The sequence below is a fragment of the Vitis vinifera genome, chromosome 10 (assembly GCF_030704535.1).
Source record: "Vitis vinifera cultivar Pinot Noir 40024 chromosome 10, ASM3070453v1".
Taxonomy (NCBI): Eukaryota; Viridiplantae; Streptophyta; class Magnoliopsida; order Vitales; family Vitaceae; genus Vitis; species Vitis vinifera.
In genome coordinates this window covers 8,422,510-8,566,688 of record NC_081814.1, presented here as the reverse complement: position 1 = coordinate 8,566,688, position 144,179 = coordinate 8,422,510, and the positions used below count along the sequence as shown (strand labels likewise).

The 144,179-nt window shown below is 35.3% G+C and overlaps 5 protein-coding genes across 12 annotated transcripts in view; 1 reads left to right on the top strand and 4 right to left on the bottom strand.

Annotated features, from left to right (window-relative positions):
- LOC104880494 (probable LRR receptor-like serine/threonine-protein kinase At1g07650) overlaps positions 1-8,628 on the bottom strand; it is a 16,597-nt gene extending 7,969 nt beyond the window's left edge. The window contains exons 1-6 of one of the 3 annotated variants that reach the window (XM_010657256.3): positions 8,167-8,628; positions 1,914-2,091; positions 498-569; positions 331-399; positions 177-248; positions 1-59 (exon numbers count right to left, since the gene is read on the bottom strand). The exon at positions 1-59 is cut by the window's left edge and continues 13 nt beyond it. In XM_010657256.3, coding sequence (XP_010655558.1) covers positions 1-59; positions 177-248; positions 331-399; positions 498-569; positions 1,914-2,091; positions 8,167-8,293 — 577 coding nt within the window. In that variant the 5' untranslated portion in view covers positions 8,294-8,628. Of the gene's footprint in view, positions 60-176; positions 249-330; positions 400-497; positions 570-1,913; positions 2,092-3,986; positions 4,139-8,166 lie in introns of those variants that run through there. The other 2 variants (XM_059740057.1, XM_019222531.2) reach the window with 2 other exon arrangements.
- Positions 8,629-20,256: 11,628 nt separating this feature from the next.
- LOC104880495 (probable LRR receptor-like serine/threonine-protein kinase At1g07650) lies at positions 20,257-44,471 on the bottom strand. Of its 3 annotated transcripts, none has more exons than XM_059740059.1 (24): positions 44,068-44,440; positions 42,276-42,453; positions 40,872-40,943; positions 40,700-40,768; positions 40,546-40,617; positions 40,357-40,428; positions 40,175-40,246; positions 39,987-40,058; positions 39,829-39,900; positions 39,634-39,705; positions 39,469-39,540; positions 38,415-38,483; positions 37,978-38,043; positions 37,135-37,200; positions 36,988-37,023; positions 36,840-36,880; positions 36,346-36,722; positions 36,081-36,276; positions 35,576-35,707; positions 28,142-28,260; positions 27,854-28,064; positions 27,519-27,756; positions 27,240-27,390; positions 20,257-20,857 (listed from the first exon to the last, which is right to left on the bottom strand). In XM_059740059.1, exons 1-24 carry the CDS (start codon positions 44,192-44,194, stop codon positions 20,597-20,599), a joined length of 2,913 nt encoding a protein of 970 aa, XP_059596042.1. In that variant the 5' UTR covers positions 44,195-44,440; the 3' UTR covers positions 20,257-20,596. The 3 variants fall into 3 exon arrangements, with proteins under 3 accessions (XP_059596042.1, XP_010655560.1, XP_010655561.1); XM_010657258.3 differs by lacking the exon at positions 20,257-20,857 and adding an exon at positions 26,381-27,118; XM_010657259.3 differs by lacking the exons at positions 20,257-20,857; positions 27,240-27,390 and having other exon boundaries at positions 27,552-27,770; positions 44,068-44,471.
- Positions 44,472-46,367: 1,896 nt separating this feature from the next.
- LOC104880545 (uncharacterized) lies at positions 46,368-46,868 on the top strand. Its single transcript, XM_010657492.1, has one exon. The coding sequence runs from the start codon at positions 46,368-46,370 to the stop codon at positions 46,866-46,868; it is 501 nt and encodes a 166-aa protein (XP_010655794.1).
- A 13,929-nt stretch (positions 46,869-60,797) lies between these two features.
- LOC100244640 (uncharacterized) lies at positions 60,798-89,934 on the bottom strand. The gene is made up of 48 exons (XM_059740431.1): positions 89,650-89,934; positions 87,274-87,451; positions 83,983-84,054; positions 83,788-83,856; positions 83,626-83,697; positions 83,224-83,295; positions 83,028-83,099; positions 82,811-82,882; positions 82,634-82,705; positions 82,429-82,500; positions 82,263-82,334; positions 80,561-80,632; positions 80,183-80,248; positions 79,853-79,915; positions 79,693-79,740; positions 79,500-79,543; positions 78,156-78,544; positions 77,890-78,085; positions 77,040-77,183; positions 75,968-76,086; positions 75,680-75,890; positions 75,345-75,582; positions 75,071-75,218; positions 74,520-74,898; positions 73,237-73,362; positions 72,768-72,945; positions 69,679-69,750; positions 69,517-69,585; positions 69,369-69,440; positions 69,188-69,259; positions 68,980-69,051; positions 68,798-68,869; positions 68,633-68,704; positions 68,430-68,501; positions 68,265-68,336; positions 67,453-67,521; positions 66,819-66,884; positions 66,349-66,414; positions 66,211-66,246; positions 66,042-66,082; positions 65,480-65,856; positions 65,208-65,403; positions 64,729-64,863; positions 63,476-63,594; positions 63,147-63,357; positions 62,779-63,016; positions 61,893-62,043; positions 60,798-61,430 (listed from the first exon to the last, which is right to left on the bottom strand). Exons 1-48 carry the CDS (start codon positions 89,735-89,737, stop codon positions 61,077-61,079), a joined length of 6,036 nt encoding a protein of 2,011 aa, XP_059596414.1. The 5' UTR covers positions 89,738-89,934; the 3' UTR covers positions 60,798-61,076.
- A 2,477-nt stretch (positions 89,935-92,411) lies between these two features.
- On the bottom strand, positions 92,412-143,126 carry LOC100266961 (probable LRR receptor-like serine/threonine-protein kinase RFK1). Of its 4 annotated transcripts, none has more exons than XM_010657269.3 (24): positions 142,828-143,126; positions 124,428-124,605; positions 123,091-123,162; positions 122,891-122,959; positions 122,732-122,803; positions 122,340-122,411; positions 122,149-122,220; positions 121,959-122,030; positions 121,782-121,853; positions 121,591-121,662; positions 121,428-121,499; positions 118,635-118,706; positions 116,917-116,982; positions 116,464-116,526; positions 116,304-116,351; positions 116,117-116,160; positions 115,114-115,499; positions 114,847-115,042; positions 102,719-102,862; positions 94,150-94,298; positions 93,863-94,073; positions 93,528-93,765; positions 93,248-93,398; positions 92,412-93,126 (listed from the first exon to the last, which is right to left on the bottom strand). In XM_010657269.3, exons 1-24 carry the CDS (start codon positions 142,916-142,918, stop codon positions 92,737-92,739), a joined length of 3,072 nt encoding a protein of 1,023 aa, XP_010655571.1. In that variant the 5' UTR covers positions 142,919-143,126; the 3' UTR covers positions 92,412-92,736. The 4 variants fall into 4 exon arrangements, with proteins under 4 accessions (XP_010655571.1, XP_010655572.1, XP_019078074.1 ...); XM_010657270.3 differs by having other exon boundaries at positions 94,150-94,268; XM_019222529.2 differs by lacking the exon at positions 116,464-116,526.
- Between the last annotated feature and the right edge of the window lie 1,053 nt (positions 143,127-144,179).

Below are 144,179 nucleotides of genomic sequence, written 5' to 3'. Positions count from 1 at the left end.
TGACCAGTTGCCCAAGCTGAGGAGGAACAGTTCCAGAGAACATGTTGCTCTCCATACTCCTGAAAATTCAATTCAGTTTCTTTAAGATGATAGTGAGAGCAAACCTAAACAAACTAAGAAGCACTTCCCAGAAAAGAAAATGGGGTCGGTAAGATAGAGTGAATGTCACTACATACATATATCTCAGAGTAGAAATGTTTCCCAAGAAGCTTGGTATTGGTCCTGATAACTTGTTCACAGTGAGTGACCTGTAGGGAATAGTTCACTCTGTCAATCCTATAAAGATCATCTATAGACCAACCTTAAAGATGAAGTGCAGAAATATCTCACATATATTCTAATTGCAAAGAAGCCCATTCACGCGGTATGTTACCACTAAGATAGTTCCTAGTGAAATCACTATAGACAAGAGAAAAAAAAAATTGTCAAAACAATGAAACTCTGAAATCGGAATTTATGTTTTGAGAAACATACATATTTATAGAAGCACTTCTTACATTATCTTAAGGTAAGGTAGTTTTTCCAGAGAGGACGGAAGCACACCAGCAAGATCTTGCCCTTTGAGAAATCTATTTGACAAAGAAACAAGGTAATACAGGTCCACAAGATTCGAGTTTTGGTTTGGTAAATTCTCAAATGTAATGTTCTGCTAGTAGATGCGAGTAAAGTGAAGAAAAACACTTGGTAAACAACTATTCATGTGTGAATTGCTTTATATAAAAACATGTAATAGAGTTATGCGAGTGTGAATACAAATTAAGAAATAATGAGAAATCCATAATTTAGTAGCTCATAAAATAGAGGAACATCAAAATCACAAGCCTTAGAAGCACTTAAACCATGAGAATGTAGTCCAAAGTTAGATTGAGAACTTCAGTATACTTTGTGGTCCATGGCACTATGAAAGCGCTATATATGTACATTATAGATTAAGTATATATGTATACCATATCACAAGTGCTTATGTAATGAGGAGGATTGTATTTTAGTAGTTGATGGCCTAAGATTCTTTATTTGTCTCCCACTGAATACATGCTTATATACATGTATATCTAAGCAATATGTATATGTATATGCATGCAAGAACCCCACATCTAACTCCAAAAGTCATTTTAATTTGCATTAAAAGAAAAACATAATGACCCTGTTTTTCTTCAAGAGAATTTTCTAATCGTCTCGGATCAACTAATAGAAGATCATGGATGTTGCTTAGGAAGTGAACATATCTCCATAGACCTTGTAAACCATTGAAGCACCCCCAAAATTCTAAATGGCACAGTAATGACTAAGAAAGATTGTCAAACTCCTTGTTAATTGAGGTGCAATGACTATGATAGATTTTGTAGATTGATCGAGTTTAAAGTAAGGAGAGGAGAATATATATCCTCAGAGGCATTCCAATGACAAAGCTCTCAAATAGGTAGTGGGTGAGACCAAACTCCCATATGTAAGCAATGACCAACTGAAAAGATACCAGCATTGGGGGGAAAAATCTAGTACTTGGATTTTTTTATGAATGGAAAATGATCTGCTTCTCCTCTTTCAAGTGGCAGGACCAAACTGACTACATAGACAAAAGTCACAAAAATAACTGTATATTTTGTATAAGCAAATGACTGGCTACAAAAGGGCTTGTCAATATCTCAGTTAAAAGAGTTGGGAGTTCAAACAACACACCGAGGCAAAATGGGGTTTAATCATGATTGATTTAATACTGTGTTTTTGGTATGTTCTCATAACCAACCATCCCCATCCCCATCCCCATCCCCACCCCTACCCCACAAAAATAAAATGACATACACACAGTTCGAAACATAGCACCATTGAATATAGTTGCAAGAAATCAGAATGGTAACTGTTAAAACTTCAACATGTGGATGGATATATGTATAAAATTAGGGAAGGAAGCATACATCTGAACGACGTGGCATTGACCGTTGGGATAGGAGCAATTGCAGGTGAGAGTATTGTTATACAATGGCATTTCCTTCCTGTTAGGTGTGGACCAGTTGGAGTTGCCATCACAAGGGTTTAGGCTGAAGTTCCAATCCTTTTTCCCCACTTGTTCTGCTATTTCTTCTAGAGCCTCCTCTGCACACATCAGTATACAGGAGTTGGTGTCGTTAATCCAAATACATACTTACATACATACATACATACATATACATATATATATATATATATATATATATATATATATATATATATATATATATATATATATATATATATATATATATATATATATATATAAAAGCACCTCTTAAAACCCAAACATCATTTGGATAAAAATATCTTCAATTATTTTATTGTAAAAATAATAATTTCTTTTAAAACCTACATGTAAATACTTAAAATAGAAAATGACATTTATGTAAAAAATTGATTACTTTTTTAAAAAAAAAAAATGAAAATAGTTAGATTTTAGATTTGATGATTATTTCATCTCTTTTAGTCAAATATTTATATATATTTTGCCCATATGCATATATGCTTGTATAAAGACCGAGAAATTTTATCAATTCTATTTTCAAATTTTTTTGTCTCATAAGTGATAAAAAAAAACACAAACCAAATCAATATTTTAAGATTTTAACCTATTATGATTTGTAATTATTCAATATTTTATTAGTTTTTCTATATTTATTATTATATTTATTTTATCCACACTATTAGAATAATTTATTATTATTAGACTATAACCAAATTACTTCTTGGATACAACTTCAAACTTAGATTTGTGTAATGTCTAAGTTTACTTGTCTCTAGCCAATCATCTAAATCAAATCAAATCAGGCTGAAAGAAATTTGAATTTCAATCACTAAAAGGATCAATTCAATTTTGATTCAAGCATCTATCAACTATATCAATTCAACTTCATAGCTCTTTACATCCCTCGTATACAGGTACCAAATGTGAAAACCTTTCCGAACACTGGCTTCCTCTAGGTCTTTGGGCCTAGTGGGCACTTAGCCTTGTTATCATCGGTGATTGTTGGTATTTTGAAGCCCCTAGGATAAGGATCTAATTTGGGCCAATCCTAAGGAGCATGGGCTTGGTCTTGATGTCTTGGGGCCTTGGGGCCAGTGGATATGGGGCTGTGATCTAAACCCTCCGAGCAACTATTAGGTTGGGCTTAGGCCTGAACTATTCAAGAAGAGCACCCTCAACCTCAACCTCAACCTCAACCTCAAGTATTCGTTCTTGTATTACACGTAGCTTCCAGTGCACAAAAATCGCACAACTCAGATTTAATATGTTGCATATAATTCATTTGAGTAAGGTTCATAGTTAGGCTATTGTGGGAAAGGAAATTAATGTGAGGTGGAAGGTGTAGGGACCCCTCCCCTTGGGAAACACGTGGCACGCGGCTCATGGTGACGCGTGGCACGTACTGTCAGCCGGACCATCATCATCCGGATTCCCCTACAGATACGTATGGTGCGACTATCCTATCCGGAACCCCCCAAGGAAAGACAAACAACGTTTCAGCTTCTCCTATCCAAGGAAGAGCAAACGACGCTGGCAGAACGTAGACATCCGGGTAGTCTCCACAAACACATCCGGATATTCAGCATGATCCATCCGGATATAAATCGTCTGGATGGTCAATTAAAGTAAAGCGAGTCTTACACGCAATCACAACAAGCAGCCATGGCCCACATCCCATCACCTGCAGAATGAGAAGACAAGAGGAAGTGACAGCAAGTCACTTCCCACGATCATTCTGCATAATCGCTTCCCATGATCTCTGACAGCCGCATCACCTACCATGGTCTCTGACAGCCATTCGTAGGATGATAGTGCTCCTACTAACACCTATTGTCATCATCACAACAGAAAATATCTCCCCACCATTAATGAGAGGAACAGTACCCCTGAAGCTGTATATATATGACTTCACACGAAGAAGAAAGGAGGATCTCCTGGTAACCTCTTGACACCTAGTAAAAGGCCAACTGCCTCATATATCTTATTCTCTTACCATGGCTAACAACATCATCGGAGGGTGCATCCGGACACCCTGTCCGGATGCCTTTTTGCAGGTACAACCACTGAATCAAGAACCCCTTGTGTGTTGAGAATCGCGTGTCCATCCATCTAGCAGCAACGTGGCCCACCTAATACGCGAGGCGCCAACATTGGCGCCGTCTGTGGGAAGCTTTTACTTTTTATTTTGATTCAGTCACTAGCAAAGATGGCCACACCTTCCCAAAGTCGATCATCTGGTAGAGAGGAAGAAGATAATCACGAATGGCGTCAAGCCATCGAAAAAAGACAGTTGGCGAGCGAAAAACAGCTAAGAGCTCTCCTCCAGGAGACGGAGAGGTTAAGGGAAGAAAACGCTGTGTTACGCATTCAAGCCTCAACATCAGGACCTCCTCGTCGTCAGCGCTCAAAAGGTCAAGTGGCAAACTCAAGGCCAGAGCCAGAATCAATATATCCTGGGTTAACAGGAGCTGTCCCAGGAACATACAACGCAAGGCCCCATGAGCCACGCACACCCATGCCTCGAGCTCCCCGTGAGGAAAGCTCAGATTCCACTCATTTCTCAGCAAAAAGACAACGTGATAGAAAATCACAGTTGTCAAGTTCTATGCGCGCAAGACTGGGCCCACAGGAGCCTGGGAGATTAAGGCCACCAGTAGCCACAACTCGGGCGCCACGCCCCGATCCTATGATTGCTCCCATGGTGCAGAACGTACCTCCGCATCGTGACCCCATGGTCACCCCAGCGATGCGGAACGTTCACTCACACCTAGCGGAACGACCAGCTGGGAGAAACATCCCAAACAGGCCACCCATTGGCTCCATCAGCAAGAGGCTGGATGACATGCTCTCCACGCCTTTCTGCTCTCATATCACCCATTACGAGCCCCCAAGGGGATTCCTCGTACCAAAGTTTTCCACATACGATGGGACCAACGATCCCTTCGATCACATCATGCACTATCGACAGCTTATGACGCTCGATATTGGCAACGATGCATTACTATGCAAAGTATTCCCCGCCAGCCTTCAAGGGCAGGCCCTCTCATGGTTTCATCGCCTACCTCCTAACTCTATTGACAATTTCAGGGACCTCTCTGAAGCTTTCGTAGGACAGTACTTATGCTCTGCCCGACACAGGCAGAATATCAGCACCCTCCAGAACATAAAAATGAGAGACAACGAATCCTTGAGGGAATTTGTGAAACGATTTGGCCAAGCCGTACTCCAAATAGAGGCTTGCAGCATGGATGCTGTCCTACAGATCTTCAAGAGAAGCATCTGTCCAGGCACTCCATTCTTCGAATCGCTGGCCAAAAAGCCTCCTACAACGATGGACGATTTATTCAGACGAGCTAACAAATATTCAATGCTCGAAGATGATGTGCGTGCGGCCACTCAGCAAGTTTTGGTTGCCGGACGGCCAGCTAGAAATATTACGGAGGGAAGTAATAAACCTCCGGATCGACCAAAGCCGTCTGACCGAAAGCAGGAAGGGCCAAGTCGCCCGGAAATGCCGCCTCTCACACCTCTATCCATATCGTATGAGAAACTTCTCCCAATGATCCAGGGATTGTCCGACTTCAAATGGCCTAGACCCATTGGAACGGACCCATCCATGAGAGACCGCAGCAAGAAATGCGCCTTCCACAGTGACCATGGTCATACAACAGAGACATGTCGGTCCCTCCAGTATCTAGTTGAAAGGCTCATCAGAGCAGGACATTTAAAACAGTACCTCCGCTCAGATGCTGGAGGAAGGGACGCGTCTCAACATCATAACTCTGGGGCCCCGAGGGCCCCAGTCGCCCCCAAGGCTGTCATAAACTATATCAATGGGGGCCCGTCCGACGAAGAATACGATTCCAGGCGGAAAAGGCAGAAATTGCTGCGAGCCGCGTCAATACGCGAGCGCATTAATTCCATCCGGCCGGGTCTTACCGGAGAGGGCCCTCGCTCCATAGATGGGACAATCATTTTCCCACCAGTAGATCCCATCCGGACGCTACAGCCACATCGCGACGCCCTCATCCTCTCCCTAGGAATAGGAGATTTCGATGTAAGACGCGTCTTGGTTGACCCAGGCAGTTCAGCCGATCTGGTGCAAGCATCAGTCATTGGCCATATGGGACATAGTCTCACGGGTCTCGAAAACCCCGGACGAATTTTATCCGGATTCAACGGATCTTCAACCACATCCTTAGGAGACATTATACTACCGGTCCAAGCTGGCCCAGTCACTCTCAACGTGCAATTCTCAGTGGTACAAGAGTTATCACCCTTCAATGTCATCTTGGGACGCACATGGCTTCACTACATGAAAGCCATCCCTTCCACATATCATCAAATGGTGAGTTTCCTCACCAACGAAGGACAAACTGACTTGTATGGCAGCCAGTTAGCCGCTCGCCAGTGCTATCAAATAGCACGTGAAGCAGTCGCTAACCAGGAGGATGCATCTCCCCCTGAACCTAGCGTTGCGCACGACCAATAGCAATTATTGGGTCCGGCGGACAAAGATCCCCCGGTAGCAGATCCCTTACAGACAATCCAAATTTCGGAGGAAAGTGATCACCTCACAAACATCAGTTCCCTCATGACACAAGAAGAAACTCAAAGCAGTCAGAAAAACCCCTCAAAAACCCCTCCAAACAAACAACAAAGTACCAACATTAAACAAACAATTGCAAGCGGCTTGTTCAAAACAAAGCCAGGAACCAAGTTTGAAAAACCGGCAAACGCAACCAAAGGAATGACAATAGCAAAAGAGGTACGTACCAAATAGAGCTCTGGAGAAGAAGAACGGTTACTCTCTCGGTATAAAATCACCGGCAACAAACAAACGAGGTCGTTCGAAGTTTTTCTCAGAAAAGCAAAGGACGCAGAAAAAATAAGAAGAAGGAAGGCTCTCAAGAGAATGCAGTAGAAAAAATACAAAAAGAGGTACAGTGCCCTATTTATAGCAGGACAACCCCTCGGAAAGCCAAACCAACAGCCGTGTTATCATTGAAACGACATATTGCCTGGGGATACACAGGGTCGGCGGCTCGCCATAAATGCCTTTTTTGGCTTCCGCACCCCCACTCGCCACGTGGCCAAGTTAGACGAGTGGACTTTTTCAAATTTCAAAAACCCAGTTATTTTTAACCCGCCCATTTTTTGGCAAAATAGGCAAGTTAAAAAGGGGGGTAATGTAGGGACCCCTCCCCTTGGGAAACACGTGGCACGCGGCTCATGGTGACGCGTGGCACGTACTGTCAGCCGGACCATCATCATCCGGATTCCCCTACAGATACGTATGGTGCGACTATCCTATCCGGAACCCCCCAAGGAAAGACAAACAACGTTTCAGCTTCTCCTATCCAAGGAAGAGCAAACGACGCTGGCAGAACGTAGACATCCGGGTAGTCTCCACAAACACATCCGGATATTCAGCATGATCCATCCGGATATAAATCGTCTAGATGGTCAATTAAAGTAAAGCGAGTCTTACACGCAATCACAACAAGCAGCCATGGCCCACATCCCATCACCTGCAGAATGAGAAGACAAGAGGAAGTGACAGCAAGTCACTTCCCACGATCATTCTGCATAATCGCTTCCCACGATCTCTGACAGCCGCATCACCTACCATGGTCTCTGACAGCCATTCGTAGGATGATAGTGCTCCTACTAACACCTATTGTCATCATCACAACAGAAAATATCTCCCCACCATTAATGAGAGGAACAGTACCCCTGAAGCTGTATATATATGACTTCACACGAAGAAGAAAGGAGGATCTCCTGGTAACCTCTTGACACCTAGTAAAAGGTCAACTGCCTCATATATCTTATTCTCTTACCATGGCTAACAACATCATCGGAGGGTGCATCCGGACACCCTGTCCGGATGCCTTTTTGCAGGTACAACCACTGAATCAAGAACCCCTTGTGTGTTGAGAATCGCGTGTCCATCCATCTAGCAGCAACGTGGCCCACCTAATACGCGAGGTGACAACAGAAGGCAGTCCATGCCTGCATGGCCGCTCAGTTAGCCTCCAGTCACCATACTTCAAATTTGTTTGGTGAGACGCCCTACACCCTATATATACATTCTATTTTATGATTTTATCCCTTCTGACTCAATTTTTATTTAAAAAGAGAAAAAAAAAGGATCAAGTTTGATCTCTTACCTTCATCACGAGGAAGCTGACCACCTTGGGCTTCAACGCTGCTGGAACCGAAGCACATCAGTATGAGCAGCGTGAGAATAAAAGCAAAGAAGAGAGTCTTCCCATGAATATCTGGAAAAGTAGCCATATATGATATATCTTCTTCTCCTCAAAGTCCTTGAGCTGATCAGTTCATTTGTAGAGGTGTGTAAGACCCCGTTTTATTTTTGGTGGGGAAATTTTCCGGTGTAGCCAACCTTGACTACGACTTTCTCTTCCTATTATTTTTGAACTTTTACTTGTAATTTGGGTACACTAATTTGTCCAGTAGTTGACGGATGGAAAAAAGAATGGCATACTGGAGAAAGCTGAATGGAGGAGTAGAGCTAACTGTTTCTTCTATAATTGATAATTAAATTGAGACCCATTTTGGTTGAAAATTAGACTTCATGAGATCACCAATCAGAAAAAATTTCAAAGTTGTGGTTGAAAATTGTTCTTGAAATTAATAAGTTATATTGGAAGACAATTCTCAAGACAGCTAGCGATATATATATATATATTTCGAGAACAAAAAAATAGATATGAAAGCATGTTTGGTTGTCTGAACAGGTTTTTGAAAATAAAATAATGGTTTTTTGGTATGAAAGGGAGTGGGCGAGGCCCACCAGGTTTCCATATCTGACTTGCAGGAGGTAGACAAGTCATGAGGTGCATGGATCAACCATTAAGAATGGTTTGCAAAGGTGGCTGTGCAAGTGGGTGGTCGGGGTGAAATGTGAATGGTCCTCACAAACCACTGATATTTCCTGTTCTGTGGGACCGACATTATTTGATTTTTTCCTTCAGGATAACTTTTCTGTTTGTTTGGATCTAGAAAGATCTAGAATGAGAACATCATGATGATGTATTTTCTAATTTTTTGTCTTTCTATAAATAATAATATACATAAACTTGTTTCTTATCAAATTTGAAGGAAAGGAAATAAATAAAATGATTTTTTTATTTAATGAAAAATATAAAAAAATCAAATATTATTAAAATCACTAAAAAACCTATGTTAAATAAGTTAAATAAAAATCAATAAAAATTATTCAATTTTTATATAAAAATTTAAAATAACTTTAATAAATTTAAAATATTATATAAAAAAAATATTGAATTTATTTTTTTATTTTTTTTATTTTTATTTTTTTCTCTTTTACATTTTTTTTCTATTTTCTTTTCCTCATGTTCCCTTAATTGTTTTCAAAACCAAATCCGTTGCTGACACCAAATTCTACCCACAATACACATGATTAAGAAGATTTTTAATATTCATTTTATCTAAAAAAGTATATTTGCATTTTTTGGACAAGCTTAGAGTCTGTTTGGTTGTTATTTTTAAAAATTGTTCTGGAAAATAGTTTTTAAGAACAATTTTTAAGAAATGTTTTTTGTGTTTTCAGAAAAAAAAAAAAAAAATTATGTTTGGAAACTGAATTCAGGAAAATAGTTTTTGTTCTAAAAAAAAAAAAATTTGGTTGAATTAATAAAAATGTTTTTTAGAATGAGTAAAACAAAAAATATGTTTGAAAGTTATTTTTTTTTAATTAATAAAATGTTTTATTCTATTAACTTGATATTATAAATATATAAATAATTTTCATATGCACAATTCATTTAAATTAAAAAAAATTATTTTATTTTGAAATTTTTATACTAGTTATAATTGTTTTAAACAAATGGTGACTTTGTTACCATATATAAGTATATTAATTTCAATAATTTAAAGAAGAAAAAAAGGTTTGTAGGTGAGGATGTGGTGGTTGGGTGAAGTTCACCTTTATGGAAACACAAAAAATAGTTAAGAAATTGCAAAAAGAAGAGAAAACACGAAAAACAATATATTATTTGAACAATGAAAAATAATGAAAACATCTTTTTATTGTTCTCAAAAAAATGATTTTTGATAATACAAAAAACATAAAAAAAAAAAAAAAACAAACAAACAAAAACACACCCCCTTCCCCAAACAAGTTTTTTGTGTTTTTTGTTTTCAAGAACAAAAAACAGTTTTTGAAAACATGAACCAAACAAGCCCTTAGTATTCCATCAATTTTTGGATAAGTTTGACATGCAAAATATATTTTCATTTTTTGTTAGGGGCATGGTTGAAATTCTACCATATGAAATTCTTAATAATCTTAAGAAATCTCTCCAATCTCAATCTCGATCATTTTCTATCTTTCCCTTGTATGTATTCTAGTCTAAATGATAGTGATATTATAAATATACAGGTTGTGGTTGACCCTTGAACCATGCCTAGTCAGAATATGTAATGGGGCTTGGGCCCAGTGGATATGGGGTTGTGATCCAAAGCCTCTGAGGAACCATGGGGGTGGGGGGCTTGGGCCTTAACTCTTCAGGTGTCCATTTCTAGTACTGCATGTTCCATTTCGCAAAAATCTCACAACTCAGAAGTAGTATCTTTCCTATGATTCATTTGTTTAAGGTTCATAGATAGGAGGAATACACTTTTTATTTTTTATTTTTAAAATAGAAATTCTTATTTTTTTTAAAAAAAAAATTGTAAAATTTGTGAAGGTAATTTAAGAATGTTTGGTTCTGAAAATTTGAAGTAAAGTAAATAGAAAGAAAAAATATAAGAAAAGAAAAGGATAAGAATTTTTTTTTCCTCTTATATTCCTTTGAATTTTTTTTCTTCACATTTTTTCAAGGTCTTAATATTTTTTTTTCCTTTCTAAGAAACAAACATATCTTTCCTAATATGTTGATTTCACTCTAACACAATTTCTTAAAATTAATAATGTTTCATCTTTTTTTATTAAGAAAAAATCAAGGAAAAAAAATTATCTTTTAAATTATTGCAAAATTTTTATATGTTTTAATTTTAAAATTAAGATCTATGATTTAAAAATAGTCTGAACAACGACTACATTTCAAAATAGTCTGAATTCATCCATTCCAAGAGTGTTCATCTACTTTTTAGTAATAGATGCAGAGACAAACGCATCTGCAACACACGGCCTAGGCTATTAACATTGAGCTCCAACATAAACTCAATGCCAAAATTCCAATCATTGAAAGAAAATCACTACATTTCCATGTCATATCTTCAGCTTCATATTTTCTGTACTGTTGGAAAATCACTACATTGAAAGAACAACCACCAAAGCAGATGTTCATCAGAATGGAGTTTGAAAATCCGATAAGTACTGTTGGAAATATGCAAGTAGTGAAATCGAATGCTGCATAACTAATGCACTGCTCTGTCAGCAACAAGTTCAAAGCACTTGGAATTGAAAGCAACAGCTTGATTACTTTTACTTCCAGAATGAAGCTAAAGTTTCCAAGAGATATAAAAGCTCTTATGAATGGTAATTACCAAGAAAGCTTTCACACCATGAAGAAATTAATACTAGTGGAGATTGATTTGATATAGACCCTGAGAAGATGTGAAGGAAGATTCATTCATTGTTGAATCCAATGACCTGTTGAGTGGCTCACTGGTACTATACCTCTCAAGTTGCATCTGATCATACTGACCCAAATAGTAATTTTAATATAATAAAAAGGTTTCTACACAATCAAAAGCCTTCTTTTCTTCCTTCCCCCTCCCCTCTTTTTCTTTTCATCACAGAGAACAAAGTTTATTTAGGGGAAAAATGCACAAGAGGGAAGGATTTATTTTTCAGAGCGAAAAAGGATAACAAACAATGTTGTCAACTAAAAATTAGAAAGCAAAACACATAGTTTTGGTCAACATCTCCACATAGCAAGTTCTGGCCCATGAATCCTTCCTAGTATAGCCAAAAAAAAAAAAAAAAAGTGGTTTACTTTTCCAATTGTTTTCCTACTAAGTTGAGCAGGAAAATAATTACCTTCTCTCCATGTGCAAGAAAAAATTTCCAAGACTCACAAATAGTAAAAGGTCAAGTCTAAAAGTTAGGTCTGGATATGATAAACATATAATTTCTCAGTCTAATTTCTGTTACCATGATAGAAAATATGAAAGAAGAAAAACTCTTACACAGTTGTTAGCTCAAACTACCTTAAACATGTCCACGTATATTAATATTCTTTTAAAAATCAAATAAATATAGCTTTTGACATCTTGCTCCCATGCATACACACACAAAAGTTCCTAGTAATACTAAGTTTGTAATATTAGCAATGCATTACTCCAACTAGTTAGGGCCAACGCTCACTAGCATTGTCAAAAATGAAAGGAAATGGGGGAAAAAGAGAGTTAGTTGTAGAGTTACAAATTTTGCAGTGTTGTCATCTCTGCTAAATATTTGGGGATTGATCCAGAGATATTACAGCCCCTCAACATTTTACAAGGTAAAACTGATCTATATAAGCACCATTACAGGAGTATGAGAATTATTATGCTCCCAAAGAATTTTTAAACCATAACTACTACTTACAATTTTTTCAGGCCTTTCATGTTTCTTAGAGGCGGAAAATTTGAGCCCTTCCCAAGTAAATCACTAATCCTTTTGCATGGAATCCCATTAGGAAAAATTAAAATCCTAGTCTTTTTCGGTAATATGATGTGAAAGGCCAGTTGCTACAAAAATTAAGCTACTCAACAAAATATTGACTAAAAAGGTTTAACTCACAATTCAGTTAAATCCTTCAAGACAGATATGCTAGAAGGTATGGGCCCTTGAAGACCACTTGTTTGAATCTCTCTGTTAACCACACAATCCTAATTCACTAAGATTGCACCTGGAAACTTTTAATATCAAGGAATTTCATAACAAGAGAAGGAACTTACAATTTCTGCAGTTGTTTCCAATTATGAATAAAATTTGGTATTTTTCCAGTGAAATTGCTGCCACTAATCCGATTGCATTTAATCCAACACAAAGACAAAAATTTAACCGTATAAAAGCTAATTTTTTTTATCACATATCTGAAATATTTACAATTACAATATTCTAAAGGGCTTTGAAATCTTACAATTCTATTAATTTGGTTAGATTAGCAAGTGATGGAGGCAACTCCCCAATGAGATTGTTAGCACTAAAAATGCTAGTCACCAAAGGAAAGATCAAACCAATGTAAATTGCTATAATTTTGAAGGATTACATATAATCAAAATATGAATAGCCAAATATGAATAGTGATAAAAGGAAAAGGACCAACAAAAGCTCCAAGTTAACGAGTTGACCAAGTTGGGGAGGAACAGTTTTAGAGAACAGGTTGCTTTCCATCCGCCTGAAAATTCAATTCAGTTTCTTCAAGATAAGAGCAAGAGCAAACTTAAACAAATTAAGAAGCACTTCCCAAAAAAGAAAATGGGATTGGTGAGGTAGAGTGAATGTCGCTATATACATATATCTCAGAGTGGTAATGTTTCCTAAGAAGCTTGGTATTGATCTTGATAACCTGTTCACAGTAAGTGCCCTGCAAGGAATAGTTCACTCTGTCAATCCTATAAAGATCATCTATAGACTAACCTTAAGGATGAAGTGCAGAAGTATCTCACAAAAATTCTAACTGCATAGAAGCCCATTCATGTGGTATGTTACCACTAAGATAGTTCCTACTGAAATCATTGTAGACAAGGAAAAAAAAATGTTACAACAATGAAAGTTTGAAATCTGAATTTAAGTTTTGAGAAACATGCATATTTACATAAATACTTCGTACATCGTCTTAAGGTAAGGTAATTTCGCTAAAGAGGTTGGAAGCACACTGGCAAGATCTTGCCCTTTGAGAGATCTGTTTGATAAATAAACAAGGTAATATAGGTCCATAGGATTCAAGTTTTGGTTTGGGAAATTCCCAAACGTAATATTCTATTAGTAGGCATGAGTATAGTGAAGAAAAACTCTTAATAAGCAACTATTTACGTATGAACTACTTTATATAAAAATGTGTAATAGGGTCATGTAAGTGCAAATAGAAATTAAGAAATAGTGAGAAATTCATAATTTAGTAGCTCATAAAACAGAGGAACATCAAAATCACAAGCCCTAGAAGTACGTAAACCACAAGAATGTAGTCCAAAGCTAGATTGATAACTTCAATATACTTTATGGTCCATGGCACTATGAAAGTACTATACATGTACATTATAGATGCATTTTGAAAAAACTCTAGGTGATTTTGGATCGATTTTCTTCTGTGCTTTTATTCTCATCGGTTGCCAATATATATACACAGAGAAGAGATACATCAAGACTCCTAAACAAGGAAAACTCCTAAACAAGGTAAAACTAAACAAGGAAGAGAATATGTACAAATTACAAACACAATATTTGCCTACCATGCCAATCAAGGCTTACCAAAAACTTTCCAATCAAGGCTTACCATAATTGCTAATACCCACCCTCAAGTTGGTGCATAAGGATTCCGAACACCCAACTTGATAAGAAGAAAGTCAAATTGTCGTTTTCCCAAAGCTTTCGTAAAAATGTCTGCGAGCTGCATGGAAGTATGAACATACTTAGTGTGAATAGCACCATTTTGTATCTCATCATGTACAAAGTGGCAATCAACTTCAATATGCTTTGTTCGTTCATGAAAAAATGGATTAGCTGCTATGTGTAAAGCCGCTTGACTATCACAGTACAAATGCATAGGGTCAAAATGCATCACACCAAGGGTAGACGACAATTCTTTCAACCATTTCAATTCACAAGTTGTGGTTGTCATGGACCTATATTCTGCTTCAGCCGAAGAGCGAGACACCGTATGCTGCTTCTTGGTCTTTCAAGAGATTGGCGAATTACCCAAAAGAATAAAATAACCAGTCAAAGATTGTCGTGTTAAAGGACAACTGGCCCAATCTGAGTCACAATAAGCATACAGTTTCAGGTCGCAATCAGAATGCAAAAGGATACCTTGTCCTAGATTGCCTTTCAAATATTGAACAACTCTCAAAGCTACTTCCCAATGTTCATCCTTCGGTTGTTGCATGAACTGAGCAAGCATATGTACATAATAAGACAGTTCTGGTCGAGTAATCGTCAGGTAGATGAGCCGACCCACCAGGCGTTTGTATTGTCCAGGATCACGTAAATCAAAATTCGCAGCAAGTGCTAATTTATGGTTTTGTTCAAGAGGAGTCCCAACCGACTTGGCTCCCAACAACCCAGCCTCAAAGATGATGTCCAGTGTATACTTGCGTTGACATAAGAAGATACCATCTGAGTTCCTCGCAACTTCAATTCCCAAAAAATATTTTAGTTTTCCTAGATCCTTCATATGAAAACACCAACTCAAATAATATTTGACTGTTGTACAGTCGTTCCATCATTTCCAGATATAATTAGGTCATCTACATAGACAAGAACATTGAGTTGAATGTGTTGAGCTTCATAAGTAAATAATGAGTAACCAGAATACGACTGCTTAAATCCATAACTTGTCAGCGCCGCTGCTAACTTGGCAAACCAGCACCTGGGTGCCTGTCACAGACCATATAATGACTTTCGAAGTCTACAGACTTTACTTGGTGTTGGAGACTTAAAACCAGGCGGCATCTGCATATATACCTCTTCATCTAACTCACCGTGCAGGAAGGCATTATGTACATCCATTTGATGCAGTTCCCAACCAGTTGCAACGACAAGAAACGTTCGCACTGTGACCAACTTTGCTATCGGGGTAAAAGTCTCATTGTAATCTATGTCTTTGACTTGTTTGTTTCCAAGAATCACTAAGCGCACCTTGCATCTCTCGATGCTTTCATCAGAATTATATTTAATCTTGTAGACCCATTTGTTCCCGATTGCTTTCTTCTTAGGAGGCAAGTTTTCTACTGTCCATGTTTCATTGTCTTCAAGAGCCTGTATCTCCTTTCTCATTGCCTCTCTCCAACATTCATCTTTTATTGCCTCAACATAAGTGCTTGGTTCACACCCTGTGGTAATAGCTGCTAGAAAGAACCGATGTTGTGTAGAAAATTTATCACAATTCACATAATGTGCTAAAGGATAGGGTATACCTGAGGATTTTGACTGGAACGATGAACTTGCTGAGGGGCTTACTTGAATGGTATGTGTTACGTAGTCTTTTAACCGAATAGAAGGTTGCTTAACCCTTTTTCCCTTGCCAAACTGTTCCTCAGACACCATAGGTCTTGACACGTCGGTGCCCCCTATCTCCTACTTCAGTATTCCCATCAGTAGCCATCTCCATATTATGACCCATCTCAACATCAATCTCGTGCTCTACATCCGAGACAAAAGTCTGTTGCTCATCCATGTCATTTTGCATATACGTGTCCTCATCATCTGCAGAGAAATCCACAACTCTATTCTCGGTCAAGGAAGAGTTAACAACATTGTTGAAGTACAGAAATTCTGCTTCAACAAAGATTACATCCCTTGAAACAAAATATTCGCCGCTTTCCAAGTCATATAACCGCCAACCTTTCTTTCCAAACGAATACCCAACAAAAATACGTTTTTGGCTCCAATTAGCAAATTTGTCTTTATTTATATTTTGGTTATGGGCATAGCACAAACACCCAAAAGTTCGAATATGCTTATAGGAGGGGGCTTGTCCGTATAAGATCTCATATAGTGTCTTACCATCCAATAAAACAGATGGTGTCCTATTAATCAAATATCCAGTTGTAAGAACACATTCACCCCAAAACTCAATAGGTAAATGTGCCTAAAATCACAGGGCTCTCGCTACATTGAGAATATGACGATTCTTTCTTTCTACACGCCCATTTTGTTGTGGTGGCCCGACACACGAAGTTTGATGTAAAATTCCATGTTCAGCAAAATATTTTTTCAAACACATAAACTCAGTACCATTATCACTCCTAACAATTTTCACATTTTTTTCAAATTGCTGTCTCACCATTACCATGAGATTTTTAAGAACACAAGCAACCTCATCTTTTCTATTCAACAAATATATCCACACTACACGTGAACAGTCATCAACGATTGTCAAGAAATAAATACCTCCACAAGAAGCAAGAACCCTATAAGCTCCCCATAAATCACAATGAATCAGGTCAAAACACTCTTTATCTTTATTATTACTAGAAAAGAACACTTCTCTAGTTTGTTGAGCTCTAAAACAAATATCACAAAACTTATTCTTCGCACCATCATTTCTACCAACACTATCAACTTCATAAATTAAATCTACTACCCTAGAAGAGGGATGACCCATTCTTCTATGCCAGAGCTCATAAAACGCAATACTAGTTGTCTTGTAAGCACGGATAGAAGCCGCTCCCTTGAGAAAATAAAGTCTCTCGCGTTGTTCACCCACTCCAATCAGTATCCTCGAATTGCGGTCCTGTATAGCACAAATTTTATTAGTGAATTAAACAACAAGATTGGAATCATCAAGAAGTTGCGACATAGAAATCAAATTGCATTTCAATTTAGGCACAAATAAAACATGTCGTAGTTTCAATTTTTCTCCAAGAGTCACAGTTCCTTCTTTCAAAGCTTTGGTCTCTACTCCATTTGGCAACCTAACCGGACAAGGCATAATATCATGCTAGTCATTCCAACATTCATATGTGCCGATCATGTGATGCGAAGCCCCTATGTCAATAATCCAAGGCAAAATATTTTGCTTACATGTCAACCTCTCATTAGCAGCACCATTGTGTGAGTTTAACATGGTAAGAAGTGTGACCCATTGTTCGTCACTCAACCCACTAATTCTTGTTCTATTAGAATCAGTCACAACATTTCTCCCACCATTAGTTCGTGACGTTTGAATTGCATTGGCTCTAGCAGTCCCTCCACGTCCTCGTCCTCCACTTGTACCCTACTGAACACCACGTCCACGCCCACCACTACGCCCACCTGTGGTTGTGCATGACCTGTCACCCCACCATTCTAGATAACCAATCTATTGAAAACAACTATTAGCTTCATGTCCCTTCCGCTTGTAATTTGAGCAAATCACGGTCTTGTCTTTTCCAACCTCCCCTGGGTTTCGACCACCAACCTGCTCTGCAAAACTCATGGGGCTGCCTCTTTCTTCCTTTGTCCGAGTCATAGTCCGTACTCGTTCTTGTTGTACGATCATAACATAAACTCGATTTAGATTCAACAAATATTTGGTGCTGAGGATATTGGAACGTTCTATCCCATATCCATTTTCATCTAATCCCATCAAGAATTGATGAACTCTTTCTTCTTCTCGCTTTTTCTCCAACTGAGTGGTAATGTTACATTTACACCTTGTACAAGTACATACTGGAATTGAGTCATAATTGTTCAGTTCATCCCAAAGAGACTTGAGTCGACCATAATAGACAACTATGCATTGCCCTTCCTGCTTGCAATTCACAAGATTTGATTTCAATTGTTGTACACATGGACCATTCCCAATAGAAAATCGCTGCTTGATTTCTTCCCAAAGTTTCTTTACGTTTTCCATGTAAGATATGGTTGATCGAAGTGTGGGTTCAATGGTGTTAAACACCCATGAGACAAGCATTGAATTGATGGTCCACCAATTTTCAAGTTCTGGTGAATCGTTGTCCGGTTGTTTGATTGATCCATCCACAAATCCATATTTCTTTTTGGCTCGTAAAGTAGTACGCACAACACGTGCCCATTCATCATAGTTCTCACCATTCAGTTGAACTTGGGTAATTATATTACCTGGATTATCGTTGGAAGTCAATGCATAGGGGGTCAACATTTTTTTGTCAGAGTTGGACCCTCCATCATCTCCTTTCTTCCCATCACCAACCATGATGATGTATGTTTAGCTCACAATGGCTATGATACCATGAAAAAACTCTAGGTGATTTTGGATCAATTTTCTTCTATGCTTTTATTCTCATCGGTTGCCAATATATATACACAAAGAAAAGATACATCAAGACTCCTAAACAAGGTAAAACTAAAAAAAGAAGAAAATATGTACAAATTACAAACACAATATTTGCCTACCATGCCAATCAAGGCTTACCAAAAACTTGCTAATCAAGGCTTACCATAATCGCTAATACATTTATGTATGTAAACCAAATCACAAGTGTTTATATAATGAGGAGGATTGTATTTTGGTAGTTGATGGCCTTAAAGTCTTTATTTCTCACCTAGTGTATACATGCTTCTATACATGTATATCTAAACTACATGCATATATATATGGTTGTCCTTGTCAAACTAAATATAAAAAACACTACTATATATTCGCAATTTTGATATATGAATAGCAAAAATTTTATGAACATGGATTAGTAATTATAGTCATAAAGTGGTAAGAAATTATAAGATCTCGGGTTATTATTTTTTAAAAAATTTAATATGAATACACTGAAACCCATTTAATAATGATTTTAGAAAGTGTTTCTAATTTTTTTTACACTTGAAAATTTTTATATTGAAATGTTATAAAAATTAGAAATATTTATTAAAATCGCTATAAAATGTATTCTTAATAATCAAGTTTAAATTCAATATAGTGATGTAGGATGCTTCAAAATAACTTCATGGGTAATGGATTCTCAATGTATTTTCAAGTCATATATTGTAATTTTACTGTAGAAAAGTTAATTTGCAATTACGAAGAAATTAAATAAGTAATTACTTGGTATAAAAAATGAAGTCATATATTATTTCCGCGGTTAATCATAATTAAAATAATATATCATTTGTATAGGCCATTGAATAGAATGTTATTTAAAGGGTGTTTGATAAACCTAGTTTAAGTCATTAAATAGCTTAAGTATATTTGGTAATTTAACTTAATATCATAACTTAAAAATAACTTTAAGTGGGGGGTATATCTTTTTTTCGTATTAAAGAAAAGAAAAGTATGTTTTCATGTATTCATATGAAAAAAAAATTGTAAAATAGGAACTCAAATTTATAAAAAAAGTAAAATTAAATAGATAACTAAAAATAATTAGCATTTCATACACTTTTTGATCGAAGGTACTACCTTTAACCATTCAGGTATTACCTTTTAATGATATAGGTACTATTATTTTTTCATCTAGAAATTACCTTTGATTGATAGATGTATAAAACTTGAATTATTTTTAAATGATTTTTATTTTATAATTATTTTTACATGAGGATTCCTAATTACTACATAAGTCAAGATGTCGATAGTTTTGATATGATATATATTACATGAGATATCAAATAATGGAAGAAAGCCCTTCAGTTATTTATCATCTATTTTACATGATAATTGAATCTAAAACAAAAAAGAAAAAAAGAAAAACAATTTTTTATATGGTGAAAGTATTATGCACATAGCTCCATCCATTACAGCAACCCTATCCAAGAACAAGATATATCCTTATATTAAAGAGTAAATTTATCCTTTAGATCTGTTTCTCATTGATCCCATGTGATAAGGCAATTTCTTTAGATTTTGATTCTAATTTGTATAGACTACATAATGTATCCTTATAAGGCTCTAGCTCTGTATGACCTGTTAAATTTAGGGATTGACGACCTTCACTCAGACTCTGGTTTCTCTAGTCTTGACGAAAGTCTCTCATTGCCTTAAACCTCAAATCTTCGGTGTAGGTACTTGGTCCTGGGATCATATCAGGAATAGGCATTCGGGCTTCAAGCATGCTTAACACTTCAGACATGGTAGGCCTAAGTGATTGGGATGCATTTGTGCACAAGAGAGCCACTTTAATCACCCTTTCTGCCTCTTCTTCATTGACGTTAGACCCCAACTTCTCATCAACCAGCTCCAGAAACTTTCTGCCTTGCTGCAACAGACAGGCCTGCAATTTAAACATATCACCAATCTTAACTTCCATCATGCAGATGCTCATTATATCCTTTCAACTGAAAAACACAACCTGATTGATTATTAACACCGATATATAGAAAGTTAGTGAGTACCCAATCTAAAAGACAAAGGCAGTCATTGCTGGGTATATAATTGTTGTTGTGTTTTCCACTAACAATTTCCAAAGCCACAATCCCAAAACTAGATGATGATGATTTGATTTCTTCCTTCAGGACTTTGACCGAAAATTCAGGATAACTAGATGAAGATTTGATTTCTTTCTTATGGATAACTTTTCTGTTTGTTTGGATCTAGAAAGATCTAGAAGGAGGACATCATGATGATGTATTTTCTAATTTTTTGTCTTTCTATAAATAATAATATACATTAACTTGTTTCTTATCAAATTTGAAGGAAAGGAAATAAATAAAATGATTTTTTAATGAAAAATATAAAAAAAAAATCAAATATTATTAAAATCACTAAGAAACCTATGTTAAATAAGTTAAATAAAAATTATTATAAGAATTATTCAATTTTTATATAAAAATTTAAAACAACTTAAATAAGTTTGAAGTATTATATAAAAAAATTATTGAATTTAATTTTTTTTTTCTGTTTTACATTTTCTTCCTATTTTCTTTTCCTCTTGTTCCTTAATTGTTCTCAAAACCAAATACGTTGCTGACACCAAATTCTACCCACAATGCACATGACTAAGAAGATTTTTAATATTCATTTTATCTATAAAAAAAAAATATATATTTGCATTTTTTGGACAAGCTTAGGGTATATTTAGATGTTGTTTTTGAAAACTGTTATAGAAAATCATTTTTGAGAACAATTTTAAAGAGCAGTTTTTTGTGTTTTTTTTTAAAAAATAAAAATTTATGTTTGGGAACTGAATTCTGGAAAACAGTTTTTGTTCTAAAAAAAAACATGTTTGGTTGGGTTAATAAAAAGGTTTTTTAGAATAAGTAAAACAAAAAATATGTTTGAAAGTTATTTTTTTAATTAATAAAGTGTTTTCTTCCATTAACTTGATATTATAAATATATAAATAATTTTCATATACACAATTCATTTAAATTATTCAATTTTCAAATTTTTACATTAGTTATAATTTTCTTAAAAAAATGATGACTTTGTCACCATGTGTAAGTATATTAATTTCAATAATTTAAAGAAGAAAAAAAGGTTTGCAAGTAAGGGTGTGGTGGTTGGATAAAACTCACCTTTGTGGAAACATAAAAAACAGATAAGAAAACACAAAAATAAAGAAGAAAAAATATGAAAAACAATCTATTATTTGAATAGCAAAAAAATAATGAAAACATTTTTTTATTGTTATAAAAAAAAGTGGTTTTTGAGAACACAGAAAACATAAAAAACAAAAACACACTCCTTTCCCAAAATAAGTTTTTTTGTATTTTTTGTTTACAAGAACAAAAAATAGTTTTTGAAAACAGGTCCTTAGTATTCCATCAATTTTTGGACTAGTTTGATATGCGAAATATATTTGCATTTTTTGTTAGGGGCATTGTTGAAATTCTACCATATGAAATTCTTAATAATCTTAAGAAATCTCTCCAATCTTAGGAAATCTCAATCTCGATCATTTTCTATCTTTCCTTGCATGTATTCTAGTCTAAATGATAGTGATCTTATAAATATACAGGTTGTGTTTGACCCTTGAACCATGCCTAGTCAGAATATGTAATGGGGCTTGGGCCCAGTGGATATGGGGTTGTGATCCAAAGCCTCTGAGGAACCCGCTTGGGCCTTAACTCTTCAAGATGCGCACCCTCAGATGTCCATTTCTAGTACTGCATGTAGCTTCCATTTCACAAAAATCTCACTACTCAGAAGTAATATCTTTCCTATGATTCATTTGTTTAAGGTTCATAGATAGGGATACACTTTTTATTTTTTATTTTTAAAATAGAAATTCTTTTTTTTAAAAAAAAAAAAATTCCTTTTAAAATTGTAAAATTTCGTGAAGGTAATTTAAGAATGTTCGGTTGGAAAATTTGAAGTAAAGTAAATAGAAAGGAAAAATATAAGAAAAGAAAATGATAAGAATTTTTTTTTCCTCTTATATTCCTTAAAATTTTTTTTTTCTTCACATTTTTTCATGGTCTTAATTTTTTTTTTTTTTCCTTTCTAAGAAACAAACATATCTTTCCTAATATGTTGATTTCACTAACACTATTTCTTAAAATTAATAATGGTTCATCTTTTTTTATTAAGAAAAAATCTTGATCCCATGTGATAAGGCAATTTCTTTAGATTTTGATTCTAATTTGTATAGGCTACATAATGTATCCTTATAAGGCCAGAATGGACTTCAATCTGAATCAAAATTGAACTCCAACCCTTGTGAGGTTAAATTCGTGACATTGAATATGTTTGCTGGAATTTCACTCCATAGAATGCTGTTAAATATGTGATTTTCTTCGCATGAGAAAAGTGGGTTACTTCACTAAACAGCTACCAGATCTTTTGCCAGTTTCTGCATTACATATTTACATTAATCTTTGGGAAAATTATGTTTTGGGCCCAACTGGGCCCAAAAATTAAGCTATGATCCATATATGTTCCATATTTAAGTCCAACCCAATGAAAGAATAGAAATTGAGAGTAAGGGTATTGTCTTTTAAAAATCCCTAAAATACCCTTAACCATTAAATGAAAAAACTAACAAATCACCTCACCTTTCTCATTCTCTCTTTGACTCTTTTGCCCTTCTCTTACCTATTTAATAGTGGAACCAACTTGAATCATTTTTCTTCATCAAATATAAAAGATGATTAAAAATTATTATTACCAAATGTATTTTTGAAGTGAATAACTTTTAAATGTCTCATCAAATATTATTCTTTTTTTCAAACTTACATAACATATAATAAATATTTTTTAAATATATTGAAAACTTACTTAATATATAATAAATATTATTTTTGTTTTCAAACTTATATTATTTCTCATATATATTAAATAATTTTTAAACACCTCATAAAATATTAACATTATTTGTTTGTTCTGTAAATTAGATATCATCAAATATTATATTTTTTTCAAATTTATAGAACATATAATAAATACTTTTTAAATACCTCATAAAATATTATTAATTTTCTTTTCTAACTTGCAAATTAAACATTGTTTATTATTTTTTCATAAATAATGTAAACACTTACATGCATATATATAATTAAGAAAACAATATTTCTAAGACTAATTCACCAACCTTCCAATAATTTTGAAAGTGTACATAAGGTAATTGGCCGAATTAAGGTCTTCAAAATATTCAAAATTTCTCAATTCCAAAATTACCTAATTGCTCTCCACACTAATCCTAAATATTTTTCAATAAAGATTTAAATATTTAAAACCATTAAAATAAATATTTTCTTATTAAGGCAAGTTTTTCAAGTAGTAAGATAAAAATCATGAAATCTTCAAAACTATAATTACAACAAATATTTTTAACTTTAAAACTAATTTCATAATTTAAATTAATGATTTTTAAAAATAAAAATGTTATAAAAATAATTTTTGTTTATTTTTAATGCCATTTAAATATGATTTTTTTAATCTCTATTGATAACAATGAAATTATATTTATAAAGGTAAAATAGTAAAAATATATATTTCATTTAGTTTACTTATAATGAACAATTCAAACATAATTGATTTTAATTTTATTTCCTATATGTTAATTTTTGTAGAGAATGTCATAATGACATAGTTTGGTAAAAAAAAGAAAAACAAAACTATCAATAATCGTCTTAATGTCAAATTCAAATTATTTAAAAATCATACAAAACCTATTATAAGTCTTGTACACCTTTGTACACTTAGCACATTTCCCTTGTACAATTAGTATAATATTCTTGTACAGTTAGTGTGATACCCTTGAACAATGACACAAATTTCATATATCTCCTAATTTATATGTCCATGTAGGTGTATTAATCATATTTTCAATGATTTGGTTGAGAAAATGATGGATGACTTAGGGTCAATTTTTTTCCCCAAATATCATTATTGGGAAAAATATTGGAATTTTCATGTAAGAGTTAAATAAAGTGCATGATATAGGTGTACAATCATTGGGTGACAAGGAAAATAAAAAAGTAGTTTATAATCAATTAAAATCATTTACAAAGGGTAATTTTATACACCTTTGTATAATTAATGCATTTCCCTTGTACAGTTAGTGTAATACTCTTGTATAATGACACAAATTTTATATCCCTCCTAAGTTAGGTGTTCACGTAGGAGTGTTTAATCATATTTCCAATAATTTAGTTGAGAAGATGGTAGATGATTTAAGGTCAAAAAAAATTTTCTCCAAATATTATTATTAGGAAAAATATTGGAATTTCTATGCAGGAATTAAATAAAGTGAATGACATATGTGTACAATTCATGAGTGATAAAAAAAAAAAAAAGGAATAACTTATAATCGATTATATATTTCACAAAGGGTAGCTTTGTACTCATTTGTACACTTAGTATATTTCCCTTGTACAGTTAGTGTAATACAATTGTACAATGATGCGATAAATGAATAAATAAAATTTATTATTTTTTTATTTTCATATAAAAAATAGTACTAAACAAGGTTTTCAATTTTCATTTTAAAAAATAGTTTTCATTTTTTAATTAAAAATATTTTAAAAAAAAAGACTATATAGAAAATAAAAATTATTTTTAAAAATAAAAAATAAAAACTAGAAAAATATTTTAAAACCAAACTCAAATATAATCTATATAATTTTTAACTATTTGTTTTCATCTAAAATAAATAAATATACCTTTCAATCCTTTTATATAAAAAAATTCAATCTCTAATATAATTTACTTCTAAAGTTAGGTCATATGAAAACATTTTAATTGAGTACTTAAAATAAAAACATTCCATCCATCCTCTTTTTTTTTTTTTTAATAAATTTTTAATTAATTCAAATCATTAAAAAAATTCATAATAAACAAATTTGTAACATTTTATATAACTTATTACTAAAAGTCATGTTCAAAAAGTTATTAAAATAAGGAAAAAAAAGATTAAAAAAAATTAAACCTTTTATTTTATAATAGTAAAAAAAACTTTAAAATACTTTTTAATATAAACAAAATTAAAACAGTGAATATATTTATTTTAAATAGTATTTTAATCATTAAATTATTTACTTCTAAAATATAAAAGATAAAAAATAAATATAAAATATAATTTTTATTTATTTAAATTAATATTTTTTTAGAAAGTATTTTCCAAAATAGTCTTTGAATCATTAATATAATTTTTTTTATTTATAATTTAAAAATAAAAAAAACAATGTTGATTTTTCAATTATTTATAAAAGAGTTTAAAAAAATAATGAAAAATCAAAAAATGGTTAAATAACAAAGAATAGTGACATGTGAAGGGTGGTAAAATAAAGACAAAAATAAGTCAAATGAACATTTTGGTCTATTCCCATCTCATATCCTTATAATCAATTATGGGTGTTTGAAAGACTCTTTATTAATTATCAAAGTCAAATGGGTCTAAAGCCCAATTCTCCCTTAATCTTTTGCCAGGAGCACATTTATTAAAATATGAAAATCTAATTCTACTACAAAATTTCTTGAAATTTTATACAACAAACTCTCACTTTTAAAGAGAACTACAGATCAAATAAAAATAAATAAAAAATTGATGTACAAGATGCGGGTGTAGCCCCATTGAATAGAAGTTTGATTAAATAGCCAAAACTTTAGGATGCTCATTGAGATGGAGATGCAGATCAGCAAATCCATTCAGAGCCTTCAGGAGTAGGATCAGCATTCTTTAAAAGAAAAACACTTCATTATTAACAGGATTCCGAATGTGGGTTGATTTCAAAGAAATCAGGGCCAGATGTAGAGGTAGAGCAAAGCTCTAGCGCTGTATGACCTGTTAAATTTAGGGATTGACGACCTTCACTCATAGACTCTGGTTTCTCTAGTCTTGACGAAAGTCTCTCATTGCCTTAAACCTCAAATCTTCAGTGTAGGTACTTGGTCCTGGGATCATATCAGGAATAGGCATTCGGGCTTCAAGCATGCTTACCACTTCAGACATGGTAGGCCTAAGTGATTGGGATGCATTTGTGCACAAGAGAGCCACTTTAATCATCCTTTCTGCCTCTTCTTCATCGACTTTAGACCCCAACTTCTCATCAACCAGCTCCAGAAACTTTCTGCTTTGCTGCAACAGACAGGCCTGCAATTTAAACATATCTCCAATCTTAACTTCCATCATGCAGATGCTCATTATATCCTTTCAACTGAAAAACACAACCTGATTGATTATTAACACCGATATATAGAAAGTTAGTGAGTACCCAATCTAAAAGACAAAGGCAGCCATTGCTGGGTATATAATTGTTGTTGTGTTTTCCACTAACAATTTCCAAAGCCACAATCCCAAAACTGTAAACATCTGCCTTGTATGTCAGATAACCCCACAGTGCATATTCTGGTGCCATATATCCTCTGCAAGTGAATAGTGTGATGTCTTGTCACTCAATAATCAACAGTAAAAAGTCTCAACAATTATGAGCATTTGACTATGTATGAAATGTGGAATAATCTGTCAATTTGATAAGGACACAGTAACTCACATGGTTCCAGCAACCCTGGTGCTAATATGGCTCTTCTCCCCTTCATCAAGCCTAGCCAGTCCAAAGTCAGATATTTTAGGGTTTAGGTCTCTATCAAGAAGCACATTAGTAGCTTTAATATCTCTGTGGACAATCTTAATCCTTGATTCTTCGTGGAGAAAAGCTAATCCCTTGGCAATACCAATACAGATTTTAAGCCTAGTTGGCCAGTCCAGGTTCGGCTGACCATTTTCTGGACCTGAGAAAAATTCCCTTACAAAACTTAATATTTGATATTATCTATATTTTACTTGTCTTAACAGAAAGTGTATTCAAATTAAGTAAATGATACTTACCAAACAGAGCGCCGGCTAGGCTATTGTTTTCCATGTACTCGTATACCAGTAGCAGTTGATCTCCTTCAACACAACTTCCATGAAGTTTCACCAGATTTGGGTGTTGCAAACAAGAAATCATGGCTATCTCATTCAAAAATTCACGATTTCCTTGCCTTGATATAGAGGAAAGCTGTTTCACTGCAACTATGGTACCATCGGATAACAGACCCTGCACCCAATTTTTCTTTAGAATTCTAGGTAGAATCTATAAAGGAAGATTACAATGTCATGGTTTAGCTAGAATACCTTATAAACTGGACCAAAACCTCCTTCTCCAATCTTGTTTGCAAAATCAAAATTTTTGGTGGCAGCTTTTATTTGTTTTAAGGTAAAAGAACCTGTTTGCATATCTAGTCCTTCGAGATCTATCCAGGAAGGAAACATAGAAACATAGGCTGTAAGATAACAACAAATTTATTTGGTAGTTCTCAACTCCTTCCCAAAAAGGAAAAAAAATGCATCCACCAAATTGATTTGAGTGTTGCAGATTAAGATAGAGAACCCATACCAGTTAATCCCATGCATAAAGAGCATGCATCGTGGTAAACCTAACCTATTCTAAATATATTTAAATGATAACCTCTATATCATGAGACCGCAATCTCATAAACTGATGTGTAACTAATTGAGATAAATTGGGTTACAATATTGCTTTCACTTGTAGAACCTTCCTTCAGTTATTAGAAAATAAAAAAACACCTTTTAATTGTTAATTGATTTGATATTGCCTTCTTAGGAAAAATACAGAATCACTTCTATAATAATTTTTCCACATGAAATAAAAATTTAAAAAAAATTATATTTCTTAATGGATGAAAAAATAACCTTTCAAGACAATTAAAGAAAGCCAAATTTTGTCGTATTCCAAATATGATTATTTGGTCCCACAATAATGCAATTATAAGATAGACTATGTTTGGTCCCTATAAAGTGCTAAGAAAAAAAAAATTGTTATGGAAAATGACTTCTTATATTCAGATACAAGATACCATGAAAAATGATAAGGAATAAAAGTTGAGGAGAAGATGAAAGAAAATGCTAAAAGATTTTTCTTCCCATTTTGCTTTAAAAAAGGTGGAAAAAGTGCATCCTCAAAATTTAAATTTCTTTGAAAATATAAAGCCCCCTCCAAAGTAAAGATGATTGCATGGTTTGTGGCTAGTAAGAGGGTTAATAACAATAGCATGCTCTAGAAATGAAGGCCTCACAAGGAGCTTAATCTAGAGTGGCGTATTATGTGCAAGTGTGGAAATCCGGTATGATTTGAATGGTGATTTGTAGGATATTGTGGGAAATATTGAGGCCCCAATTGTGACAAATATTGTGGTGATTTGTGTGATTTTTTTTTTTCCATATTTGTATTTTTTTTTCCATATTTTGTTCTCTGTGTATATGTTAAATAGGGACCCGATTATGTAAACACATACAATTGAATGAATATTTGAGTGATTCTCAGTTTCTTCATGATATCAGAGCACGGTTTGCTTTAAAACCCTAACCAATCCATGGATGACCAAAAAGGAGACAGCCATGAGTCCAATCAATCGGCAACCCATGAAAGAGAGTCGGAGATAAACTCCTCAATGGGCTCGGCCAATGCATTTGACAACTCCCCACTCCATCTTACCGTTGAAAAATTGAAAGGTAAGAATTACAGAGAGTGGGCGCAGGCAATCAAGCTTGTTATTGACGGAAAGGGAAAGTTAGGGTTTCTTACCGGCGAGACTTGGCGACCACCTCCGACCGATGTAGCAGCATCCCAGAAATGGCGGTCTGAAAACTCCTTCATCACCTCATGCTTGATTAACTCCATGAAGCCAGCCATTGACAAAACTTATATGTTCCTCTCGACGGCAAATGATGTGTGGGATGCGATATGGGAATCATATTCCGATGCCGAGAATGCTTCCCAAATCTTTGAACTCAAGACGCGGCTCTAGCAGATGAAGCAAGGAGATTGGGAAGTCACGGAATACTATACCGAGATGTTGGGTTTGTGGCAAGATCTCGATCTCAACTGCGAAGAAGAATGGGAGTGCACGGGTGATAGTGTGCGCTTCAAGAAGAAGATGGAGAATGAGAGGGTCTTCGAGTTTCTAGCGGGGTTGAACTGCGAGCTTGATGACGTCAAGAGCAAAGTTCTCAGTCGCCAGCCATTGCCCTCCATCCGAGAGGTTTTCTCTGAGGTGCGACGAGAGGAAAACAGAAGGAGAGTGATGCTGAGGGAACATCTCTCGTCTGGGCCCGAGGCTTCAACCCTTGTAAACCGTGGGCCTCATGATGGATTTGGTGGGCTTCACTCTGGATTAGGCCTAAGACAGTCCAAGAGGACTTATTGTGAGCATTGTAAGAAATTAGGCCACACTAAAGACACTTGTTGGACTTTACATGGCAAGCCCGCGGATCGGAAGCCTAGATAGCCCAATAAAGCCCATAGTCATCAGGCCTCCACCGAAACCCAAGCAGACAAAACACCCATAGAAATTCGTTAGTCAACTTCTAGTGTGGGGTTTAATTCCAACCATCTTACGAAATTATATGAGCTTTTTCTAATTTCCAAGCCTCTGGTCAGTCTTCTACTACTCTGTCATCTGGTTCTTTGGCCCACAAAGGTACCTTTCTAATAGCACTTAGCACCATGTCTCATATTACTCCCTGGATTATTGACTCTTGTGCATTTGATCATATGACTGATGCTCATCATTTATTTTCTACATACTTTCCCTGTACCGGTAATTTAAAAGTGAAAATTGTAGATGGTACTTTATCCCCAGTTGCTGGCAAAGGGAGTGTTCATATTTCTGAGTCTATTACTCTCAATCCTGTCCTACATGTACCTAATTTATCTTGCAATTTGTTGTCTATTAGCGAGTTAATCAAACAATCTAATTGTTCAGCTAAATTCCTACCCTCTCATATGTTCCACCCGTCTCCTTTCTCCGGCGGCCTGAATCCCACACGCTAGCACGTGAGGGCGCGTGGCCCACTTTCTAGTGCTGCGCTTATACCAGTAGGCTAGTCCGGCACCGTTTTGCACTTCTAAGCCTCCTTCAATCCTCTCAAAACCCTACTTTTCCATTTTTTTGGCATTTCAGCCTCCACGGGTCTTCTTTCAGCCTCCTCCGGCCTTCGACGACAACTCTCTTCCTTAGGCGAGACCTGTGTGTGCCTTGGGAAGGCCTCTTCTTCATCTCTAGTCACTTTTCTCCCTTGTTTGGGTCCCGACATACTAGGTTCTTCTTCCATAGTTGTGATTTGACCTCTCTTTGGGGCTCTCTTCGATCCAAACGTAATTCAAACTCAGGTGAAGTGGATATGGCGACTAAAAACCCTATTTTTACATCCGTCATCTCTGGATCTCCTACTATCACATTGGAAAAATTGATTGGTAGTGAGAATTATCTCTCCTGGTCAACGTCCGTGGAACTCTGGTTTATGGGACAAGGTTATGAAGATCGTCTTGTTACACCTGAGGATGTTATACCTAATGTTGACAAAGTGCAATGGAAGAAAATCGATGCACAATTATGCAGCGTATTATGGCAATTTGTTAATCCCAAAATTTTATATCATCTTCGTGCCTACAAAACCTGCTTTAAATTTTGGACTCAGGCTAAAGGATTATACACGAATGATATTCAATGATTTTATAAGGTGGTTTCTGATATTGTTCATGTGAGACAGCAGGACATGGATCTGTCTACTTATATTGGTCGGATTGCATCTCTTAAGGAAGAGTTCTTAACTTTGATGCCCTTCACTAATGGTGCTGAAGCTCAACAAATATAGACTGACAAGTTCTTTATGGTGTTAACCCTCATTGGCCTCTGTCCAGATCTTGAGTCTATATGAGATTAAATTCTTGCTAGTCCATCAGTACCATCATTGGATGATGTGTTCGCTCGTCTCTTACGTCTCTCCTCTACTCAGACCTTGTCGACTGATGGTCCTTCAGATTCATCTGTGTTAGCCTCTCAGACTAACTCTCGAGGAGGACGTAGTGGCAATCGGGGTCGAGGACAACGTCCTCAGTGCACCTATTGTAATAAGCTTGGTCACACTCGAGATCGTTGCTATTAGTTACATGGACAGCCTCCTCGCACTGCCCACATTGCTCAATCATCTAATCCTCTGCTATCTCGACCTGACTCCGTTGCGAGCTCCACATCTCAGAGTATCACCTTTTCTGGTAGTGATTATGATGCCTATCTCCGATATCAAGCAGCCACATCAGCTTCTGTTGCTTCTATTGCCTAGACCGGTAATGTTTCTGTCTGCTTTACTCAGTCTTCTTCTCTTGGCCCATGGATTCTAAATTTTGGAGCATCTGATCATATCTTTGGTAATAAACACATTTTCTCATCTATTACTACTACCTCTGCCTTACCTACTGTTACTTTAGCTAATGGTTCCCAAACTATGGCTAAAGGTATTGGTTTGGCTCATCCTCTCCCTTCCTTACATCTCCATTCTGTCCTTTAGGCCCCTGAGTGTCCTTTTAATCTTATTTCCATCAGCAAAATAACTCGCACTCTTAATTGTTCTATCACTTTTTCTGATAAATCAGTGATCTTGCAGGATCGGAGTACGGGGAAGACGATTGGCATAGGGTGTGAGTCTCAAGGCCTCTATCACCTCACATCACCTTCATCTCCTACAGCTTGCATTTCCACCGATGCTCCTCTTCTCATTCACAGTCGTCTGGGTCATCCTAGTTTCTCCAAGTTCCAGAATATGGTCCCTCGTTTTTCCACTTTGTCGTCGTTTGCGTGTGAGTCGTGTCAGCTTGGGAAACATATTCGTGTCAGCTTGGGAAACATATTCGTGTCTCGTTCCCAAAACATTTGAATAATCAGGCAAAGTCTCATTTTAAACTTGTCTACACTGATGTTTGGGGTCCGTGTCGGACCGCGTCTACTTTAGGATTTCAGTATTTTGTTACTTTCATTGATGAAAAATCGAGGTGAGTTATTCTCTATTTTCCATAAATTTTATGCTAAAATCCAAACACGATTCAATATTTCTATTCGAGTGTTATGCAGTGACAATGCTCGGGAATATTTTTCTACACCCTTTACTTCTTTTATGTCCCAACATGGGATCCTCCATCAGTCATCTTGTACTCATACTCCTCAACAAAATAGGGTTGTTGAACGTAAAAATTGACATCTTGTTGAGACAGTTCGTACCCTCCTTCTCCATAGTCATGATCCTTTTCATTTTTGGGGGGATGTTGTTCTTACATCCTGTTACTTGATTAATCGTATGCCCTCATCTATATTACATGACCAAATCCCTCATTCCCTCATTTTTCCCACCGAACCTCTTTATTTCCTTCCTCCTCGTGTCTTAGGATGTACTTGTTTTGTTCATACTCTCACACCTGGACAGGACAAGCTCTCCGCCAAGGCTACGAAATGCATCTTCTTGGGATACTCTCGACTTTAGAAGGGTTATCGTTGTTATTCCCCTTACACTCATTGTTATTTTCTCTCCGATGATGTCTACTTCTTTGAGGACTCTCCATTCTTCTCATTCTTTGAATATTTTCCCATTTCTGAAGTATTGTCACTTCCCTATATATCCCCCTTCAGATGCGCTCTCTCGTCCTCTTCAAGTTTATCATTGTCGACATCGTGCTGTTGCTCCTCTTTTCTCTTCAGCTTAGGTACCTGATGACTCACCTCCTGTCCCACCGATTTCTCCTACCCCGGCCCTGTCATCTACTGACCATTTGCCTATTGCTCTTCGGAAAGGTAATCGATCTACTCGTAATCCTCATCCTATTTTTAATTTTTTGAGCTACCATAGATTATCTTTATCCTATTCTGCCTTTGTCTCTACTTTATCCTCTGTTTCTCTTCCTAAGAGCACTAGTGAGGCACTTTCTCATCCTAGGTGGCAATAGGCAATAGTTGATGAAATGACTGCTCTGCACTCCAATGACACATGGGATCTTGTTTCTTTACCTCCTAGTAAATCTACAGTTGGATGTCGTTGGGTCTACACTGTTAAAGTTGGTCCTGATGGTCAGGTTGATCGCCTTAAGGCCCACTTGGTTGCTAAAGGTTATACTCAGATTTATGGTTGTGACTATGGTGACACCTTCTCTCTTGTTGCCAAGATTGCTTCTGTTCACTTATTTCTCTCCATGGCAGCTATGTGTCATTGACCTCTTTATCAGTTGAATATTAAAAATGTTTTCCTTCATGGTGAACTTCTCGAGGAAGTGTATATGGAGCAACCACATGGTTTTGTTGCTCGGGGGGAGTCTGGTTTAGTATGCAAGTTACGTCGCTCTCTATATGGCTTGAAACAATTTCCTCGGGCATGGTTTGGGCGTTTTAGTTCAGTTGTTCAAGAGTTTGGAATGCTTCGGAGTGAAGCAGATCATTCAGTTTTCTATCATCATAACTCTTCGAGCCAGTGCATCTATTTGGTAGTTTATGTGGATGACATTGTCATTACAGGCAGTGATTAGGAGGGTATCCAAAGACTAAAGCAACACCTTTTCAACCACTTTCAAACCAAAGACTTGGGTAAATTCAAGTACTTTTTGGGACTTGAAATAGCTCAATCCAGTTCAGGTGTGGTTATGTCACAAAGGAAGTGTGCCTTAGACATCTTGGAAGAAACAGGTATGTTAGAATGTAAACCTGTTGACACTCCTATGGATCCAAATGTCAAACTTGTACCAGGACAGGGGGAGCCTCTAAGAGGTCTTGGGAGATATCGACGACTTGTAGGCGAACTGAACTACCTCACCATTACTCGGCCAGACATCTCTTTTCCTATGAGTGTGGTTAGTCAATTTCTACAGTCACCATGTGACAACCATTGGGATGTTGTGATCCGCATTCTTCGATATATTAAAGGAACACTAGGGCCAAGGTATGTTGTATGAAGACAGGGGTCATACCCAAATTGTTGGTTACACAAATGCAGACTGGGCTGGTTCACAGTCAAATAGGTGTTCCACCTCAAGGTATTGTGTTTTTATTGGAGGTAACTTAATATCCTGGAAGAGTAAGAAACAAGATGTAGTGGCCAGATCAAGCGCTAAAGTTGAGTATCGAGCTATGACTTTGGCAACATGTGAACTCATATGGTTGAGGCAACTCCTTTAGGAATTGAGATTTGGAAAAGATGAACAGATAAAGCTAGTCTGTGATAATCAGATCGCATCACATATTGCATCAAATCCAGTCTTTCATGAAAGGACCAAGCATATTGAAGTTAACTGTCACTTCATTAGAGAGGAGATTGCATCAGGGTGTGTTGCTACAAGTTTTGTTAATTCAAATGATCAACTAGCAAACATCTTCACTAAATCTCTCAAAGGTCCTAGGATTAAATACATTTGTAACAAGCTTGGTGCATATGACATATATGCTCCAGCTTGAGGGGGAGTGTTGAATATAATGTATTTATAGTGTACAATCTTTCTTTCCTTTCTTAATATAGGTCACATATATAGTAGTTAGTTCAACCTAGCCTTGTATATATATTTCTCTATTGTAAGAAGTTAATCACATGAATGAGAATTAAGGTTTTCTCTCTCTCTCTTTCAACATCATCTATTACCATAATTGAAATAAAACTATTGAAAATTCTATATGATTGCTAGCATGCCTGTAAGAAATATACTTAAGTTTAGTTTGTGCAGTAGTTTAACACCACCTTGTTCCCGGGAGATTCTGCCACCAAAACAAACTTTCCACCAAAGAATACCTAAAATAAGGAATATCATGAAAGCCACAGCCCCAACTGCAATGAATATCTTCTTTTTTCCATCAGAAGACGGCTCAAAATCTACACAAAGAAGAACAAAAAATATAAAAGAACATGTCAGATTGCATAGTGCATACGATGAATTATGAATGTTTCATCCAATCCAAACATTAATATGGATATAAAAACATCAATTGGATAATACACTTCCCAGACAAGCAAATGAGCTGGCAAGAAAATAAGACAGCAAATTGATTCGGTCTCTTGTCAAATACCAATGTAATCTTGCCTTAGGTATTGATTTTTGCATCACATAATTTAAGGGAGTGTTTTCTAAATGTATCACTATGCATATATACTTATTTATTCACACAAAGTGCAGAACAAGTTGGACAAACTAAGAATCTCAAACTCAAATATGATAAGAGTGACAAGAAGAATACAAATACATCACCAGCTTTTACAGAAATGGCTGATATGAGAGGACCATAGGTTCCTCCCTCTGGGGCAGCTGTTGTACCTTTCCCAGCCCAATGAAATCGGATCTCCAAAGTCTTATTCCTTACGACTGCTTTAAATTCTCTTACAACTACCTTATCAACCCCTTGTGCTGCTTGTACAATATTAAAATCTTGCAACTCCAGCTTTTCCTGCAATAAAATAATTGAATTAAATTATTGTCTTTGACGATTCAGTTGCAGAATAATATGATTGACTACCTGGATGTAAACATCAAAAATACGTCTTCCAAGACTATGAAAGGATTTATTGTCTCTGATCACTATCTCTGCAAAATGAAGTTTCACAGTATAGGTCCCATCTGCTAAGCAGCGTCCATAGTAAGTGAAAGATAGAGGAGAAAGTCGTGCTCTTGTGTACAATTCAGAGTCATTCATCCCGAGCATGGATACATTCTGTGCTATATAATTTTTTGTGGTTCTGTCACGATCCCAAAAGTCTCCTGTGCTACTAAAACCCCAATTATCTCTAGTGGGGACAAACTTGGATGGACCTGCTAAGTCTTCATCCGCTTCATAGACTATGTCTCCAATGATGGTTCTTCCTCCACCACAATTTATATGCAGTGAATACTGATCTTCAGAAAACAACAACAATATAAGTGATGATCAAATAAGTTTAAAACATAGAAGAAGTAACATAACTAAAATTCATGCATGGAAATAAGTCCATAAAACATAATTGAGGCATTTACCTTTGAGACATGGAAAACTGTTCAGGCACTCATCAAATTCTCTATATTAAAGCATAGATTTGATAAGCATTAGTATTGTACAGGGAAACTAACAAACCTACATATCACTACTCTTCAAAGTTTAGTTAGAAAAAAATTACAAGCTTACAATTTTCCCCTTTCAGAAAAGCTTCGGAACAAGTTCCTGATGAAACAACAAAAAGTTATTTTCAACCAAATAGATAGTGAATGAAGAAAAATATCTGTGTAAAGCTCAATGAGTGAGGTTTAAATCAGGAAAAAAAAAAGTTCTTACAGGGTTTCTCGACAAGAAGATGGCATAGAGCTTTTAGAAAAGTTGTTATAAGAAATATCTGTTTGGCTGCACACAAACATTTTAAGAACTCTTACAAGAATTATCAATGCTATATTAACTAGAAGTTTGCAAAAGAAACCATGGAGGGAATTTGACCTAATTTTGAAATTAAGAGCTAAGGAGTTAGATTCTTTTAGGATGAGAAGCTTTTGGAGCACACATATGAGTAACTTCTCTATGATTTCTTCCCTTCAGTAGCTACAGTAAGAACTGATTTGGCTAATATGCAGCAATAATGACAAAAATTTTACGAATTGATAAAATAATGACAAAAAGTTTATGAATTGAGAACTTCTACCTCACCATCTAAATCAGCATTACAATATATCTACCATGTCCCTGTTCCACTTTTTAGATGTTGTACACTCAACTAATGATTGTTCAGGGGCTGGCCCAGCCAAAATCAGATTGTTGTGAAAATAATAAAAAAACATAGACAATGGAGAGAATAAAAAAATGCACATTTTTTCTTTTTCAATTTTTGCAATGCCTTGCTACACCTATGAATACGCAGGGATGATTTCAGATGTTGCACATGGTGAGATGAAAATGACTAAGACAAGTCTGCTACATACAAATCTCCAAAAGGGTTAGAGAAGAATCACTTTCTAGAGGACGAATTCATATATATATATATAAATATATATATATATATATATATATATATATATATATATATATATATATATATATATAGCTTAGGCATATAAAAATAGGAGATTGAGGCACAAAATAAGTAATTTCATGTATTAATTAATTGAAAATGTAGGCTTAAAAGCATACTAGCGATTATTTCTGCTCTCGATCCAGTCCGGAATAGACCCAGTTAAATAGTTGCTTGTCAAATACCTAAACAGAAAATAACAAAGTTTCATAATTGTTAAGAGATGTAAGTAGTTACTCTGTCTCAAAATGTTATGCAGAGTCATATTGAAGAAAATTGTAGTTTGAATTTTGGTGAGGGTAAAGCATAAACCATAGGCGAAATATGTAGGAAACCTTCCCTACATACAACTCAATTTCTTATATCATTCTATACTATAACCTTCTTGGTAAACCTACATCCTTCGAGTGTGAGTTTAGTCATAGTTTAGCAACTCTATGATCTAGGTAAACTACCAAGAATGGACCAATCATACATATATTTTAGTGTATCAATCTACAAGAAGGCTTCCTATGCAACAAAAATAGGCATGCTTTCTTGATTTTCAATTGCTTACATGAATTCTATTTGTGTTAAACCTTCCAGGTTTAGAACAATTCCTTCCAGCTTGTTGAAGCTAAGGTCTCTGTGAGAAAATAACAATATAGATGTCATAATTAAGCAAACAAAATAAAGGTTTAGTCAAATGATCCTTCTACTGAATTTAGTGCAATACAAATTTGGAAACAAAAAATGCCACCAATATAAAAACTAAGTAGAAAAAGAAGAGACATAATTCAATGATGAAATTACATACAAACAAGTCAACCATATGTTCATATCACTTATCAACCTTGCCTCTTTTTTGTCAAAAGTAAAAAAAAAGAAAAAAAGTGAATTAAGGGTCCCTATTACCAGTATCTTACTTAAATAGTCATTTTAATCTAATAAAAAGGTTTCAATACAATCAAAATCTTTCTTTTTCTATTTTTCCCTCTCTTGTTCTTTTCATCACAGAAGAAAAGTTTATTTAGGGAAAAAATGCACAAGAGGGAAGGATTTGTTTTTCAAAGCAAAAAAGGACAACAAACAATGTTCCCAACTAAAAAGTAGAAAACAAAACACAATTTTGATCCAAATTTCCCAACACCCTTAGTCAGCATCTCCACATGGCAAGTTCTGGCCCATGAATCCTTCCTAGTATAGCAAAAAAAAAAAAAAATGGTTTACTTTTTCAATTTTTTTCCTCCTTAGTTGAGCAGGAAAATAATTACCTTATCTCCCTATGAAAGAAGGCTCACAAATAGTAAAGGGTCAAGGCTAAAATTTAGGTCTGGATAAACATATAATTTCTCAGTTCAATTTGAGTTACCATGATAGAAAAGATGAAAGAAGAATAATCCTTACATAGTTGTTTGCTGAAACTACCTTAGACATGTCCACTCATATTTATATTCTTTTGAAAATCAAATAAATACAATATTTGACATCTTGTTTCCATGCATATACACACAAGTTCATAGTAATATTAAGTTTGTAATATTAGGAATGCATTACTCCAGCGCACTCACTAGCATTGCCAAAAATGAAAGGCAATGGGAAAAAAAAAAAAAAGTTAGTTGTGGAATTACAAAATTTGCAGTTCTGTCATCTCTGCTAAATATTTGGGGATTGATCCGAAGATATTACAGCCTCTCAACATCCTGCAAGGTAAACCTGATCCATATAAGTACTATCACAGGAGTATGAGAATGATTATGCACCTAAAGAATTTTTAAACCATAACTACAACTTACAGCTTTTGCAGGCCTTTCATGTTTCCTAGAGGTGGAAAATTTGAGCCTTCCCCAGGTAAATCACTAATCCTTCTGCATGGAATCCCACTAAGAAAAATTAAAATCCCAGTCTATTTTGATAATATGATGTGAAAAGCAAATTGCTGCAAAAATTAAGCAACTCAACAAAATATTGACTAAGAAGGTTTAACTCACAATTCAGTTAAATTCTTCAAGACAGAAATGCTAGAAGGTATGGGCCCTTCAAGACCACTTGCTTGGATCTCTCTGTTAACCACACATTTCTAATTCACTAAGATTGCACTTGAAAACTTCTAATATAAAAAAATTTCAGAACACGAGAAGGAACTTACAATTTCTGAAGTTGTTTCCAACTAGGAATAAAATTGGGTATTTTTCCAGTGAAATTGTTGCTACTAATCCGACTGCATTGGATCCAACACAAAGACAAAAATGCAACCGTATAAAAGCTAATCTTTTTATCCATCACATATATGAGATGTTTAGATTTACAATATTCTAAAGGACATTGAAATCTTACAATTCTGTTAATTTGGTTAGATTAGCAAGTGCTGGAGGCAACTCCCCAGTGAGATTGTTAGCGTTAAGAATGCTAGTCACCAAAAAGAAGATCAAACCAAAATAAATTGCTATAATTTTGAAGGATTATAGATAATTAAGAAATTAATAGCCAAGAATAGTGATAAGAGGAGAAGGACCAACAGATTTTCCAAGTTGACCAATTGCCCAAGCTGAGGAGGAACAGTTCCAGAGAACATGTTGTTCTCCATACTCCTGAAAATTCAATTCAGTTTCTTTAAGATGATAGTGAGAGCAAACCTAAACAAACTACGAAGCACTTCCCAGAAAAGAAAATGGGGCCAGTGAGATAGAGTGAATGTCACTACATACATATATCTCAGAGTAGTAATGTTTCCCAAGAAGCTTGGTATTGGTCCTGATAACCTGTTCACAGTAAGTGACCTGTAAGGAATAGTTTACTCTGTCAATCCTATAAAGATCATCTATAAACTAACCTTAAAAATGAAGTGCAGAAATATCTCACATATATTCTAATTGCACAGAAGCCCATTCATGCGGTATGTTACCACTAAGATAGTTCCTAGTGAAATCACTATAGACAAGGGAAAAAAAAAAAAAAGATGTCAAAACAATGAAAGTTTGAAATGGGAATTTATGTTTTGAAAAACATATGTATTTATAGAAGCACTTCTTACATTATCTTAAGGTAAGACAGTTTCGCCAGAGAGGGCGGAAGCACACCAGCAAGATCTTGCCCTTTGAGAAATCTATTTGATAAAGAAACAAGGTAATACAGGTCCACAGGATTCGAGTTTTGGTTTGGTAAATTCTCAAATGTAATGTTCTGTTAGTAGATGCGAGTAAAGTGAAGAAAAACACTTGGTAAACAACTATTCATGTGTGAACTGCTTTATATAAAAACATGTAATAGAGTTATGCAAGTGCGAATACAAATTAAGAAACAATGAGAAATTCATAATTCAGTAGCTCATAAAATAGAGGAACATCAAAATCACAAGCCCTAGAAGCACGTAAACCATGAATAATCCAAAGTTAGATTGAGAACTTCAGTATACTTTGTGGTCCATGGCACTATGAAAGCGTTATATATGTACATTATAGATTCAAGTATATATGTATACCATATCACAAGTGTTTATGTAATGAGGAGGATTGTATTTTAGTAGTTGATGGCCTGAGATTCTTTATTTGTCACCCACTGAATACATGCTTATATACATGTATATCTAAGCAGTATGTATATGCATGCAAGAACCCCACATCTAACTCCAAAAGTCATTTTGCATTAAAAGAAAAACATAATGACCCTGTTTTTCTTCAAGAGAATTTTCTAATCATCTCGGATCAACTAATAGAAGATCATGGATGTTGCTTAGGAAGTGGACATATCTCCATAGACCTTGTAAACCATTGAAGCACCCCCAAAATTCTAAATGGCACAGTAATGACTAAGAAAGATTGTCAAACTCCTTGTTAATTGAGATGCAATGACTATGATAGATTTTGTAGATTGACCGAGCTTAAAGTAAGGAGAGGAGAATATATATCCTCAGAGGCATTCCAATGACAAAGCTCTCAAATAGGTAGTGGGTGAGACCAAACTCCCATATGTAAGCAATGACCAACTGAAAAGATACAAGCATTGAGGGGGAAAATCTAGTACTTGGATTTTTTTATGAATGGAAAATGATTTGTTTCTCCTCTTTCAAGTGGTAGGACCAAACTGACTACATGGACAAAAGTCACAAAAATAACTGTATATTTTGTATATAAGCGAATGACTGGCTACAAAAGGGCTTGTCAATATCTCAGTTAAAAGGGTTGGGAATTCAAACAACACACAGAGGCAAAATGGGGTTTAATCATGATTGATTTAATACTGTGTTTTTGGTATGTTCTCATAACCAACCATCCCCATCCCCATCCCCATCCCCACCCCCACCCCACAAAAATAAAATGACATACACACAGTTAGAAACATAGCACCATTGAATATAGTTGCAAGAAATCAGAATGGTAACTGTTAAAACTTCAACATGTGGATGGATATATGTATAAAATTAGGGAAGGAAGCATACATCTGAACGACGTGGCATTGACCGTTGGGATAGGAGCAATTGCAGGTGAGAGTATTGTTATACAATGGCTTTTCCTTCCTGTTAGGTGTGGACCAGTTGGAGTTGCCATCACAAGGGTTTAGGCTGAAGTTCCAATCCTTTTTCCCCACTTGTTCTGCTATTTCTTCTAGAGCCTCCTCTGCACACATCAGTATATAGGAGTTGGTCGTTAATCCCAAATACATATACACACTCGCACGTGTAAATATATATATATATATATATACACCCAAAATTTGAAATTCAACCCCTCGTCTTTTTTGACATCATTTGGATAAAAATATATTTATTATTTTATTATAAAAATAACAATTTCTTTTAAAACCTACGTGTAAATACTTAAAATAGAAAATGATATTTATGTCAAAAATATATTACTTTTCCAAAAAAAAAATATGAAAAGGATTAGATTTTCGATTTGAGGATTATTTCCTCTTTTGTAACCAAATATTTCTATATATTTTGCCCATATGCATGTATGCTTGTGTAAAGACCGAGAAATTTTATCGATTCTATTTTCAAATTTTTTTGTCTCATAAGAGATAAAAAAACACAAACCAAATTGATATTTTAAGATTTTAATCTCTTATGATTTGTAATTATTCAATATTTTATTAGTTTTTTTATATTTATTATTATATATATATTGTCCACACTATTATAATAATTTATTATTATTAGATTATAACCAAATTACTTCATACAACTTCGAACTTAGATTTGTATAATGTCTAAGGTGGTGTTTGTTTTTTTGACTTTTTGCTAAAATCAATTTATTTTTAAAATTTAAGTTGTTTGTTTTTCTATTTTTTTATGACTTATTATAAACTTTTTATTGATTAAAAAAAGTCAAAATATATAGTTTTTTCTAAATAGAAAAAATAACATATTGGTTTTTCTTTACTTTTTAATACTTAATAGAAATAAAATACTACAAAAATAAACAACTTATTATTTAACATTATTAAACATTAAGGTTCTATTTAGAATTAAGTATAAAAACAAACACCACCTAAGTTTACTTGCCTCTAGCCAATCATCTAAATCAAATCAAATCAGGAGGAAAGAAATTTAAATTTCAATCACTAAAAGGATCAATTCAATTTTGATTCAAGCAGCTATCAACTATATCAATTCAACTTCATAGCTCTTTTCATCCCTCGTGTACAGGTACCAAATGTGAAAACCTTTCCGAACATTGGCTTCCTCCAGGTCTTTGGGCCTAGTGGGCACTTAGCCTTGTTATCATCGGTGATTTTTGGTATTTTTACGCCCCTAGGATAAGGATATAATTTGGGCCAGTCCTAAGGAGCATGGGCTTTGTCTTGATGTCTTGGGGCCTTGGGGCCAGTGGATATGGGGCTGTGATCTAAACCCTCCGAGCAACTATTAGGTTGGGCTTAGGCCTGAACTATTCAAGAAGAGCACCCTCAACCTCAACCTCAAGTATTCGTTCTTGTATTACACGTAGCTTCCAGTGCACAAAAATCACACAACTCAGATTTAATATGTTGCATATAATTCATTTGAGTAAGGTTCATAGTTAGGCTATTGTGGGAAAGGAAATTAATGTGAGGTGGAAGGCAGTCCATGCCTGCATGGCCGCTCAGTTAGCCTCCAGTCACCACACTTCAAATTTGTTTGGTGAGACGCCCTACACCCTATATATACATTCTATTTTATGATTTTATCCCTTCTGACTCAATTTTTATTTAAAAAGAGAGAAAAAAAAGGATCAAGTTTGATCTCTTACCTTCATCACGAGGAAGCTGACCACCTTGGGCTTCAACGCTGCTGGAACCGAAGCACATGAGTATGAGCAGCGTGAGAATAAAAGCAAAGAAGAGAGTCTTCCCATGAATATCTGGAAAAGTAGCCATATATGATATATCTTCTCCTCCTCAAAGTCCTTGAGCTGATCAGTTCATTTGTAGAGGTGTGTAAGATTTTATTTTTGGTGGGGAAATTTCCCGGTGTAGCCAACCTTGACTACGACTTTCTCTGCCTATTATTTTTTTACTTTTACTTGTAATTTGGGTACACTAATTTGTCCAGTAGTTGACGGATGGAAAAAAAAAATGGCATACTGCAGAAGGCTGAATGGAGGAGTAAAGCTAACTGTTTCTTCTATAATTGATAATTAAATTGAGACCCATTTTATATATGTTCTTGAAAATTAGACTTCATGAGATCACCAATCAGAAAAAACTTCAAAGTTGTGGTTGAAAATTGTTCTTGAAATTAATAAGTTATATATATTTCGAGAACAAAAAAATAGATATGAAAGCATGTTTGGTTGTCTGAACAGGTTTTTGGAAATAAAATAATGTTTTTTCGTGTGAAAGGGCGTCGGGCGAGTCCCACTAGATTTCCATATTTGACTTGCAGAAGGTAGACAAGTCATGAGGTGCAATCATGGTTTATAAAGGTAGCGTGCAAGTGGGTGGTCGGGGTGAAATGTGAATGGTACTCACAAACCACTGATATTTCCTGTTCTGTGGGACCGACATTATTTGATTCCTTCCTTAAGGATAACTTTTCTGTTTGTTTGGATCTACTTCTAAACTAGATGATGATGATTTGATTTCTTCCTTCAGGACTTTGACCCAAAATTCAGGATAAGTTTGATTTCTTCCTTCTGGATAACTTTTCTGTTTGTTTGGATCTAGAAAGATCTAAGCAGGAGAACATCATGATGATGTATTTTCTAATTTTTTGTCTTTCTATAAATAATAATATACATTAACTTGTTTCTTATAAAATTTGAAGGAAAGGAAATAAATAAAATGATTTTTTTAATGAAAAAAATATATAAAAAATCAAATATTATTAAAATCACTAAGAAACCTATGTTAGTTAAATAAGTTAAATAAAAATCAATAAATATTATTATAAATATTATTCCATTTTTATATAAAAATTTCAAATAACTTAAATAAGTTTGAAATATTATATAAAAAAATTATTGAATTAAAATTTTTTTTTTCTCTTTTACATTTTCTTTCTATTTTCTTTTCCTTATGTTACCTTAATTGTTCTGAAAACCAAATACGTTGATGACGCCAAATTCTACCCACAATACACATGATTAAGAAGATTTTTAATATTCATTTTATCTAAAAAAGTATATTTGCATTTTTTTGACAAGTTTACGATTTGTTTGGTTGCTGTTTTTGAAAACTGTTCTGGAAAACAGTTTTTGAGAATAATTTTTAAGAACAGTTTTTTGTGTTTAAAAAAAAAAAATTATGTTTTGGAATTGAATTCTGGAAAACAGTTTTTGTTTTTTTTAAAAAAAACATGTTTGGTTGAATTAATAAAAAAAAAAAATTTAGAATAAGTAAAACAAAAAACATATTTGAAAGTTTTTTTTAATTAATAAAGTATTTTCTTCCATTAACTTGATATTATAAATATATAAATAATTTTCATATACACAATTCATTTAAATTTAAAAAAATTATTCCATTTTGAAATTTTTACACTAGTTATAATTTTCTTAAACAAATGATGACTTTATCACTATGTGTAAGTATATTAATTTCAATAATTTAATGAAAAAGAAAAGGTTTGTAGGTGAGGGTGTGGTGGTTGGGTGAAGCTCACCTTTGTGGAAACACAAAAAATAATTAAGAAAACACAAAAAAAAACACGAAAAATAATATATTTTTTGAATAGTGAAAAAACAATGAAAACATCTTTTTATTGTTATAGGTCTATCCTATATTTGAATGTTTTTAATCTATATTTAGATGTTTATCTCTTGTGACAACCTTAGATTTTTTGAGGTTTGATTTGATCCGAATGTAATTACTCTATTATAAATATATGTATATAGTTTGTATGTGGGAAGTTTTTTCTAGAATAGTTTTGATTTCTTTCATGGTATCAAAGCCACTATAAGCTCACGCTTTACTCGATCCTATGGTTGTTTCATCTAATGCTTTCGCTACCTTTAACCTTCCAACACAAGTTATTTCCATCAAGCTTGATGGTACTAACTTTCTTGCTTGGAGTGCCCAATTAATTCCACTTTTTCGGAGCTATGGCTTGATGGGGATTGTTGATGGTTCCAATCCCTGCCCTTCTCAATATTCTAGTGATGAGCTCTGTGATCAAAGTGTTTTTAACTCTGCATATGTAGTTTGGCAGTACAAGGATCAAACCGTGCTTGGTTGGATTGTCTCATCCCTTTCTCCTTCAATTGTTTCCACTATTTATGGTCTGGAAACATCTCGGCTTGCTTGGCAGGACCTCAATTTGCGTTTTGTTGCACTTTCCACTTCTCGAATTTCTCTCATCAAGAGAAAACTTCAATCTTTTCAGCAAGGCTCCATGTCGTGCCAAAGTTTTCAGGATGAAGTCAAATCTCTCTCAGATGAATTATTAGCAGTTGGCAAACCTGTTGAGGATTTTGACTTGATTTTATCTGTGCTTAATGGACTCAACTCCTCCTTTCATTCCTTTGTCACAACATACATGCTGTTTGCAAAGGAAAAATCCATGTCTTTTTCTGACTTTCATGCCGAGCTGCTCAACTATGATCTCATGTAGAAATTTCACAATCACACCATTCAACCCAAGACTAGTTCTTATGCTCTTTATTCCCATAAAAATAGTTCTAAACCAGGAGCACGTAGTAACAATATCAATCGGTCTCCCTCTTCAGGTACGTCCAAATTTCTTGGCTTAGTTCCATCTTCTTCACCATTTCGGCAGCCTCTACCCCACTTGCCATCTTCATCTTCTCCACTTGTGTCCCATGATTCTCAGTCTTGATCACCTTGTCAAATCTGCAAAAGAGAAAATCACCAGACATTAGATTGTTGCAACCGAATGAACTATGCATTTCAAAGGAGGCATCCCCCAACAGAGTTGGCAGCTATGGTTGCTGAGGCCAATACCACCTACCTGAATCATCATCAATGGTACGCTGATAGTGGTACGAATATTCATGTTACTTCTGATGCGGCTAATTTGGAAATTTCTTAGCCTTATGAAGGCACTAATACCGTGGGCGTAGGTAATGGGGCAGATTTGATAATCTCATGTACTGACAATGCTACTATTAAAACTCCTTTCTCTACTCTTGCTTTAAATGATGTTGCTTATTGTCCTCAAGCCTCTGCCCATCTTCTTTCTATTAATAAATTTTGTAAGGACAATAATGTGTTATTTGAACTTACTGGTTCCAATTTTTCTATAAAGGACCTCAAGACGAGGGACACGCTCATGACAGGGCCCAGTGATAGGAAATTGTACCCAATCAACCTACAACAGCTATCATCATCTAAATTTCATGCTTTCTCCATGACTGTTGGGGTTAAGGCCTCTACCGCTATTTGGCATTGTCGTTTGGGACATCCTTCATCGTCTACTTTACATAATGTTCTTCATAATTATTCTCTACCAGTTAGTGATTCTTTCAATAAAAAGTCTATTTGTGTGTCATGTCAACTAGGTAAGTCTAAGCAATTACCATTTTCTGCTTCCTCAAGAGAATCAACTACTCCTCTAGAGTTAATTCATTCCGATGTATGGTCCACTTCCACTCCATCTTTGAGTGGTTGTCTCTACTATGTTATTTTTATTGATGACTTTACTCGCTTTTGTTGGCTATATCCCATTTCTAATAAATCCGATGTTTATGCTATGTTTGTCAAATTCAAAATTTTAGTAGAAAAGCAATTTAATTATCCCATTAAGTAATTACAAAGTGACAATGGTGGTGAATACTGCTCCACCATTTTTAAACAAGTTCTGAGTGATAATGGGATTTTTCATCGGCTCTCTTGTCCGCATACCTCTCAACAAAACGGCCTTGTCGAGAGGAAACATTGTCATATAATCGAAATGGGACTCACACTCTTTGCATAATCTGGATTACCTAAGAAATTTTGGGTCGATGCTTTCTTAACATCCATATTTATCATTAATCAGTTGCCCACAAAAGTTCTCAATTTTTCTTCACCCTTTGAATGTCTATTTCATCTTCCTCCAGATTTTAGCTATTTTCGTTCCTTTGGGTGTCAATGCTTTTTGTGTCTTCGACCTTACATGCCTAATAAACTCTCTTACTGTAGCACACCATGCATTTTCATTGGTTATTGTTCTAATAAGAAGGGGTTTCGTTGCTATGATCCTTCCTCCCGACGTGTGTACATTTCCAGAAATGTGATCTTTGATGAAGTTATGTTTCCTACTCGTGTACAATCTCCTCTCATGGACTTTGATAGCAGCGTTCCTTCAACAGGTAATTCTCTACCCTTCTTTCCTTCTCATCTTTCACACATTTTCCCTTCATCTTCTCATTCCTTTTCAGTTTCACCACCTCACACTACTCCCATAATTCCCACTGACCATGATTTCTCTATTCCACCAGACACTCCATCAGACATCAACTCTCCTGTTTCCTCTTCTCCTAGCAACATCCTTGAGCCCTCATCTTCTGCTCTGACCAGTTCAACCCCTTCCTATCACGTTGTCACTAGATCACAAACTGGTCATCTTAGGCCTTGCACATACCCTGATTTTCATCTCTATTACTCAACACATCATCCCCTTCGAGCTTTGCATGCAGGTGTTATTATTTCCAAGCCTCATTCCTATGCTCAAGCTGCTGCTATACCTGAATGGAATTTAGCTATGGAGTGTGAATTCCAAGATTTGTTGAAAATGAAACCTAGACTTTATGTCCTCGTCCACCCGACAAAAATGTTGTTCCGAGTAAATGGGTTTTTAAATCTAAACGCCGACTAGATGGGAGTATTGAAAGACTCAAAGCACGACTAGTTGTAGTTGGTTATCTCCAACGTAGTGGTATTGATTTCTTTGACACATTCAGCCCAATTATTAAACCATCCACAGTTCGCATGGTCATCGCCTTGCTGTCTCATTTAATTGGGACATTTGGCAACTAGATGTGTCTAATGCCTTCTTTCATGAAATTTTGGATGAGGAAGTTTATATGGCTCAACCTAAAGGTTTTGAAGATCCTACTAATCCACAATTTGTGTGTAAGTTGCATAAATCTATTTATGGATTAAAACAAGCCCCTCGGGCTTGGTTTAATCTCTTATCCACTGCCCTTTTTATCTCTCGAATTTGTAAGCTCTCAGGTTGATCAGTCTTTGTTCACCTATCACCGTGACTCTAATCATGCATTCCTACTAGTTTACATAGACGACATTCTCGTGACATCTAATGTTCGGTCGTTTATTGATGAACCTATCTCTAATCTTCAGTTGGATTTTGCTATGAAGGGCAGTTATCATACTTCCTAGGTATTCAAGCTACTCGTCATTCTTCCGGTCTACATCTTCGGCAAACACGATACATTATTGATCTCTTAGATTCTGTCAACCTCATTAGCATACGTATTTATCGTGCCCCATGTGTTTCGGGTACTAAGCTATCCAAATTTGATGGAGATCTCTTGCTTGATCCTTCCGAATATCGTCACACAGTCGGTGCCTTACAATATATCACTCTCACTCGTCTAGATATCGCTTACTCCATGAATCAACTTTGTCAACATATGCAATCCCTAACTATAGCTCATTGGATAGCAGCCAAGTATGTCCTACGTTATCTGAAAAATACTCTGGACTTTGGATTCTTTTACAAACCTGGTTCTTTCACCATTAACGCATACTGTGACTCGGATTAGGCTAGTGACCCTTGTGAAACCAAGGTTTGGTTAATCTTGATTTTGATGATAACAAAACAAGGTTTAGAACTAATAATCATATTTCAAGTGTGATTAGGCAAAACAACTTCCAAAGTGGCAATCCAAAGACAAATCAAGCCAAGGAGAAATCATGAAGAAGAAGACCACCTCAAAGAGAAGAGTTTTTCAAGATCAAAGCTTCTTAGGATCTCTTTGTAAGGTTGTTGGTGCACTAGGACTTTCATGCATTTCATTATTTATTTATGCACCAAAATCATCCAACAGTAATATTGTTTTAAATATCTTAAGAATTGGATGATTTCATGATTTCAACTAAAACCTTGTGTTAAATGATTTTCAAACTTGTGTTAAAAGGTTTTAAGTTGAAAAAGGTTGAGTGTTGAGCCAAAAATATGGCTCAATTGGTTCAACCGGTCGACCGGTTGTGCTCATCCGGTCGAGGACCGGTTGAGGGAGGCCAAAAAGTTTCTCTCTCCCAGTGGCCTTCTCTTCCCGGTCAAGGTTGAACCTCAACCGGTTGAGGTCCGGTTGAGGCCCAACGGTCACTTTTCCTAACAGCTAGTCAACTGGTCGACCCCTAACTCGACCGTTCGAACCCCCAACGGCTAGTATGACCTTTTTCTTCTATAAAAATGCTCCAAACTTCATTGTTTCATAAGCTAAACCTTCCCAAATCTTTCTTGATTATATTTGAACTTTGGAAGAGTATTTTTGAGTGCACCATTATTCCAAAACTTGCATATCTTTAGTACACCATTCAATCCTAGTTTTTCTTGTATCTTTGAACCTAAAGTTTTATTACTAGGATTTTGAGAGATCATTATTTGTATATCTTTGTGAGGAATTTTCTCAAGTGAGGGGTATCACTTGATAGGTTGTTCAAGAGAAGGATATCTCTTGAAGAAGTGTAAAGGGTGCTTGGAGCCAAAAGTCCAAGAGGGTGAATTGGAACCATAATCCAATTGTAAAGAGATTGGAAGCTTGGTTGAAGCTTCAAGATAGTGGAACCCTCACTCGGTTAGGAGGTTGAGGAGAGTGGACGTAGGCAAGGAAGTATCGAACCACTATAAACTCTCGTGTTTGCACTCTCTCTTCCCTAACTCTTTTAAATTATATGCAATTGTCTTTATTTTGTTTATTATATACTTGCATATAATTGTCTCTTATTTTTGTATATTTTAAATTTTTGAAAAAGAGACCATCACCCTATTCACCCCCCCCTCTAGGGTGATTACCATAAGTTGGATTAGCCTCAAATTCCTAACAACCCTGATGACAGACGTTCAACGTCTGGCTATGGCGTGTTTGTTAGTCCCAATCTTATCTCTTGGTCGGCAAAGAAACAACCAGTGGTCTCTAAATCAAGCACTGAGGCCGAATATAGATGTTTGGCTCTAGTAACCGCTAAAGTATATTGGTTGTGTATGCTGTTATGTGAACTGAAAATTTCTCTTGATTCTCCTCCTGTTATCTGGTGTGATAACATTAGTGCTCTTGCACTTGCCTCTAATCCTATTTTTCATGCCCGTTCTAAGCATATCAAAGTGGACTATCATTTTGTGCATGAGAAAGTAGCACATCGAGACATCATTTTGGAGCACATTTCTACTTCTATTCAGTTTGCATATATTTTTACTAAAGGATATACGATTGATAGATTTTGTTTCCTTCGTGACAAACTAGCTATCTATGATCTTCCCGTTATTTTGCGGTGGAATGTTAGTGATAACGATAATGATAATGATAATTCAAATATTCAAGAAAACTCAAGTCAGTGAGCTGCGTTTCCGAGTTTATGTCCAACAGATCTATCCTATATTTGAATGTTTGTAATCTATATTTAGATGTTTATCTCTTGTAACAACCTTAGATTTTTTGAGGTTTGATCTGATCCAAATGTAATTACTCTATTATAAATATAAGTATATGTTGGTAGATCGGAGGGTTGGCCACGTCCATCAACTCCCCTTGTGTTCATCGTGGGCGTTTGGGTGAATGCACTATAAGGCTAGGGTATGAGCCTTTCCTACAAGCAATTGCTTTTAGGAGAGTTGGTAGCACTTGAGATCCTATAAGTGGTATTAGAGTCGAGGTCATGGGTTCGAACCCTAGGGATGTCGCTGAGGGGGAGATTGTTGGCAGATCGGAAGGTTGGCCGCATCCATCAACTCCCCTTGTGTTTGCCGTGGGCACTTGAGTGAATGCACTATAAGGCTAGGGTATGTGCCTTTCCTACAAGAAATTACTTTTAGGAGAGTTGGTAGCGCCTGAGGTCTTACAAGTGGTATCAGAGCTGAGGTCACGGGTTCGAACCCCAGGGATGTCGCTGAGGGGGAGATTGTTGGTAGATCGGAGGATTGACCGCCTCCATCAACTCCCCTTGTGTTCGCCGTGAGCACTTGGGTGAATGCACTATAAGACTAGAGTATATGTCTTTCCTACAAGCAATTGCTTTTAGGAGAGTTGGTAGTGCCTGAGGTCCTACAGTATATACTCTGTATCTGGGAAGTTTTTTCCAAAACAGTTTTGGTGTCTTTCATAGAAAACATAAAAAACAAAAACACACCCCCTTTCCCAAACAAGTTTTTTGTATTTTTTGTTTTCAAGAATAAAAAACAGTTCTTGAAAATATTAACCAAACGGGCCCTAATATTCCATCAATTTTTGGACAAGTTTGACATGCAAAATATATTTGCATTTTTTGTTAGGGGCATTGTTGAAATTCTACTATATGAAATTCTTAATAATATTAAGAAATCTCTTAAATCTCAATCTCGATCATTTTCTATCTTTTCTTGTATGTATTCTAGTCTAAATGATAGTGATCTTATAAATATAAAGGTTGTGGTTGACCCTTGAACCAATATGTAATGGGGCTTAAGCCCAGTGGATATGGGGTTGTGATCCAAAGCCTCTGAGGAACCATGGGGGTGGGGGGCTTGGGCCTTAACTCTTCAAGATGAGCACCCTCAGGTATCCATTTCTAGTACTGCATGTAGCTTCCATTTCACAAAAATCTCACAACTCAAAAGTAATGTCTTTCCTATGATTCATTTGTTTAAGGTTCATAGATAGGGATACACTTTTTATTTTTTATTTTTAAAATAGAAATTCTTTTTTTTTTTTTTAAATTCCTTTTAAAATTGTAAAATTTGTGAAGGTAATTTAAGAATGTTTGGTTCCGAAAATTTAAAGTATAGTAAATAGAAAGGAAAAATATAAGAAAAGAAAATGATAAGAATTTTTTTTCCTCTTATATTCCTTTAAATTTTTTTTCTTCACATTTTTTCATGGTCTTAATATTGTTTTTTCCTTTCTAAGAAACAAACATATCTTTCCTAATATGTTGATTTCACTCTAACACTATTTCTTAAAATTAATAATGGTTCATATTTTTTTATTAAGAAACAATCTAGGAAAAAAAAATTCATCTTTTAAATTATTGCAAATTTTTATATGTTTTAATTTTAAAATTCATTTTTAAATTAAGATCTATGATTTAGTTTATTTACCATTCCTCTAATCATCCCAGTCACAAGAAAATGAGAATTTACATGTCTAAACAACTACTGCATTATCAAAATAGTCTGAATTCATCCATTCCAAGAGTGTTCATCTTTTTTTTAATAATAGATGCAGAGACAAACACAACTGCAACACACAGCCTAGGCTATTAACATTGAGCTCCAACATAAACTCAATGCCACAATTCCAATCATTGAAAGAAAATCACTACATTTCCATGTCATATCTTCAGCTTCATATTTTCTGTCATATGGAAATCTAATGCATGGTTTACTAGTCAAGTCCAACTCCAAAAGTTCTAGACAAGCTTTCATAAAAGTCTAAATCCTACCTTATTTCTATACAAATCACTGATATAGACCCTTTCTTTTGTCTGTTAAGTTGCCAAGAATATAGGAGGAAAGTAATGAAAGAAAACAAGGCAACCTCTGAACTTTGTTTGCTTTTCCTCCATCTTCTCACAACCAAACTGAGCATCAAGAACAATCTGGAAAGAACAACCACCAAAGCAGATGTTCATCAGAATGGAGTTTGAAAATCTGATAAGTACTGTTGGAAATATGCAAGTAGTGAAATCAAATGCTGCATAACTAATGCACTGCTCTATTAGCAACAAGTTCAAAGCACTTGGAATTGAAAGCAACAACTTGATTACTTTTACTTCCAGAATGAAGCTAAAGTTTCCAAGAGATATAAAAGCTCTTACGAAATGGTAATTACCAAGAAAGCTTTCACACCATGAAGAAATTAATACGAGAGAAGATTGATTTGATATAGACCCTGAGAAGATGTGGAGTAAGATTCATTCATTGTTGAATCCAATGACCTGTTGAGTGGCTCATTGGTACTATACCTCTCAAGTTGCATCTGATCATACTGGCCTCTTGATAGATGTTACTTTCCATGAACAAGAATCTTATTTCACCATTCCTTATCTTCAAGGGGAGAATTTGGTAATGGAAGATAAGGATAGGGGGGATTTTTTATTCCTTGATCTGCCATCACTTCCCTTGTCAAAACAATCTCGTCCCACTGATCATTTGATTGAAACCTTACCCAAATTGCTCTATTATCCTGAACTTGTGCTGCTTGATCAACCTAAACCTGTGCCTGAAAATCCAAAATCCGACCCTGAGAATGTGAGATTTGACAAAGTGTTTTCGAGGAAGAAGACAGTTGTCCCTGAATCTGTGAAAGTCCAAGACTTCAACCTAAATTATGAGAATGAGGGAACAATTTCTAATCCTTCATTGCAATTTGAATCTCATGTGAACAATGATGACCAAGACCTCCCTATTATTGTTAGGAAAGGGATTAGAGAATGCACAAATCGACCTCTATACCCTCTTACACACTTCCTATCCTTTGAAAAATTTTCACCAATTCAAAGAGCCTTCCTTGTCAGCCTAAACACTATTTCTATCCCTACCACCATATCTGAGGCTTTGACCAATGAAAAATGGAAACAAGCTATGAATATAGAGATGGAGGCATTAGAAAAAAAAACAAAACTTGGGAGTTGGTAAAATTGTTGGCAGGAAAGAAACCCATGGGGTGTAAATGGGTTTATACTGTGAAATACAGAGTAGATGGATCAATAGAAAGATACAAAACTAGATTGGTTGCCAAGGGTTATACTCAAACCTATGGGATTGATTACCAAGAAACTTTTGCTCCGGTCGCAAAGATGAACATTGTTAGAGTCTTATTGTCATTAGCAGCTAAATATAATTGGGATTTGCAGCAATTTGATGTCAAGAATGTTTTTTTGCATGGAGAACTATAGGAAGAAATTTATATGGAGGTCTCGCCAGGTTATGACAATAATTTAGTTGCTCATATTGTATGTAAATTAAAAAAGGCCTTGTATGGAGTTAAGCAATCACCACGAGCATGGTTTGGAAGATTCGCAAGAGTGATGATAACCATGGAATATAGGCAAAGTCAAGGAGATCATACGTTGTTCATTAAACACTCATCTTCGGGGGGACTCACAGCTCTCTTGGTGTATGTCAATGACATAATAGTGACAGGAAACGATGACAAGGAGAGATAGGTTCTAAATCAATGTTTGGCTAAGGAATTTGAGATCAAGGCGTTAGGGAGGTTGAAATATTTTCTTGGTATTGAGGTGGCTCACTCTAAGCAAGGCATTTTTATCTCCTAACAGAAGTATGTTATAGATCTTCTCAAAGAAACTGGCAAGACCACATGCAAACCATCAAGTACTCTGATAGACCCGAATCTTAGACTCGGAGAGGTAGAAAAGAATGCTACAGTAGATAAAGAAATGTATCAATGTTTGGTGGGAAGACTCATTTATCTATCTCATACACGACCAGATATATCATATGCAGTGAGTGTGATTAGTCAATTCATGCATAGTCCAAAGGAAGCTCATCTACAGGCAACTTATCGAGTGTTACAATATCTCAAAGGGACATTAGGTAAAGGTATTCTGTTAAAAAGGAATGAAGGGTTAGTACTTGAGACATACACAGATGCTGACTATGCTGGCTCAATTATTGACAGAAGGTCAACCTCTAGATATTGCACCTTTCTTGATGGAAATCTAGTGACATGGAAGAGTAAGAAACAGAATGTGGTAGCGCGGTCTAGTGCGGAGACAGAATTCCGAGCAATGGCTCAGGGTGTGTGTGAACTACTATGGTTGAAGATCGCTTTAGAAGACTTAAAGATTAAATGGGATGGCCCAATAAAACTCTATTGTGATAATAAATCTGCAATCAGCATAGCTCACAACCCGATACGGCATGATCGAACGAAGCACATTGAAATTGACAGACACTTCATCAAAGAGAAGTTGGATAGTGGATTGATATGTACACCTTATGTGTTTACACATGGTCAACTTGCCGATATACTTACCAAAGGGCTAAGTAGTTCACTGTTTCAAAGCTTTGTATCCAATCTGGGAATGGTGAATAGGTATTCACCAACTTGAGGGAGAGTATGGGAAAACGTGAATTATGGTTGTAAATTAATGGCTTGTATTTTGCTGCGTATAATAATTATGCTAGTTTAGGAGAGTTTGTTTGTAACAGCCAGAATTCCTAGAATTAGGTTATTTTAGTTAGTTTCCTATTTTGATCTTGTTGTTATTATTATTATTGTTGTTGTTCTTTTTTTTTTCTTCTTCTTCTTCTTCTTGTTATCGTTATTATTATTGTTGTTGTTGTTGTTATTGTTATTGTTTTTGTTATTATTGTTGTTCTTGTTCTTGTTGTTGTTCATCTTGTTCTTCTTCTTCTTGTTCTTATTATTATTATTATTATTGTTGTTGTTGTTGTTGTTGTTGTTGTAAATTTAAGAATTTAATTTCTTATTTATTTTTCTTTTATTTTTTACATTGTCATAAAATATCAAGTTGTTTAACTTTACTTGTAAATTTCATGGAGGTGTTTAAAGCTCGTCAATGGTATAGTCATCATAAGGTTAATGGATAAATAGATTATGTCCTTTAATTAAACTATTATCTTCTTATTCTTATTATTATGGTTATAATTATTTTTATATTATCTTCTTTGTCTTATTATTATTGTCATAGAAAGCTTACTTTTAGTGTAAGCATGGGTTTTGAAAATTCTTCAATGGTACTGACACAAATACATCTATTACATCCATTAACTTTATTTATGCATGTATTTGATGCTATCAAAATATATTATTGGCTCGAAAATCCTTGTCAAATAGTTTTAGGTAGTGTTTTTTTTTTACTGAATAGAAAAAACCAAAATATTTGGCTTTTTCTATTCAGCTAAAAGTAACATGTTAATATCATTTAACATAACTAAATTGAACATATTGATAACAAGTTCACTTTAGTTATATTGGATGATGTTAACAGGTTACTTTTAGCTGAATAGAAAAAGTCAAATATTTTTGTTTTTTCTATTTAGCCAAAAAACAAACACCACCTTAGTCTCAAATGATGTTGTTGGAACAAATACCTTATTGAACATGTTCAATTTTCATATCTAAATATTTCTTTGTTTATTATTCTTCATTTTTTTTTCTTTTTTCATTTTCTAAATTAATCATAAGAATGTGTTCATCAATCCTCACCTTTGTTTTCTATAGCTAGTTAACAATCTTAAGCAACATAATAGGTGTAAAGTCCTTAAATGGGCAAGTTTTGTATATATATCCTATTTTATTTTTATTGTATTCTATTATCTTTTCCTCCTCATCATCCTCGTCCTCATTATTGTCATCGTCATCATCATCATCTCCATCATCTTCATCATGATCATCGCCATCATCCTCCTCATTATCACCAACATCACCATCATTATCATTACCATCATTTAATTATTTAACCTTTAAGGAGCATGGTGTCCCTAACATGCTTAGGGCATGATTTTGGATTTTTGTAGTAGTGTGATGCAATACAAAAACCTTCCATAAATAGGTAGTCCTCGAGAATTTTATTTCTTAGTTATCTTTCTTCTATTTTTATTTTGTTATAGAAAATCAGGTTGTTAGCCTTTACTTGTAAATTTCATGGAGGTGTTCAAAGCTCTTTGACCATATAGTTACCATAAAGTTAATAGATAATTAGGTTGGGTCATCTAATGAAATTGTTATCTTCATATTCTTATTATTATGGTATAATTATTTTTATATTGTCTTTATTCTCTTTCATACTTGACAATTAGAAAGTTGCTTTTAGTGTAAACATCTAAATGTTATACATGGGTTTTCAAAACTCCCTAATGGTATTGACACATGCACAACTATTAGTTTTATTTATGTAGGTATTTGATGCCATCAAATCATATCATTGGCTCGAAAATCCTTGTCAAAAAGTTTCGTTCCTAGTGATGTTGTTGGAACAAATACCTATCAAATGGATTAAACTATGTTAGACCTTATATTAAAAACCTTAATGGATTAATTGGACCCTTTTTATAGCAAAACAAAAAATACTGGCCATAAATATTTTAACCAAGAAGATATTAAACTAGTAGAAAAAATAAAAGAACTTGTAAAGATAAAAGATATTACCCTTAGAAATTGAGTGTAAAATAGTCCAAACTAATATAATTTATGTCTTTTATTTCTTATCCTCCTAGTATTTACATTCTAGATTATTAACATGTGAAAGAACTTAATAATAGATTATGCACTCAATGTGAAGAATTTATATAAGCTGGTGATAAACTGCATACTTTAAGGCAAAATGTATAGGATTTAACTAAAGATATTAAGAAACTAACCTCTCTTAAATGTTTGAGTGAATATGAGTTAGGTATAAAAGAATCTTACAATGAACTTTTTATCACAAAAACCTTAGATAAAAAAAGAAATTGTAAGATTTTATATTAATAATTTATATGCTAGTTCCTCCACATAAACAAACCATTGGTTTAGAAAACTCGAGAAAAAAACAAAGACAACATAAAGCATCTAGTTAGGACTTAGGAAAGAAATTAGAAGATTTAAAAACCATAATTTGCTAAGAAACAACTTAGATTATATCAAAGATAATTAAAGAAGAGAAATTTGTTAGAAAGGAAATAGAACAAATAAAACTAGAACAACAAAACTTGAAAGAAATATTAGACAAAGTCAATCAAAAAGTAGATAAACTTTTTAGATCAAATATATAGTTAAAAAGGCAAGTACTCTAGAAGAACAAAATATAAACAACCTTTAAAAACAATTTGAAAATTTTAATTTAGGAGAAAAACCAATAACTAGATCATAATGAAAAGCAAATTTTTTTTTAACCAAAAAGCTTAAGAGTGAAACCATGGAAATAATAGAAGTAATAAATCGAAGAGAAATGTAAAAGAATTTGTAGAAGAAAATTTGAAAAAGATAGTAAAAGAAGTAACTCTTTACAAAAAATAGTTAGTTCAAAATTTTAAAATAACTAGATTTTTAAACTAACATACTATAAGTTCAGTAGGAAATATTGTATATTTAGATTTAGTTTTTTTAGAAACAAAACATAAACTATTAAAAAATAAAATCGATAACTATATGCATTTAGGAATAATTTTATTAGGAATAATATGACTCCATCGTAAAGAAATAAGAGCACTTGTAAACATTAGAGCCCGTTTGACCATATTTTCTAAAACTTGTATTTAAAAATTGTTTTTAAGTTCAAGAACAAAAAATATTTTTCTAATATTTTATAAAAATAAGGGTGTTTGGAAATTATTTAAAAAAAGAAAAGAAAAAATTGTTTGCACAAGTTGTTTATATATATATATATATATATATATATATTTATTTATTTATTATGTAAAAACATTGCAAATTAAATTTATATAATATAAATTTAATTAAATTTTAAGTCTTATTAAAAATCAAAATGATTTTGTAATTATAAATAAATTTAATAATAAATAGAAGAAGAGGTTGACTTTACTAAAGAAGAAGGGATAGGCAGGTGCTTGTGGGCCCCATCCCCAAAAAGAATAATAATAATTTAAAATAATTTTTAATAATATTTTATTTAAAATAAATAATGAATTAAGTTTTTTATTTTATGTACATATTTAGTACCGAATTGCGAACATAATATTTTAAAATATTTTTATTTAATTTGCAATTAATTAGATCGGTTTTTTGAATTTAAAATTATTTTTTAAAATTAAAAATTTATTAAAGAATTTAAATTATTAAATATGTTTTACTTAAGTTATAATTTATTTACTTAAATTCAAGAAATATAGTTATGTGTATAAAAGAACAATAAAGTTATGGCTTATAATATATCTATTTTGATTTTTTTGAATGGTTAAATCTTTTTTTTTTGTTTCAATTTATTTTTTAAAATTGTTAAATACATTAATAAATTCAATAGAAAGTGTTACTTAATTTGAAGTTCATTTTTATGAAGAGAAAATTTATAAAAATATAATTATGTGCAGAAAAAAAAAAATCATTATAAACCAATTTTTATCCATAAAATCTATAAACTTAAAAGCAGATTGTTACAAATGGTATCAAAGTTGATCTCCCTTATATGAGTTTTTGTTTGTTTGTCTCACAAAGAATACCTATTTGTTTGACCTCATAATTTTATGTGACTGACGATTTAAGGAAGAACACAGAGAAAAAATGGGTCTTAGATGTACTTATTAAATAATAACTTATGAATTTGCATAATAATTACTATGTGACATTCTTAGCTAAAAAACTGTTTATGATATTTCTTGTTTTTCATATATATATATTTTTTACATGTAAGATTAGATGAATGATAATAGGAATAGTCTCTAACAAAGATATAATGAATGTAGATCTTTATTAATACTTCTTATTTACAAATGGAGTTAACCAACATGTGACATCTATGGTTTGGAATGCATAACAAGAAGGCTGAATGATATACTGTTTGATAAGCAATTTGAAAGTACTTTTTCTTTGTATTTGGAATTAAAATGGATCACTTTTGCCTCAAAATGAAGTAACAACTTCCAACAATAAGTAGAGCACTGACAAAATACTAGCTACCAAAGAAAAATTCTCACCATGACTGAATTAATACAAGGCAAGGTAGAGACATTTTATGGATCTTGGGAAGATGTAAAGGAAGATCCACTCCGTGCTGTACGTGATGAATGATTGAGGGGCTCAATTTCACTTGAGCTCTGTAATTGTGTCTGATCATGCTGGCCTCTGAGGGCTTCAAACCCAAATTCATCACCATAAATACTAGGATTCAGAGGGTATTCCTGAACGACAGTTTGACCTTTGAGCATGCTCACCACTGCAGACATGGTAGGTCTAAGTGCGGGAGATGCATTGGTGCATAATAGGGCAACTTTAATCATCCTTATGGCCTCTTCCTTTTTGAACTCAGTCCCCAAGTTTGGATCCACTAGCTCCATTAAATTTCCTTTCTGTTGTAAAACAAAAGCCTGAAGGAAGCAAAAGAGAAGGTTGGAAATGTTTAGAAAAACAAATAAAATCATATCAACCTCCATTCAGACAATGAGAGATTATAATAGTTCACAATCTAGGAAACGGCCAAGACACAAGGAAATGACCAATGCGAAAGGGGAGAAAATGAAGCAAAATGGAAAATGGAAGTGGTCTTGATGCTGTCATTATGTTATGTCTATCCGCCTAACATTTGTTACACTACTACTAGGTTGATTACTTCTACTCTCTCTTTCTCTCCATCTCCCTCTCTCTCTCTCTCTATCTATCTATCTATATCTCTCACTCTTGCTCACCCTCTCTCTCCTTCTCTCCCTCCCTCTCCACAATGAAAGCAGCTTGACCAAGTTAAACAGACAAATTTCAGAAAAAGTGAACTGGTTTCAAACTATTATCTTGATTTAACACATGCAAAGAACAAGAAAAAAAAACTGACTTACCCAATCTAGAAGACAAAAGTAATCCTCATTTGGTCTATATTTCATGTTGTTCTTCCCTGCAACAAGTTCCAAAGCAACAACCCCAAAACTGTATACGTCGGCTTTATAGGTTAAATAACCCCATAATGCATACTCTGGTGCCATGTATCCTCTGCACAATAACCCCAAAACATCACTTGTATTTTAGGTAAACAAGTGCAAATTATATTTCTTGCATTGGTAATTTGTACACATCAATGCAATTAAAAAGGGTTCCAGAATCAGGCAATAACTCCATTTGCTGAAAATGATTGTTAAAATGTAAGCAATCTTACTGATGCAAACTAGCTAACAACATCTGAACTTCAAGAGCACATGCAGTGTCCAGACTGACCTATTTGTTAAATAAACTCTCTACCAAAATGTACCATCACTTGTAGCAACTTCTTGAATTTGACTAACAGAGTATAAATAACCACCACAGATGATAACTGATGGCAGTAATCCTTTTAATTAACTAGTTCTCAAATAAGCCTGAATATTGTTTTATCATCAAACAACAACCTCTATGCAAGTAGGGATTCAATGCTGATGTAGTTTCTGAAATACATAGATTTATACCAAAATACTGATACCACAAGAATTTTTTCCATATCAATATCCATATTAAAATTAGTTTACATGCTGAGATGTTAACCACTGACTGTTCAAGTATAAATCAGGGCAGAAATGGAGAAATTTTGATAAACTATTTTCTATATCTCATGACAGTGATTTAAAGAAATGAAAATTGATAAGAGAAATGTGTAACCCCTTCTTTCTACTTTAGTTTAATAGTAATATTATTGAAAGATTGCAACTATGTTAAAATTGTCATGAATTGAAAAGGAAGGGAGGAGAAATTTACATGGTTCCAGCAACTCTGGTGCTAATATGGGTGTTATCTTCTTCATCAAGTTTCGCCAGACCAAAATCAGAGATCTTAGGGTTAAGATTCGTATCAAGTAGTATATTATTTGCTTTTATGTCTCTATGAACAATTTTCAGTGTTGATCCTTCATGCAGGAAAGCCAAACCTCTTGCTATGCCAACACAAATCCTCTGCCTCGTGGACCAGTCCAAATTTAATCGGTATTCCACTTTACCTATAATTAACAGAAGTTGCCCAAACAATAGAGTTCATCAAACTTGTTAAGGACTGAATGTCAATATTTGATGACCAATCTTTTTAAATGGCATAACAAACACAATGAAATATAAAAGTATTAACCTTACCAAATAAAGCCCGAGCGAGACTATTGTTCTCCATGTATTCATATACCAATATCAGTTGATTTCCTTCAACACAACATCCATATAATCTTACAAGATTTGGGTGTTGTAAAGCAGAAATCATTCCAATTTCATTCACAAATTCACGACTTCCTTGCTTTGACTTGGTGGAAAGTTGCTTCACTGCAATTATGGTTCCATCTAATAATGTACCCTATATAGAAATGTTGAGTATACCTTAAAGTATTGGTCTAGCTCCAAATCTCATGGATAAAAAATTTAAGAAGTAAAAATTAAAAATTAAAAATTTAAGAACTAATTCTGTGGAGTACCTTGTAGACAGATCCAAAACCTCCTTCCCCAATCTTATTTGCAGCATCAAAGCTGTTTGTAGCAGCTTTAATTTGTCTCAAGGTAAATAAACCAGTTTGCAGATCTAATCCTCTCAACTCTGTCCAAGGAAAAAGGTTAGATTGTTGAATTATATCTTAGTGCTACTTAATTAGTTAGAATACATTCGAAATAATAAGATCAAAGTAAATGCAACTGGAAAACACTAGTGCTCCATTTTATTGCCAAGAAGTTATATGTAATAAAATAGAGAACCCATGGAACTTCTCAAGGCCCACTCCAACCTAAGCCGCTTATATGGTTTCCCTTGGAATCTAACCGAGCATAACATCATGCCCATCTTGATTCCCCTGAGAGATGTATATATAGATGGACCAAATATTATCAAACATCCAGTATATGCAGAACGGTGAGACTCTTGGAGATACTCCATTTATTTTTTATTTATATTTAATCATTCATATACAGGGGACATTCTAAAAAACCATAGAATTGTACATAAAAGGTGGGAAACTATAGAACTCTAGAACAAGGAATGGTAAACAGCATAAAACATTCTGGGGAAGGTTCCAAGCATGGTAAAGTATTCTAAAGTGCTTCAAGATGCCTATACATAGGTAAAGGGCCCCATTTAGAAAAAGCACCTCCAAGAACTTGCATTCAGAGGTTCCAAGCATGGTAAGGCTTTCTTTATGCAGTAACACTTTCATTCTTTTTAGAGTGTGCTGTGTGCTCTTTGTGGACAGCTCCACATTTCTCATTGAAGGTTAACTAGCATCACAAGGGCTGTTTGCCAAGGGAAAACCAAGGCATTAACAATTAAGTGAAGTGATAAGCCCCAAAAAATGTTTCTTGTAATGTGTCCATTTTCTTCTTATCACTTAAAATAAAACACTTGTAGCTCAATTTCATCATGATGTTTGGATTCATTTGAAATAATTAGTCTTTCTTTAGTCTTTCTACTGAATTTTCTGCTTATATGGTCAATTTCTTTCTGAGATATCTGCAACATCTTAATAGCTCTCTAATAATCATTCTCTTAAGAGCCAACTTTATTTCTGCTTAACATATTATTTTTTATTTAGGTCATGGCCAGTGTGAGTCTATTGGCTACTTATAATTATATTCAAGTTGCCACAAATTCTTCCTATTTCCTGCAATAGTTGGGAAACATACTTATTTATTATCCTTCTCACACAGTCACACCAAAGCTTGTGTCATAGATTTACATTACCTTGTTCTCTTGATGTTCTCTGTCCAAAGTAGCATTTCCAGCAAATAAGGCCCAAAATTGTGAAAATGAAAACCAATACTGAAACTAGAACTGCAATGAGTATCTTCTTTTTGCCATTAGAAGGAGGCTTGAAATCTATCAAAAACAACAACAACAACAGTGTTAGCTTGAATGCTATGATTAACACATAATTCCACTCGATTGATGTTTTCTATAATAAGATTTTCTTTAGAATTGCAAATATCAGAGAGAAAATTGGTTAGAAAAATAAAATAAAATAGAGGAATTGAGCTGGTTTTCATGAAGTTGTTAAATAACTGTCTGAGGTTACAAAACTATTTATCTCATAATTTAATAGAATAACTTTATAGTTATTTGTCATAGCAGAACAAGTTGGGCAACAAAAAGGCACATCCAACTTCACTATGAAAGAGAAAGACAAAGAAATTTCACTAGGAATGAATAAGGCCTAAACTCACCAGATTCCACAGAAATAGCTGATATGAGAGGACCATAAGTTCCTCTGCTTGGTATAGCTGTTGTTCCCTTGCCAGCCCAATGAAAGCGGATCTCTAAAGTTTTATTCTTCACAACTGCTTTAAATTCTTTTACAACTACCTTATCAACCCCTTGTGCTGCTTGTACAATATTAAAATCCTCCAATTCCAACTTTCCCTGCAATTAACTAATTAAATCAACTAACCTTCTATAACAAACCAAGCACCAATCTAATTTTTTCTATTATGAGTACCTGAATATAAACATTAAAAATCCGTCTGCCAAGGCTATGAAAGGATTTATTGCCTCTGATAATTATCTCTGCAAAGTGAATTTTTACTGTATAGTTCCCATCCGCTAAGCAGCGCCCATAGTAAGTAAAAGACAGAGGAGAAAGTCGTGCTCTGGTGTACAACTCAGAGTGGTTCATTCCAAGTACGGATACATTTTGTGCTATGTAATCATTTATGGTTCTGTTATGATCCCAGAAGTGTCCAGTGCTACTAAATCCCCAATAATCAGTCATAGGATGAAATTTTGCTGAACCTCCTTCATATTGATCCCCTTCATAAACAACATTTCCAACCGTAGATTTCTCTCCACCACAATTTATATGCAATGAATAACGATCTTAAGAAAACAGAAAAGTTATAGATAGTGATCAGTTATATTAAACATAAATAAATATATAAATAAATAAAACTAAATTTTATGTCCTTGATGAGATGATATAATTTCATTTCAATACCAAAGATAAGTCCCAATCATCTCGAATAAAATAACTGAGAAATTCACCTCACATTTTATGTACTCACCTTTTTGACAAGGATAGTTTTTCAAGCACCCACCAAGTTCTCTGAATTAATGTAGCATTGGTCCAAAAAAGAAAGAAAAGAAAAGAAAAGCAAAAGAATCAATGTTGTGCAAGAAAAAAAATATACAAATTGCTTCCCTTCACACTCAAATTATAAGTAATAAGCTTACAAGTTCCCCTCCTCAGAAAAGCTTCTGAACAAGTTCCTAATGAAACAAAAAAGAAGATAATTTAGTATAGACAGTGAATGAAAGAAAAACTGTGCATAAAGCTTGACAAGGTTTAGTTTACTAAGAAATAGTTCTTACAAGCTATCTCGACAAGAGGGTGGTGCAGATTGCTCAGAGAAGTTATTATAAGAAAGATCTATTTCACTGCAAAAACACAAATGACTCTTTAAACACAATATAACTCCATGAAAGCTAATATACAAAAACACTTTGAAAGAATTGTGTAAGTTATAAGTGCTAAAGAAGATTGTATGCGGAATTTAATCTAATTTGCAACTAATAGCTAACAAGTAGTTAGGAGCTTTTCTAACGAGAACATTTCTTTCTTCCATTGCAAATAGAGGGATGCAAATAGCAAGAATAGAATCAGCAATCAAGCTCCAAAGAGGTCAAAGAAGAATGCGTTCATAGGGGGGAGTTCATGTGTATGTTTGTGTACAACCTTACCTATGTATGGTTGGGTAGATAAAAAGAAAGGTAATAGATAACAGAAGATGGACATCAAATCTCAAGCAAAATTAACTCAAGATGCTGGATGAAAAACATACGTGCGGCTCTGCCTTCCCTTGATTCCATCTGGAATATTTCCATTAAGCTGGTTGCCTATCAGACACCTAATCGGCACGCAAAAATGGTTTATTGTTAGAGCTTTCCAATGTAACGGAACACGAGGAGCACAAAATAATAATGAATGTAGATGTAGAAAGACCTACTAAAGAAAATGAATGTAGATGTAGAAAGAACTATTAAATAATAATGCACTGACAGGGAATTTAACCTAGTTATGAACCATGGCAGGGTACTATTTTACCACTAGGCCACTAATGCAACTTTTTTTATTATCTCAAAATGTTCTACAGGAGAAGATGGAGAAAAAATTGAAATTGAAATTGAAATTTTCACGAGGGTAATCCACACAAGTATTAAAGCCCTTGCCCCAAGTGATGCAGTCTCCTAATGCACCAGGCTTGTGGCCTCCTCCATGACCCATATAGCTGGGGGCAAGCGAGTATACCTACTACTCATAACCAGGCAAATGTATGACCCCGGAACAATTATAAGAGTGAACTAATAGTGTATAGTTTTAACCCCTCTATCAATTTTTATGATAGACACAATATAGATAGGGAAGACTTCTATGCATTACAATTACACAACATGTCCTAAGTTTCTGTTTCTTACATGACCTCCACGTTTGTTAGGCCATCAAGATTTGGAATCTCTCCGTTCAACTTGTTGAAGCTGAGATCTCTGTGAGAAAACAACAGTACAAATGTCATAATAAAGCACTAAAATAGAAGTTCATCCAAATGATGGCTTAATTGAATTTGGTGCAATATAAATCTCAAGAGATAAAAGGTCATTAGTCTGAAGATACAGGGGTAAAGAAAAAAGGCATAACTCATTGATAGACATAGAATTACCGACCCCTAGACCAGCCATTTATCCCCTTTCTTAATAATAAAGTCAGGGTGTGTATATTATCATTTGAGGGCCAATTTTTAATCTCACAAAAGTATTTTGGCACAGAAAAGCCACCCAACAAATTCAATAAGTGGGGGAGATGAATTACAAGAGGAAAGGATCCCTTCACAAAAGGGAAAGAGAAAAAAGAGCTTCCAACTAAGGAGTCAAAAGATAAAAATATAGTTTAGACCCAAAGGAGCTGGTAATTTCCATCAACATACAGTCTCCCAATATAGCTTTGGCCCATATTGTAAAATATTTGTCTTTCCTACTTTTTCTACCTTCATATGGAAAAATAAAAATGTAGAAAAAGAAAAAAAAAAAGGCACAATTTGCCTTAATGGTTAAAGGTCAAGGGTAAAGGGAAGGAACAAGAAGAGGAAGCCCCTACATGGTAGCCCACAATACAGGTTCTTACTGTAAAAAGCTAATGATACTTGACATAATCCACTACTCCAACTATTTAGGGACAACAAATTTGCCATAAAAGAAAAAGAAAGAGGAAAAGAAATGCATGGTAGAGTTACAAAAATCTCAATTCTGTCATCTCTGCTATATCTGGGGGGATCGGTCCTGAGATATTACAGCCCCTCAACATCCTGCAACATAAACTAAGTCCATGTAAGTACTAGTGCTAAAGAGTGTGAATTACTTTGCTTTAGAGCATTTTTTTAATCATAAATACCACTTACAACTTGTACATTCTTTTCATGCTTCTTAGGGGTGGAAAAGTGGAACCCTCTCCATTTAAGTCACTAATTCTTCTGCATAGAATCCCATCAAGAAAAAAATGGCAAAATGCTACTCTTGTCAGTAATATTTTATTAGTTTGAGAAGTTAATTATTATTGAAATTAAGCAAATTAAGAGATATGAACTAAGAAGGCTTAACTCACAGTTCAGTTAAATTACTCAAGACTGAAATATTAGAAGGTATGGGCCCTTCCAAACCACTAGCTTGGATCTCTCTGTTAATCAGGTAAATCAAATGAACATGTAGTGCACCCGAAAACTTTTAAAATGAAGAGACTGTAAAATACTTAAACCAAAAAGAAACTTACAATTGCTGAAGTTGCTTCCAACTTTGAATGAAACTGGGTATTTTTCCAGTGAAATTGTTGCTGCTAATCCTACTGCATTTGGCCCAAAATAGGTATGAACATCACTAGAATTAATTATTTTAACATCACATATGCATAAAAGCCTTAAAAATACACAAGCACAAAGATTTACGAGAACATACAGCTCTTTCAAATTAGTTAGGTGAGCAAGCGCTTGAGGCAATGGTCCAGTGAGATTGTTAGAATTAAGAATGCTACAGTCACCAAAAAGAAGATCGAGTCAATGTAAGATTAATATAATTTTTAGAGATTATTAAAACCATCAAATTCAATAAACAAATGTTCTAAAATTGAAACAATGGAAAAAAAAATAGAAAATGAAAGACTAACAGCTTCTGCAAGTCGACCAGTTTGCCAAGCTCAGGGGGAACAGTTCCAGAAAACAGGTTGCCCTCAAGACCCCTGAAAATTCGATTAGTCAAGATTAAAGCAGGAGCAAACCAAAAAGGCTATAAATATTTAAGGGGGTGTGAGAGAGTGGGAAGCAAGTATTTGGTGGGTCAGAACATACAAATTTTTAAGGGTGGTAATATTCCCCAAGAAGTTTGGGATTCGTCCTGATAATCGGTTCATAGAAATGGACCTGCATGGAGTCAGCTTTATCAATCCTTGAAAGAATATTTATCTGCTAGATTGAGCATGAAGTGTGAGTATCTTACAGAGTTTCTAACTTTGTAGTTTCCCATTCAGGGGGTATGTTACCACTGAGATAGTTCCTAGCCAAATCACTTCAAACAAGAGAAAAAGATTGTTAGACCAATGAAAGCTGGGAATACAAATTTCAGGTTTGAAAAATATACGTGTGAGAAAGCACTTTTTACATTTTTTTGAGGTAGGATAGTTTCGCTAGGGCAGGTGGAAGCACACCAGCAAGATCCTGCCCTTTGAGAGATCTGTTTGAATACAGACATGAGAAAGGAGAGGAGCTTTTAATAACCAGTTATTCATGCTTAAAGCCACGTTATAGAAAGCATATAAGAGAGTCATCTCTATTCAAATAAATACACAGTAAAAAAAATCAAAATTCCGAATGCTTACAGACTTGCAGTAAATTAACCAAAATCATGTACCTTGGAAACACCTAACTAACATGATTAGAGCCACACTTAAGAGTAAGATTACTGTGCAGACCTTGAAAACCATTCAAGCACCCCCATGTAAAACATTGGTATTTGATGTGCTAAAAAGATTACTCTTCCGTCACTGAAACCTTTTAAAGGAAGTTATAGTTTCAACTCTATCCAATAACTTTGGCTTCCACACTTGTCTTGAAAGCTGATGCTTCTCCCTTTTAAAACCAAAATGAAGCCAATCTTGCACTGTCCCAGAAGATACAACCTTTGAGCCTCCAAGACCACAAAACTTCATCTTGGAAAAAGAACATATATCCTTTGGGTTCATCAACTAATGCATACAGTCAAAACTCAGAGACAAGACCAAAACCTCCATATGAGCAGTCGGTAATTTAAAAAGATCAATGGAAAAAGTACAATAACTTGGGGGGTGTGGTACTTTTCTAATTTTTCCTCTGTCAACTCTGCAAATTTGGGAGAACATGTGGGAACCAATGTGGATGCCAAAATCTCAAAGGAAGTGATGTACTGGTAATACTACCTAACTACTGAAGTTGTTGCCTGGATATGGGGTGGGATAGGGAGAGCTATATCTTCAAATAATTTAATGTAGACGAGGGTGATTTTATTTTAATGCAGTGCCAGCAGTGGAGATCCTCCAAAATTTAAAAACAGAGTCTCAACCAGCTGCATATTTTATAGAGAGGAGAATTGATGGAATAAGTTAAGTGACAAATTTCAATGGTCATTTATGCAAAGAATGAGAAAATGTGAAGATACAACAGTAGCAATCCCTGAGTCTCCAGCATCTTAACATGGCACACTTTCTCCCACCGAGGGAGAGTATATTTCTTCCTTTTTTCCCCAACCCAGAAGGCGGTAGACTCTACCGATTTTTCTTGAAGCTCTGCTCAATCTTGGTAGGAATTTAAACATGAAAAGGGAAAAATTGGGAATGTTGCAGGGGTTGATTAGACTAGGGATTTCTGCCTGAAAAAGCATACTCTTTTCCCATGCAGTAATAACTTTTTACACCACAGGGTTCCATAACTCCACAGACGTAGGATTACCATCTAAGTGATGGTGTAGGTAAGTGGCCAACTGCTATTGCTATAATACAATCCAAATTTTAAGCTAAAATAATGGTGTATCATGCACAAAGTTCAAATGGAATACATGCAGCCCATCCCTCCCCATGACAAACCATTTATGTACTCTCAGCTTGGGAACAATTTGAATAAGATCATCTGGCTCTCTGGTGAAATGAAAGGGGAACGAAGTTTTGCCTTGGTTACGAATGACCTTTGTCACACCAAACACAACTTCAAGTGCTCCACTAAAAAATATTTCAAATTGCAGGACAAAGAGAGGAGTAGCACCTAGTGTAGGACTGGAAAATACCAATCAAAAATATCTTCTTCTACTTATCTCATTTTCTCTATGCAGTCATTACTCATTAGGAGATTCCAGAACTGCCTACACTGCAAGAAATGAATTCAACTGATGCTGTCTACTTCAAAGTGAGGTGTGATTTATTGGTTAACCTAAGGCCAATTCAGGTGTTATACTAGTTTTCTACCCAAAAACAAGTGAAAGTCCAATCTAGAGATATGAACTCCTTAAATAGTTTCACTAGGTTCCCCTATATTTTGGTGGGATATAAAGGTATGATTGCTATATCCATTTTATACATTTTTTGAAAATTTTGATCTCAAATGTGATAAGCATACTTGCAACTGTGCCTCCATGTATCAGTGGCTTGCCAAGCAATTACTTTAGAGACTTATTGTTCAAAACCTAGAGAGGTAAAATAGAAATTAGTCATAGTTAATTTCTATCTTTTATGGATACATTCTTATACATATCAAAACCTCCAAACCCCACCCCCACACATGCACAACTAAATTCTCCCAAAAAAGGTGATCGTCATACTTAGAAACATAGTCCTAATTGACCATAAAGAATATGCATCACTTGTCAACTTTACCATACCATTTCATTTAGGTTAGGCATCACAATCCTGAGATGCTTCTTGTTTCCATTTGCTTTCTAGGATCAAGAGATCAAGAGATGATCTAGAATTAAATATGCCAATCAGCATTTATGCATGTTCTTGCTCTGTCCTGTTCTTTTCTCTGGAAGAAGAGGCTTCTTTATGGACCTTGAGCAAATTACCTACTTGAGTAATTGCAAAACTTATAAGGGAGCCATGTCTTGAGCCCCCCTTAACTTCTAGAACACTTATCCTACCAGTTGTCATTCATTAAGTTCATTAGTTGTGGGACATTCCAAGTGGGTATGGCAGTGGATGTCCATAGTGTGTTGGTGATTTATGGTGCTCCCACATAGGTTGTGGTGGTGTTGCGGCTGCAGCCACATGACCCATTTTATCACCTATAACCCTTCGAAGTTTGTTCATTATTGCTGATATATTCGAAGTTGTAGGGGTGAGTGAAGTTCCACTTTTTTCAAAGCAACAGGTGAATAGGAATTGGAAAGGGACTTAGGCATGAGGCAAGAGAATTAGCCTAGGCAGTGTTGAGCCCTACGCAAAGTTCTATGCAAGATGCTGAGGCAGAGGCCTTGTTAGAAAGTATCTCAATTTTTTGTTTGTGTTCAGTCTTAATTTCTCTATAATTCCTTGTGACAGAGGACATTATAGAGGAGAGTTCGTATTTTAATATTTCCTCATGTAAATAGGTGTTCCTTTTGTATAAGGTTTTAGGGATATTTCTGGATGAATATTCCAATGCAGTTTGACTGTTCAGCTTCATATATAAGTTTGAACAAGTGAAGAAAAGGATACCTTTTAATAGAAATAAGGAAAGGAAACATACATGCTATCAACATGGCATTCACCATTAGGGAAGGAGCAATTGCAGGTGATTGTATTGTTATAGAATGGATTTGATCTCGAGCCTAGTGTGTTCCAGTTGGAGTTCCCATCACAAGGGTTTAGTTCAAATTTCCAATCCTTCTTGCCCAATTGTTCAGCTATTTCTTCCAGAACTCCCTCTGCAAACATCAAAACTCGTTATGGATCAAGCTAGATGGATGCAAATTGAACATAACTTCACATATAGGCTATCTTTCAAAAATCCATAAGGAAAAAGTTGCAGCCCGCCCAAGCCTCAAAAACTTCATTTATGCAAACAAGGCTATCATGCATGTCATTTGCATAATTGAATTTCTTAATAGAAGTAAGCCCATGTCAGAAATGACTCAACTGAGATCAAGAAATAGCATGCTGCCATTTACAACTACTGAATTCCAATTTGGGTGCAAATAAAATGGAGGGACTCTTACTTTCTTCATCAGGAAGATGTCCAGCTAGTGCTTCAACACTTGTTGAGCCAAAGCATGTATGTAGAAGCAAGATGAGCAGGGGAATATGAACAACTGTGGCCATCTCTCTCCTTGAATTTGCTTGATCTCAGTTTGCAAAGGTTTGATTATGAACTCATTCAATAGGCAGTGGGTACTGCTATATGGCTGACTGGCTATACCCCATACTGATTGATGTACCCATGCGTTTCTGACAAATACAGCTTTTGTGGGGCCCACGATCGATATTTTCGTCCCCTGTTTTTGACCACTTGTTTCTGGTAGATACGCTACTAGAATTTTCTAACTCTTGCCTTTAAAGGTCGCGTTGAAAGTTTATTAATAAAAAAACAAGGTCTCTTTCTATTTGCGATCTCGTATTACAATCATCGCATGGGAAATTCGATTCATCTTTGCTACTTCCAGCAGATAGTCAAATCGACTGCCATCCTGTTCGGTCACATGGCTTAGTGAATGGAGGGTCTATCGCTATCTTCACGATAATAATTGGGGTCATTTTCCTCATAAGTCATAGTGGAAAAACAGTGACCGATAAGAAACAATCTTAATGCTAATCGTCCAAATTATGATAGTGTTTTCTGAAATTTGTTTTTAAAAATAAGCTTTATAAAATATAATTAAACGAACTTATATTTTTTTTTAAAATAAAATTAATAAAAATAATTTCTACTTATTTTAAAAAAGTGTTTTTCTATTTCTTGTTTTTAAAATTTGTTTTCTAAAAACAACATCAAACAGCATTAAAAATTTCTTAAAATAGTTTTGTTTGTTTTTAACTAGCCTGATCACAGAGGCTCAATAATCTAATTTGTACTTTTATTTCCCATTCGCCTCATTGTCTCGGGTCTACATGATGTAAGGAGCTCCCACTCTACTCGGCTTTGTCTAAATTTCAAGGTTGCAGTATGATATTCAGAATTGTCTGCCTGGGAAAAGTGAGCAATTTCCGAGAATAACAATCAGATTAGATGTCATACAGACCCAAATTAGCTTCTTCATCACATTATTCTTTTGCCAGGAAATGATTCCTATTACAACAATGAAATAATAAAGTTTTGTATTAACATTGAGAAATATAAAATTTTAATTCTGCCATAAAAATCCTACAAATTTATACAACAAATCCTCGCCTTCAAAGAGAAATCACTATAAAAAAAATGTACAAGATGTGGGGTTGAATAAGAAGCCAAAACTTCAGTGCGCTCATTGAGATGGTTAGGCAAATCAGTAAATCCTGCAGTTTTAACAGGATTTTGAAGCAGGGTTGATTTCACAGAAATCAACGCCAGATGCAGAGGAATAGTAAAGCTCTGTAGGAGCTGTTGAATTCTGGGTTTGGATTCCAGTCAAACTCTGGTTTCGCTTCTCCTGACGAAAGTCTCTTATGGCTTTAAACCTCACATCCTCATTGTGGGAATTTGGTTCCAGGATTATATCAGGAGTAGGCTTCCTTCCTTCAAGCATGCTCACCACTTCAGACATAGTAGGCCTAAGTGATGGGGATGCATTTGTGCACAAGATAGCCATTTTCACCATCATTTCTGCTTCTTCTTCACGGACTTCAGACCCCAACGCCTCATCAACAAGCTCCAGAAGCTTTCCACTTTGTTGCAAATGACAGGCCTGAAATGAAAATATCTCTCCTTCTTACAAGATAATTCAATAGATGATTTGAAAGATTTCTTAACTTCCATCATGGCAGATGTGCATTTCAACCTTAGCAATGAAAAACACCAGAATGGAACATGAACAACAGATACAATAAACTGAACAGGGATAGAAAGGAAGGGAATACCCAATCTAAAAGACAAAAGCAACTGTTACTTGGCATATAATCGTTGTTTTTTCCACTGACAATTTCCAGAACCACAATACCAAAACTGTAAACATCAGCCTTGTACGTCAGATAACCCCTTAGTGCATACTCTGGTGCCATATATCCTCTGCAAGTGAACATTGTGACATCTAATCATTCCATATTCAACAGTAATTTCCTCAGCAGTACAAGCATTTGACCGCTTATTAATTCTCAAATAGTTGGTCAATTTAATAAGGACAGGCTAACTCACATCGTTCCAGCAATCCTGGTGCTAATGTGGCTCTTCCCTCCATCATCGAGCCTAGCCAATCCAAAGTCGGATATTTTAGGGTTTAGGTCTCTATCAAGAAGCACATTAGTAGCTTTAATATCTCTATGTACAATCTTGAGTCTCGATTCTTCATGGAGAAAAGCCAATCCTTTAGCAATCCCAATACAGATTTTAAGCCTAGTTGGCCAATCCAGTATCAGCTGACTATTTTCTGGACCTGTGAAACAATCCCTTACAAACTTAAAATTAGATATCATCTGTACAATCTTTTGTCTTAATAGAAGTTGTAATCCAATTAAGAAAATGATACTTACCAAACAAAGCACGGGCTAGGCTATTGTTTTCCATGTACTCATATACCAGCAACAATTGATCTCCTTCAACACAACACCCATGAAGTTCCACCAGATTTGGGTGTTGCAAACAAGAAATCATGCCTATCTCATTCAAAAATTCACGATTACCTTGCCTTGATCCAGATGAAAGCTGTTTCACTGCAACTGTGGTACCATCAGATAACAGACCCTGCACCAATTTTCATTCAGACTTCATAGGTAGAATCAACTAAGGAAGGTGGAAAGATCATGGATTAGCTAGAATACCTTAAAAACCGGACCAAAACCACCTTCTCCAATCTTGTTTGCAGAATCAAAGTTGTTGGTGGCATTTTTTATTTGCTTCAAGGTAAAGGAACTTGTTTGCAAATCTAGACCTTCGGGATCTATCCAAGGAGGAAAAACAGAAACAGAGATGGTTAGAAAACAAAGAGTTTACTCGGTAGTTCTCAATCCCACTCCTCCAATCCTGCCCCCGGCCCCCACGCCCCCCCCCCCCCCCCCCCCTCTCCCCCTCCAAAAAAATGTAATTGCCAAATTGGTCAAGTTCTACAGATTAAGATTGAAAACCCATACTTGTTAATTCCATACACAGAGGGCATGCATGAGTTAATAAATTTAAGGTGTTCTAGATTTATTATAGAACACCATGACTAAAAACCTCATCACTGAAGTGTAACCAATTAAATGAGTATGGTGATACAATATTGCTTTCACTTGTACAACCCTTAAATTATTAGAAAATCAACAAAGATTCATTTTAAGTGATAATTGATTAGACACTGCGTTCTAAGGAAAAATACAGAATCCACTTCTGTAACAATTTTTCTTCACAAAATTAAAAAGGAAAAAAAATATCATATTTCTGAATGGATGAAAGAACTAACCTTTCAAGACAACTAAAGAAGTCAGATTTTGTTGTATCCCAAAATATGGCTTCTAATTGGGCCCACCTAATGTGATTCAAAGATCTAGTGAATGAATAGATCACATTTTTCTTTCATTTTTTTTTTTTATTGAAAAGAAGCAACCATCTTCATTTTTCTTAAAAGGATAAGTACAAGAAGGACAAGCAATCTTGTAAGGATGTGCAGAAAGGTTAAAAAGCAACCAAGTGTCAAACCCAGGTAGGGGAAAGAAATATAAAGGAGAGAACATAGCATACTCAAGGGGGAAGAAAGTCTCTGACAAAGGAGGCCAAATGCATGGTTCATTGTAAGGTAAAAGTTGAATATTTGAAGCCAACTTAAATATAAAGTGCTCATGCCAATAGCAGATACTTGCAGGAAGATGCAATGAATCAAAACTAAGCAGTACTTGAAATCAGTATAGCTCATACCTTTTTCTTCCCTCTTTCTGCCTCTCAAACAACCTTTCCACTGAAGGAAACCCAATATTAATAGAATAATGCATAATCCTACCACTCCACCAATGATATAAGCAGTCATTCCCTTTTTTCCACTACTTGAACAAGATTTAAAATCTACATAAAAAACATAAAAGGATAAATGTTAGCAGCATATTAATAATGAAATTTAAACAGACATAGACATAGACATAGACATAGACCCATACACTCAATCCAATTTCAGGGTTAAACTCCATGAATATCTTTTAAATATCATTCTGGCATCCAACTGTTATTTAATGAGGAATTAAAAATTTATTTCCTGAAATTTTAGTTTTCATGTATCCTTCTAAATCCCTTCTCTTCTAGGCAATCCAAATTAAGGAATCTCTTCATTCTCATCACTGTGCTACTTATACTAGAGAAAGAGGAAAAACTACATCACTTTATTCTAAAAACTACATCACTTTCTTCTCATCCTTAATGCTAGTGAAACAAGATATTCAGACACCAAGAGAAGCAGAACTTGTAATAGGGACATAGATCAAGGAACACATGCCTGATGGTGAATCATGGTTCTTTAAGTAGGTGTTTAAACTGTTTAAGAAATTATGGAGTTAGTGACAGACAAGAACTAAATACCCTCATAGGAGGTTCTAATGCATCTTGAGCCTTGATCTGTGTGGTAGGAACGATGGCCTACCTTGTCCTGAAAACACATGGTCAATTCTGTTCTCAAAAAATAGGCAAAGGTGTATGTCCACATCATGCACATGCAACCTACATTATGATAATACCGATACAAGTATAAACAAAGAATTAAAAAATCCTAATTACTTACTTGGATGCACAGAAATAGCTGATATGAGAGGGCCATAAACTCCTCTGCTAGGGATTCGTGTTGTTCCTTTGCCAGCCCAATAAAATCGGATCTCTAAGACATTATTTGTTACACTTGTGTTAAATTGTTTCATAACTGGCTTTCGTGCTCCACGAGCCTCATCTTCAATATTAAAATCCTTATGCACCAATTGCTCCTGCAACCAAGTAGATTATTAAAACATTGTTCATGGCAAAGAAATATTTTCCACTGATGTGACTACATACCTGAATATAAATGTCAAACAAGCGTTTCCCAAGACTATCATATGTTTTGTCATTTGTGAAATATATCTCAGCAAAATGCAGCTGTAAAGTATAATCCCCATTTTCTAAGCAATAGCCAAAATAAGTGAGTGAAAGAGGGGAAAGGCGAGCTGTAGTATACACTCCAGATATGTTCCCTGATGAGAGAGTTTCAATATAACGCATGTTTTGGTCATTGTTATCATCCATGAAGTCCCCGGTGCTGCTCAATCCCCAGTAACTGTTTTTACTTCTAAAATATTTTGCAGTACCACCTTCAACTTCTGCATCTCCTTCATAGAAAACTTTTCTTTTACTTTCTTTGATGGTTAAATCATCTCCACCACAATTAACGTGGAAAGAACATGCATCTGCCATAAAAGATATAAAAGTAAAATAAAATTGAGATTTTGCAAGTTCATCTAGTACGTAATGATTTGAAATTTTATTTGTAGAAATTTCATATCAATCCCACATTGATGCAATTTGTAAATCATAAAACCCTACTTGTTTACAACATTTTATTTAATATCACAACTCATACCACCATACATATTATGTTCTTTAAGAAGACGCCTTAAACAAATCTCTAGTATACAAATTTTGCCATACCTAGATGCTAGCAGCTTGTTTCAACAGTTCATAGCATAATTTCAGCCAATTTAACCTAAACTGAAACTAGTATTTACTTGTCTTTGTTTACAATATTTATCAGTTGGAAGCCCCATTTGTGACTAGCTTTTACTTTTGGACTTAGCCAATAGATGAAGTTGAAATAATGATTTCAAAGGTACAATCTTTGTTTATCAAAGTTTCACCCAATATAAAAAAGCTTCCTGCAGTAGTTATAAAAGAGCTTCTACGAGAATTAACACAGTCTGCCCATATGTTAAGCTCTTTTTTCAAGCCAGAAACACTTTTATTGCAATCACCTATAAACAGACATAAGCACTTATTAGGCTTAAAAAAAAAGGTTTTTCTTTCAAAAAGCTTTATCTAGACAGTGTTAAAAATCACCTAAAACAGAAAGAAGCACTTACTAGGCTTAAAAAGAGCATTTGGCTTTCAAAAAGCCTATATAAACAGGACTAACAATCTCCTAAAAACAGATAGAAGCACTTATCAGGCTTAAAAAAAGGGCTTTTGGGTTTCAAAAGCCTATCTAAACAGGATCTAAGATTGCCTAAAATTGACTTTTATTTAACAGACAGGAAGCTCCTAATCTGATTGGTGGATTAAGGAAGTTCCAAAATTTTGCATTGAAGAACAAAACTTAAATTGAATTTGAAGGTGATTCACAACATTCCAACTTCAAAAGATACTTACATTGTGGACAATTGTCATTCTTTGAGCATGGAAGAACAGCCCTTCTATCACACAATTAGTATATGAACAAATTAGAATATTTCATCAATAAAAAAGTACATAAGAAAACCATTACACTAAAATAGAAGCTTCCTCCTCCCTTCATGGTAATTAACTTCCCAATTTTAGCAAGAAAGAAGAATAAAAATCTTACAGGTTGTTCTCCATTGAAGAGCTCCGATACAAGTTAACATTCAAATTCCTATGAAAATAACAAAAGGCAAAACAATTCTAAGTATTTAAAAAGTAACTATTTATAACTGAAAGCTAAGAGGTGAAGATTAAAACAAAAAATAAAAAATAAAAATTCTGACATGTTCTCTTGACAAGCAGGTTGCTCAGGGCCTTGCCATGAAAAGTTATTGTAAGATAGATCACTGCATAGAAGCAATAATATTGGATGTTATAAATTCATATTTAATCTGAAGCCGTAAAAGGATGAATCATGAAGAAAAAAAAAAAACTTAAAGCAGGAACATGTGAAATAGTTCGTATTGACAGTAGATCCAACTAGAAACTTAGCCCATTGCATGGCTCAGCCTTACTTGGCAGGTTCATATATCATTGGAATATGATAAGGATTATAAGACAAGAAGCATTACTGAAATAAAAAGAGTACAAAGCATCCCAGATAAGGAACATACATACTACTTCCTTTCTTCAAGAATAAGTCCGGTATATTTCCACTTAGCAAGTTGCCGCTTAAGTAGCTATTGAAAGCAACATAATGTAATTAGTCAGAGATTCAATATTGAAAGCAATATAATGTTAGTAAGAGATTCAACATAATGTATCCATTGAGGTTGCATTTTTTTGCATCTTTGGGAAACAATTATTGGTCAAACAGAAATAATCATGCAAAACTATTTGTTGCTCACAATAAAATTGGAATCAAATTTCTTTCCTGGAAAAAGTTTGACTATCTCATTAAGTTTTTTCAGAACAATATAATGAGAGTAAGTTTCCAATGAAAGTGATGAAACACAACCAAATGCTACCCAAATTCTGGGTTTGATACTTACATATAGTTCAGTGCCTTGGCTAAACTTAAGTCACTTGGAACTTCACCTACTAGCTTGTTGAAACTGACATCCCTATCCAAATCACAAAAAGACAGTTAATTAGAAAATCTCTACAAGCTATTTACCAATCAAACGTGTTTGCTTATTGTTTCTATAAGAAAAAAGAAACTTGTTGAAGAGAGAAAACATAAAGGATGGAGGAGAAGAATTCCAAAAGAAACAAAAGGAAAAACTAAAAAGAAGAAAGAACAGAGTCTGCACATAAAATTACAAAACAACAACAACCACAATCAGAAAATTAAGGTGACAAATTATATCTATAAAATCCTCAAGAGTAAGTATAATCCAAAATATTGGACCAGGAATCCAGGAAATAGTTGGACCATCATTCTGGAGAGATCAATTGCTTCTTTCAGCATACCAGTATAGTTCCACTGACCATTTGTGTGTCAGTTAGTCCAATTAACCACATCATGATTAACGCCTTGCAGAATAATGTTTTACCTTCCTACTTTTAGACTTTTTGAACCTGAAGAGAAAGACTCCATTTTCTTTCAGCTGTGTTGGCTTTCAAGTACCAGAGTCTAAGAGTATTTTTCTTCCCTCTGAAAACAAAATTTACTTTGTCTGTACTATGGAGCTCTAACTACTGACTTTGTAATCTGGAGTCATTTGGGTCTGACTGAATTCATTGTGAGAGCTTGTTGAGATGGCATGGTAAATTTATTGAGAAATATAGGAAGGTATGGAGGGTGGCTCCTCTTTGCATGGTGTGGTGTATCTGGAGGGAGTGGAATGAAAGAATTTTCAGGGCAGTGAAACACTAACTGTTGAATCTGACAACTAATATCTTGATTTCTTTGTATGTATTGGTGATGGACACTATCTCTAGTCAGGCACAAGATGCTCCTTTCTTGACATTATTGACTGTTTGGATGTCTATTCTATCTGCAGTTTTGATGTTCCTAGGGTTTGAGAAGCTGGGTTTGCAGCTTCCTTTGTTGTTTTTCCTGCACTTTTTGTCTTTTTCCTTCTCTATTAGTTTTTTCATTTGTCCTTTTTTTTCTGGCTTTCCTTCTTTCCTGGCTGTAACTTCATAAACCCACCATGCTCAATTATGCACCCTTAGACATCTTCTCAGTATGTTTTCATTTTTCCAATCAAAAAGAAAAACAAAATTTACACTTAATCATGAAATAGTTATATTACTAAATGTCTTATTCAAAATATCAAGCAATGAGAAAGAAGATTCGAACAGAATAAACGTATATATGCATACACACATAAATATTACATTCATACATATATGGTAGAGACTGCATGTGTTTATGCGTGTTTGGCGTGTGGATCTTTATGTTCAGAAAGTAGATTCATTAAATGAAAAAAATAACAGAAATATATTAAGTCAAAGTTATATCTACTGCTGGATAGGTCCAGTGGTGACATTTTCTCATTGATAAAATGGCACTTCCTTGTAGAGCACCTCAGATTCTTACTTGACAACAATGTCACTCACATGACCATGAGTGCAACACAAGAATCTGCCAGTTCATGATCTAGAAACACAGCACCCAAGCATTAAGGGAAAAAATGTTTGTTTGTGTGCTTCCTCCACATTCAGCATGCCAAGTAAACATTGTGAGCGATGCAACATTGAAAACCAAGAAAAGTCATTTACTACATGTTTACAGGCTTTACTTACAACATTTCCAACTCCTTCATTTTCCAGATGTATGCAGGGATTTCTCCAGAAATGTTGCAATTCCTCAAAACCCTAAATCCATAATCCAATCATGTAAACTAAATATCATAAAGAAGATGTGAGTTTGCCTTCATAAATATCCAATGCCTATAGGCATCAAACATACAAGTTTATTATGCCAGTCATGTTGTTCAGCAAAGGAAAACCTTGACTTTTCCCAGTCATATCACTAATCCTCCTGCATAAAAAAAATGCAACTATGGGAAAAAGAAAAGAGAAAAAAAAACCAATAACAGTAAACCAGTACTAAGAAAACATAGCAATCAAGCACCCAAAGAACAGTTATGGACTTGAGAAGGCTCTATACTCACAACTCAGTTAACTTATCCAAAAGAGAAATGCTTAATGGAATAGGTCCCTCCAGTCCGCTTGCTTGCATTTCTCTTCATTGACACAAATTTTCACATAATTATTAGAAAATATTTACATTTTTCTACTCTCAAAATTCAAAGGAACTTAAATTTTTCTAGGAAAGAAATGAATCTTACATTCTTGTAAGTTGTTTCCAGTTTTGTATATAATCTGGTATTGGTCCACTGAAGTTGTTATCATTTATCCTACTGCATATTGCAACAAAATGGCACTGAATTGGTATGATCATGCAAATTCATGTACCAAGTAAAAGGAAAATATTCGCGTGGAGGGGAGTGGGGGAGTGAGGGTAGAGGGGATTTTTTTTTGTTTGCATAATATTATGATTCTTACAAATCTGTTATGTTTATAAGTCCAGCTAGTGTAGTTGGCAAATTTCCAAAGAACTGATTAGAAGATAGCATCCTGCAATAACATCACAGAGCAAAACCGACAGGTTAGATGTTCTTTCATTGGTCATATGCATGTTAAATTTGGAATGGAATTCAAAAAGTAAAAAATTAAAGGAAGAAGAAACAAGATGTCTTACAGAGTTTTCAAATTAATTAAATCCCCAAGCTCAGGAGGAAGAACGCCAGAAAATTTGTTTGCTTCAAGGTTCCTGGTTAAAAGTCTCCATTGAGATTACTAAAAGAGAAGAACAAAATACCCATCACACTCTTTAAAAGACATATCTTGAATGAAAGGGAAAAAACAGAATGTAGTGATTCCACAAGAGATGGGCAGAAAAACATGCATCCTGCTACTTCAGTTTCAAGTGACAAATTAAAACAAATAAAATGGGAAAAAGTTGTGCTGGCCCAATTGCCCATTCTATTGCTACTTTTCACAACTTCACCTCTATCACATGGAATCTGATCGCCAGAGAACCATCCAAGGAAAGGAAGGGAAATACAAAAATGATAACCAAAGCTTCAAAATTGAGACCTACAAGTATGTGAGACTGGCGATATTTCCCAATTCCTTTGGAATTTCCCCTGATAAGCGGTTAGCAAGTAGAGAGCTGCATTAACATTTTCTTAGTTAATTTTATGAAGAAGGGAGCTCTAATTGCTAAACTTACAGCAGAAGTAGGGGGGAAAGAAACGCTCACATTGAATTCAATTGTGTTGAAGCCCATTCATGTGGTATCGTACCACCAAGGTAATTGTAAGCAAAATCTCTACAAATGGGACAAAATGGAAGTAATTTCAGTGTTTAAAGTTGTATTCACTTCTGGTAGAGCATGTAAGAAATTAGGGTTAGAAAAATGTAAAACTTCAAATGCCTGAGTTGAGAATGGTCTTACATCTCTCGGAGGTATTGAAGCTCGACCAGTTCAGGTGGAAGCATGCCAGGAAGACTATACCCCTTTAGAACACTATAACACATGGGAAATCAAAGTTTGAGTTTTATGCCCAGGGGCAGCTGCTGATAGAAAAATCAGATTAATAGAAACAATATTCTATATTATTATAGCATAATCGGGGTTGTGCACTGATACTTGAAATGAAGTCTTCAAACACATGGTCAATGTAATCTTAACAAAGAAATGGACATGTTTGAAATGCAATTTGTAGACAAATCCCAAGTATGTCAATATTCATGTAACGGATTCCATTCTAAGATATCAAAGACAATTCATTCAGAAAACCATCCAGAAGATTACTTTCAACAATAGAATAGTGCTTGATTTCCTTCACAATAACATGACAGATCTCGCTCCATGTCCATGACATCCTGGCATTGACATAGTTGGAATAGATGGCTTAATTAAGACTAAGGTTAAATGGAGCAATGGTGGAATAAAGGTCAGATTAATTACTAAGAGCTATGAATAGGTAACAGTTAAAATTTTGAAGAAAACCAACTCTAATTGTGTCAGTCTAATAAGCATTCAAATTACACAAATTGTGAATAATGATCAAGAGATGGCAGACAAGGCAAATAAAAATAGAAACAGCCTTCCTGCAAACATGTCCTTTCAGAATTAATGTTCATGAATCAACCGGCATGATTTTACTACATATATTAGATTCACCATTCCCTATAAGAGTTGAAAATAGGCCCCACTGGCTGGGTCCCAATAGTTCAGTAACAATTTTCATTGGGTTATTTTTGAGGTTTAGTGATCAATTTTTTTTCTTTATTTCTCGAGAAATGGGATCCTGATTCTCCTTCTGCATGCCGATGACACTAAATTTCTCTACCCAGTAAAAGAACACAACTTTCCTGATTGTCCGAGCAATAAATTTTCTGTCAAAAAGATGGCATCATAGCATTAGCAACACTTCTCTACCATTTCTTCTTTTTCCTATCCAAAAAAAGGTTCAACTATTCTATCAGTTGGTCCTATTCCAAACTAGAGCGTCCACAAGATTCTAAATCTCATAGAGGCCGAAATTTACAATCTCATATGCCCAAGTCACATGGTTACCAGACCATGGACTTTAACCAAATCCAACTCACCATTAGAACATCATAGGAGCTCAAGAACATTTATTTACAAATCTCACTTGTATTTAAGTACCCAAGACTAATTCTTTACAAACCTTCACCTGTCCTATTGCTTTGCCTCTGTAGGTCAATCCACTGATAATGTCAACCATGGAAATTTTACATCATAAAGCATAATCTTCAGTATATCAGTGGCACTCTCTGCTTTTTCTTCTCCACATTATAGGTATCTAAGCATTTGCTAATGTTTTTGGCAGGTCTGACTCATTGAGTCAGGCTTCCATTAGATGAACAACAACTGACTAAAGAAAATCGTGGTATGGTGGCTGTATTTATGTATCACGTGGAATGTAAAGAACCAGAAGACTATAGCTTGCCCCAATGCAGAAGCTGAAAACAGCTTAATAGCAGCTACAATGGCTTTAATGGGATATCATTTACCATTTCAATGTCAGAAAATCATCTATAATCATCCCTATGTTGTAGCACAAATGTCCATTACATGACCATCAATGCTGTTTTTCTTTCTCTATGGAAGCCCATCAGGCTGGAGTATCACTATGTTCACGTTGTCCTTCGATCTCTAGTTGCTCAATTTGTTTCCCTTGATAATCAACTGGAAGCATCCTCACTAAGGCTCTTCCTCATTTGCTTTTCAATCTCTAGATGTCGAACTTGCTCTCTGTGCCTCTCCTACTCCAAGGTTGAGGAGAAGTGATCAAGATAGTGACTCAATGGATGAGGAGAAAAAGGACTGTCCAGCAGAATTCACCAAAGACAAGCATACAACCAGATGAACCCAAAATTAGGCTTTTTTTTTTGTTCATATACATCCAGAGATGGTGAAGAATCCTTGTAAATCTTGTAAATTATTGAAGTGGCATGAGGGCACCCTCCACTTCAACTAAGGGCAAAGAGAACTGAGTGTCTAACAAGTTCCAAAAGTTCAACAGAGACAGGCAATATACCTCTGCCAAATTCTTAAATGACAATATTACTCAATTTTCAAATGTAACCCTGAAAACACACACACACAAAAAGGCACAAACGAATTTGGGAGAGAAATGTATTAGTGACCTTGACAACACACAGCAAAAACCTTTCGAAGATTGTTTTATCTGTCCATTGAGTTGAAAGATGCTTGCCTCTCACTAATGGCTGAGCAAGGAGACCACTACACATGGACAGACTAAAGACTAACAAACATTTATGTCATGAAAGAATCAATGTATTTTCTTATAAATTCAAAGGGTTGGGTTTGTGTGTATGTGTGTATATAGTTTGTGTTTAATAAGAAGTGGCATTTGTATTGCATTAGATGGATGTAAGATGTAACAGAAAGAATGACGAGAAACCTTTCAAAAATGAAAAATTTAGGAGAGCATAAAAAGAGAGAAAACAAAATTTTCACAGCAGAAAGCTTTTGGCTTCTTGCCCCTAAGTTTATGAAGTAATAAAACTCCAGGGGATATGAGATCCTCAACAAAATCAACAAAAGAAAAGGCTCCTCTCTTGATCAATCTGTCGGCTCCTGATAAGCCAATCTATACGTCCATATCAAAGAGCAACCCAGCCCCCTGGCAAGATTCACAATCTCCACATTCAATAATTATATTTCCAAGGCTAATCACCAAGGCAGAACCTCCACTAGTAGATCAGTGACACTCAAATCCTTTGCAACTCTGTTACCCTCTGGTAAAGCAAGGATTTTGGCCTTAATAATTACCCCAAACAAGTTAAGGTTGGATTAATAATCTCCCACATGGTTCAGTTTTTAACTGAATTTTTCAAGGCTGGATAATATACTAGGAAAAAAAAGTATATACTAAATACCAATATAAAAATATTAATATCCAAATTCAACTTGGAAAGTTCAAACCAAAAGGACTTTCAGCAAAAAATACAGTGCAATGATTCTTTTTTCCTATCTGATAAAAAATGCTTCTTTTTTACTAGTGCAAAGCTAAGCAATGGGCTTGTGGCAATAAAAGCACCTACCTGCTCCTTTTATAATTTCATTATATCTATTTTTATATCATAATATATGCTTCAAGATGGAATATCTAATATGCATCATAATCCAGATATATAGAGCATACAAAGTTAATTCAAAATATTAAGTAATAAGAGGAGAGAGATATACATGCGTATGACATGAAGGAGAGTGCGGTTCTTCTCAGAGAAATTTTCACAAACAATGCTTTGCTCAGATCCCCTTGGTGGTTGTGGTGTTAACCCAACCATTTCAATTTGGCAAGAATCCCCATTAAACTTCCAATATGTAGCTCCCATTGTTCTGATTATTCGTTGAAGAGCATCCACTAGTGGACATTCATTAACAAACAAGAATTAGATGATAAAATAATGTTGCAAGATGTGAATATGTAAAAAAACAATGATGAGAAATAATGAAGATTTAGTTGTTTAGTGCACTCGTTTGGTTATTTTTGTAACTTCTTTGCAGGATAGTTCATTTTAGTTGTACTCTCAAATCCGTATTAATGGACTTGTTTCTGATAAAAAGGGGATATGAATATTAGAAACAAAGTCTACCAACTATATAATAAGAAAACAAACAATTTTCTTGTTGGGAAAGCTAATTATATAGATAATGATGGACAAATGGATGATGGCATTGTGATAAGACCAGGGGTAAAGAGATTATTTGATGCATAGATTAACTGTGAATTTAAAAATTTATTGGTAAAATTCCATGCAGGAACCTAATTATACCAAATTCATTTCCTCCACAAAGTTACTGATAAATACCAAATCATCAAAACTTTAAGGAATGGTTTAAAAAAAAGAATTTCATGACTGGAATTTGAGTGCAAGTGCAAAGCATATCAGTTATACAAGGAAAGAAGAGGAAATTTCATTTGAAGATATTCAAATTAAGTTTGAAATTCCCCTCAATATTTGGACATGATATGAATAATCTGTGCATCACCAATACAATCAACTCAACTCAAATGCCTGTTCAACTACTTATAGTTGGTTACACAAATCATTTTCCTTCATTCAGCCCAATCTAGGTTCAAGTTGTCTGTTTAACCATAAGCCCAGCTTGGTTTTCTACTCCTAATGATCACTTTTGATTTTCTTTTGTTCCTGTAGTGCTTCAATACCAATACAGTATTGGTGACAGCTGATCTTTTGCACAAGATTCAGAATATCTTAGAAAATTCTCTCTCATTTCATCTGTATTTGCACCACATGTATCTTCTCACAGACGTACTCATTTCTTTTATCTATCTTTTCTTGCCGAACTCAACCATAGTGCTATTGAGTGCAATTGAAGTGAGTGCTTTGGCCTATATAAAAGTCACTTTAATCGAAAAATCAATTTGTGCTTGTGATGATGGTACCATAGAGATGGTACAAGTACTAAAGATAACCATGGTACAAAAGGATGTGTTGGAAGTGCCAATGTCGTAGGGTTGCAGTGACAGTTAGAAGCTGTGGTGATGGTGGTATGTTGTCCTAGGAATGGTGGCAGTATTGGTCCTATTGGATTGGGTGTTGGAGGCAGGCAGCATATTGTGGAGGTAGCCATGCTGATAAACCGGTGGTTGAGTCAGTGGATGTGCATGTGACTCTATTGGAGTGAGTCTAGATGGCTAGTTCTAGCACAAGGAGTAGATGACTGAAGCTCAAAGCAAACAAAGTGGGGTGGGCCTTGACCAACCCTTTGCCCAGCCCATTGAGACCAAGTTGTGATCTTAATAAAAATCTTCAAATACATCTTAGATGAAATTAAGAAGAATTAGGGAGTTTCTGAACTTATAAGTAGTCGGTGATATACATGGAACCACGTCTAGCGTGCAGAATTATGATATACTGCACAAGGACTACGAGAATAAGTAAATTTTCTGTCTACAGAAACTTCTTCACTCAAACAAATGCAAAATGTTCATGTTAAATGTGAAAAAAAAAACAAGGAATAGATGGAAATGCTTCATCACCAGAAATTAGAAAATAATTAAACAAAACGATTCGAACTGGCACTGTAACACCATTTTCAGGAAGTTTTTGAGCCTCACTACCAATGGAGACCAGACTTTCTCAGTAAGAAAACACTCCTCAACCAAACAGCAATATAATAATAATAATCAAAACACGAAAGCTCACAAACCAGCCAATCTCTGTGGATCAGCTTAACATTGACCGTCGTTCCTGATTCCAGAGTCCCCTTCCTAATCCGCTATAAAAAGTAAAAACAAGAAAGAAGGGCACTCTAGTAATTTAGTTTCTGATGTTCTCGAACTGTCGATCAATCCAAAACCATGAGAACGGAACAGGACCACATTTGAGGTAGAACAGAGAAGAAGAAAACTTCTAAATGTATGCGAAAAACAAAACAAAATCTTAAATCATATTCAACCGTGCTTTGAGCTCAATTTCTGATATCCTTTCCCCTTTCCCCGAAAAAAAAAACAAGAAAACTTGCAACCAACAGTCACATTATAGCATTTCCAGCATTTTGTGGGCAACCAAACACAAAGAGATATGAAGGTACCTTCGGCTTGGGGCACCTTGGGGTGGACAAATCCACAGCAAAAAGTGAGAGAAAGAATGAAGAAAACAAAAAAGCGGAACGGAATCATAAGTTGAAAATCCTTGGAACGTGAAGGAGCCGGTTAAGCTGATCCGGCTGGTGAGGTCGGTAGGGAGAGACTAGAGAGTTGTGAAAATTGCGGAAATGGTGAAGCAGAGAAGCATAAAGTAGAGAGGAGTAGGCAGTAGCCCATTTCTTACTTAAAGTAATTTTCATTCCGGTCAGCTGACAGCTTACAGCTTAGACTTTTCCCTGACTTGATTGAGATTTAAGATGCATGCAACTGAAAGCTCTCAGTTTCTTTGCCATCATTTCCTATGGGCTTTAAGTTTTTGGACAACTGGACGGAGCCACACGCAACAGAAAGTGCTAATCTGGGTTTCTGAAAAAGATTATAAATTAATACACCGTCAATAATATCAATTTAGAAAAGAAAAAAAAAAAACCATTAATCAAACTATATATATGAACTTTTTTAACAATTACTGCATTTCACATTTAAGTTGAATCATTTTTGTCTTAGAAATTTCATTATGTTAAGAGTTGTGGAAAATTGGAAATGGATCTGGATATTTGAAAAATATTTCTCAACCACCACCTTTTTAGATGTTTTTTAATTACAACATTAGATTTAATAATAATTTTTTGAAAGACATCACAAATCAAATTATCTCACATATCTAAATATGATGTTATTACTTATTGCTTTATAAATGGTTATTTTATAATTTAGTTTCATTTCTCTTTACATGGTTTCATCGTTTGTACTTAATTTTATACATTTGTAGACTCATTTATTGCATTTTATTTTCATATTAATACTATACTTGATTCATATATTATGATGTTTCGTATCGGATAGAAGAGAAAATTATTGACGGCATATATGTATGAACTCTTCTTAATCTTATAAACTCGTTTTAAAATTGTGAAGATCTTTTTAGGTTTCAGAGTACATAATATTTATGAGATTTAAACTCTGAAGGGCAGCTCAATTGGTCCGTCCTTATATTTACTCTTCAATAGTCACCAGTTTGAATCCCCTTAGAGCCATTAGAGGATTTACCCGACGATTAACTTTAGGGCTATAAGATTTATACGTACCAAAAGGGAAGAGATAAAAACAAAAGATAAATGGATTTAAAATTCAAAAAATATTTTACTTTGAATGGTGGCATTTGTTCCCTTTACCTACTCTCTCCATCATATGGAATATCTAAAATATTCAAGTATATTTACGAGGAAACCACTCCCCATGCACCCAGCTTATCAGCATGGAAAAATACGTAAATTATAAAAATCAGGTGGAATCAAACCCAATTATAATTGTCGTTATCCATGAGGACAAACCAACCTTGGCCACTGTCATCCAATTCCTAACAAACCTCCTGATTTACGAAAATTGGTTCCCAATTATTGAATGCATAGGTTGTCAAAATGGTAAGATGCGTCTTAGAATATCTTGAAGGTCAAAAGTCTTGTAGTATGGCTTTGGTGCCGTGCCATCTTTGCCCATTGGTTTATCAAACTAGAATTCAAAAGAAATGAATGGGGAACCGACATCATGCAATATAAAAAGTCAACAATTGGGGGTGAAAAAGAGGAGTCGTATGTAAGTGTTGTTTGGAAGAGTGCATGTATAAAGTTTCATTTGTTTTGTAAATTTTGTCATTACGAGTTTTGAAACTTTGGTATAATGATCTTTGAAAATTTTGTCCTAATGAGCTTGACATAACAAATTTGATATGAGAGTGATTTTGATAAATGTCATCATCAAAGAGAAAATAAAGTAATTATTATATTTTCTAACAACAAAGTGAGACATTTTCTCATAATAAAAGCAAATCACATGTAGCCATTATGATGAAAAAAAATGGGGTAATTGTCTCACACGTTATATCTTTTTTTCGTATTAAAGAAAAGAAAAGTATGCTTCCATGTATTCATATGAAAAAAATAAACATAAAATAGGAAATCAATTTATAAAAAATAAAAATTAAATAGATAATTAAAAATAATTAACATTTTATACACTTTATGATCAAAGATGCTACCTTTAACTTTTCAGATATTACCTTTTAATGATATAAGTATTATCATTTATCTTTTCGAAACTACCTTTGATCGGTAAATAAATAAAACTTAAATAATTTTTAGAAAATTTGTATTTTATAATTATTTTTACATGAGAGTTCCTAGTTGCCACGTAAGTCAAGATGTTGACAGTTTTCATCTCATATATATTACATGAGATATCAAATAATGGAAGAAAGCCCTTATGTTATTTATCATCTGTTTTACATGATAATTGAATCTAAAACAAAAAACAAAAAACAAAAGACAAAGAAAGAAAAGCATTTTTTATATGGTGAAAGTAGTATGCACATAGCACCATCCATGACAGCAACCCTATCCAAGAAAAAGATATATTCTTATATTAAAGTGTAAATTTATCCTTTAGATTTGTTTCTCATTGATCCCATGTGATAAGGCAATTTCTTTAGATTTTGATTCTAATTTGTATAGGCTACATGATGTATCCTTATAAGGCCAGAATGGACTTCAATCTGAATCAAAATTGAACTCCAACCCTTGTGAGGTTAAATTTGTGACATTGAATATGTTTGCTGGAATATCACTCCATAGAATGCTGTTAAATATGTGATTTTCTTCACATGAGAAAAGTGGGTTACTTCAGTAAACAGCTACCAGATCACAGGTCATGCACACCCAAGTCAGTTTCTGCATTACATATTTACATCAATCTTTTGCCAGGAGCACATTTATTAAAATATGAGAATCTAATTGTACTACAAAATTTCTTGAAATTTTATACAACAGACTCTCACTTTTAAAGAGAACTATAGACCAAATAAAAAATAAATAAAAAATTGATGTACAAGATGCGGATGTAGCTCCATTGAATAGAAGTTTGATTAAATAACCAAAACTTTAGGATGCTCATTAAGATGGAGATGCAGATCAGTAAATCCATTCAGAGCCTTCAGGAGTAGGATCAGCATTCTTTAAAAGAAAAACACTTCATCATTAACAGGATTCCGAATGTGGGTTGATTTCATAGAACTCAGGGCCAGATGTAGAGGTAGAGCAAAGCTCTAGCTCTGTATGACCTGTTAAATTTAGGGATTGACGACCTTCACTCAGACTCTGGTTTCTCTTGTCTTGACGAAAGTCTCTCATTGCCTTGAACCTCAAATCTTCGGTGTAGGTACTTGGTCCTGGGATCATATCAGGAATAGGCATTCGGGCTTCAAGCATGCTTACCACTTCAGACATGGTAGGCCTAAGTGATTGGGATGCATTTGTGCACAAGAGAGCCACTTTAATCATCCTTTCTGCCTCTTCTTCATTGACTTTAGACCCCAACTTCTCATCAACCAGCTCCAGAAACTTTCTGCTTTGCTGCAACAGACAGGCCTGCAATTTAAACATATCTCCAATCTTAACTTCCATCATGCAGATGCTGATTATATCCTTTCAACTGAAAAACACAACCTGATTGATTATTAACACCGATATATAGAAAGTTAGTGAGTACCCAATCTAAAAGACAAAGGCAGCCATTGCTGGGTATATAATTGTTGTTGTGTTTTCCACTAACAATTTCCAAAGCCACAATCCCAAAACTGTAAACATCTGCCTTGTATGTCAGATAACCCCACAGTGCATACTCTGGTGCCATATATCCTCTGCAAGTGAATAGTGTGATGTCTTGTCACTCAATAATCAACAGTAAAAAATTCTCAACAATTATGAGCATTTGACTATGTATGAAATGTTGAATAATCTGTCAATTTGATAAGGACACAGTAACTCACATGGTTCCAGCAACCCTGGTGCTAATATGGCTCTTCTCCCCTTCATCAAGCCTAGCCAGTCCAAAGTCAGATATTTTAGGGTTTAGGTCTCTATCAAGAAGCACATTAGTAGCTTTAATATCTCTGTGGACAATCTTAATCCTTGATTCTTCGTGGAGAAAAGCTAATCCCTTGGCAATACCAATACAGATTTTAAGCCTAGTTGGCCAGTCCAGGTTCGGCAGACCATTTTCTGGACCTGTGAAAAATTCCCTTACAAAACTTAATATTTGATATTATCTATATTTTACTTGTCTTAACAGAAAGTGTATTCAAATTAAGTAAATGATACTTACCAAACAGAGCGCCAGCTAGGCTATTGTTTTCCATGTACTCATATACCAGTAACAGTTGATCTCCTTCAACACAACATCCATGAAGTTTCACCAGATTTGGGTGTTGCAAACAAGAAATCATGGCTATCTCATTCAAAAATTCACGATTTCCTTGCCTTGATATAGAGGAAAGCTGTTTCACTGCAACTATGGTACCATCGGATAACAGACCCTGCACCCAATTTTTCTTAGAATTCTAGGTAGAATCTATAAAGGAAGATTACAATGTCATCGTTTAGCTAGAATACCTTATAAACTGGACCAAAACCTCCTTCTCCAATCTTGTTTGCAAAATCAAAATTTTTGGTGGCAGCTTTTATTTGTTTTAAGGTAAAAGAACCTGTTTGCATATCTAGTCCTTCGAGATCTATCCAGGAAGGAAACATAGAAATATAGGCTGTAAGATAACAACAAATATATTTGGTAGTTCTCAACTCCTTCCCAAAAAGGAAAAAAAATGCATCCACCAAATTGATTTGAGTGTTGCAGATTAAGATAGAGAACCCATACCAGTTAATCCCATGCATAAAGAGCATGCATCGTGGTAAACCTAACCTATTCTAAATATATTTAAATGATAACCTCTATATCATGAGACCACAATCTCATAAACTGATGTGTAACTAATTGAGATAAATTGGGTTACAATATTGCTTTCACTTGTAGAACCCTCCTTCAGTTATTAGAAAATAAGAAAACACCTTTTAATTGTTAATTGATTAGATATTGCCTTCTTAGGAAAAATACAGAATCACTTCTATAATAATTTTTCCACATGAAATAAAAATTTAAAAAAAATTATATTTCTTAATTGATGAAAAAATAACCTTTCAAGACAATTAAAGAAAGCCAGATTTTGTCGTATTCCAAATATGATTATTTGGTCCCACAATAATGCAATTATAAGACATAGGCTATGTTTGGTTCCTATAAAGTGCTAAGAAAAGAAAAAAAATTGTTAAGGAAAATGACTTCTTATATTCACATACAAGATACCATGAAAAATGATAAGGAATAAAAGTTGAGGGGAAGATGAAAGAAAATGCTAAAAGATTTTTCTTCCCATTTTGCTTTAAAAAAGGTGGAAAAAGTGCATCCTCAAAATTTAAATTTCTTTGAAAATATAAAGCCCCCTCCAAAGTAAAGATGTTTCCATGGTTTGTGGCTAGTAAGAGGGTTAATAACAATAGCATGCTCTAGAAATGGAGGCCTCACAAGGAGCTTAATCTAGAGTGGTGTATTATGTGCAAGTGTGGAAATCCGGTATGATTTGAATGGTGATTTGTAGGATATTTTGGGAAAGATTGAGGCCCCAATTGTGGTAGATATTGTGGTGATTTGTGTGATTTTTATTTTTTTCCATATTTTGTTCTCTGTGTATATGTTAAATAGGGACCCGATTATGTATGTCAAAATATTGTATGAATGGCCGAATACCTTGGCCTTGAGTTTTGTATATTATATATAGACTTTACAAGGATGCTATACATGGAAAGCAAATAAAAGCAAATAAATTCCCGCATGATTCTAGCCCTATACATGTAAACTATAATCTGTCAAATAATATATGCTAACTGTACAGAATAATAAATGGAGAAATAAGGAAACAATTGTGGGCTAAAATAAGGAAAGAAGTGTGGGCTAAAATAAGGAAAGAAGAAGTGTGGACAGCAAGTTGTCCTTTGACAGCCCTCCTCAAATTGATGCAGGTTAATCAACAAGCATCAATTTGCTACTTAGCAAGCAATGTCGATAACGAGGGAGAGCCTTGGTGAATATATCAGTAACTTGTAAGTCAGTGGAAATATGTGGAAGAGTGATAACACAAGCTTCAAAGGCTGCACGGATAGAGTGACAGTCCACTTCAATATGCTTTGTGTGCTCATGATAGACAGGATTGGCCGTGATCTGAATAACACTTGTATTATCGGCATGTAGAGGTGTAGGATCGGTCTCAAAAAAGTCTAACTCCGCAAGCAAACCTCGAAGCCAAATGATTTTAGAATAAGCAAGAGACATCGCCCGGTTCTCAGATTCCGTAGATGACTTAGAGACTCTATCTTGCTTCTTACTTTTCACAAACATCTTAAACTAAAACTCCCTACTAAGATAGTGTTTGCCATTGAAACGAACAATAGAATATTCTCCAGACATTACAAAAACAGAAATAGCCTAGGAAACAAAAAAAAAAAAACATCGTCAAAGAGCCTAAATCTGATAACAAACCTCTAAATAATCGAAGATCTCCAAGAGCCTAGAATCGAAGAAACCCAAAGAAAACTCCAAGATCACATCACAGATGTGTTGTCACAACCACCAGAAAAAAAAAAAAAAAAAAAAAGAACCGAAGAGCTGGGCTAAAGTCCGAGAGCCCCTAGGGCTAAATCCGAGAGCCCCTAGGGCTAAATCTGTGAGCCCCTATGGCTAAATCTGTGAGCCCTTAGGGCTAAATCCGAGAAAACCCAAAGAAAAACTAGAAAGCGTGTAAACTCTAGGTTCAGAACACAAGCTCTGATACCATGTCAAAATATTGTATGAATGGTCGAATACCTTGACCTTGAGTTTTGTATATTATATATAGACTTTACAAGGATGCTATACATGGAAAGCAAATAAAAGCAAATAAATTCCCGCATGATTCTAGCCCTATACATGTAAACTATAATCTGTCAAATAATATATGCTAACTGTACAAAATAATAAATGGAGAAATAAGGAAACAATTGTGGGCTAAAATAAGGAAAGAAGTGTGGGCTAAAATAAGAAAAGAAGAAGTGTGGACAGCAAGTTGTCCTTTGACAATGTAAACACATACAATTGAATGAATATTTGAGTGATTCTCAATTTCTTCATGGTATTAGAGCATAGTTTGCTCTAAAACCTTAACCAATCCATGGCTGACAAAAAAGGAGACAACCATCAATCCAGTTAATCAACAACCCATGAAAGAGAGTCGGAGATAAACTCCTCAATGGGCTCGGACAGTGCATTCGACAACTCCCCACTCCATCTTACCGTTGAAAAATTGAACGGTAAGAATTATAGAGAGTGGGCGCAGGCAATCAAGCTTGTTATTGACGGAAATGGAAAGTTAGGGTTTCTTATCAGCGAGACTCGACAACCACCTCCGATCGATGTAGTAGCATCCCAGAAATGGCGGTCCGAAAACTCCTTCATCACCTCATGCTTGATTAACTCCATGAAGCCAACCATTGGCAAAACTTATATGTTCCTCTCGACGGCAAAGGATGTGTGGGATGCGATACGGGAAACATATTCCGATGCCGAGAATGCTTCCCAAATCTTTGAACTCAAGACACGGCTCTGGCAGATGAAGCAAGGAGATTAGGAAGTCACGGAATACCACACCAAGATGCTGGGTTTGTGGCAAGATCTCGATCTCAACTGCGAAGAGGAATGGGAGTGCACGGGTGACAGTGTGCGCTTCAAGAAGAAGATGGAGAACGAGAGGGCCTTCGATTTTCTAACGGGGCTGAACCACGAGCTTGATGACGTCAGGAGCAGAGTTCTCAGTCGCCGGTCGTTGCCCTTCATCAGAGAGGTCTTCTCTGAGGTGCGACAAGAGGAAAACAGAAGGAAAGTGATGTTGAGGGAACATCTCTCGTCTGGGCCCGAGGCTTCAGCCCTTGTAATCTGTGGGCCTCACTCTGGATCTGGCCCAAGACAGTCCAAGAGGACTTATTGTGAGCATTGTAAGAAATTGGGTCACACTAAAGACACTTGTTGGACTTTACATGGCAAGCCCGCGGATTGGAAACCCAGACAGCCCAATAAAGCCCATAGTCATCAGGCCTCCACCGAAACCCAGACAGACAAAACACCCACAGAAATTCGTTAGTCAACTTCTAGTGTGGGGTTTAATTCTGACCAGCTTGCGAAATGATATGAGTTTTTTTCTAATTTCCAAGCCTCTGGTCAATCTTCTACTACTTTGTCATCTGGTTCTTTGGCCCACAAAGGTACCTTTCTGACAGCACTTAGCACCATGTCTCATATTACTCCTTGGATTATTGACTCTAGTGCATCTGATCATATGACTGATGCTCATCATTTATTTTCTACATACTCTTCTTGTGCCGGTAATTTAAAAGTAAAAATTGTGTATGGTACTTTATCCCCAGTTGCTGGAAAAGGGAGTATTCGTATTTTTTAGTTTATTACTCTCAACCCTGTCTTACATGTACCTAATTTATCTTGCAATTTGCTGTCTATTAGCCAGTTAACCAAATAGTCTAATTGCTCAGCTAAATTCATACCCTTTCATTGTGTTTTTCAGGACCTATCATCAAGGAAGGCGATTGGCAGTGCTAAGGAAAGTGAGGATCTATATTACTTAGATGAAACTGATGTGTGTGGACAGTGTCCTCCTACTGTTTGTAATTCTGCATCTCGTCCTAGGGACAGTGAACTTTTGTTATGGCACAAAAGGATGGGTCATCCTAGTTTTCAGTACTTAAAACATTTATTTCCTTCACTATGTTCAAATAAAGCTTCATGGGATTTTCAGTGTGAAGTGTGTGAACTTGCCAAACACCATCGGGCATCTTTTCCTAAATCTAAATTTTAGACCATCCATACCATTTACTCTAATTCACAGTGATCTATGGGGACCCTCACGTACCCCCAATAGGACCCATAAAAAATGGTTTATTACTTTTATTGATGATCACACTCGCCTGCGTTGGGTATATTTGTTGACTGATAAAACTGAGGTTCGATCAGTCTTCATGAACTTTCACTCTATGATACAAACTCAGTTTCACACCAAAATTCAAATTCTTCGTACTGATAATGGTACTGAGTATTTCAATCACTCCTTGAGCACTAATCTACAAGAAAATGGTATTATCCATCAAAGTTCTTGTGTTGACACCCCTCAGCAAAATGGGGTTGCAGAACGGAAAAATAGACATATTCTTGAAGTTGCTAGTGCCTTGCTGTTTACTTCTCACATGCCCTCACATTTTTTGGGTGGCTCTATTTTGACAGCCACATACCTTATTAACCGAATGCCTAGTCGGGTCCTATCTTTTGTCATACCCCTCCAGAAATTCCAAGAGTTTTTTCCTCATTCTAGAATCGGTGCACATCTTCTACTTTGTGTCTTTGGGTCCACTGTGTTTGTCCACACTCACGGACCTAAGCGGAACAAATTGGATCCTAGAGCGCTTAAATGTGTCTTTTTTAGCTACTCTTCCACACAAAAGGGCTACAAATGCTATGACCCAATTTTACAAAAGCTATATATTAGTCTAGATATCACATTCTTTAAGCATACTCCCTACTACTCGCTTCAGGGGGAGTTCGTGAGTGAAGCTAGACCTCCCTTAACCTTAGACTACCTCGAAGTTGTTGTGTTAGAATCCACTCTGTACCTTATATCTACCCCTTTGCCTAATACAGAAGGGCACTTGAACTTAGGAGGAGATACGGAATTACAAACAAATAGGGAAACAATCGTCTACTCAAGGAGGCCAAAATCGAAGTCTAGTGAGACACTCATCTCCGAAGCACTAAAAGAGTCAGAACCGGTGATAGTTCCAACCCCTCAGGAGTCTGGCTCCAATACTGATCAGGTAATAGATGACTTACCCATTGCTCTTAGGAAACAACCTCGTTCATGTACTCTCCATCCTATCTCGAAACTTGTGTCTTACAATGCTATTTCTGCAAAGTGTCGTGTTTTTACAACTAACCTTGATAGAATCCAGATTCCTAAAAACATTCAAGAAGCCTTGGAGATTCCAGAATGGAAAGAGGCAATGATGGAAGAAATAAGGGCATTGGAAAAAAATAGGACTTGGGAAGTGATGACTTTGCCAACAGAGAAGAAACCAGTGGGCTGTAAATGGGTATTCACAGTGAAATATAAGGCGGATGACACAGTAAAACGAAACAAAGCCCGCCTAGTTACAAAGGGGTTCACTCAGACCTACAACATCGACTATACCGAGACATTTGCACCAGTGGCAAAGCTTAACACTATACGAGTTCTTTTATCCTTGGCAGCAAACCTCGACTGGCCACTCCATCAATTTGATATCAAGAATGCCTTTCTGAATGGTGAGTTGGAAGAAGAAGTGTTTATGATTCTACCACCAGGGTTCTGTAAGGAAGAAGAAGAAACTAGGGTATGCAAATTGAAGAAATCTTTGTATGGTCTCAAGCAATCACCGAGAGCATGGTTTGATAGATTTGCAAAGGTGATTAAGAACTAAGGATACCAACAGGGACGGTTGGATCATACTATGTTCTTCGAACAGTCCAACGATGGAAGGATGACCATCCTAATCGTGTATGTCGATGACATCATTCTCATTGGAGATGACACATGAGAAGTGGAGAGGTTGAAGAAGGTGTTAGCCATAGAGTTTGAGATAAAATATCTAGGTCAAATGCGGTATTTCTTAGGAATGGAGGTCGCCAGATCAAGGAAGGGAATTAGTATTTCCCAGAGAAAATATGTACTTGACTTGTTGACTGAGACTGGCATGCTTGGTTGCAAGCCAAGCGATACCCCTATCAAGGCAAGAAAAAAGACGGAAAACGACAGAAAACTCATGGATAGAGAGAGATATCAGCGACTAGTAGGTAGACTGATCTACTTTTCTCACACTAGACCAGATACTGCTTTCGCCGTAAGCGTGGTTAGCCAGTACATGCATTCACCAAAGGAAAGTCATCTGGAAGCAGTGTATAAGATCCTCAGATACCTAAAGGGTTCTCCGGGGAGAGGACTATTCTTTAAGAAGAGTGATAGTAAGAAGGTAGAGATCTATACAGATGCAGATTGGGCAGGATCAACAGATGACATAAGGTCTACTACAGGTTATTGTACCTATGTCTGGGGGAATCTAGTAACATGGAAAAGTAAGAAGCAGAGTGTAGTAGCCAGAAGCAGTGTCGAGGTTGAATTTAGAGCAATTGCACAAGGTATGTGTGAAGGACTATGGTTGTAGAAACTGTTGGAAGAACTACGCATTACAGTAGAACTCCTCATCAAACTCTATTGTGACAACAAAGCTGCCATTAGTATTTCTCATAATCATGTTCAGTACGACAAGACCAAACATATAGAAGTGGACAGACATTTATAAAGGAAAAAATTGAGAAGGGGACTATTTGCATGACTTGTATCCCTACAAGGGAACAATTGGCAGATATATTCACCAAGGGGTTACAGAAATCAATCTTTGAAGATTTTATTTGCAAGTTGGACATGATTAATATCTATGATCTAACTTGAGGGGGAGTGTGGAAATCTGGTATGATTTGAATGGTGATTTGTAGGATATTGTGGGAAAGATTGAGGCCGCAATTGTGGTAGATATTGTGGTGATTTGTGTGATTTTATTTTTTTTCCATATTTGTATTTTTTCCATATTTTGCTCTCTGTGTATATGTTAAATAGGGACCCGATTATGTAAACACATACAATTGAATGAATATTTGAGTGATTCTCACTTTCTTCAGCAAGGAGAGCAAAGAATTAATCAATCATCTTTTTCGTCACTGTCCAATAACTTTGGGCTTATGGCATAAACAATTCAGCCTAAGGGAATAGATCGGGTAACACCATGTTTGGTGGTAGAGATGATGACTATTTCCTTCAAAGGTTTGGGCATCATGCAAAAGGAAAGGTTCTATGGGGCATTGCAAACCCTAGTATGATTTGGTCAATTTAGCAAGAAATGAAGGAGGGAATTTCTTAATAAACTAAGAGGACAATGGATGTGGTTTGGGATTCATTTTACTATTTTTACTCTCATTTTGCCTATACTAGCAAGGTCTTCAGAGGCACCCCCTTGAGTCTTAAATTGTTAGATTGAGAGTTTATATGCAAGTCAAGGAGGTTGGTTAGAAAGACCACATGCATGATCAGTGCCAATTGAAGGAGTAGTTAGATTGAACTTTGATGGATGTGTCTTAGGCACCCAGGGCAAATTGGGATTGGTGGTGTGATTAGAGATCATTGAGGTTCAAAAATCAAAGCATATTCCAGACCTACAAGGGATGGTTTTGCTATTGAGACTAAGGTTGTACTACTTTTGGATTGTACAAGCCAAAGCTTTAAGCATGTCCAATTGTGGTAGAAGGGGTTCTGTTATTGTTATCTTATGGATGGCTAAAAAGAAAAGACGTTCATGGAAACTTGAAAGGTAGTTGTGCCAAATTTCTGATATCTTTATAGAGTTGGGATGCTCCATTCAATGAGTTCCTCACTTAATCAAGTGGCAGATGGATTAGCTAAAAGAGTAGCAAAGCAATTGGTATCTTTTTGTATGAGATTATATGCCTTGTTGAGTCTATCTAATGTTTGTTTTGAATGTTTCAATTGTTGTTTTGCTTTTTATGATATCTCTCATTTGTTTAGCTATATGGATCCATGTAAATGAATATCCATTTCCTTGGTTTGATTTAAATTTGTACTTTGTGGAAGGATGTTTTGTCCCGTTTGATCTTTTTAACTAATAAAAAAGATCTATTGGGTTTTTTTTATTAAAAAAAAAAAAATTATTTCTCTCCACTTTTCCACGGAAAACCAAGAGAAATTTTATAATTTTTCCTTACCCACTTTTATCCTTCTCTTCTTCCTTTCTACTTTATTTCCCTCAAACTTTCTAGTAATCAAACATAGCCATAGTGAATGAACAAATCATTGTAACAATTAACTATAAATAAAAGGTCAAATTTGAAACCACCTTAAATATAATGCGCTTGTGCCAATAGAAGATATTTGACAGAAAATGCAATGAATCAATACTAAGCAGCATTTGCAAACAATATAGCCCATACCTTTTTCTTCCTTTTTTTTGCCTCTCAAACAACCTTTCCACGCAAGAAGACCCAATATTAAGAAAATAATGAATAATCCTACCACTCCTCCAATAATATATGCATTTGTTTCCTCTTTCCTACTACTTGAACAAGATTTGAAATCTGCATAAAGAAAATATAAAAAGGTGAAGCTCATTAGCAAACTATAAGAGCATGAACATGATTAGAAAGTTGGTAGAAAGTGTTTCAAATTCCTGTTTAGTAAATGTTCCTATTGATAAGGCACATTATATAGAGGATTTACTATGCTCATGAAATAGGGCTTAAGTTAGGGTGTAGATACTAGGAGTTGGGAAATAGAGGCTCAAGAGTTGTATTTGTGTTTTTTTCCCCCTTTGCGGGTTTTGTATTATATAGCATACTAGTTCTTTTTTTATATAAAAGGATCATCCAAACCACATAAAGATCTCATATACCTTATCTATATGTTAGTGCATTAATAGGTGACACAAAAGCTTTTGTTGACACAATAGATGGCTTGTGGCCAATACTAATGATTTGCTACAATTGAGGTAGCTCTTAGTCCAAAAAGTTGTATCATGCGCATGGGGATGGGGGGATTGATTGATTAACCTTTTGCTTGGTGGCTTTGATGCTTTGATATAGATTATTCAAACTTCCTAAAATAGATTAAATTCCACCTAAAAGTGTGACTAATACATTGATAATCTCCATTAGGGTTTTTGAGGGTTATCTTAGAGGCATGATATTGTGGTGTGTGGTTTGCTTAACTTTGATCCAAATGATTTGGTGAGAGTAGTGTCAAGACTTGAGGATAAATGGAGGTTTTTAAAGACTATTTAGGACTTGATTTATTTCTACTCCTCTCTTTGCACTTCCATCTTTGTAGATCTAATATGTACTCCTCTTAATGCTCTATAACTTGATTTGAACGTGGTTTTATAAGAAAAATAAAGGTAGATAAGGAGTTGAATCCAATGTGTATTCTACTACCTTTAATGGGTTCAGTTTACTTAGACAATTATAGGTGTGCTTTACCTAACTTTTTTTTCTTTAATTAGAAACAAACACTTCATGTCAAAAGTCTGTTGGCAATTCTAACCTTGATGTTGTGGAGTCCTAGTTTGCTTATCTAAACCAGATGCCCGAGGGTTTGAACCCCATTAAATCTAAACCCATTTTGCCTAATGAGGTTTCCAATTTGGTTACAATTAGCCAGGGTGTTGCTGTGGTCTCCCCAATGGGCGAGTTCCAAATAAAAGGCATGTCCCCCAGGAAGATGGATAAAGTGCATGGGGTTTTAAGCTCTCTAGATATTAAGGTGTATTCCAGGCGAAAGAGCAGATGCTCCACAGGTATTTGAGACCTGGTGAAACTGGTTTGGAGGTTTAGGGTCTGTGAGGTTTTTCCATGAAAATTATTGGTTGAAATACTAGGGGTTTGGGGTCAAGAAAAAAGCGAAGGGTGGTTAAAGATTTTTTGAGGCTAGAGAATTAGGATGTTGTGATGATTCAGGAAACAAAAAAGGTGGTGTGTGACAGAAGGTTTATTAGTAGTGTTTGGACGGTCAAAAATAAGGAATGGGCTGCTCTTCCGACGTGCAGGGCTTCAGGTGGGATTTTGATTATTTGGTACTCTAAAAAACTATGCAATAAGAAGGTGGTAATAGGCTCTTTTACTGTCTCAGTCAAGTTTGTGTTGAATGGATGTGAACCTCTATGGCTGTCCGCAGTTTATGGCCTAAACAGTCCCTTACTTAGGAATGATTTTTGGGTGGAGCTTTTAAACATTTTTGGCCTCTCTTATCCTTTATGGTGTGTGGGCGGTGATTTTAATGTCATAAAGAGAAGTTCAGAAAAATCAGAAAAATTGGGAGGCTTTAGTTTAACTTCAAGCATGAAGGACTTTGATGGTTTTATAAGAGGTTGTGAATTGCTTGACCCACCTTTACGGAACACACCATTCACATGGTCAAACATGTAAAAGTCTCCCGTATGTAAGAGATTGGATCAGGATCAGTTTCTTTACTCAAATAAGTGGGAGCATTTTTTCCCTCAAAGCCTTCAAGAAGTTCTTCCTAGATGGACATTGAATCATTGGCCGATAGTTTTGGATACCAATCTTTTCAAGTGAGGCCCAACACCTTTTAGGTTTGAGAATATATGGTTGCAACATCCTAGTTTCAAAGAGTGCTTTAGTAGTTGGTGGAGAGGTTTTCAAGGAAATGGGTGGGAAGGTCACAAGTTCATGAGAAAGTTACAATTTTTTAAGGCCAAATTGAAATAGTGGAATAAGGTTTCTTTTGGAGAACTAAACGAAAGGAAAAGAAGTATCCTAAATGAAATAGCTAACTTTGATGTTGTTAAGCAAGATGGGGTTCTCACTTCTGAACTTTCAGTTCAAAGAGCTTTAAGAAAAGGGGAGCTAGAGGAATTAATTTTGAGGGAAGAAATTCATTGGATACAAAAAGCTAGGGTGAAATGGGTTAAAGAAAGGGATTGCAATTCAAAGTTTTTTCATAAAGTGGCTAATGGTAGGATAAATAGGAAATTTATCAAGGTGTTGGAGAATGAAAGAGGTATAGTGTTAAATAATCCCGAGAGCATCACAGAGGAGATTTTACTTTACTTTGAAAAGCTCTACTCGAGTCCCCCTGGAGAGTCTTGGAGAGTTGAAGGCTTAGATTGATCCCCTATATCTGAAAAGAGTGTGTCTAGGTTGGACTCCCCTTTTACTGAAGAAGAGATTTATAAGGCCATATTTCAATTGGATAGGGATAAGGCGCCAAGGCCTAATGGCTTTACCATTGCAGTGTTTCAAGATTGTTGGGAAATGATCAAGGAGAAGTTAGTGAGGGTGTTTGCAGAGTTTCACAGAAACAAGATTATCAATCAAAGAACTAATGCCTCTTTCATAGTTTTGTCGCCCAAAAAAAGCCTGACAAAGGAAATCTCAGACTTTAGACCTATTAGCTTGATCACTAGTCTTTACAAGATAATAGTCAAAGTGCTATCAGGGCGTCTAAGAGGGGTACTACATGAAACTATCCATTCCACTCAAGGCGCTTTTGTTCAATGGAGACAAATATTGGATGCAGTTCTTATAGCTAATGAGATAGTAGATGAGAAAAGACAATCAAGGAAGGAAGGAATTGTCTTCAAAATTGACTTTAAAAAGGCTTACGACCATGTGATTTGGGATTTTTTGGATCATGTGTTGGAGAAGAAGGAGTTTAGCCATAGATGGAGGAAATCGATGAGAGGATGTTTGTCCACAGTATCTTTTGTAGTCTTAGTGAATGGAAATGCTAAAAGGTGGTTTAAGGCATCTAGAGGATTAAGACAGGACGACCCTTTATCCCCTTTTTTGTTTACTTTATTCACAGATGTACTAAGCAGGATGATGTTGAGAGCAGAGGAAAGAAATTCGTTGAAGGGTTTTAGGGTTGGTAGGAACAGAACAGGAGTGACCCATATGCAATTTACAGATGATACCATTTTCTTTTCTAACACTTGTGAGGAAGAATTGCAGACTCTCAAGAGTTTATTGCTAGTATTTGGGCATATTTCTGGGTTTAAGGTTAACCTTAACAAGAGTAATCTTTTTGGCATCAATCTTGAGCAAAATCATCTTTCTAGGTTGGCCGAGTTGCTTGATTGCAAGGCTTCTGATTGGCCTATACTCTACCAGGGTCTTCCTTTGGGAGAACCCAAAGGCTTGTGGCTTTTGGGATCTAGTGATTAAGAGAATTTCGAGGAGATTAGATAGGTGGCAAAAGGCTTACTTATCTTTTGGAGGTAGGATAACTCTTATCCATTCTTGCCTTACCCACATGTCTAGCTACTTTCTTTCCTTATTTAAGATTCCCACATCAGTGGCTGCAAAAATTGAGAGATTGCAAAGAGATTTTTTATGTTCAGGGGTTGGGGAAAGGTAAAAGAGATCATCTTGTTAGTTGGGATGTAGTGTGTAATCCAAAGGCAAAAGGGGGATTGGGATTTGGGAAGATTTCTTTAAGGAATCTCGCTCTCTTAGGGAAATGGTTGGAGAGGTATCCTAGGGAGGGTTCAGCTCTGTGGCATCAGATTATTTTAAGCATTTATGGGACACATTCCAATGTTTGGGATGTCAACACTATAGTCAGATGGTCACATCGTTGTCCTTGGAAGGCTATTGCACAAGTCTTTCAGGATTTTTCCAAGTTTACTCGGTTTGTGGTAGAAAAGGGGAAAGAATTCGGTTCTGAAAAGACTGTTGGTGGGGGGACCAACCTTTGGGATCCCAATATCTAAGACAATTTAGAGTAGTCACGGATAAAAATATTCCTAATATATCTTCAATTCTCGGTTCTACTCATCCCTTTTCTTGGAACTTTAATTTCCGTCGTAACCTTTCCGATTCTGAGATAGAAGATTTAGAATGTCTCATGCAGTCACTTGATAGTTGGCGTTTATCACCATCGGTTTCAGATGCGAGATCCTGGTATTTATCTTCTTCAGGGCTTTTTATAGTCAAATCTTTCTTTCTAGCCTTGTCCCAATTTTCTGGTTCTTCTCTAATTTTCCCTACTAAGTTTGTTTGGAATTCTCAAGTCCCTTTCAAAGTCAAGTCCTTTGTTTGATTAGTAGCACACAAGAAGGTAAATACTAATGATTTGCTACAATTGAGAAGATCTTACAAAGCTCTTAGTCCTAACATTTGTAAGTTGTGCATGAAGCATGGAGAATCAGCAGATCATCTTTTTTTACATTGCTCTTTGACAATGGGGTTGTAGCATAGATTATTTCAATTAACCAAAATGGATTGGGTTTCCCAGAGGAGCATCTCCGACATGATGTCCATCAATTATAAGGGTTTTGGTTTATCTAAGAGAGGGATAGTTTTGTGGCAAAATGCGTGCATTGCTTTAATTTGGGTTGTGTGGCGGGAAAGAAATGTGAGGATTTTTTAGGATAAAGCAAGGAATTCAAAGAATCTTTGGGATTCTATTCATTTCCTTGCTTCTCTTTGGGCTTTTTGTTCCAAGGTTTTTAAGGGGATTCCCCTTAATGTGTTATAACTTGATTGGCTAGCAATGTGTAGCTTCAATGGGTTGGTCTAACCTAGAGAGTTTGTTTGTTTTTACATTGTATTTTCTGGATTTTGTATTCTTGTAGTTTAGATTTTCTTTGGTGGGAGGATTCCTCATCCTTCTCTTATACTTTTTTCTATCAATATATCTCTTTATCATTTCCTATTAAAAAAAATTATATCAAAATTGAGAAAAAACTATCCACTCTAGAGATATCAATGGAAATGCACTATGACCTTAAAAGCTTAGTTGCCCAAGGAATCCCACAAGATGTATACCTCAACTCTAGAGTAATACAAAAAATCTGATGTGACCATCTATCAAACTTCCATGAGCTTCTCTCCTCATTCACTCAAGTTAAACCCATTACAAAACCATTGTATACTAGAAGGTTCAATAAACACTCAACTTTTACAATTTGTAAGACTTCCAACAAGACTAATATCTTTGCTTTGATGGCTAGACTCGTTCCAACATTCTTAGAAAATGCTCTCATTAATGTTCCATGATGATCCAAAAACGTTCCTCTAATTCTCAACTATCTTATGTTACTAAAAAGCACCCATTAAAATTCAACTTGACATTGCCCATTTGAGGAGACTTCAATGTTGGGAGTATCTCCTTAACTTACCTTATAGATTTGCTCACTAGATTCTAATCTAGTAGTACAATACTTAAAAGGGTGCCCACAAATGGTGCACTAGTTGCTGCTTGGAGAGGAAGAGCAATAAATAAAATTTCATATTGCCTCTAAAATACGCCATTTATTTATTTTTATTTTTAAAAAAATCCTTACATTTGTCTCCCTCCATATAGTCCAAATTAATGTAAAAGCAACAATATCCCATAGAGATTTCCCTCTAAGAAGACCTCCAAAACCTTGGATAAGCAATTGCCAACATTTCCACCATTCTTCTAGCTAGAACCTAGTTAATCCTCACAACTCCATACAACTTATGCCATAATGTCAGTGCTACTAGGCAATTTTTTTTTTTTTTTTTGATGAGAAACAAGAGATGTATATTTTAATATTAAACAAAACATGAGAAAAATAAGGAGTCCTCCCCACAATTACAAAAAAATCATAATATGATTGAACTCCTCCACCATACAAGAATTCTATACAAAAGGTTCAGACTACAACACAATATACAAATATGTCATCTCCTCAAGTTCTAACTAAGCTCCTCTCAATGATGCCTAAACCCATTTAATTTACACACAAAATGTCAATTGAGTCGAATAATACTAAAAGAAAGCCTTGGTGCATGAGGCCTCGAAAGAGGAATAGAAATAAAGGAAATCCCACAACCCATTTGCTATCCTCCACTCATCCTGAAAAAATTCTCGCATTTTTATCGCACCATACAATCTAAAGCAAAGTGAGACAAGCAATTTTCTAAAAGGTTTTACCTCTGTGGAGCTCCCCAAAACCCTATATGAAAAGATCATCATATCGCTTATAGTCCTAGGTGAAACCCAATCACCCTAACTTGTCTAAATAGATAGTGCCAAAACCCCAAAGTTATCGGATAATGTAGAAAGAGATGGTCAATAGATTCTCCACTCCCTTTTCATAAAATGCACTAATCGTGCTTAAGGGGTTTGAAAAGGTCTTCTCAATTGTAACATGTTGGTATTTACCTTCTTGTGTGTCATTAACCAAGTAAAGGCCTGACCATAGATGAGACTTTAGATTTCCATATAAATTTGGCATGGGAAGAAAGAACAATATTTGTCGTATTAGACAAAGTCATGAAAAATGATTTAACTAAGAATAATCCTAAAGACGTCAATGGCATGCTATCGTATTTAAGGCAAATGGAGACAAGTGCCCACAAGTAAGAGAATATGAGTCTTTGAAGGTCCTCAATCTCCAAATCTGTAAGGTTGCGATGGAAATTAAAATTTCAAGAAAAATAAGATGAGTAACCAAGAATAATTGAAATGATTAGTCTTATCAAAAAATAAATAAATAATTGAAATGATTAGATTTTTAATTTTGACAACTTTATAAAAACTTGAAAATTGTGAACACAAAGGTCGATCCCTCCACCACAAATCCTCTCAAAAACGAATTCTCACCCCATCACCCACCACAAAACCACAAACCAATGTAACTTGAAAAAACCCGAAACACTTGTGCAATGGCCTTCTAGGGACATCAATGTGAACATCTAACTATAATCTTGGCATCCCATCCATCAGGATGTGTCCCATAAATGCTCAAAATAACATGATGCCAAAGGCCAAAACTTTTTTTAGGGAACCTCTAAAGTCATTTCCCTAAGAGAGCACGATTCTTCAAAGAAATCAACCCAAATCCTAGACCTACAGACTCCTTGGGCTTTAATGAGATCATCTTTTTTAACCCTCCCTAACTCCTAACTAGAAAAAATCTCTTTGTAATTTCTTAATCTTAGACACTAATGACACTGGAATCTTGAAAAAAGATAAGACATAGTTCGGGAAGTGGGGCAAGCATGACTAAATTAAAGTTATTCTACTCCTTAGAGACAAAAAGGCTTTTTCCTATCCATCTAGTCTCCTTAAGACCCTGCTAATCATTGGATCCCAAAATGCAACTACCATTGGATTCCCTCCTAATGGAAGACCCAAGTAAGTTAAAGGCCAACCTAAGACTTGCATTCAAGCATCAATGCTAACCTGATAACCAAATCCCGACTTGTGTTAGTTCCAAATAGAGTGCTCTTATCTAAATTGATCTATAACCCTAACATATTCCCAAAAACCAATAGGATCAGTTTAAGGTTTTGTAGATCTTCTATGGAAGCTTCAAATAAAAAGATGGTATCATCTACAAATTGTAAATGAGACACTCTAATCCTATCCTTACTTACTAGGAATCCCTCTAAAAGACGTTTTCCTCTACTCCTAACATCATCCTACCTAATACATTAGATGCTATAATGAAAAGGAATAGGAAAAGAGAATTTCTTTGTCTTAAACCTCTAGTTTAAGACATGACACACCATTTTGGCTGATGGCCTTGGTAAGGTCTCCTTTTCTATAGCAAGTTATTAGTATTAACCTCCATATTTGTCACCAGCCATGCAAAGGTGTTGACTTTGAGTAGAGCTTTAGATTTCCTAGTAGATTAATTATAAGAAACAAAGATGATTTTAAGGAATGAATTGATTGAAAATAAACTAGAGGGTGTCAAAGACTAAAACTTCATAACCGAGAAAGTGGATGATAAATACATATGAGCTCAAGTCGATATAAAGGAGAGTAAGTTCCTCAATTTCATGGTGGAAAAATTGCACAAGAAATTGAAAATCCGAGACAAAAATAGAAGGGATGAGATCAAAACTGAAGAAACACAAAAATCTCTCGATCTCATTGCTTTAGAAATATTTGGAAATTAAACATAAAAAGTCGGCCATCCACCAAATATCTTCCTAGGACTGAATTTTAGTAACCATCATCCATAAAATAACGAGTGAAATAAGAGAAGACAAGGAAAACTTGTGAAATGGCCTTCTAAGGACACCAACTTGACTATCTAACAACAACATTGTCACTTCATCCATTAGAGTATAGAAAATAGATAATTAGATACTCAAAATAATCTTGTGCCGTAAAGCATTGCTTTCCCTAGGGAACCTCCACGATCGCTTACATAAGATAGCTCTATTCCTTAAAGTTATCTTCCTTCTACCCAAACCCCTTTTACTCTTTGGCTTACACACTTGATTCCAACCCACAAGATAATCTAACCACAAATTTTTTTTTGTAATCTCTTTATTCTATAAGTCATGTTGGTAAGAGGCTTAAAAGAGACAAAAAAATAAGAGGGAATATGGGACAAGAATGATTGGACTAGATTTATTCTACTACCTAAGGACAAATGAGCCTTCTTCTAATCATCTAACCACCGAGAAATTCTTTTCATAACTAAATCCCGGAAAAAGACAAATTCTAAGACCCTCATCCTAAGGAAGACCTAGATAAGATAGAGGCTAATCAAAAGCCTTGCATTCTAAAGTGGTAGATAAATCAAGAATTAGGCCTTGACTTATATCAATGCCTAATTTTGATCTAGATTTATCTTCAATCCTAAAATGTATCGAGACACTAACAAAATGATCTTAAGACTTTGTAACTCATTTGAACAAGCTTTTAAGAAGAATATGGTATCATCACCAAACTGCAATGAGTCACCCTCATTCTACTTCTACCCACTAAGAATCCCTCAAAGATACCACACTACTTTGCTTTCAACATCAATTTACTTAACATGTATGTCATAATAGTAAAGGGCAATGGAGAAAGCATATCTCTCTACCTTAAACCCCTTAAAGTCTTAACATATCCTTTAGTACACCCATTTATTAACATTACAAAACTTACAAGTAACAAACAGCCAAATTCAAAGATCTCCATCTCTATCTGAAGCATGTTCTTTCTAAAACATGACTTAAAGACTCCCATCTATGCGAGTATAAGCTTTTTTTAAACCAACCTCATTTCTCCCACACATCTTTTCTCATCTCAAACTTTATTAGCTACTAATACAACATCCAAAATTTGTTTACCCTCAGTCAAGATACCTTGTGAAAGATGGATGAATTCATGCAACACCCACACAATTGCCGAGACTAGACTTTAACTATGATCTTGTAAAAGCTAGTCACCAAACCAATAGATCCAAAATCAAATAATCAAATACTTGATTACTTTTACGCACTAGAGCAATAAAAGTGGCATTAGTACTCTTATTTATGACTCCACTCTCATGAAATTCAAGCAAATACTTTCAACAAGTCCTTTATTCTATCTAACACTCCTAATACAAAGCTAATGTGAATCCATTCGAGTCTAAGGCTTTTTCCTTGTCCATAAGAAAAACTACTTCTCAAATTTCCTCTTTTGAAAAAGGGCAATCCAAACCACTAGCACTCTCCTCTCAGATAAGGGTCCACTCTAAACCTTCTATTATTCATTAGTCCTCACTTGATCTACATTTGCTAAAAAATCTTAAGATCTCTAAAATCCTAGCTTGATCACCACACAATGTTGTATTCTCATCTTGTAGAGATTTAATGAACTTCTTCATCCTATCATTAGCTATTTTGTGGAAGAACTTAGAATTGCAGTACCCTCCTTAGCCCACTCCAATGAACCACTTACCCTAACAACAATTATTCCAACTACATTTTCCTGGTAGCCATTATGGATGCTAATCATTAGTTAGAGGTCTCTCTACCTCAAAAGAATCTACCAAGACTACCATGGAAAGATCTCTCATTATCCTTCCTCTCTTTTATATCCCCAAAAGTAGACTTATAATATATTTTCAATCTTTTAATGCCTTGCAACTTTTGCACGAACTAATGAGTTTCTCATCCTGACACTTCACCATAGACTTATACTCTGTTTGAACTTTGAATGCCTCACCCACATATTTTCAAACCCAAAAGGACTCCACCTAAATGGATTGATATTAGCTAAGGATGGAGGTATAATCTAATATTATTATGATATAATGTTGAGAGCATTGTTTAACATGGTAGGACCATCAAGAAAGAGATTTTGGCACTTTCAAATCTCTTGTTGTAGGCTAGGGTCATGAGCCTATGATTGAAGGAGATATAAGTCTTTCTTGTGTGTCTAAATTAGAATGAGGGACTTAGAAGTATAATAGGTGGTTTTTCCAAATTTTAGATGTTACTAGAAACATAGGTTAATCTCTTTCTATTAGATTATGGTTTAGCTAACCATTTTTTTTTTTTATTTTATTGGAAACGACACAGAGATATATTGATAGATAAAAAGAAGTACAAATAGAAGGATGAGAAATCCTCCCGCCAAGGAAAACTAAACTACAGGAAATTACACTGTAAAACAAGCGAACACTCTATAAAGGACCATTTCTTATGGAGTACACACCGCTAACCAATCAAGTTGTAGCACATTAGGGGGAGTCCCCTTAAAAACCTTGGAACAGAAAGCCCAAAGAGAAGCAAGGAAAACAATAGAGTCCCAAAGATACTCTGAATTCCTTGCTTTATCCTAAAAAATCCTCGCGTTTCTTTCCCACCACACAACCCGAATTAGAGCAATGCTCGCAGCTTGCCACAAAACTATCCCCCTCTTAGAAGAACCAAAACCGTTAAATGGTTTAGCTAACCATGTTGCAAGTCAACTAGCAAGCTATGAGCCAAGGAGTGGGTTTCTTTCAAAGGGGATTTTTTCTTCATTTGAGTTGTATAAAGGTTCTCTTATACATGTTCTTGTTATACTCTTTGAATTGTATTAGCTCTTTTGGTCCTCTTTTTCAAGAACTTCTCTTTCTTTTTCTTCTTGATCAGCTTTTGCATTCCAGAAAGATCTCTCATCCTCTGTGGTAATTACAAATTCATATTGTTTTTGATAAAAATAAATAAATAGATAAACAAAGCATATTTATAAGACAAAACCAAATTATGAAATTTAAACGCACGCAAAGACATAGATGCATACACTAAGTCTGATTTCAGGATCAAGCTATGTTCTACTTAGCAATTAAAAGTTATTTTGTATAGTTTTAATTTGGATGCATTGGTCTTTATCCCTTTCCTTTCCTAGGCAGTAAAAATTAGGAATCTTCTCATCACCATGCTGGTTACATTAGAGAAAGGAAAAAAGTTAAGTCACTTTGTTCTCATCATAATGATAGTGAAACAAGCTACTTCAAGCAACAGCAAGAGTAGCATTTGTAGTATGGGTATGGATTATGGAACGCAGGTCTGTTGGAGTATCCTCATCTTTAATCCAAGCATCTAGACTTCATTAATATTTGAACTAGGTAAGCAAATGTGAAATGAGTGACAATGATGTGAGAACTAAACACCCTTAACAGAGGTTCCAATGCACCTTGAGCCTTGATCTTTTGTGTGGGAGTATGGTGCTGCCTTGTTCCAAAAACACAGGATCAGATATATTCCCAAAAATGGGCAACTGTGTCTTTGGGTCATCCACATGCCACCTACATTCTGATAATGTGGATATAACTACAAAACAAAGAATAAAAAACACCTTAATCACTTACTGGGATACACAGAAATAGCTGATATGAGAGGGCCATAAACTCCTCTGTAAGGAATTCTTGTTGTCCCTTTGCCAGCCCAATAAAATCGAATCTCTAAGATATTATTTATCACACTGGCATTAAATTGTTTCATAACTGGATTTCGAGCTCCATGGGCCTCATCTTCAATGTTGAAATTCTTATGAACCAATTTTTCCTGCAACAAAATAGATCATTAAAACATGGCTCCTAACAAGGCAACATATTTTGATTAAGGTGACTATATACCTGAATATAAATGTCAAACAGGCGTTTCCCAAGGCTATTATATGTCTTGTCATCTGTGAAATATATCTCAGTGAAGTGCAGCTGTAGGGTGTAAATCCCATTTTCTAAGCAATAACCAAAATAAGTAAGTGAAAGAGGAGAAAGGCGAGCTGTAGTATACACTCCAGAGATGTTCCCTGATGACAGAGTTTCAATATAACGTGTGTTTTGGAAATTGTTATCATCCATGAAGTCCCCAGAGCTACTCAATCCCCAGTAACTGTTACTAGTATAATAGTTTGCAGCACCACCTTCAATTTTTGCATCTCCTTGATATACAACCTTTCCTCTCCTTTCTTTGATGGTTAAATCATTTCCACCACAATTAATATAGAAGGAACATACATCTGCCATAAAAGAAACAAAAATAAAATTGACATTTTGCAAGTTCATCTAATATCTAATTATTTGATACTGCTTCTATTTTATTTGTTAAATTTCATAACCTTTCCATTGATGCAGTAAGTAACATCATAACAACTTCACACTAATTTAAAACATCTTATAGAATGTGACAACTCATTATTGTGGTACTTATCATGTTCTTTAGTGAGATGCTTTAAACAATAGTTTGATTTCAAATTTTGAAAAACTTAAGCCGTTAGGACATGAGTGCACAATGTATATCATGCTCTAACAGACACAATACTTAGGTTGAAATTAGAACTTTAAAAGCATGAGAAGCTTCTTTTAACAGTTCATAGCATAATTTCTGCCATTTTAAGCTAAACTGAAACTAATATAAGGTTAGAGTGAAATCCACTTGTTTTTTCTTTACAATACCAGTCTGAGATCGCTTAAAAGTAACTTTTACTTAGCAGACTGGAAAATTTAACATTCGAGTAAAGATTAATGCGTTCTAAAATTTTGTACAAAAGTATATATATATATATATACAAACACACACATTGATAAATTGAATTGCAACATATTTCATAATATTCAAACTTCAAAAGATACTTACATCGTGGACAATTGACATTCCTTGAGCATGGAAGAACTGCCCTTCTATTACACAATTAGTATAGGAATAAATTAGCATCATATTCCATTAACGAAATAAGTAAATAAAAAAATCATTACTAAATTGAAACTTCCTTCTCCCTTCACAGTTAATAGCTAACTTTAGAAGAGAAGAAAAAGCATCTTACAGGTTGTTCTCCATTGAAGAGCTCCGATACAAGTTAAGGTTTAGATTCCTAAGAAAACAAGAAGAAGAAGAATATTTATCGGTATTTAGAAAACACTATGTAAAACTGGGAGCATAAAGGTGAAAATAAAATAAAAAAATTAAAAATTAAATATTCTGACATGTTCTCTTGACAAGTAGGTTGCCCAGGGCCTTGCCATGAAAGGTTATTGTAGGAAAGATCACTGCATAGGGTATACAAGCAATAATATTGGATGTTATAGAATTATATTTAATTTGAAGAAAGAAAAGGATGAATAACGTCAGTGGAAGCAGAAACATGTGCAATAATGGTGTTAACAGTAGATTTAAACTGAGATGTAGCCCATCACATAAGTCAGCCCTATGTGATGGGCTCATATGTCATTATAAATTTTAAGGATAATATGACAAGAAGCATTCTTGAAACAAAACGAGTGAAAAAAGAATATAGAAATAGAAATGAAAAAAAAAAAAGAAAAATTACCCCCAAATGTAAGCATGCATCAAACACACTCAAACAACATAGGCAAAACTAATTGTATGAGAAACTAAAACAAAAATAAAACAAAGGGCATTCCAGATAAGAAACATACATACTACTTCCTTTCTTCAAGAATAAGTCTGGCACATTTCCACTTAGCAAGTTGCTGCTTAAATAGCTAATCAAAGCAACATAGTGTAATTAGTAAGATATGGTCAATACTGGAAAAGCCATAGCAGTGGAACTATATCTATTAAGGTTGCATTTATTTGCATCCTAGTGAAACGATGTAAGGACAAACAACAATACTCATGAAAAACTAATGTTGCTCACAACAAATTCAAATTAAATTTTGCTAGCCCAAGGTTGGTCAAATATAAGTTTTAGTGATAAAAAAATAAATTTTTGGAGTTGAAGTTTAGTTTTAAGTGTGATAGGCAAGAAGATTAAATTGGATCAATTAACGAGGAAGTTACACAACTTAATGCTATAGAGCTAAAGTGGAAATCAAGAGAACAATTTTTTCATGATTGTGTAAAATTTTTTTTTTTTTGATAAGTTTTTCATGATTGTGTATATATAGGTTCTCCTGTAAGGTTAGGACAAGGTGTTAATCAATGAGGATAAATATGCCTTAACATTGACCTTTAAAAGCTAAACTGTTTTAAATGAAAAAGAATCATATTTTTACAAAGGTTTTTAAAGAACCAGTTTATGCATTATTGATTAATTTTATGAAAAAATGAGTTTGATTCATACAAGATTTAAAACTCATACTTGACATGTTTTTTCATCATTAAAAAGGGATTTTTCAATATTGTGTTTTCAAATTGAACCAAACCAAACTATTTGTACACTTTTTCATGTTTCCAACTTTAGTCATTGATCAAGTGGCTGAGCAGTTGATCAATTGCTTCACCAAGTGGTCAACAAGTTCACTTGGGTTGGTTGCCCAAATAGTGAATTTTTAGTAGTGCCTAGCAGATGATCAACCGGTTGAGCAATCTAAGTCTCAACAGTCATCTACAATGCAATTAATATACAATGGTTAGTTAGGTAGTCAATTGGGCAGTCCATCGATTCATAGGGAAAATGTGTCTAACAATTATATCGTGTAAAATTTCATATAAGAGACTTTTTCTTCTACTTGAACTTCATTTATGAATAGGCCACCATATCAAAGTCATCCTATTGTCCAAACCTTAAGTCTGTAATATGCATTAATTGCAATTACACTAAATTTTGCAACCCCACTCACTGCATCTTGAGACTAACTATCTTTTTTATTGTACTCATACTTTCAAAGCTAATTTTTATTTTCTTTTGATTCCAAATTCATCATACTCTATGAGAGAGTGATTCTAAGTGTTGAAAGAACACTTGTTGAGTTGTAAGGTCCCTTGGTACCTAAAAAACAAGTGTATATGGAAGGATTCTTACATTTGAAGGATCCTTGGTATAATTGGGCACCTTAAGGCTTGAGTTGGAGCTTGAAGCCATGGCCATAGGCCGGATTGTGACGAATGATGTTAAAATAGTTGTTTTCATTATCTTTCCCTAGTTTTTTCTTATTATTATTATTTTCTGACTATTGGTGTTTATTGCTTGATCTCCTTATTGTAGATAATCCTGTAATTTACCAAAAAATTTCAAAAACTGACCATTACCCATTTCACCTTCCCTCTTGAGTGATTACTATAGATTTGCTATTAATGGACTTCACAAATTTATTGTAAAAATATTTGGTTATTTTATTCAATTTTTAGAATCATGTGATGAGCCATTATCTCCAATGAAAGATGCAAAACAAATTTCAGATTTTATACTTACATGAAGTTCAATGCCTTTGCTGAACTTATGTCATTTGGAATCTCACCTACCAAATTGTTGAAACTGACATCCCTGTCCAAATCATAATAAGACATATATAAAAACTTCAAAAATAAATATCTTATAGACTAAAGGTTATTTATCAATCAAGTGCATTTACTTATTGTTTCTATACGAAATAAAGAAATTTATTGAAAAGAGAAAACATAAAATAGGGGGAAAGACAACTTCTAAAGAAAAAAAAAAAGAACATGGTCTACAGATGTGATGTTGGTCTGATCAGGGTTCAAAGTATCAGCCGAGTCCGGTACAACTCGGCTAAGTCGTATCCGCCTTGACACCTGCCGCGACAAGACCGATACCGGTTACGGTATTATGCACGAACTCGACTAGGAATCTGAAAAACTCGACTAACTCAACTGAATTGTCTGAGTTTCCGAGTTAACTCGATTGACTCAGTTAGGTTACAGAAAATAAATAAAAAATCAAAGATTACCCATTCAAAAGCAAACACCTATTCTGAAATTTTAAACCATCAATGAGAAGATCAAAGAAGACGAAGAAGAAAAAACCCAACTCATGACCCGTTCGGAAATAAGCGGAGAAACCACCGAAGGATGAGGGCATGATTTAGGATTTCCTTACTTGATTTTCCTCAAAATCGAGCATTACTGGAGGGTGGAGCTTTGGTGTCGGCGGTGGTGACTCATCAAGTGGACTGAATCTTTCACCGGCGACATCGACAAGACAACCCCCTCACAGCCAGATTGCTCCCCCTCCCGTGTTGGGTCTTGCACGGTTGCAAATTTGCAATTGCAGGTGGTGTTGTGGGTCTTGACTCTTGACAGCAATGGTGGCATGCGAGAGTGGGAGAAGCTCAAATTAGTAAAGTAAAAAATGTATTTTCTATGGATTTATGAGATATGATTTAATAGTAACATATTAGGAGAATTGAGTCTCGATTTGTTAAAGTAAAATGATATGAAAGGTATGGATGAGGTTTAATGATAAATTAAAGTGTTTATTGGAAAGGTGAGAATTAAATCCTCAATTTTTAATATTATCACAAATAATTTTGAGCTAAATGTGAAAAAAAAAAAATTGTTTTATTAAAATTTTCATTTTTTAATTTTTATAATATTTTTATAATTTTTCGAAATTTCTAATTATCTTATTTTGCGTCTCATCCAATATCGAACCGAGACACTGAGACCAATATGCCTCATGACCCTCCGAGTCAATGACCGATACCGCGACTTTGAACCATGGGTCTGATACACATTGTCGATCCATTACTTAAGCTTAAGATTTTGGGTCAAATTGGTTGTTTAACATGGTATTAGAAATCTAGTCAATTAGAGGTCTCAAGTTTAAGTTTTTCTGTCCATTTATTCTCATATACGTTTATCTATGTTCAGTGATCCATGATTTCTGTCACTGAGTTTTACTCTCTTTTAGACTCATTTGGATCTGCTCAACTTGGTTAGGAAGTTGTTGAGCTAGTTTACAAAATTTACAAGGAAATGTAGGAAGAAGGTGCAGAGGGTAGCTCCTCTTAGCACGAGAGGATTTTTTTGGTGGTTAAGCATGTACTATTGAAGATGAAGAGTGTTATTTTTTGTCTTTGTATGTATGGATGGTGAAGTTCATCTCTACTTTGGAACTAGATGCTCCTATATTGACTTTATTAACAGCTTGGATCTCTCATCTCTCTCTCTCTCTCTCTCTCTCTTAATCAGAAGTTTGAAAGTTTCTAGGATTTAAGAATCTTGGTTTGCAGCTTCTTTGATTGTTCTCCCAAACTTTTTTCCCTTCCCTTCTTTTTTGGTTTTCCCTTCTTTCCCTATTCTTTCCTGGTTGTAGCTTCATATACCAGACCATATACTTGGGTTATTTCCCACCCCCCCAGGCATCTCTCTCTCTCCCTCCATCTTCCTCTTTCCTCCCCTCCCTTCCTTCTCCTGATAGTAAGATTCATATACCAGGCCAAATACTTAGGTTATTTTGCACCCACCCCAGGCATCCCTCTCTCTCTCAATCAGCAGCTTGGATGTTTCTATGAATTGCGAATCTGGGATTGTGTCTTCCTATTGTTCTCCTGAACTTTTTGTCTTCTTTTTTGGTTTTTCCTTCTTTCTCTGTTCTTTCCTGGTTGTATATTTCTATACCAGGCTATATACTTGGGTTATTACCCCTTAGGCATCTTCTTAGCCTCAAAAAAAAAAAAAAAAAATTTCTCTTAACCATAAAATTTCTAGCAATGTTTTTATTCATACAAAAAATTGGGAACAAGAATGAAAACTAGAATAAATATACACACATGATATACATACGCATATGGATACACAGAACCATAAACATGCATATAAATATGAAAGTATATAGATACATAAAATATATGCATTTATGTGAGTTTCTCCAAAAATATGTTAAGAGTTAATGTTTTGTTTCTTGAACTTGATAGGTAAAGTGGTGGAATTAGCAGGGCACCCTATTGATGTTCATGCCTTCTGCTAGATAAATTTGCCTACTTTGTAGACCACATCAGATTTTTTTTCCTCAAAAATAATGTCAATAACATGATTATGAATGCAACACTTAAGTATCTTTGAAGTAAGTTCAAGGTATAGAAAGTCAGCCACCAAGCCTTAGGGGAAAATATTGTTTGTGTGTGCGCTCATATATGTGTGTTCCCTCATAATTCTACATTCAGGATGCCCAGTAAACATTGCAATAATGCAACAATGAAAACCAAGAAAATCCATCTTCTACAGCTTTAAACGCATTCCTTACAACATTTCCAGATACTTCATTTTCCAGATGTATGCGGGGATTTCTCCAGAAATCTTGCAGTTCCTCAAAATCCTGAATCCATGATTGTGTCATAAAAAATAAATAAGACAGAAGATATATGTGTGTGCCTTCAAATATCCAATGCTATAAGTATTAAACATACAATCTTACTATGCCCGTCATTTTGATCAGCATAGGAAAAGCTTGAGTTGTCCCATTTATATCACTAATCCTCCTGCATAAAAAGATGAGACTATAAGCAAAACCCACTGAAAGTAAACTGATACTAAGAAAACAAAAACAAATAAGAAGTTAAAAGGAAACTTTAAGGAATTGAAGGGGCACTATACTCACAACTGAATTAACTTATCCAAAAGGGAAATGTTTGATGGAATGGGTCCCTCCAGTCCACTTGCATGCATTTCTCTTCATTGACACAAATTTTTGAAGAATTATTGGAAAAGATTTACATTTCTCTATTCTAGGAGATCAAAGGAACTTAAAATGGTTTGGAGAAGACGGGAAGCTTACATTCTTGTCAGTTGTTTCCAGTTTTGTATAAATTCGGGTATAGGTCCACTAAGGTTGTTATCATTTATCCTACTGCATTGTGCAACAAAAATGGTGTTTAACTGATACTAGCATTGAAACTCATGTACCAAGTAAAGGAAAATACCATACAAACTTGTTGTTTGTGCTTGTATAATATTATAGATCTTACAAGTCTGTTAAGCTTCTTAGCCCAGCTAGTGTTGTTGGCAAATTTCCAAAAAACTGATTGGAAGACAGGATCCTGCAACAACACAGAGAAGAACAAACAAATTAGATATTCTATCATTCACATATATGCTAAATTTGGAAAAAAGTTCAGGAAGTAAAAAATTAAAGTGAAGAAGAAATAAGATGCCTTACAAAGTTTTCAAATTGATTAAGTCCCCAAGCACAGGAGGGACAATGCCAGAAAATTGGTTTGCTTCAAGGTTCCTGATTAAAAATCTCATTGAGATTACTAAAAGAGAAGAATAGAAATATCCAATCACACTCTTTAAGAGATACATCAGGAATGAAGGGGAAAAAACAAATAGAGATTCCACAATGGACGGCAAACCACACACCCCAGCTACTTCAGTTTCAGGTTAACAAATTAAAACACATAAAATGGCATAACAGTTTCTGTTGATCCAGTTGTCCATTCTATTGTTACTTTCCATAACTAGACCTCAATTACATGGAATTGATAGTCACAAAACCATTCAAGGGGAAAAGGAAAATAAGAAAAAGAGAAACCAAAATTAAAGACCTACAGGTATGTGAGACTGGTAATGTTTCCCAATTCCTTCGGAATTTCACCTGATAATCGGTTGGCAAGTACAGAGCTGCATCAACAATTCCTTGGTTAATGTTATAAAGAAGGGATTTCTAATTGCTAAACCTACTGGAAAAGTAGGGGATAGAAAGCTCACATTGAACTCAATTGTGCTGAAGCCCATTCAGGTGGTATTGTACCACCAAGATAATTATAAGCAAAATCGCTACAAATAAGATAAAAATGGAAGTAACTTCAGTATTCAGAATTTGATTCAATGCTCATGCACCATGTCAGAAATTAGTATTAGGGAAACTTAAAAAGATCAAATGAAAATATGGTGTGGAAGGCTCTTACATCTCTTGAAGGTATTGCAGCTCGACTAGCTCAGGTGGAAGCACACCAGGAAGATTATACCCCTTTAGCATACTACAAGACATAAGAAATCAAATTTTGGATGTTATACCCAGAGGCAGCTGCTGCTAGAAAAATGAGATTAATAAAAACAATCTTCTACATTATTATATCAAGCATATATCAGGGTTGTGAATTAATCCTTAAAACGAAATCATCAAACAGTTCGGGGCAAACCAAATGCTTGGACGAAGGAAGGAGCGAATCAATCAGAATGGAGACAGGAAGGAGAGGCGAAAGAGAGATTTTTGAGACTGCAAACAGCAAGCACCAATGGCTGAAAAGCTGTTGTGCGCTAGCTTGTTTAATGTAAGTCTAAGAAAATGTAGGGGATTGGCTTGCCTGAGCTATTCTTAGTGGTTCTTTAATTTGTTTTTTGTATTGTCCAGTTTGCAGATTGTTTTGACTATCGTACTAGGGGTTTTTCTTCTTTTATAGTTAGATTGTAAATTGTGGAAGGATGTTTCATCCTCCATGTTTCTTTCTTATTATTGAAATGAAATAAATGTTTCTGATTGAAAAACAAATGAAAATATTAAAAAATAGAAGTATGAGACATTCTTAAAAAATGAAAAGTTTTCTGGTCTGCTCTAGATTGGAGGGACTTGCCGACAGCTCTAGGGGCCTGGACAAACCTCATGGTGAATTTGGGTGCATGTTATCCAACTCACTTTCTTCTTGATCTGTCTGCAGGCAAATAAATCTACCCATGAAAGGCTTCTTAAACAAAAATCTTGGGTGCTTCTTGAAACAAAGTCTTTGTCCTTCTTGTAGGGAAATCTCTTGCTTTCTATCAAGGCTGCTTGAATAGTTTTCCTGCATGTAATGCCTCCAGATCTCTCCCAGTTATATGATCAAGGCCTAATAATCTGCCCACATGTTTGAGTTTTTAACTGATTTTTACAAGGTTGAATAATCTATTTGTAAAGAGATATAAACTAGAAACTAGTTTAAACTATTAATCCACTCTCAACCTGAAAAACTCAAACTAAAAGCTCCCTCGACCTCCAAAAATGAAATAGTGCAACATTTCTCTCTTTTACTAGTACAAAGCTAATTGATAGGCTTGTAACATGAAAGGAGCCCCTTTTATATCTTCATTATATTTATTTTCATAATAGAAAAAATAATGAATATAAAACATGCTCCACAACAGCAATACCTTTTGTACAATAATAAAGACTTCATATAACAATCCCCATGATCTAGGTATATTGCATCACATTTAATATGATTGTTACAAAGTTGATTCAAAATAAGTAGTAAGGTGTGGGACATACATGCTTACAACATGAAGGGCAGTGTTGTTCTTCTCAAGGAAATTGTTACAAATAATGTTTTGCTCGGATCCCCTCGGTGGCTGTGGTGTTAACCCAACTGTTTCAATTTGGCAAGAATCTCCATCAAACTTCCAATATGTTGCTCCCATTGTTCGAACTATTCGTGCAAGAGCATCCACTACATGACATTCATTAATTAGTAAGCATCAGAAGATAAATAAATGTTGTAAGATGAGAACTCACAAAAAATAATGGTGTGAATATGACTATTTAGTTTTTGCTTTGTCCACTTATTTTGGTATATAATTTTTTTTAGGATGGTTCTTCATTCTTGTACTTTTTCAAATTTATATTAATGAATTGTAGTTTCTAATAAAAAATAACATGTGAAGGAATGAATAATTTTTTACTCTTTCTTCTCAAAAAGGATGAGTACAACTTATATAGATACAAGGTTGACTAAGATATAGCTAATTTAAGACTAAATCAGGAAACATAATTATAGGCAGATTTCCAAGGAAGAAATTAGGAAAGAAATACAACCATACAAATTAATTACAATATTTATAAACAAATTATAGTTATTCAGATCTGAACATAATTTGTCAAATCTTCCAACACTCCCCCTCGAGCAAGTGCAAAGATGTCTTGCATTCCTAGCTTGTCCAAGATTTGATGGAAAACCAGATTTGGTAAACCTTCAAAGAGGATGTCTATCAACTGCATAGTTGAGGAGACATGGTGTACAAATTTGTTCGGAATCCACTTTCTCTTTGATGGAGTGTCAATCCACTTCAACATGTTTGGTGCAATCATGATAGATTGGGTTATGAGCTATATGTATAACCACCTTGTTGTCACAGTATAACATCTTTGGCTCTTTAATCTTAATCTTAAGATCTATGAATATAATTTTGAGCCATAATAGCTCACAAATACCCTAAATCATATCTAAACTTAGTTTTTGCACTAGATCTAGCCATAATATGTTATTTTCTGCTTCTCTAAAGAACTAAATTTCCTCTTAGAAATTTTTTGATAGGTATGTATAAATTAGTAAAAGAAAAAGGTACACTAGAGTACACAAGATGTATACAAGGAAAACCTTAAGCAAGGCCTTGAAAATAGAACACAAAAAACACCTTGATATTCGATAAGACCCCACCCACCCTACAAAATCAAACTAAGGCATTGAACCTTCACTAATGTACATACTAACCCAAGCTGAAAGATTACAAAACGAGAGTCTTTATCTTTTGATCATTCTATTCCTTATCTTCAAAAACTCGTTGATTGTGTTCCTACCAAATTGTCTAAAAAAATGTAGAGAGGGGTTGTTTTCATGTAGGACAACCCTAGGATGGTTGCCTACACTCAAAGGTAGGTGGACTAGGGTTTTATTTTTTGGGGTATAAGGAGAGGAACAAAGAATAAATTATATGGTGGAGAAAATTATAAGACAAGAAATAGAGAGAAAAAAGAAACAATGAAGAAAAGATGGAAAACCTTAGAGTCTCACTAAGGCCTTCTAGGAGTCTCACCTAGAAGAAAATCAATGGAGTCTTACCATTGAGAGTTGCAACCTTGCAATGAAAGAAAATATAATATTATTCATATCAATTCATCCCTTTGATTTACATTGATTAGCCTATTTATAGGCTTCTCTAAGAAATTCAAAGTCTACCTAGACTCTAATAACCTATTAGGACTCTAAAATTTGGAATAAGGAGGTTCTCGGAAATGTGACCACCAAGAAACTGGAGGCCTTGGCTCAGTTAGGGTTTTGGGATGCAAAGGAAAGGGAAAGAGCCCCCACTGTGGAGGAAACTAAGGTTAGAAGGGGTGTGGTGGAAGACTTAAAGAAATGGGCAGAGATGGAGGAAATGTTGTGGAGGCAAAAGTCTAGAGAGTTGTGGCTAAAAAAATGGGATAAAAACACTAGTTTCTTCCACAAAATGGCCAATGCTCATAGAAGAAGGAACTTTATGGCCAAGCTAAGGGTAGATGGTGTTTTGTTAGATGGGGAGGATAGTATCAAAGAAGCAGTCACAAATGCCTTTCAAAGAATTATGGCAAAAACAAGGGAGTGGCGACCGAGCTTAGATGGTCTAGCCTTTGACTGTCTGCAGCGTGCAAATTCTGAAGGTTTGGAGGCTACTTTCTTTGAAAAAGAGGTCCTTGAAGCTTTATCCAATTTGGGCAATAATAAGGCCCCGGGTCCGGATGGTTTTACCTTGATGTTTTAGCGGCACTATTGGGACTTTGTGAAACCTGAGGTAATGGGCTTTTTTTGCTGAATTATATGGTTTGGGGTCTTTTGAGAGGAGTTTGAATGCTATGCTCTTAGTCTTGGTGCCTAAGAAAGGGGGGTAGACGACCTAAAGGACTTTAGACCTATCAGTTTGGTTGGAGAACTCTACAAGCTTTTGACTAAGGTTCTAGCAAATAGGCTTAAAAAGGTCACCGACTTCTTAGTTTCAGATTTTCAGCATGCCTTTGTGGCAGGGAGACAAATTCTAGATGTTGTGTTGATTGCAAATAAGGCCATTGACTCTAGAATTAAGAATAATTTGAGAAGTGTCTTATGCAAACTGGACATCGAAAAGGTTTATGACCATGTTAATTGGAATTTTGTCTTGGCAATAACGAAGAAAATGGGGTTTGGCTCCAAGTAGATAGAATGGATCAGATGGTGTATTTCAACAATGTGCTTCTCTATTTTGGTAAATGGCTCCCCTTTAGGTTTTTTCCATAACTCTAGAGGGTTGAGACAAGGAGATCCCTTGTCTCCTAATTTTTCATCTTGGAAATGGAGACTCTTTCCTATTTGCTCTCTAAGGCAAATGAAGGTAGTTTCATTAATGGCTTTTTAGTCAAAGGGAAGAACGGTGTGGGAGTGGAGGTGTCACACTTGTTGTTTGCAAACGACACTCTAATCTTGTGTGATGCTAGTAAGGAAAACCTTGAGTATCTAAGTTGGGTTTTTATGTGGTTTGAGGCTTGTTCATGGCTGAAGATCAATTTGGGGAAAAGTGAGATGATTCCAATAGGGAATGTCCCAAATTTGGAGGAGCTTGTAGAGGTTTTAGGATGCAAGGTGGGAGCCCTCCCATCCACCTATCTTGGCCTCCCACTTGGAGCTCCCTATTAAGTTTTCTAAGGTTTGGGAAGGGATGGAGGAGAGGTTCCAGAAAAGGCTAGCTTGGTGGAAGCGATAGTACCTCTCAAAAGGCAGAAGACAAACCTTGATTAAGAGCACCTTATCTAGCTTACCGATATATTATATGTCCCTTTTTGTCATTCCTAAGAGGGTAGTAGCTAGATTGGCAAAAATTCAAAGGGATTTCCTTTGGGGTGGGAGGGCTCTAGTTAACAAACCCCATCTATTGAGTTGGTCAGTTGTTTGTTTGGAAAAAGTGAAAGGAGAGTTGGGATTTAGAAGTCTTGGAACCTTTACCTTTAATAAGGCCCTTTTGGGGAAGTGGTCTTGGAGATTTGCAACTAAAAGAAACCCTCTTTGGAAACAGGTAATTGTTGGCAAGTATGGGCAAGAAGATGAGGGTTGGTGCACGAATGAGGAGAGAGAGAGGTATGGAGTGGGGGTTTGGAAGGCACTCAGAAATGGTTGGGAGGACCTCAAAATTAGAATGCGTTTCAAGGTTGGTTCTAGAAACAGGGTGAAGTTCTGGAAGGATAGATAATGTGGGGATGTGCCGTTAAGGGATGCTTTCCCATACCTTTTTTCTATAGCTTTCTCTAAAGATGCTCGGGTGACTGATGCTTGGGATGGTGGTAGTTGGAATCCTAGGTTTATTAGACAATCGAATGATTGGGAGCTAGAGAAGGTAGACATCTTCTTTGAGAGGTTGTATGATCATGCTATTTCTATGGATATTGAGGATTCAGTGGAGTGGGTTGACACAAAGAGTAGTATTTTTTCTGTTAGGTCCTTCTATTCCTCCTTGGCTAGTAGGGGAGTGGATCATTTCCCTCATAGTATAATCTAGAACTCCTGCGTCTTGTTAGAGTTAGCTTCTTTGCTTGGGAGGCAACTTGGGCTAACATATTGACTCTAGATCAGCTCAAAAAGAGGGGGTGGAAGATGCCTAATAGATGCTACATGAGTAAAGAGAAAGAAGAAACGAGTGTTTATATTCTTCTTCATTGCCCAAAAGCTCGTATATTGTGGCAGCTTATTTTTGCTTTGTTCGATGTTCAATGGGTAATGAACTCTTCAGTGAGAGGTTTACTCTTGAGTTGGGGAGGCTTTTCTATTGGTAGAAAAAGAAAAAAGGCTTGGAAGGTTACTCCATTATGCCTTTTTTGGTCTATTTGGAGGGAAAGAAATAGGAGAGCTTTTGAAAATTGTGAATGTTCAGATCATTCTTTAAAAAGTTCTTTTTTTTTTGTATTTATTTTGGGATTGGGTAAGATTGTACATTGGGGAGGGCTCCTTGTCGATGTTTGATTTTGTAAATTGGTTAGAAGCTCCGTAAGGTGCGGTTGTTTTTGTGTATCTGTGCCTTTTTGTTTTTTGTTTCCTTGTATACATCGTGTATACTTTTCTTTTTAATACAATTACTTTTACTTATCAAAAAAATATAGATAAAAGGTTGGGTCGACTGTAGCTAATTTAGGACTAAATATGGGAACCTAATTACAAGCAAATTTCTAAGGAAGAAATAAGGAAAGAAATACAATCATACAAATCAATTACAATATTTACAAACAAATTATGGACAAAATTTGGCAAATCTTCCAATAATAGGACTATTTAAAAAACAAAATCACCAACTATATAATAAGAAGATGAGCCATTTTTGTGTTGACAAAGCTAATCATATAAATGATGACAAATGAATGGATGATGACATGGTCATATAATTATAGGAAACATCCGAATAGTGGGACCAAAGCTTGTTGCCTTACCACTTGGACACAACACATTTAGATATTTATTCAACACTAATGTTGTTATTAATTGTTGGCCAATTCCAATCCCGATATCTATGGAATAGATTACATTGTTGCTAGGATTTTGATATGTGTAGACATAGAATTAAATTGCATTTATACTACATATGATTCAATTAAGATAACTATGAAAGTATGATTTATTCTATTCTTTTGAGAACTTTTTGGTTAAGTGAAAGGACAAAGATTTTTAGGCAACTACACCATTCTAAGTTCCTTCCTCTTTGAGTGAATCTGTAACCTTCATTAGTAAATTCATTCTATGTGGTTTCCCTAATCAAACTAGAGGTTACCAAGGAACCATCCATAGTACTAAATATGGACTAGCATTCACACCAACTACACCTAACATGTGGCATGGGTGCATTAGGATGTTGGGCTCAATGTGGAAAGTACCATAGATTCCTAGGAGCATACCATGCTTCCTTGATTAATTAGGAAGATAAAAAAAACAGCAGTAGCAACTACAACAAGATGAATATGCAACAATAATTTAAGGGCGCATACCAAAATGGAAACCAAGTTCCCACTCACATCCCATGTAACAAGCTGCACCAAGTAAAAAGTGTAGAACAATTAGCTCATAAGGACCACCATTGCATAACCAATGGTGTAGCCACCCGCTTAAAGGCACTTAGCCCCTATTGATATACTAGTTTAGATGGACAATTTTGTTTTCTTTCTTATTGATTAGGATGTGACATACTTCCTTGTGTCTTATTAGTTAAAGCCTATTTGGCAATGCTTTTTAAAAGTGTTTCTAGTCCTAAAAACACTTGAAAGTGTTTTTAAGGTAAAAATTAGGTGTTTGGCAATATTTTGAAAAACACTTTTGAAACTTTAAAAAAACACTTCCAAGTGTTTTTTAGAGAAGCACTTAGGAGGTGTTTCTTTAAAAAAAAACACTTCAAAAAATTTCAAATATTCTTAAAATACCCTTTCTCGCTATCCTCCATTTTCCAAGCGTCGAACAAAAGGAGAACAAGATATGAAAAAATATGGGTCTGAAAAATTAAAATCATCTAAATAGCTCCATTCAGTTCCTAATGGTTTCGTGCCAAACACCTCCATTGAGTCAAAAGTGAATTTGTCGAACACCTTAATCATAATTTGTTTTATTCTAAAAAAAATGTTATATGATGTTATATGATGATTGATGTTTATTTATTAATCCAATTTTTTGTAAATATTTTTAAAAATTTTCTTATAATCATAAAAATAATTTTTTGAGTTTTTTAACAATATAAATGTTTATATATTTTTTATAATAAAAGTTTTTGATTTATTATTGTTGAAATTCGGCATTCAAAGATAGGGTTTTAATTTAGGAAAGTATTTTAGGAATAAAAAAGGAGAGATCATTTAGGATGATTCAGTTTCCTAATTTTAGGAGAGAATCAAGCTAGATTGATATTTTCTTATTCAATCATTTGTGTATATATATGTGTATGGTGTGTACCTAAAAAAATCAAAAAAGGAATTCAGAAATTCTTCATGGTATCAGAGCCAGTTTTCTGAAACCCTAATCCCTTCTGGCCACCTCTTATTCAGGCCATCATTCATTCCGGCCAAATCTCTCTGGCCATATCTCAATCCGACCATCTCTCTCTCTGGCCATCTCTCATTCCGGTCATCAGTCCCTGTTCTCAGAGCCAAGGGAGAAAACGTTTTCCGGACGGTCGAATCGTCGTCAGAAAACATTCACCGCCGACAATTTTTCCGGCGAACTTTTCCGACGACGATTTTTTCTACACCGCAAGGAGCGCCTGGAGGAGATCTCCAATTTTTCCCAAACTACAGGAGCCAGAAAACCATCCACGCGCCGTCCACGCGCGTTTTTCCGGCCGGCGACTGCATCTCACGCGCCAGCGCGTGAGCCACTTTCCGGCGACGCACTTCCTCCTCCAGGCTCGCCTGACGCCGACCAACCACCCTTCTTACCTGTTTTTGCCATCCGAGCCCTGCACGTGCCTCTTTTGGGGTTCTTTTGCCTCCGCGGGCCCTCCGATCAGTTTTTCCGGCGTCCTCTGACTATTTTTTCTCAACTCTAATCCCTGCACCTGCCTTGGGAAGTGTTCTTCTACCTTTCCGGTCCATGACAAAATACGGAATGGCATCATCACAAGTATCCAGCGTCACGTCACCAGAATCAGGGGGCAGATCTGAAATTCCAAACCTTGGTGGCAGTGATTCCTCTCCTATTCTCATCACAGGACACAAATTAAATGGCCATAACTATTTACAGTGGTCACAATCTGTGTTGCTGTTCATTTGCAGGAAAGGAAAGGATGAGTACCTCACTGGAGAAACAGCCATGCCAGAAACTACAGAACCGGGTTTCAGGAAGTGGAAGATTGAAAACAGCATGATCATGTCATGGCTTATCAATTCCATGAACAATGACATAGGTGAAAATTTCTTGCTGTTTGGGACTGCAAAGGACATTTGGGATGCAGCCAAAGAAACTTACTCAAGTTCTGAAAATATTTCAAAACTTTTTCAGGTTGAATCAGCCCTACATGACTTCCGCCAAGGAGAGCAGACAGTTACTCAGTATTATAACACACTCACAAGGTATTGGCAGCACCTTGACTTATTCGAGACTCACTCATGAAAATGTTCTGATGATGCAGCAACATACAGGAAAATTGTGGAACAAAAGAGACTGTTCAAGTTTTTCCTAGGACTAAACAGGGAATTGGATGATGTTAGAGGCCGAATCATGGGCATTAAACCCCTTCCAAGTCTCAGGGAGGCTTTTTCAGAGGTTAGGCGTGAAGAAAGTAGAAAGAAAGTGATGATGGGATCCAAAGAGCAACCTGCCCCAACATTGGATGTCTCTGCCCTTGCTGCTCGGTCATTTAATAGTAGTGGTGGAGATCGTCAGAAACGGGATAGGCCTTGGTGTGATTATTGTAAGAAACCAGGCCATTATAAGGAGACTTGCTGGAAGCTTCATGGCAAACCGGCTGATTGGAAACCAAAGCCACGGGTTGACAGAGATGGCAGAGCACACGTGGCTACCAACTCTGAGAGCACATCTGTTCCCGAGCCGAGTCCATTCAACAAAGAGCAGATGGAGATGCTACAGAAACTATTAAGCCAAGTTGGCAGTGGCAGTACTACCGGTGTAGCCTTCACTGCTAATCGAGGAGGAATAAAGTCGTGGATAGTGGACACAGGTGCTTCTGATCACATGACAGGAGATGCTGTCATTCTTCAAAATTACAAGCCAAGTAATGGTCATTCATCTGTCCATATTGCTGATGGTTCAAAGTCAAAAATTGTCGGGACAGGTTCTATAAAACTTACTAAAGACTTATATCTTGACTCTGTCCTCCATGTTCCAAACTTGGATTGTAATCTTTTGTCCATTAGCAAATTGGCCTGTGATCTCCAATGTGTTACTAAATTCTATCCAAACTCGTATGTTTTTCAGGACTTGAAATCGGGGAAGATGATTGGCAGTGCTGAACTGTGTTTTGGGCTCTACCTCCTCTCATGTGGCCAATTCTCAAACTAAGTCTCTCAAGCAAGTTGCATACAGTCTCAGAGTATGTTAGAGTCCTTCAATTCTGTGTCAAATTCTAAGATCAATAAAGATAGTGAGATTATAATGTTACACTATCGCCTTGGTCATCCTAGCTTTGTTTACCTAGCAAAATTGTTTCCCAAATTATTTATCAATAAAAATCCAACATCTTATCATTGTGAAATTTGTCAGTTTGCAAAGCATACTCGAACAGTATATCCTCAAATCCCATACAAACCTTCGACTGTTTTCTCTCTAGTACATAGTGATGTGTGGGGTCCCTCCCGAATAAAAAATATTTCTGGCACTCGATGGTTTGTGACATTCGTTGATGATCATACACGGGTAACATGGGTTTTCCTTATGAAAGAAAAGTCAGAGGTCGGGCACATTTTTCAAACCTTCAATCTTATGGTTCAAAATCAATTCAATTCCAAAATTCAAGTCCTCAAGTCAGATAATGCAAAGGAATACTTTACTAGTAGTCTCAGTACTTATCTTCAAAATCACGGCATTATCCACATAAGTTCTTGCGTTGACACCCCACAACAAAATGGGGTGGCTGAACGCAAGAATAGACATCTCTTGGAGGTTGCCCGGTGCCTTATGTTTTCCTCTAATGTTCCAAACCATTTCTGGGGGGAAGCTATTCTCACAGCTACCTATTTGTTTAACCGTATGCCATCCAGAGTGCTTACCTTTCAATCCCCACGTCAACTTTTCTTAAAACAATTTCCTCACACCCGTGCAGCCTCTTCTAATTTACCACTCAAAGTATTTGGTTGCACGGCATTCATTCATGTGTATCCTCAAAATCGTAGCAAATTTGCTCCTCGAGAAAATAAGTGCATTTTCCTAGGGTATTCTCCAACCCAAAAAGGGTACAAATGCTATTCTCCAACCAACAAAAGATTTTACACCACCATGGACGTCTCTTTCTTTCAACATGTCTTCTTCTATCCCAAATCTCATGTTCAGGGGGAGAGCATGAATGAACATCAAGTTTGGAAGTCTCTTCTTGAGGGTGTACCTTCTTTTCACTCAGAGTCACCAAATCCTTCCCAATTCGCGCCCACTGAGTTGTCCACACCCATGCCGTCATCAGTCCAGCTAGCCCAGCACACAAATGTTCCTTCTCCCATGACCATCCAGTCTCCCATGCCTATTCAACCTATAGCCCCACAACTTGCTAATGAGAACTTACAAGTTTACATCAGGAGGAGGAAAAGACAGGAATTAGAGCACGGATCACAGTCAACATGTGGCCAATATATTGACTCCAATTCAAGTCTTCCTGAAGAGAACATAGGTGAGGATAGGGCTGGAGAGGTGTTAATTCCCAACATTGATGATTCTACTCTGCCGATTGCATTGAGGAAGGGTGTTAGGAGATGTACAGATCATCCAATTGGGAATTATGTTACGTATGAAGGGCTATCACCATCTTACAGAGCATTTGCTACTTCTCTTGATGATACTCAGGTTCCCAACACAATACAAGAGGCATTAAAAATTTCAGAATGGAAGAAGGCAGTACAAGATGAGATTGATGCACTTGAGAAGAATGGGACGTGGACTATCATAGATTTGCCGGTTGGGAGGCCCGTGGGGTGCAAGTGGATTTTCACCATAAAATACAAAGCAGATGGATCAGTCGAGAGATTCAAGGCTCGTTTGGTAGCTAGAGGGTTTACACAATCCTATGGGATAGACTATCAGGAGACTTTTGCTCCTATTGCAAAACTGAACACTATCAGGATTCTTCTCTCATTGGCTGTCAATCAAGATTGGTGCTTGCAACAACTGGACATAAAAAATGCGTTTCTGAATGGTGACCTAGAAGAGGAAGTCTACATGGAAATACCACCTGGTTTCTAAGAAAGTATGGCAAAGAATCAGGTTTGCAAACTCCAAAAATCCTTGTACGGCCTTAAACAATCTCCCCGAGCCTGGTTTGATAGATTCACAAAAGCAGTCCTGAAGCTGGGCTACAAACAAGGTCAGGCTGATCATACTCTATTTGTCAAGAAGTCTCATGCCGGGAAAATGGCCATATTGATAATCTATGTCGATGATATTATTCTATCTGGGAATGATATGGAGGAATTACAGAATTTGAAGAAGTATTTGTCAGAAGAGTTTGAAGTTAAAGACCTTGGAAATTTGAAATATTTCCTTGGTATGGAAGTGGCTAGATCAAGGAAGGGAATTGTAGTCTCTCAAAGAAAATACATACTCGATCTTCTTAAGGAGACCGGTATGCTTGGATGCAAACCAATTGATACTCCTATGGATAGTCAGAAGAAACTTGGTATCGAGAAAGAAAGTACACCGGTAGACAGGGGGAGATATCAGTGGCTTGTCGGGCGCTTGATTTATCTCTCACACACTCGGCCAGATATTGGCTTTGCAGTGAGTGCTGTAAGTCAATTCATGCACAGCCCCACTAAGGAACACATGGAAGCAGTCTACAGGATTCTTAGATATTTAAAAATGACACCAGGGAAAGGTCTATTCTTCAGAAAGACAGAGAACCGTGACACTGAAGTATACTCAGATGCGGATTGGGCAGGAAACATCATTGACAGGCGGTCCACTTCTGGATATTGTTCTTTTGTCTGGGGAAATCTTGTTACTTGGAGGAGTAAGAAGCAATCAGTTGTAGCCAGAAGTAGTGCAGAAGCTGAGTACAAAGCTCTTGCACAGGGAATTTGTGAAGGGATTTGGATAAAAAGGATTCTTAGTGAACTGGGACAAACGAGTTCATCTCCAATTCTGATGATGTGTGATAATCAGGCAGCTATAAGCATAGCAAAGAACCCCGTGCATCATGATAGGACCAAGCATGTTGAGATTGACAGACACTTCATCACAGAGAAGGTGACTAGTGAGACGGTTAAATTGAACTATGTTCCTACCAAGCACCAAACCGCAGACATCCTCACCAAAGCTTTACCTAGGCCTAACTTCGAAGACTTAACTTGCAAGCTGGGATTATATGATATATATTCTCCAGCTTGAGGGGGAGTGTTGAAATTCGGCATTCAAAGTTAGGGTTTTAATTTAGGAAAGTATTTTAGGAATAAAAAAGGAGAGATCATTTAGGATGATTCAGTTTCCTAATTTTAGGAGAGAATCAAGCTAGATTGATATTTTCTTATTCAGTCATTTGTGTATATATATGTGTATGGTGTGTACCTAAAAAAATCAAAAAAGGAATTCAGAAATTCTTCAATTATAATATTTTTCTTTTTGTAATAAATGTCCTTTTTAGTAATTTATTATTATTAAAAGTGTTTTTGTACTTATATGACATATTATTAAAAACACTATTAGAATCATTTTTCTAGATTTTCACAAAAGTGTTTTTCACAAAAGTGCTATAGAAGAAAACACTTCTAGTAAAAACACTTCGACCAGAAGCATTGCCAAACGAGTTCTTACAAAACAACTTTGAATTTCATCAAGCTTGATTTTGGACTACGTCAAAGTTGTCACCTTCAAGATAGCTACGTATTTAAGATAGGTAAAACTTATGGAATGACTAAAACAAGAAATTATGGTGGAAATTTTGGAGGAAATGCATGAGAAACAATGTTCGGATTGGTTTTTAGTGGGAACGTTTAAATGCCCAATAAGGAGCATTCAAATGTTTTTTCTTATATAGGTAATAAGAAGCATTCAAATGTGTAGCATGACAGTCAAACATCAAACGTCCAACAAGACAATCGACATCAAATGTTCAACCCAATGTTCAAGCACTCCCTACAGGGCATTCGAATATTGGTTCTTTGTTTTTCTTCCTTCACACGTGTTTGAAAAAGGTCGCATAAGAGTATACACAATGTATACCATATGCGCCAAAAAAGGATTAAGGAGAATGTCAATTCATTTGTATTCTGTGCATGAAGCATGGGGAATCAGCAGATCACATTTTCCTTCATTCTTCCTTGATGATTGGGTTGTGGCACAGATTATTTCAGTTAGCTAAGACGGATTGGGTCCCCCCAAGGAGCATCTTTGACATGATGTCCATCAAATTTAATGGTTTTGGTTCATCTAAGAGGGGGGTAGTTTTGTGGTAAGCTGCGAGCATCGCTCTAATTCGGGTTGTGTGGTGGGAAAGAAACGCAAGGATTTTTTAGGATAAAGCAAGGAATTCAGAGTATTTTTGGGACTCTATTGTTTTCCTTGCTTCTCTTTGGGCTTTCTGTTCCAAGGTTTTTAAGGGGACTCCCCTTAATGTGTTACAACTTGATTGGTTAGCGGTGTGTACTCCATAAGGAATGGTCCATTATAGAGAGTTCGCTTGTTTTACAGTGTAATTTTCTTGTAGTTTAGTTTTCTTTGGCGGGAGGATTTCTCATCCTTCTTATTGTACTTTTTATCTATCAATATATCTCTGTGTCGTTTCCAATAAAAAAAAAAAAGAATGTCAATTCATTTTATGTGTAGTTTCATTCCGACTTCATGTTTTTAGGGGAGATTTGGTAAAATTAAAGGTTTGATTGTTCCCAAAACTAGCTCTAGGTTTTTTCCAAGAATAAAAAGGATAATTTTGTTGAAATTTGTGACACTAGAGAATATATTCATTCATTAAGCTTGAGTCTCCATCTCTCAAAACTTTCAAAATCGCTCTTGAAAGTATCTATTGACCATAAACTAAGGAGCATGAGGGAGTGTTGCATCAAGGACAAGGAAGAGGAGTATAGGTGTTGACAATATAAGACCCTAGGAGAAGGTCTCAGGTAAAATTGTAGACAATTTTCTCATATTTAGTGGATTATTTAAGGGTTGAGAAACAAACTATGGTTTTTTTACACCTCAATGTTTTCTAGGGGGTTTTTCAACATTAAAATGATGTGTCTTATTGTATAATTGGAAATCTTGTGCATGAGATTATTAACTTATTGATCATAATTGAACTCTTGAAATAAAAATTTTAGCGTTGAGGATAATCACTTGGACTACCTTCCCCCCTTCTTCCAGGTAATTTCATGTCAAGACATAAAAATTATTTTAAACCCCTATACAGGTAAGAAAAAATTAAGCTTTAACCATTATTTAGAGCCTTTTCAAAATCAATGGGAAATAATTTGGTTGATGAAGTAGAGATTTTAGCATTTTTGGAAGGCTTCTCGCATGTCAAGGCCATGAGTAGCGGGTATGGAAGTGATACTGTTGGAGTGAATCTTAGATGGCCAGTTTTAGGGCAATTGTTGCCCTTGAGGCCTAACTTAAGTGATAAAAGGTGGAGGTTTGAGGTTCAAGTCCTAACAAGGACAAAAATTTAACATCAAAAAAAGAGAAGAAAAAAAGGGTTTTAAGATAATTAAGGGCTGATTGAAGTTTAAAGCATACAAGGATGGGTCATCATAAAACCTTAGCCCTGCCCACCAACCGTAAGTAATGACCCTAATGTTAATCCTAGAAATAGCTTAGATGTGGATTAAGAAAACTTAGGGAGTTTTTGAACTTACAAATAGTCGGTGATATATATGAATCTCCCAAATTTGTGTAGACTTATGTTAATACTCCACAAGGAATGTAAGAGTAATCAAATTTTTTAATAAAGTGTTTTCTTTTAATTTTGGAACCATTATACTAATTCCCCTAAGTCCTATTGTTTCCATAGTAGTTAGAAACATTCTTTAGGATTTTTACATATACCCAATTGTGTCATCCACATCTAACCAAATCATAGACATTGCAAAAAGTAGCCATTTGATTGGTGTCGAAGAAAATTTTTCAGCACATTTACTAAAAAAATCTCTTCAAGGGAAACAAATTCAAAGAGCTTCTCTTACATGGAAAAAAGAAAACAGACAAGAAAATACTGTCAAGCAAATTAAAGTATAGAACACATTGAAACAGTAAAACATTCCCAAACTGAAACTCAAATCCCTTTCTTTTTAAGTTGGTGAGACAGCTATCATATACTAATAAATACCACAAACCAGGCAGCAATGTTAGTTGCTATTGACTGATGACAAATAACTCATTGAGCCCATACTTTCTTGTGTAGAAAGCACTCCTCGACCAGAAAGAAAACAACAGTTACCAAAATATGAAATTTTCGATAAATGAGGTAGAACCAGCAAATCTTTGCATAAGATAGGATGATAATGTAGGAAGAGTGTAAATAATTTCTATTTTTATTTTTGGGAATTATTTTTAATTTTAATTTATTTTATTCTATGAGTCTTAGATTTTTGGGAAGTGTTCTATTGAGAATTATTTATTATTTTTATTTTATTTTATTTTATTCTATTAGTGTTATATTTTTAGGAAGAGTCCTATTGGGATTGTGCTAGTGGAGTCTCATTCCTTTTATAAGTAGATTCCCCTTCCACTTTGTGTCATCTGCTAATTACAAGTAGATTCCCATTGGGACTTAGTGGCCTATAAAAACAGGTCACCCCTCTTTACACTAAAATACCAATTTTTCAAAGAGTTTTTTCAAGGAGTTTTTCAGGGAGCATTTTCATACATCTATTTGGAGGAATTTATTCAAAAAAAACTTGAGTTGTACACATCTTGCTTACAGAGTGCACCTAATGCGAGATCTGGCTGTTGAATCCTAGAGATAGACCACTGGTACCCTAGTGCACCGAGTTCATCTTCGAGGAGGGTGGATCTATTTCAAGGACAATGTTTGTCATGCCTTAGCCGATAAGTTTTTCTTTTTATTCATTCTGTTCTTTGTTTGTGTCTTTTGGGCTAGTCTTTTGTTTCCATACCCTTAAACTCCAACAATCTTGAAATATTTCCAAATGGAAGCTTCCCTAGTTCATACTCATCTTGACACCTCTAAAATTGATCCCTTCAATGGGACATTCTTTAAGAGATGGCAGGAAAGGGTTTTCTCTACAATTGATGTAGTGAACTTGGGACACATTTTGACTTACTTAAAACCTTTGATGCAATGTTGGTAAGTTCAAGAGCACCCTTGAACTTGTGGGGGGAAGTTATTCTATCCACATGTCATATTCAAAATAGAATACCTTACGAGAAAAAGGTGTGTAAGTTGGTTAAATCACTATATGGGTTAAAACAAGCTCCCAAACAATGGCACAACAAGTTTGATCATGTGTTAGTAACTAATGGATATTTCATTAATGATGCTGATAAGTGTATCTACAACAAATATGAGGATAACACATGTGTAATCATCTGCCTTTATGTTAATGACATGCTGATCTTTGAAACTAACCAAAAGGTTGTGTGTGAGACCAAGAAATTCCTAGGTTCTAAGTTTGATATGAAAGACCTAGGAGAGGCAGAGGCGATTCTAGGAATTAAAATAACTAGAACGCCTAATGGGCTTAAACTTTCTCAAGAGCACTATGTTGAAAAGATCCTAAGGAAGTTTGAACACTTGGATTATAAACCAGTATCAACTCCTTATGATCCTAGCTCACAGCTGAAGAAAAATAGAGAACATAGTGTTGCCCAAATAGAGTATGCTCAGATCATAGGGAGTCTAATGTACTTAATGAATTGTACCAAACCTAACATTGCTTATGCAGTAGGTAGATTGAGTCGGTACACCCAAAGTCCTAATCAGGACCATTGGACTGTTGTTCATAGAGTCCTTAAGTATTTGAGAGGCACCATTAACTATGGTTTGTGCTTTAGTGGATTTTCAAGTGTCCTTTAAGGATTTAATGATGCAAATTGGATCTCGGATTCAGATGAGATGAAATCTACTAGTGGATATGCTTTCATCCTTGGTGGGAGTGCAGTTTCTTGGAAGTCTGCCAAGCAAACTTGCATTACTCGGTCTACTATGAAGACTGAGTTTATTGCCTTAGAAAAGGCAAGTTCTGAAGCTAAGTGGCTTAGAAACCTCTTAGCAGATATCCCTTTATGGACAAGACCAACCCTGTTTGTGTCTATGCGTTGTGATAGCCAAGTTGTAATTGCTAAGGTTAAGAGTAAAATATTTAATGGGAAGAACAGGCATATACGCCTAAGGCACAATATTGTGCGGCAACCCCTTGAAACAGGGGTTATATCCCTAGAATTTGTGAGGTCAGAGTTGAATTTGGCCGATCCTTTGACCAAACCACTAAATAAGAAACTAGTAAGAGAAACATCGAGGGGAATGTGGCTTATGCCTATTATAAAAGTCAAGAGTGGTGGTAACCCAATCTATTAGAATGAAAATTCCATGAAGTAGGTTCATATGGGTAATAACAAATCACTTGTTGACTTGAGGTGCTCTATCAACTCTAATTGTATGAGAGTTCATCCCTATGGTGTAGATAGAGTGTATTCTGCATTGACTAAAGTTGAGTGTTTACTCTTAATGAATACCATATTCCTTATGGATGGTATGTTTAAATGCAGAACATACTTGATGGATTCACCTATATGAGAGTAGAGGTGGGGCCACTTCCTATGAGAACTTAAGCAAGTTCTCTAGAGCTCTCATGAATATCCAGGCAAGGCACATGACCTATTTGTGCCAACCTATTTTGTACAGCTCGTAGTGTAGTCGAGAAAACCAATGTGGATAAAAGTCCCTTGAGTTACATAAAGAAACACTGGTTCATAGAAATTTATTTTCACCATGTTTTGTAATTCAATACCTATTTGTCCTAAGACTGGTTCATAGCCTTTGAGTACCAGTACTGATGCATTGGATTCTTTTTTCCTCCAAATAAAAAAAAATAAAAAAATAAAAAAATTACGTTTACTCTCTGTGGGGGATTGTAGGAAGAGTGTAAATAATTTCTATTTTTATTTTTTGGAATTATTTTTAATTTTAATTTATTTTATCCTATGAGTCTTATATTTTTGGGAAGTGTTCTATTGAGAATTATTTATTATTTTTATTTTATTTTATTCTATTAGTGTTATATTTTTGGGAAGAGTCCTATTGAGATTGTGTTAGTGGAGTCTCATTCTTTTTATAAGTAGATTCGCCTTCCACTTTGTGTCATCTCCTAATTACAAGTAGATTCCTTTTGGGACTGTGTTAGTGACCTATAAAAGCAGGTCACCCCTCACTCTCTTAACATGAATATGAATACCAATTTTTCAGATAATTTTCCAGAGAGTTTTTCAAAGAGTATTTTCATACATCTATTTGGAAGAATTTATTCAAAAACCTGAGTTGTACACATCTCACTTTTAGAGTGCACCTAATGCTAGTTGTTGAATCCTGGAAGTAGACCACTGGTACCATAGGGCACCGAGTTCGTCTTCGAGGAGGGTGGATTAAGGACAATATTTGTCACGCCTTAACTGATAAGTTTTTCTTTTTATTCATTCTATTCTTTGTTTGTGTCTTTTGGGTAATCTTTCGTTTCCATACCCTTAAACTTCAACAGATAAAACTATTTGATTAGTAGGCACTAGGCAGTTCACTATTTGTACTACACTTTCCTCCACCTAACAATCCTCCTTGCTCCAGATTCAACGGTTCTCTTCTCAATCCACCACAAAAGCAAGGACCGAGGGCATTCTAGTAATTTAGTTTCTGCTGCTCCGTAACCGTTGATAAATCCAAGAAACCATGAGGTGTGAGGTAGAACATGACACCCCTAAAAGGTGAAAATGCCCTAATCCTCTGTTTGGTTGCCTAGAAAAGATAGGAAAATTCCAATTTTTAAAAAAGAAAAACAAAATTCGTTCTCATCGCTTCACGTGGTTTGGTTTCCAATGAACCATTCCCTTTCCTTTTTCTGAAAACAAAAAACAACAGTCGTAGTACCTTTCCCTTTCCCCTTCCCCTCCCCTGTTCCCTCAGCAACAAAAGTAGAAAAAATCCAAAAGTTTCCTCAACCAACACAAACAAAGAAAGCACAACAACACCCAAAACACACAATTCCTTGTTCCAATTGCCCCATTTTCAAGGCAACCAAACAAAGCCAGAAATGAGCGTACCTTCGCTTTGGGGCAGCTTGGAGTGAACAAAACCGCAGCAGGAAGTGAGTGCAAGAATAATCCAGTAAGGAACAACGTGGAATCCAACCATGATGTTTTGATACTGCAGACTATCGTTGGAGCGTGAAGTATCCAAGGAGTAGTTCAGTTCATAATCCAAGGAATACTCTGATTCAACGCTTTTACATGGTTAGTGCAGAATGGCCAGCCTTCAGCCCGAAGCCGACAGAATGAAAAGTAATGTCTATCCATTGGTTGAGTTGATATGCACAGTTCTTCCAACGGAAATTACGAGTTTGGTCCCAATTTCCTAGCCAGCGTCCTTCGCCTAAAAATCTCAGCCTCCAAGCAGATGGGTGACGTGTTCAGATAAAACAAAATTTGACAAAAGTAATTAACCTTTGGTAATTATTTTTTAGAATAATTTTTTATTTTTTAAAATAAAAGAATTAAAAAACAATACTTTTTGACAATTAGACAACAGAAAATCCCTTTTTTTTTACTCGCAAAAAAAAAAAAATTATAGAACAGCTTTGAATTATTTTTATTTATTTTATGAGATTATTTTTAAAATAATTGTATAAATATAAAAATTAATTAAATATAAAATATTATATTAAAAATTATTTTTTAAATATATAAAACTCAATAAGGCTTTTATTTTACAAAACATCATATAATAGTTTTTAAAACCTATCATAAAAAGTTAAAAACTACTTTTTAAAACTATTAAACAAACTTAAGATATTTTTATAATATTTTTAACTTATTACTCAAAATCCATAATCTGCTATTAAGAGGGGGAGTCATATTGTTTAATTTTTATTTAAATCTTAACATTAAGTTCAATTCCAGGTACTAAAAAACCAAAAATGCTAAAAATAATATCATATTTGATTTTACTTTGTAGAGAAGAATGTCAAATATGATTAATATTAAGGAAAAAAGTGAAAATAGGCAATAAGAAAATAAGAACACATATTGACTTGAAAAAGCTTAAACCACGAATGTAAAAGAAGAAAAATCCACTATGTAAAAAATTTATACAAAAAGGGAGAATCGAGTAGCTATTACATAAAACTACAAACCTCTCAAAAAATCTCATAATTTTTTCTTCATCACATATATTGCATCACACCATAACCTTTTCAGGTCAAACTAAATAGAATTTGGATCACCAAACTCTAACAATTAAAAATTTATACATTTCAAATTATTTAATTTTTATATAAAATAAATTAGATAAATTTAAAATGATATGTAAAAAATTGATTGAAATTATATATATTTTTATTTTTATTCACTTTCTCTTCTTTTCTCGTGAGAATCATATTTTTTTACCAGTGATGCGT

What these genes read in the sequence shown, in the direction of transcription:
- LOC104880495 (XM_059740059.1), bottom strand. Translation starts at nt 44,194, where the DNA reads ATGGCTACTTTTCCAGATATTCATGGGAAGACTCTCTTCTTTGCTTTT. An exon ending in CAATGCCACGTCGTTCAGAT is followed by an intron (nt 40,944 to 42,275) that starts GTATGCTTCCTT and finishes TTTATCAAATAG; the next exon opens with ATTTCTCAAAGGGCAAGATC. An exon ending in ATGACAGAACTGCAAATTTT is followed by an intron (nt 38,484 to 39,468) that starts GTAATTCCACAA and finishes ATTTTCTCACAG; the next exon opens with AGACCTTAGCTTCAACAAGC.
- LOC104880545 (XM_010657492.1), top strand. Translation starts at nt 46,368, where the DNA reads ATGGGGATTGTTGATGGTTCCAATCCCTGCCCTTCTCAATATTCTAGT.
- LOC100244640 (XM_059740431.1), bottom strand. Translation starts at nt 89,737, where the DNA reads ATGATTCCGTTCCGCTTTTTTGTTTTCTTCATTCTTTCTCTCACTTTT. An exon ending in TCTTCAATGGAGAACAACCT is followed by an intron (nt 79,544 to 79,692) that starts GTAAGATTTTTA and finishes ATTGTGTGATAG; the next exon opens with AAGGGCTGTTCTTCCATGCT. An exon ending in CCCTCTTGTCGAGATAGCTT is followed by an intron (nt 66,247 to 66,348) that starts GTAAGAACTATT and finishes TTGTTTCATTAG; the next exon opens with GAACTTGTTCAGAAGCTTTT.
- LOC100266961 (XM_010657269.3), bottom strand. Translation starts at nt 142,918, where the DNA reads ATGGTTGGATTCCACGTTGTTCCTTACTGGATTATTCTTGCACTCACT. An exon ending in CAAGCTGCCCCAAAGCGAAG is followed by an intron (nt 124,606 to 142,827) that starts GTACGCTCATTT and finishes AATGTCATGTAG; the next exon opens with TGGATGCTCTTGCACGAATA. An exon ending in ACCAGGGTTGCTGGAACCAT is followed by an intron (nt 93,399 to 93,527) that starts GTGAGTTACTGT and finishes ATTCACTTGCAG; the next exon opens with AGGATATATGGCACCAGAGT.